The sequence below is a fragment of the Patella vulgata genome, chromosome 4, assembly GCF_932274485.2.
Source record: "Patella vulgata chromosome 4, xgPatVulg1.2, whole genome shotgun sequence".
Taxonomy (NCBI): Eukaryota; Metazoa; Mollusca; class Gastropoda; family Patellidae; genus Patella; species Patella vulgata.
This window is the reverse complement of record NC_065882.2, coordinates 7,013,354-7,157,532: the sequence shown is the minus strand read 5'-3', so window position 1 is coordinate 7,157,532 and position 144,179 is coordinate 7,013,354. Positions and strand designations below refer to the sequence as shown.

Genomic DNA, 144,179 nt, shown 5'->3' with positions numbered 1-144,179 from the left:
CAAAACACATCTTATTGAAATCTTATCAATCACGCAACAGTGACTAATTTATAACGATTCCTGATCACATTAGATATTTTATACCATGATCAATATCTGACAATCACTAGAAATGTACAACTCAATTCTAAACGGTGTTTAATTCACTCAGATTAATATCACATCAAATGTTGCCTCTTTCTTCTTAGGTTTATGGTAATAAAGGATCATGACCTCTGTATTAGGATATTTCATGTCTATTTATACCGAGGTTGTTAACTGGTAAACGAAGTAAGAATCATTTAATGGTTCCATGATTTAATCTCCTAGGGGTTGATTTGGTGCTAATATTCACAACTCAAAAGCCAGAAATGGCCCTATTTAAATCTTACCAGTCACGCAACAGCTGCCTTCGCGCATCTTTTAGCCTTTGTCTTGGATGAACCGAGGACAACCACAAACCCACGAGAATTTTATAGCTCCGACCAAATTAATATGTCATTACGTTATATGCGATATTTGTATTCAATACCAAAGAATGTTTTGCTTTATCAGGCTGTCAATAAAATATGAGATAAGAAACCGTGAACGACAATCTCGTCTCGTGACGCCTTCAACAAGAATTATATGTATACTCTCAATGCTATAGCTAATTGGATGCTTGAAATCAGAAATGAAATGTTTTCAACTTGATAACAAAAACAAAAGACATGTAAGACGTCAATCGTCTAAACAGAAACTGCGTATCATTTCTTCTGTATTTCTGAGTCGGAAATATATTGCGTGTTTTTATTTGGGAGATTGATATGTGCGTATTTAATAAGCTAAGTAATCATATACCAGTCTTAAGCCCCCTTCACACATAACGAAGCCTTCGCTACGAGCTTACTATTCACAAAAATTGTCACCGTGTTCCACGTTCTCACTACACGTACACCATGCCCCATACGTCCTCGGTACGCCCCCCCCCCAACAACGCCCATCCAGTTCCCCACCGCCCTAAACCACGTCGCGGGCTCTAGAAGACTGCGTCCCGCTGGCAAGTTCTTTTAAACTTCTTGTCATCGAGTCTTACATAATGTTTTATCTAGTCGATCACCAGATTGTCATCCAAGTTCAATTTCATTATCAATATTGAATTGGATTCAGACTACATTAGCTACACGAGACGAAGTCAGAATAAAACATGTTATTCGTTTATTGAACGCTGTGTTTTAACCTGCTCAGACTGAATGTCGTTTTAAAGTTCCGTTTCATCGCTACTGATGTCATAAGGGCTACCGATCTACAGACTAATTTGTGTTAGAAGTTTCCGCCCGATACAAGTCAAGCTATCGGAACGAAAGTCATATTGTGGGAGTGTCAATTCGGCGTGTCGAAATAGTCTGCGAGACACATGTTAGTGTGATACAATATAATCATTTCTCAGCGCACTCGTCTAATGACACAGTTTTAATCTAGTAAGAATATTGAAAATTCCACTTCAAACACGGCATGGGAATCGTCCTTAATTCGTAATAGATTGGGTAAACAGACAATTTCAACACCCTTTCCATCAGGTAGAACACGCCAACTTACATGACTTGTATTTGGACAAGGTTTAGACCTAGCATCCGTGGCCGAAAATTAGGTATGCTCTTTGAAAGGACAAAAATAAACAATTTAATATTTTTATACTGCAGGCTTCAAGACAGGTTCCTCGCGACTGGGATACCTGTTCATGCTTTGGTCAACACTATAATTATATTTCCACCCACTCTATCGTGATAGTTTCAAAGATATCTATTGATAAAATCAAATCAGGTATGATTCCTGGTAAAAAAATACTAAAGGTTCCATTCATGATAGGTTCAAAGACATCTATTTATACAATAGATCAACTCAGGTATAATTCTAATAGTCTGGATACCTCTGATTGCGGGGTGTTGGATGGCTGAATGGTTAGCGTGCGCGCTGTATCATAAAGTCTGTCATTGAGTCGACTGGCGTGGTTTCGAATCCCCGGTTGTACGTGGCAAGGAGTAGGGTCGGCTGTCCAACCTCGTGGGTTTTCTCCGGGTCCTCCGGTTTCCTCCCACTGCTAAAGACCCCTACGCGTAAGCGAATTATGCGTTGATTCAAATCCAATGAACATCAGACACGTAAGATGGCCCCGAGAGTTGATTAAGGTCTTTTCATGTTTTAATAAATGTCTACTTTTTGTTTAGATAACATTTCAGGCCTAAAGAAAGACCTGCAATAGGCAGATTTAGTTCTTGCATAATGTATGTTTAATAGCACCTAACAATGAGTAGATATTATATTAAACATTCTATTACATTTATTGCGCCTATAATTGGTGAATTGTGGCCTCCATGAATACCTATTATTGTCATCAGCCAATATTCCCTGACCACCTTAAGCAACATGATATTGGTTGGCCACGGGGAAACCAATGTATGTTTTTTGAACAAAGTTCGGTACTGTTAATAGACTTGCACCATTGTATTTGCAAATTGTAATCGTTGCCTATTAAAGCATTGCTAATGCAGCAGTAATTTCCTCATTACTCGAAGTAAATTAGAATATCCTCCTGGACCATCAGCAGGCTATAGAATAATGCCGGCTAGAGATGATGGTTAATTTCAACTGACCTTTAGGACTTGTTAATAGAGAAAATAATGGGTCCCATTTACAATAAAATCACCACGGCTGAACAGAACACGTTTCCGAAAGAATATTGGCTTGAAATCTCGTCTATTTGTGTTTCGCTGTAAAAGTAACAACGTTAGGAAATGAGAGTGGCATATTAATAGTGTCTCTATGGTACTTTATCGGGGAGCCGCGGTGGCTCAGTGAGTAAGCTAGTCGCGGTGGCACAGTGACTACGGGAGCCGCGGTAGCTCAGTAAGTACCGGATTGAGTCCCTGTGTTGGCCAAGGCAGGTCCTCAGGATTTCCAGCCATTGTGGTTTCCGTTTTTAGTGGTGCACGATAAAGATCCTGGTTTAGGAACAGTGTCTAGTCGTTCGGATAGAACGAGAATCCCAGATCACGTTTTCGCTTTCGCGTACATGTAAAATAATCCTTGACGGTTGGAATTTGACGAAGAGCGTGCAGAAATCACACGCCCGTCTGCGTTAGCTCGTTGGATGCCAAAACGTAGAACGTTAAACCTCATTCAGTTTTGCAATGGCAAGTTATTTTCCCGGGGTTCAATCTCTTAAAGGAGCTAAACTTCAAACCCAATATCCAAAACCAGTACACGAGCCGTGTACTCTATGGCTTCGGGTGGCATTTGTAATGAACAAAGAAAATCATTTCCTACAAGACAATGCCGAAGTAATTACTAATGGCTTATTCACTAATTTGTGAAATAGCCGTTGCTAATTACTTCTGCATTATCTTGTAGGATATGGTTCTTTGTTCATTACAAATGGCACCCGCAACCATAGAGTACACCAATCGTGTACTGATCTTAAAATATTCATTATAAATGAATGTCTTAATTATTGGATATTAGAATCCCATATTTTCACAGCAATATAACAACATCAATGTAGATTAAAAAGGACAAATATTAAATTCTAATTCGTGTCTTGAATTTCGAATTTTATTTTAAAGTAGCTAAGTCTCTTACTCATTATCATTTAAAGTCTTGAAAACACGAATTATTTGTCAATTTAAAGGACCTAAGTCCGTAACTCAAAATCCTCTAAAATCTTCGACATCGAAAACACGAATTATTGGTCAATTTAAATCAACATTGATGATGTAAACTTACCGGGAAAAGATGAGCTTCTGATATCCGATATTAAAGATAAAATAATTTTTTTAACATTGGTACACGTATCGTGTAATATAATGCGCTTCAGTCCCAGTTGTATTGAGAGACTCGAGGGACGAGGCTAGACACATTGCACCAAATCAAATGGAGTTATGTAGACTAGAATAACTAGACGCTAGAAATTTGCACTCGATTGAGATTGCTGACTTATTTCGCCGAACATAACTGATTTGAAATTGGAGTAAAAACGGAAACCATTAAATGTAAATCAGTTTATATACATTCATATTACAGTATTATATGCGTTGCGACCCACTTTTGTGAATTTCTAGGTCCCAAATGTTAGCGATTTAGCTCCTTTAAATCAACATTGATTTTGTGATCTTACCGGGAAAAGATGGGCTTCTGGTATCAAATATTTAATACAAAATAAACATTTTACCATTGGTACACGAATCGTGTACCACAATGCGTTTCAGCGCCATTTGTAACAAGGAACTCGAAGAACGAGGCTAGACATATTTCACAAGCATGTCAAATGTTGACGCCATATTCTTATCTGTAGAGCATGCGCAATAAATACTATCAGTGCAGACTGGAATAACCAGACGCTATAGAGGTTGCCATTTGATTGAGACTTCTGACGTATTTCGCCGAACATAACTGATTAGAAATTACAGTAAAAACAGAAACGATTGAATGTAAATCAGTTTATATACATTCATATTACATTATTATATGCGTTGCGACCCATTTGAGTCAATTTCTAGGTTCCAAATATTAACGATTTAGATCCTTTAAATATTGAGTTAGGGGTTATGGGCCCTGTTTCACAAAAACTGAAATCTCCTTAAAATCGTTTTAAACTAAAATTTCATCCTAGGACAGCCGTCACCCTCTCCTAACTTAAAATCACGACATTAACAAACATTGACTGGGGCTACGTTGTTAGATCACCCTCTCCTAACTTAAAATCACATTAACAAACACTGATTAGGACTACTACGTTGTTAGATCTATTGCGACATATAGATATATTTGGAATAATGATAATATTGCCAATGGCCCGGGTCACAAACGCTAAAAAAACTAATTTCATATCTAATGTTATGGAAAGAAGAACCTACTTATCTATAACGAAAATATCTTCGTGTGGGCGTTTAAAATGGCCAATTTCTTGGTATCGGTATTAGAAGGCCTATTATACTAGACATGCCATAAGCATAGTATTTACTCATATGTTTTTGGGGGTTATGATGATTTGTAAAAAGATAAATCAATAAGCTCAAATGTGTTAAGTGAAAAATGTTATAGGCCTGTTTGAAGTAAAATTTTAATATCATAAATTTATTATTATTTTTAAAGAAGGCCTACGTTAATAAAAGAACATAAATAAGAGCAATTTCATGGGCCAGAGCTATTTTGTCTTGGGGAAAAATTTTACTCAATTTTAATTGAGTAAGATAGAAAGGCACTTTGGCATTTTCAACGTAAAAATCATTAAAAGGGCCTATCTATGGGGATGACATTTCAAATCTATTTTGATCTAGGCATCGGAACATTGGCTATTTGGTATATTAGTTTCAACAAAGTTGTTACATACTTTTAAAATTCGACAACAATTTACAGCCTAGATTAGCCGTTTGAGTCACAAATATCGTATGTTTGTGACAATTCTCAATAGTTTCTGTTATGCAAAATATCATAAAACTAGGAAATTGGTTTATCAATAGCACAAATCAAATGCCAAGGTCACGAAATCAGGATATAAGTTCAAGGTCAACCTACCGATACATTTCGAAGCGAATAATACGCAATAAACTCATTTAATTCGTCTCTCTACGACTGTCAGACCATGTGCAAACATTGGTACAACTTATGAAACTCTCCCCATTTATATTGTAACCGTTAGTTCAACCTGTCAACAGTTTTCGGGTTCGAAGCCTATTTGCTTAAACTCTATGTGCCCGCAGCGGAAATGTGCACTGCGCGGTCGCAAATAATTTTAACTAAAATCTATTAAACTTGCATTTTAAGTTACAATCGATCTTCGTGAAACGCATAAAATTTAAAATTTCATTTTGATTTTAGCTAAAATCCATTTTAGTGATTTTAACTTAAATTTTTGTGAAACAGGGCCCAGCTGCTTAAAAGATGTTTTCCACACTGCTAAGACTAATAAAAACATTCCTGTAGCGAATGATTTAAGTTAACGCAGTATCTTATTGTTATACCAGCTACCAGTACCACTAGTTAACGACCATAATTTATTACCCCGAGATACCAGAGAAATTCTATGTCTCAACAGAGCCCGATCTATTCCATACTTCCAAATAATTTTAAGGTAAATTTAGATTAACTTCGCTTGATAAATGTGGTTAATAGCGAAATAGGTTGGAGTTCTTCGGTTCATTTTGTAGCGGAGACTTGTTTGTCTCGCTGTACAGAATACAGAATAATATTAATATTTCTTCATGAAAATAAATATTTTGAAACGGATATTATATGTTTATTCAGAAAATATAATTCTTGTCTTCTTTTTTTTTTAAACTGACTCTACATGAAATTTTTGTTCTGGATAAATACGACCCCGGCAATCGCAGCCCACCCCAGAAAGCAAACGCATAAAAAAGCAAATAAAATCTAAGATCAATTACTAATTATGTTACAAGCGATTATTTGAGGCTATGCTATACATATTAAGAAAGGGGGCCAGTTAATACCCATTTCAGAAATTTCGTTAAGCCGTTCAACAAGAAATCGATTACAGCGTAAACAATGAACATCTAGGCAGCCACACAATGTGTTTAAAATACAGATCTATATTTCGTTTCGTTTTTTTTACTTTCGATGGCCTGTACTATATGAAGATCTGACCGGTTGTAGAGGGTGGTCGTTTCAGGGGTCATACGAGCGGCGTTTGACCCTATGACGTCAGACAGCTGATTAACCAATCAGCGTTGATGTTTCTAGTGGAATCCCCACAGTTCTGCGCATCGCACGCCAAGAACTGGCTTGAACAGGCCGTTTCATTGGCTAATCCCTTACATCAACCAGAACACGGGTTATATACAAACTCTCCCAGATTATCCTAGTGTAGTAAAGACAAGAAAAACGAAATTTTGAACTATAAAAAAAAGAAAAGAAATAGGATCTGTGTTTTAATCAGATTGGCAGCCATGAACATAAAATGTTTTTGAAATCATCAATAGGTCTGGTTTTGATAGAGATTCTAAATTTTAACAAACAAATATTTCAAGCAGCGATAGGCTAAGCGCTTCCAAGTTAAATTGACCCAATATGACCTTGGTATGCCCTGCCTGACATAGTTTACTTCATTAAATTCGTAATACCCTGTAGAAGATATTAACCTGTCTACAGCTACGTGATCCTGTCATTATCAAGGCAGGGGATAAAAACACAATTAAATTTAGAGATGAGTATCACGATATTACTTACAGTTTATCTCTTTCATAGATCGTGTAAAACAAATTAAAACGTCAGAATAAATGCAGAGTTATTGATTTCATATTAAAGTTACTCGCCGTGGTCTTCATTTGATTTCTAAACATCGTATACAGTAAGTTTATATATAAATATCCATGTTTACTTCAAAGTTTCTGACGCTTTTCCTGGCCTTGCCACGGTTGAAATTTTCTTTGGGGACGGGATCTATGTACGTCCTTACACCTTTTTAACCTCCCTGAGCGAGAGAGAGAGGGGGGGGGGGGGTAACGTCCACGCGAAACAAACTAGGTCATTTCGGGACTAACCTAAGGTTCAATTTTATTTTAATAATTCGCTTGCGCGTAGGGTCTTTAGCGGTGGAAGGAAAGTTGGACAGGCAACCTTACTCCTTGCCACGTACAACCGGGGAATCGAAATTTTGCCCGTGCAGCGGCACTATGGCTTACTCTTATATCGAATTCCAACTGCCAATGGATTTTTTACATGCACACCAATGGGACTTCGGGTTTCCTTCCCATCCGAACGACTAGACAGCTGTCCTTGTCAGGTCCTCCGTCCTGCACTACTGACAAGGCGAAACCACGTCGGAAAATCCCGATGAACTTTCTCGGCAAATGCAAGGATCGAACACGTGACCTCCAGGTTAGCGAGCCAGCGTCCTACCCACTTAGCCACCATGGCTCCCCAGAATGTTTGTGGGGGTGCGATTGAGTCAAGTGGCGTGGTTTGGATCTCACACTTGTACGTGCGCCGCATGAAGTAGACCCTACTATTAAATGTCAAGGGAGGGTGGGGTGGGGGTCTAGTGGTCTAACACGTGCGCGTTAGATAAAATGATCTGCTACTGAGTCAAATCACGTGATTATGATGTCAGAAAGCCTGGCTCTTTCCCTTGCCTTTGTATTGTATGACTATTCACAGGCCTGACAGTCAGGGGTGGCTGGGTAATACCCATACTAAGCTTACACTGTCTGTTTACTGTCCTCCGCTTGAGCACAGACACTAAGCTAGTTGACCGACATTCGACCTATATCGACGATTCTCGTCGAAAACACTAAGTATATTTCTTCTGCTTCTATTTCATAAAATTGAAAAAGTTTATTTAGTACGTGTGTCTATGGCTGATGTGACACGGAGTAGGAACGTATTAATTACAAAACAGTACACTATTAATTTTTGCATATGGCGGCCATTCATGGCAGAGATCTATTCTCGAGGAATGAGGTGTCCAGAATGGGTAACAGCTTGTTTTCTATCAGTTTATTTACAACCGTCACACAGGTTCCCGAAACATCATTTATTGTACATAAAATGACGATAAGTTTATCTACGATGAAATGTAGACAAGTGTTTTTTGACAGACTCTGTCAATAAAAAGAAGTGAAAAGTAGAAAGGTTGTTTACAGATTCTGTCAAGACAAAGAAGTGAGGCAAATAGAAAAAGCAAAGTGTAGGCTATCATTTACATTGGGAGCAGCAAGGATCGATGGAATTTCGATTCATCTTAGCTTTGTAAATGATGAACGGTATTGAACTACTTTTGTGGAATGGTGTTCCTATTAGAGAGAGAGAGAGAGAGAGAGGAAGAGAGGGCGAGAATCTAGTCGAAGTCACGTGTACGCAAAGGAGAGAGAGAGAGAGAGAGAGAGAGAGAGAGAGATGGTGTTTAACGTCCACTCGACACAAACCAGGTTTTCAGGACTAACATATGGTTTAATTTAATTTCAATAATTCGCTTGCGAACCAGGTTTTCAGGACTAACATATGGTTTAATTTAATTTCAATAATTCGCTTGCGCGTAGGGGTCTTTAGCAGCGAGAGGAAACCGGAGGACCCGGAGAAAACCCACGAGGTTGGACAGGCGAACCTAATTCTCGTCACGTACAACCGAGGATTCGAAACCACGCCAGTTGACTCAGTGACAGGCCTTATGATACAGCGCGCACGTGCTAACCATTCGGCCACTAAACCCTCCGTTCCTGTTAGAGATTCAGCTTTTACAGAGGTGTATGTTATACAACTGACATTATTCAGGAAAATGTCACTTAACACCTTCCATACATCAAATCGATTAAAACATCCTTATCAGATTATAAACCACAGATGGTCGAGATTGGCACTGATCTGACACAGCCAACGACCAGTCATTAATTACTACCCCTTGCCTGAGGTATGATGCAATATTACCAGCTGTACCTGCCGTTTTCGTTCGTTCGTTCGTTCCTAAAGTTTTACGTCTACTTCCTCCTAAGGTGATATCGTAGACAAGTACCTGGCCTGAGTTATGACGCAATATATACATAATCTCTTCGATAATCCTTTGTCTAAAAGTGGGGTTATAAGCAGGAGATTATGGAGAAGGCGAGAGCGTTTGAGTTAAGACCGGACAGGTCTGCCCCCAGTCTGAAATTTGGGGTATAGGGGTAGCTCGGACCTGGGAGTAACATAGGCCAGATGGCGTTAGTCTACCACTTCCGGTTTCGGAGTTATGACCCCCGAGCGAAGCCGGGCATTCTTCTAGTACAAAATAAAACATAATGGAAATATACATGAAACAAACAAAGGATACATACATGTACATAATTATACAAAGGTACACAAATTTACAAAGACATGAACGAATTGTATACAAAAGTTCCTAAACAATTTAAAATTTCTATATTTTTATTCATCATCAGTAGTTTAAATTGTTGTAAATCGTTTAGAGTATAAACATTTGGTTCATGAAGTTTAAACCAGTTTTGTCATCCAGAACCGATTGAAAGAACGTAAAATCAGACTCATAGATTTAAATATTATTTTTAAATTTTAGTTCTTAGACGCTCGATAACCACGACCATCAGTAATGTTTTTAGTCTATATTATAGATACTGTATTGCCGATAAGGTGTCATTTAAAGGCAAAACATGCAGACTTTTGGACGAGAATTATTGACGCGAACAGAAGAACGAGTGGGTTTAATTACAACTTCAAAATGATGTTTAATACGAATCATAATTACCAGTACAACAACTGACTTCCACTTTTCAGCCAAATTAAGGTCAAATAAAGGGTACATGGACTTGTATTGTCCAGGAGGCCATTTCAGAAGGGCCTTGGTTCGATGAGACTCCGGTCGTTTTTACCTGAAATTGATTCTTCCACAGAAAGCTTATACAATTTGCTACCAGATGGAGCCATTAACTGGGGTTCGTTGAAAAAGTGACTTTGATCGTTCTTCCTTGGGCCTCTTCATTTAGTATTGCTGTTGGACTAATGTTTCTTAGTCTATATAGCTATTCCTAATACTCAAGAGGTTAAGAGAACGTTTGATGGCTGAATGGTTAGCTTGTGTGCGTTGCATCATAAGGTCTGTCATGGAGTCAACTGGCGTAGTTTCGATTTCCCGGTTGTACGTGACAGGGAGCAGGGTCGCCTGTCGAACATCCTGCGTTTTCTCCGGGTCCCCCGGTTTGCCCCCACTGTTAAAGACCCCTACGCGCAAGCGAATTATTAAAATAAAATTAAACCATATGTTAGTCCGGAAATGACCTAGTTTGTGTCGAGTGGACGTTAAACCCATTTCTCTCTCCCAAAATGACCTAGTTTGTGTCGAGTGGAGGGTAAACCCATCTCTCTCTGTCTCTCTCTCTCTCTCTCTCTCTCCTTAACTGGGCAAATGAAGATGGGCATACGCCATACAGTGTGCTATGAGGGAAATTTTGCCCGGGCAGCGACGCTACGGCCTACTCTTATATCGAATTCCAACTGCCAGGGTATCTTTTACGTGCACGCCAATGTGTGCACGGGACCTCGGTTTTTCGTGCCATCCGAACGACTCGACAGCTGTCCTTGTCAGGCCCTTCGTCCTGCATCAATGACAAGAGGAAACCACGCCGGAAAATCTGGATGAACTTTCTCGACCTATGCAGGGATCGAACACCCGACCTCCAGGCTAGCGAGCCAGCGTCTTACCCACTTAGCCACCGCGATAGTTCGTCCCGGCCATTAAAACCTCTGGCATGGCACACCTTTCTCGATGTTTGACGTGGTGGTGAGTCTTTGTAGTCAGTTGTCGTCTTGTGTAACATGTTATGCCAAATTACACCGCTGTCTGTCAATTACACTCCAGACTTAAAATCCAACACGTAGTTTATTAGACAATCGTTGAGGGTACTACAAGAACCAGTTAAAAAAGCCAAACAATGTCGACATATATCGTGATAAGCTTATCATTTGTCAGATCATTAGACAGACAAACAGAAACAAAATAAAATAAATTAAAGTACATGTATCATTATTCAAATAAATCTAAGACAGCTGGGTCAGGCCAATCTGGAACACACGGGGAAGGATGTCAGAATAACCGATTTCTGTTAAAATCTCCACATCGCTTGAAATAAATGAAATGAAATGGGGTTTAACGTCCTACTGTTCTGCTCCGAACTGGGATAATGAAGACGGACGGGTATACGCCATACAGTGTGATATGAGGGAAATTTTGCCCGGACAGCGGCACTACGGCCTACTCTTATATCGAATTCCAACTATCAAGGGATCTTTTACGTGCACGCCAATGTGTACACGGGACCTCGATGTTTCGTCCCATTTCGAACGAGTAGATAGCTGTCCTTGTCAGGCCCCCCGTCCTGCATCCCTGACAAAGGGGAACCACGCCGGAAGATCTGGGTGAACTTTATCGGCCAATGCAGGGATCGAACACTCGCCCTCCAAGCTAGCGAGCCAGCGCTTTTTTTTTCTTTTTTTTTATACAATTATTTATTCAAAAAAATATCACATATAAATACAATGTTACATATGTGCGATTTAATCTAAAACATTTAAAATAAAAGGAGAGAGAGAGAGAATGGCGTCCACTCGACACAAACTAGGTCATTTCGGGACTAACACATGGTTCAATTTTATTTCTATAATTCGCTTGCGCGTAGGGGTCTTTAGCAGTGGGAGGAAACCGGAGGACCCGGAGAAAACCCACGAGGTTGGACAGGCGACGCTACTCCTTGTCACGTACAACCGGGGATTCGAAACCACGCCAGTTGACTCAATGACAGACTTAATGATACAGCGCGCACGTGCTAATCACTAAGCCACCCAACCCCCCAAAATAAAAGGAAGTTAATGTACAGATAAAAATCTATGTAAAATCAATTTTTAATTCGTTGTCAATAATTTTAATGTAGGGGTTCTTGTTAATAAAGTTTTCAAATTTGTAAGTCATATTTGTGTTTTTCATGTAATGGTACATATATTCACAGTGATCGAATAAGTTCTTCTTAAATAATATACAAACATTTATTTTTGAATTATTCATATTGAAAAAGAGCCTACACGAGAGAGAGAGAGAGAGAGAGAGAGAGAGAGGGAGAGACAGAGAAATGGGGTTTAACGTCCACTCGACACAAACTAGGTCATTTCGGGACTAACATATGGTTTAATTTTATTTACATAATTCGCTTGCGCGTAGGGGTCTTTAGCAGTGGGGGGAAACCGGAGGACCCGGAGAAAACCCACGAGGTTGGACAGGCGACCCTACTCCTTGTCACGTACAACCGGGGATTCGAAACCACGCCAGTCGACTCAATGACAGACTTTATGATACAGCGCGCGCACTCTAACCTTTCAGCCATCCAACCCCCCAAAAGTGCCTACACTTCATTATGCTTATTCTGTACGATGAAAAAACGATGTTAAGGAATTTATTTTGCTTATTATGTTTTTTGAATGGGAATCCAAACAGGAACAAGAAATTTAAGCTGTACATCGTGTAACCTGTTTCCTTAAAGGCTCAATACCGCTCTTGTTGTAACTGAATAATATGTCCCAATCTTTATTCTGGTCAACAAATTGTACTATTTTACAATATTTTAATTAATTGGTGATACAAATTTCATCTTAACACACCTTATTTAAAAATTTTGAAAAATTCGACATAATGGTTTGAAACGTCTAACGTAAACCTTTTCAAATGAAACTTGGATTTAAAAATATTTTCGAACCCTTTGGATAAGTAAAATAGGATGTAATGGATAATTTACACAACAGGTAGGACACTTAAACATCTAGTACTTAGATAGAGATATTATTTATTTTCTGGAGCTTTCAAGCCAGCAAGAGTGTTATTGTCCCTTTAAAGAAAAATGAAATAATTGATTTACCCACTTACCCCCCATGATCCCCGCTTGAAATAAAACCTTTATGCTAATTTCAAGGCGGATTTATAATTTACGTAATCTCAGCTGGGTCAGGCTCATCCTGAATACACGCGGTGGAATGTCAGAATAACCGATTTCTGTTTATATCTCGAAATCTCTACAAATAAATCATTATGCTAATGTGGATTTATAATTTAAGAAATGTCAACTGGGTCAGGCTAATCCGGAACACACGAGGTGGGATGTCAGAATAACCAACTTCCGTTTATATCTCGACGTCGCTTTAAAGAGAGAGAGAGAGAGAGAGAGAGAGAGAGATGAAGTTTAACGTCTACTCGACACAAACTAGGTCCTTTCAGAACTAACACATGGTTCAATTTTATTTCAATAATTCGATTGCGCGTAGGGGTCTGTAGCAATGGGAGTAAACCGGAGAAAACCCACGAGGTTGGACAGGCGAGCCTACTCCATGTTACGTACAACCGGGTAATCGAAACCACGTCAGTTGACTTAATGACAGACATTATGACACAGCACGTACGTGTTAACTAGTCGGCCATCCAACCTCCTCACTTATGCTAATTATAATGCAGAAGTTATAATTTAAGAAATCTCAGCTGGATCAGGCCCATGTTCCATGTTCCTGAAGCAACGACTGTGAGTTTTACAACCTCTTGACGTTGCTGGATTACTTCACAATTTCCGAACGTATAGCTACGTTATCTACAGATACGTGAACAGTAGCGTCCAATCATAGGTTGAAACATAGCGACCTCCACGGAAACCTTGCTTGACATTGAACGAACATTGAACTCTACAGCTCGATTATCACAGTGTAGACATTTTAGCTTGAAAGCGCGAGACTTGGTATTCGCGACGATCGAAGAATCTGATAGGCTCACAAGCTGGGCTTGTATCCAATCGAAATTAGTGCCGAAATATGCAGGGTATTACGTGAAGGCCTTGATAAGATGTACGTAGTTAAAGCGTGATCAAGCCTTCTATTGAAGATGAGTCAGGCCACACAAAATACTGTTTATATCTCAACATCGCTTTAAATAAACTTTTATGCTAATTCTAACGCGGATTTATAATTTACGTAACGACAGCTGGGCCAGGCTAATCCTGAATTCACGAGGTGGGATGTCAGGCTAACCAACTGCTTTTTATATCTCGAAATCTCCAGAAATATACCATGCTGCTCATTGGAATACAGATTTATAATTTTGAAAATGTCAGGATGATCTTTAGAGAGAGAGAGAGTTTATCTGATTAAATCCGCTGTAAATTACGTTTGTGATATAGGCATGACGTCGAAGGTAATGACTTCCCTCTCTGTTTATACTTTAATCTTTTGTTAAAGTTTTCGTTCGTGATTTGTATTTGTCTGAAAATAGTAATTTTTTTCCATGCTAAGATGACAGTGAAGGAGAGAGAGAGAGAGAGAGAGAGAGAGAGAGAGATGGGTTTAACGCTCACTCGGGACTAAGATATGTTTTTTGTGTGTTTTTTTTGTTATTTCAATAATTCGCTTACGCGTAGGGGTCTTTAGCAGTGGCAGGAAACCGGAGGACCTGGAGAAAACCCACGAGGTTGGACAGGCGACCTTACTCCTTGTGACGTACAACCGGGGATTCGAAACCACGCCAGGTGACTCAATGACAGGCCTTATGATACAGCGCGCACGTGCTAACCATTCGGCCATCCAACCCATCCGCACGTGCTAAGATGTACTCAGATTTGATTATTAAAAGCCTAGCTCACAGCCCGCCGTACGGCGGGGTGTGAGTTAGGCCCTATGATAGGGCATCACGTAATGCTTAAAGATACATTATGTAAGATTTAGATAAAGAGCTAGCCCTTCATCCTATACTAGTTCGAAAATAGATGATGTAAAATGAATAATTTGAAAATTTCATTCAAATTACTCTATTGCGAGTGAAGATATTAGCCTTTGAAGGTTTGACAGACGTGTGCAATAATTTCAACCACCGTACTGGTTGTTCGAAGCTAAGTCTCGGTCCTCCATATTTAGATTAAATCAAAATATGCCTGAACCGTTCTAATCTATTTCATATCGGAAAAATCCGGTGCCATCGAGAATTGATTATGGCCTGGATAAGTTCATTAATGTCTAATTAATAATTGAGGTAACAATTCGGGCCTAAAGAAAGACCTGCAATAAGCAGATTTAGCTCTTGCATAATGTATGTTTAAGATTTAATCAAAATTTCAATGGTATATAACCTCCCGGCTTGGATTCAATCTGATTAAAAGAGGCCTATCGAATAATTTTAGCTAAGGTGACATATCCCGCTTATATCGCTCGCAGAGGATGCGGAATGTTGGCAAATTTTGAATTGATCATATCTGAACGTTGAACGGGACTGAATCATTTGTGGACCGATATTCATTACATATTAATCTTTCACAATATTGTAGTTGGTGAGGGATTCCACCAGGGATTCCCCGGGGGATTCCACCAGGGATTCCCCGGGGGATTTCCCCAGGGATTACCCCAAGGATGCCCTAATCTCTTACAAGACGTTCAGAAACTTTAAAACCTCAACTTTAATTGAGAATGGTAATTGTGAATAGTTAGCTAAACGAAAATTTATCTTTTCAAAATCATAAAGATTGTGCGGGAATTACATGTTAAGCTAACTTCAATTTTAATGGGTTCACAATTTGAAAAGGGCTAACCACTCTAATCAGCATTCACATAAATAAATTTCTTGTTAATTTAGTGGAACGAAATGAAATGAAATGGGGTTTATCCATTCCAACCAGGCTCACGAAGAAGGACATACGCCATACAGTGATCTATAAGGGAATTTTACTCTGACAGCAGAACTACGGCCTACTCTTATATCGAATTCCAACTTCCTAGTATTTATTTTACATGCAGGCCATTGTGTACACGGGACCTCAGTTTTGCGTACCATCCGAAAGACTAGACATGCCTTCCTTCCTGCACCACTGAGAAGTGGAAACCACGCCGGAAAATCCCGATGAACTTTCTCGGCCAACACCGGGAGCGACCCGCGATCTCTGGGCTAGCGATCCGGCGTCTTACGCCCTTAGACACCGTGGACAGAACATGATGGTTATTCAGTGAGAGTTTGATGTTCGGTGTGCCCACACTTCATATAAACGCGCCACATGTCAGATATTTGTTTTTCAAACATGCTTGGATTCATCGGCTAAACAGATCTTATATTTCCCAGTTCAAACATGTCCCCAAATTATCGTTGGACTGAACGCTTGCCATCACATACGGAGCAACCCCTGACCATCTCTTGGCATCAAAAGTTTATATTAGGTTCACCTCTGGAAATTTTAGTTACACAAAATTAAAGTCGCATACTGAATGTAACCACCCGCCATATATACCATCGTAACTTTACCCCCAAACCTGGCAGAAAATGTCAATGCAAAGCCTCCGCTGGAATTCTAGACCAATAAAGTAACGAGTAAACGAAAAGGAAAGCAATACCAAAGCGGAGAAAAGGTGAAGACTATTAATAGAAAAATCTTCTAATGGGATTGTCTAGTGGTCTGTGTCCTACTAAAATTCCGCATAACGATTTTCCGCAAGGTTACTGTCCCTTTTATAAAACCCAAACTACCATGAATTGCATGCGTGGTGATTTACACTGACCGAGAAATTCGTGAAAGCCACCGCTTGAAATGCTGCTGGTCTATTTATGATCATTGCCATAACGATTTTCCATAAAGTCACTTTCCATTTTACAAAACCCAATTTCCCATGAATCGCATGCGTAGTGGTTTGCGCTGACCGAGAAATTCGCTGAAAGACACCGCTTCAAATGCTACTGGTCTGTTTGTATTTATTGCCAGGCAACGATAAGATTTAACGCAAAACACAGATATATAACATCTCCGAACACTAAATATGTCAGCGTTCACTCTACGAGCTGATTATCTAACCAATAATTAACACGAGCGTAGGATCAACGATGTGCGCCCTCACCGATTACAAGGTGGCAACCTCGTTAATTGATGACTGGTTCTGCCATAACAATTTCTTCTCTCAATAAGTTCAGCGCAACAGCAGACTATGTTAATTAAAAGATTCTCGTAGATCGTCTACCTTTCAACATATCTGTTAAATCGAGTAGAAATATTTTCATAGTAGTGACGGGGGGAGAGAGAGAGAGAGAGGGAGAGAGAGAAATGGGGTTTAACGTCTGCTCGACACAAACTAGGTCATTTCGGGACTAACATATGGTTCAATTTTATTTCCATAATTCGCTTGCGCGTAGGGGTCTTTAGCAGTGGGAGGGAACCGGAAGACCCGGAGAAAACTCAAGAGGTTGGACAGGCGACCCTACTCCTTGTCACGTACAACCGGGGAATCAAAACCACGCCAGTTGACTCAATGACAGACTTTGTGATACAGAGCGGACATTCTAACCATTTAGCCACTCACCCCCACCCCCCGAGGAAATAGGGTGAGTGGAAGAGGGGGAGTGGGGTGTAGGCTGGATTAGGAAACAAAATGAAATGGGGTTTAACGTCGTACTTTTGGTTTATATGCGAAGAGTAAATAAACATTTAACAATCAGACGTTTTTAAATGAAATGATATGGAATGGGTTTGACGTCCTACTGTTCTACTCCGACTGGGCTAATGAAGACGGGCATACGCCATACAGAAATGAAATGAAATGAAATGTTGTTTAATGGCACGTCAGCACGCCATACAGTGTGCTATAAGGGAAATTTTTCTCGGCTCGGACAACGGCGCTACAGTTTACTCTTATATCGAATTCCAACTGTCAAGGATTCTTTTACGTGCACGCCAGCTTTCTACACAAGGGCCCGTATATACCTTGGCGTGCACGTAAAAGATCCACTCGCAATTGGAATTCGATATAAGAGTAGGCCTAAGTACCGCTACCCGGGCAAAAATTTCCCTCGTCGAATACTATATTAGCCCAGTCGGAGCAGAACAGTAGGACGTTAAATCCCTATTTCATTTTAGATCTGATTTGTCAATGTAATTTGTGTAGGGACAGGCTCCTTAACATTAACTTGTTGTTTCGACTTGTTTAATAATATTAGCTTATTTTACGTCTTACTGTTTTAACTGCTACCCTGGAGGTCGGCATCTTCATTAGAAGGCTTGATCTCGATTTAACTACATACATCTTAACTCGCAGTCGTTGCTTCAGGAACATGGGAGGTCGGGTGTTTGATCCCTGCATCGGCCGAGAAAGTTCATCCAGATTTTCCGGCATGGTTCCCCCTTGTCAGTGATGCAGGACGGGGGGCCTGACAAGGTCTAGTCCTTCGGATGAGAAGAAAAACCGAGGTCCCGTGTATACATTGGCATGCACGTAAACGGTCCCTTGGCAGTTGGAATTCGATATAAGAGTAGGCGATAGTGCCGCTTCCCGGGCAAAATTTCCCTCATATCACACTGTATGGCGTATGCCCGTCTTCATTAGGATTGCTGAATGGTTAGCACGTGTGCGCTGTATCAAAAGGTCTGTCATTGAGTCAACTGATGTGGTTTCGATTCTCCGACCGTACGTGATAAGGGGTAGGGTCGCCTGACCAACCTCGTGGGTTTTCTCCGGGTCCTCCGGTTTCCTCCCACTGCTAAAGACCCCTACGCGCAAGCAAATTATTGAAATCAAATTGAATCATATGTTAGTCCTGAAATGACCTAGTTTGTGTCGAGTGGAAACCCCCTCTCTCTCTCTTTCTCTCTCTCTCCCCCTCTCTCCCTCTCTCTCTCTATCTAGACGTAAAACTCTCAACCAAGACGAAATTCAATGAAATCGACCATTTTTATTTGACCTATATCAAACGCGGTCCAGACGCATGTAGACTATGGTTTCTTGCTGGTTACTTGGTTCCAGTTTAAACTTATTATTGCACTTAAGATAATTAATTGTCTAGATATATATCATATTTTTATTTAAGACTCATGATAAACATATACGATCAATATAACGTTGTTCATTTACCGATATGGAATAACATTACAAATCAAATACGCAAATGGCATTTCTTATTCTTTTGTGTGTTGATACAACAGAGTATACAACAGACAGAGCGTCAAAGACCCTTTCTTTCGTTCTTAATATCTGGTTCCACTGAGGGTAAAATATCAAGAGAGAGAGAGAGAGAGAGAGAGAGGAAGAGAGAGAGAGAGGGATGGGGATTAATGTCCACTCGGCACAAACTAGGTCATTTCAGGACTAACATATTGTTCAATTTTATTTCAACAATTCGCTTGCGCGTAAGCTGTGGGAGGAAACCGGAGGGCCAGGAGAAAACCCACGAGGTTGAACAGGCGACCCTACTCCTTGTCATGTACAACCGGGGAATCGAAACCACGACAGACCTTATGATGCAGCGCGCATGTGCTAACCATTCGGCCATCCAACCTTCCAGGTAAAATAGCGGAAGTTCTCTTGTCAGTTGAAAGTTGAAAGAACAGTAGTTCATAACGCCGATGGCAAGGTTAAAAACGCCCACTGCACACCGTATGACGTATGTCCTTCCTCATCAGACGGAAACAAAGACCTTGAATCCCATGTCATTTGCTTTCACCTCTCCTCGACCTGTTACCGCTACTAATAATTGTTGTGGTCAAACGCAATTTCCGACCGGAAGTACTATAGGATATTCTTTAGAAACTGTTGACATGGTGTTTTGTTTCGTATAACAATACGATAATTATAGGAGATGTTCGATTGTGAATCCGGAACGTCTCGAATTGACAGAATTGCAATCGAGCGATGTAGAAGTCAGTCACAGTTCTGTCAGTCCCGATAGCGGGGGTGGTGTGAGTAGAATCGTGACGTAAAAAACACAATCTATATGCTTCAGCTGCTCGTGGTTGGTTGAGATATTTTATTAAGCAGTCGGCGCATGCGTTGTTACCCGAAATCCCTCTTTTCACTCGAATGTCACTATTGTTGGTAGAATTCATTTCCGGAAAGTTCAGTCGAGTATCCCCTTTATCCTGGGCTAAATCTATTTACTAAGGCCAGCTCAATTGTCGTCAGGGTCGATGAGATGTACATAAGGTTAGGGCACGTGATTGTTGACAAGATTGTAGATTAGGGTTAGGGCAAAAATTGGGGCTAGGTCCAGAGTTAGGGTTGGTATTAGTAGTAGCCCTGTTTACATCTCGAAGTTGGCCTTATCAAATAGACCCAACCCTATTTCCTGGTCGGTGTCCCATTGTCAGTCCGGAACGTCCCGAAGTGACAAAATTCCAATCAAGTGATACGGAATTCAGCCATGTCACAGTTCTGCCAGTCCCAACAACTGAGGTGGTGTGAGTAGGACCCTGACGTATTTTAAGTAATAATTATGTTTCAGCTTTCATGATAATCTGTATGCAGTCGGCACCTGTGTTATACTTCGATTGACACTATTTTTGGAATTGAGAGAATTTATTTCCGGAACATTCAATCGAGTATCCCTATGACTAATACCAAGGGTAGCTAACTCTAGCAGACCGATTTAAAGAACTCGGTAATTAAACAGCACTCTAGTGCCTTGTTGGGCGGGGGGGGGGGGGTACGGTGGACAAGTGGGTAAGACGCGGTATCGCTAGTCTGGAGGTCGCGTGTTCGATCCCTACACTGGCCGAGAGAGAAAGTTATTCGGGATTTTCCGGCGGGTCCCCCCCCCCCTTGTCAGTGCAGTAGGACGGAGGGCCTGACAAGGACAGCTGTCTAGTCGTGCGGATGGGACGAAAACCCTAGGTCCCGTGTACACATTGGCGTGCACGTAAAAGATCCCTTGACATTTGGAATTCGATATAAGGGTGGGCCGTAGTGCCGCTGTCCGTGCAAAATTTCCCTCATAGCACACTGTATGGTGTATGCCCGTCTTCATTAGCCCAGTTCGGAGCAGAACAGTAGGACGTTAAACCCCATTTCATTTCATTCATAGTGCCTTGGTATTAGTTAGATCTACAGCTGGTTCTGAGGGGTGTTATGGGAAATTAGTTTAATACCAGAACAAAGTCATGCATTACTTGTTCAACATGTTAAAACTTACATCATCAGTCACAAAATTGCATTGATGTTTTCCCTGATGAAATTGGGTTCGAGTCAAATTTGCCATACGGACCAATGCTTTGTTTAAATTCCCAGTGAAGTAAAGAAAATAATATCTGTTTATCGAGAGTAGCAATCATGTAGATAACCTCTGCCAGTTGTGTTCTTTGTACAATTATATACGAAAGGTGACTAGCTGTTTCTACTGGTAATACAGTTATACTGTTTGTGGAGTAGATAGTGTAATTACATCTCGGGGGGTTGTCATTGAGTCAACTGGCGTGGTTTCGAATCCATGGTTGTACGTGACAAGTAGGGTCGCCTGTCCAACTCCGTGGGTTTTCTCCGGGTCCTCCGGTTTACTCCCACTGCTAAAGACCCCTACGCGCAAGCGAATTATGGAAATAAAATTGAACCATATGTTAGTCCCGAAATGACCTGGTTTGTGTCGAGTGGACGTTAAACCCCATTTCTCTCTCTAATTACATCTCCTGCATACAATAGGGGGGTTGGATGGCCGAATGGTTAGCGTGCACGTTCTATCATAAGATCTGTCATTAAGTCATCTGACGTGGTTACGATTCCCCGGTTGTACGTGACAAGGTGTAGGGTCGCCTGTCCAATCTCGTGGGTTTTCTCCAGGTCCTCCGGTTTCCTCCAACTGTTAAAGACCCCTACGCGCAAGCGAATTATTGAAATAAAATTGAACCATACTAAATACATGTAAAAACTACGCTGCGTTTTAGTTTTACCGTTATGCAAATTTAAGGAAATAAAATAGAAAAACAAACACCAAAATATAAAGAAAACTCAGATCGTGTACCGAGGAAATGAAATGAAATTGGGTTTAACGTCCTACTGTTCTGCTCCGACTGGGTTAATGAAGACGGGCATACGCCATACAGTGTGCTATGAGAAAAATTTTGCCCGGACAGCGACAGTACGGCCTACTCTTGTACTCAAGGGATCTTTTACGTGCACGCCAATGTGTACACGGGACCTCGGTTTTTCGTCGCATACGAACGACTAGACGGCTGTCCTTGTCAGGCCCTCCGTCCTGCATCACTGCCAAGGGGGAACCACGCCGGAAAATGTGTACAGAAAGAGGCAAACAAAACGGATTGGACTTAAATGGGGGTTTACGTACTGTTCTGCACCAAACGTCCTAATGAAAACTAATATATGCCATTAGGGAAAATCTGCTCGGACAGCGATGTTGCCACAGTGTAATCTCCTTCGAATTTAAAAGTGTACCCCGCCCCCTCCTTTGGATCCGCCCCTGCCTCCCCCTACAATATTAATCGAAACAGCGCAGTTGTTTTTTTATGGTTAATAAGTAAACCACGACTGCAAATCGTCACGTGTTATGGTGGATGCATTATGGCTAAATGGTGGAATCGTTATTTTTACAACAAAGGCAAAAACACGTGGAAGTATCTGTAATTACCAATCCTGTGCGAAACGAATGGTATTTACGGAGAAATGGGTGATTATAATTCAAATATAAGTATTATACCGTCGACGCAGTATTAACCTCACAGCACACTAACTGGCGTATGACCATCCATTAGCCCGTTTTTGCAAAATAATAGAATGTTAAATCCCATTCCATTTCATATCGGTAATTATTTGTTCGTTGTGTGTGTGTTTGTGTGTGTGTGTGTGTGTGTGAGAGAGAGAGAGAGAGAGAGAGAGAGAGAGAGGGGGTTTAACGTCCACTCGACACAAACTAGTTCATTTCGGGACTAACACATGGTTCAATTTTATTTCAATAATTCGCTTTAGCAGTGGGACGAAAACGAAGGACCCGGAGAAAACCCACGAGGTTAGACAGGCGACCCTAAAGCAAAATGAGAAAAAGTCTCGGTCAAAAACGGGATTGAACCCGGGACTTCCAGATTAATGAGCCAGCACTTTACTAACTAAGCCAAATAAAAGAGCAAGTTATACCAGGTGTTCGGATTCCTTACACTCAACAATGCTTATGCAATACGTCTAACATGCCATGCTCCTATTCATACCACTCTATCAATATCAGGAACAATAGTCTCTTGGGATTAAAAATAATATTGCATGACCAATGTTTCTCTTGTTGCTGTTACGAAATATCAAATTAATTACACATAGATGCTAGTTACTATTCCTGTGTGTATTGTGCAACGTTTTTGTGGAATTAATTTGACCAAGTAAATGGCATCAGCCCACCAGTGATCAGATATAAAACCACCAACCACACAAATGTCAGCGTTATCTTCACTGAGATTGCATTCTAAAATAACTGATCTTTTATATATATATATATACACACGGGTTATGCTAGTCAAATGCGACTGCAAACTAAAACCATGGAGATTGCCTTTTTGTCAATGGCGGAATGGTTAGCACGTGCGTGCTGTATCAAAAAGCCTGTCATTGAGTCAACTGGCGTGATTTCGAATCCCCGGTTGTACGTGACAAGGAGTAGGGTCGCCTATTCAACCCCGTGGTTTTTTTCCGGGTCCTCCGGTTTCCTCCCACTGCCAAGGACCCCTACGCGCAATTGAACCATATGTTAGTCCCGAAATGAGCAAATTTGTGTCGAGTGGACGTTAAAGCCTATTTCCCTCTCTCTCTTGATAAAATTATTAATATTTATGTAGATACATTATGTAAGATTTAAATAAGCTAACAGTTCTTGCTATAATAGTTCAAAATAGATAATGCAAAATGAACATATTGAAAAGTTCATTCACATTACTTTATCCTGAGCGAAGTTATGACCAGGCCCGTAGCCAGCGGGGTGGTGGGGGGGGGCAATGCACTCTTGAAAAAATGTTTTGCCCCCCCCCCCCCCCGGAAAAAAAACTTGCCGACCGTAGCTCTAAAATACCTACTGTAGACTGTGCCGGGTGTGCCCCCCCCCCCTAAAAACTTCACTGCCTCTCCGCAGCCGGCCTGGTTATGACTGTCTGGAGATGAAGCGTAGATTGTTTATCATTGTAGCAACGTATTTGACAATCGAGGCTAAGTCTCGATTATCCATTTTATTACACTTTCAAATCTCTTGGGTGTTCTAATCCATTTAGATCGCAGTCATCCGATGATCTAGAGAGTTGATTATAGGCTTCTCATGATGTGCATAAACATATAAATAATGTCAAATGCATCATTAAATTTAATGATACAATTAGAACCCCCACCTCCATCCCGACCCCACACATACACCAATTAACCCTTTCAAAAACTGATTCAAATTTTAAAAAAAACGTAATATCTACCAATCTGATTAAATCACAGATCGTATTTCGTTTCGTTTTTTATAGTTCAAAATTTCATTTTACTTGTCTTTACTACATTAGGATCTGGAAGAGTTGTTATCATTGACGTGTTCTGCGTGGTGTGAGGGATTAGCCAATAAAACTATCTGTTACGGCGAGCTTAAGGCATGTTTTGTACGGAACTGTGGGTAATCTATTATAAACATCAATACTGATTGGTTAATCAAATGTCTGACGTCATAGGGTCAAACGTCGCTCGTATGACCTCTGACGCGACCTATCGCTACAACCGATCAGATCTTCATGTAGTGTAGGCCATCGAAAGTATAAAAAAAACGAAACGAAATATAGATGTGTATTTTAATTAGATTGAATATCTACCCATGCGCACTTATAACGTCTTCGTTTACTCATTCTACTCAGTCTATTTTTTGATATATGTGTTTCCGTTTTATTTATACACGAATAGTTAGATGAATGGCTCGAGGTGAGATTAGAATATCTTTTTTTTTTTTTGGATCCAAATTACCAGTAATAATGGGTATAAAATAACATGATTAATGCGTGGAATACAGGAGCAATTATAGATTGGAGATATTTTGATATTCAAGTTTAAAGATTCCATGGACTCTGTCAAATCGACATCGTACGGGATCGTTAAGATATGTCGGTTTGCGCAGAGTGTCGGAATACTCGGTTTTCTCAAAGCCGGAAGTATTATTGTAACTTCGATACCCGGGAGTATTATTATAATGTAGCTTCGATTTCGCAGAACGTTATTCCCTTTAAAATGATTATATTGAAGGCAAGTGAGGTATCAAAAATGGTATTAAAGATACATTCCCGCGTACAAACTGGGTGATTTGATGATATATTTGGACTAAAAACATTCAAATTAATCAATTTATCATAATTTTTGCTTCAAATCCTTCCCAAAACATTGTAATTGCCAAGGAATACCCTGCTATAAAAATCGACCAAAAGAGGTGATGTTTGTGTCACGTGACTTACCTCTCGTGGTGCGAAGTCGGAGGAGAATTCATTGCATAAATAAGACGACGTTGTCCTTAATCGACGGTGCCTTTAATTCTCGGATTATCCACTTTCTGCCCGCGTCTTTTTCCGTGATTTTTATCTCAGAAAGTGCTGTACGTCTAACTCTTCGTAAAGTTTATCAACATGTACACAGAGCGTTCAATCTTCGCGTACAACCGTCGACGTCACGCGTCTGTCGATTAGGGGAACCCTTACATTTTTGTCCTAGTGTAACGCTCCGTGCGTGTTTTTCAGGGAATCCAGTATTTTTCTAGTAAGATTGGATGTCTCTACTTTTCATATATATGTTACAGTCAATGTCTACAATCAGGCAATGTGTACATTGCCTAATGAGGCCAGTCATTGTGTACATTGCCTAATGAGGCCAGTCATTGTGTACATTGCCTAAAATTTCCAGGCATTGTGTACATTGCCTGATTAATTAGCCCAATTATTGTACACATTGACTGATTGTTGAAGAGCGGTTATTGAGAAGACTAGATTACCACAGGTTTCGTTCTGTGATCACATAGGCTTCATTTCATATAAAAGATACTTTAATAGGTTCTTTGTTGGTTAATATGATTAACTATAATCACCACTCCTCTAATAATTGATAACAATTAAGAATGGCTTCATATTGTACATTGTACACTGATGCTTCATTTAATGAGGTTATGTTCATAGGTTAGAATAATCCTATTATCCTTAGAGCACTGGCTTCACAGGTAAGAAATTCTATAAAATGCAGGTTATTTCTTACTAGCCTTCACATGCATTAATGTTATCATCACGGAGTCCACATTTCGTGAGCATCTCCTGAACAGAGATCGGTCGGATGCAAAGTCAGTATTGTTGACGAAATAAGAGTATTATAGTTTGACAGAAGAAGTCAAGGTTGCACTAGTAGCTGAGAAGAAGACGTTCCGGCAGTACAACGTTCTTGGGAGGTATGAGATCGTGCAGTGCAGAGAGCTGCTGATGGTATCCTGACGCAAGCTGAGAGAATGATAAAGCGCAGTCCGGTAATCAATGTTGCTGCTAACCCTGGGGACAACGTGACCGTCCCTATCCCCATGGTTGATCGTGGAAAGGGAGACGCACGCAACATGATGGGTGTGGTTCTGGACAGAAATAAAAATGACATGTACAAGATTGGTGTACAGACAGGTGTCCTGAAAGGGGGGGCGATATTCAAGAAATCAATTTGACCTTTGCCCCCAGAGGCTTTACACCCCCAAAGACATTGGACTTAGACAAGCAGTTCAAACAGAATCAAATGCGGAGGCCAAGGTTATACGAGGTGTAACTGTTCTAAAAGTGGGAAACAGTGTGCCACAAATAAGTGTAAATGTTACAAGTTGGGTTTGTTATGTAACAGCAAAATGCCACAAGAGCATCAATTGTCAAAACAAAAATGGTTGACATATTTCATGGCCACTTATATCATGGTTGTAATCAAGTTGACATGTACATGTTACCATTTGTCTGAGTATTTGAGTATTTGATATTTGTGTATGATATTTGTCATTTAGTTAAAACAACAACTCTAGTGACAACCCTGTTATATTGATGTTTTAATCAAAGTCAATTTAATTATAATGAAGTACATTTTCCTTTCAAAGTCATTTTTAAAATCAAAGTCATTTTTAAAATCAAAGTCATTTTTTTAAAATCAAATGATAACCGACAAAGAACCTATTAAAGTATCTTTTATATGAAATGAAGCCTATGTGAACACAGAACGAAACCTGTGGTAATCTAGTCTTCTCGATAACCGCTCTTCAACAATCAGTCAATGTGTACAATAATTGGGCTAATTAATCAGGCAATGTACACAATGCCTGGAAATTTTAGGCAATGTACACAATGACTGGCCTCATTAGGCAATGTACACATTGACTGGTTATTTCAGGCATTGTACACATTGCCTGATTGTAGACATTGACTGTAACATATACCAAAATTGCCATACTTTTATTGGAAATAACCACCTGATAAATACTTTTCTGGGAATCTGTCTTTAATATCCTGATCTTGTAAATGTAAAACATATCTTTGAAGATTTGTTTCTTTTCTATTTAACTCCCCCGTCTTCATTAGCCTAGTCATAGCAGAACAGTAGGACGTTAAACCCCATTTCATTTCATTTCATTTCTATTTGATTGTCATTGATGGGTATTTTCTGCCGAATATTTAACAGTCCTTTCTTGAATGAAATGAGGTTGCATGTCTCTTTAACATAAATTTTCCGGGTGTGGTTTGTCCTTGTACTGGTGCAGGACGGTGGGGGCTATATATTCGTTCGGATGGGACGAAAAACCGGGGTCCCGTGTAGACATTGGCTCAATTATTTCGGCTCAATTCTCCGGTACGAAACGTTCTCATATGAATTAAAGATACATTATGAGAGATTAGATAAAGAGCTGGCAGTTCCCACTATAATAGTTAAAAACTAGATAATGTAAAGGGAATTTGCCGAAAATTTCAGTGAAATTGCTCCACTCAGAACCGAGAATTTAAATTTTAAATTTTAGGCCTAGCCTCAATCTTCATTACTAAAGTCGGTACGATAAAAAACATAGTCTTGATTATCCAATTTTGGATTAAATCATCAATGAGCGTTGAGCAGCAAATCGGATTCAAATCCAGTAAATATCACAGGCTAGCGATGACATCAAGAGTAGATTATGGTCTGGATATGTGAATTAATGTTTAATTAATAATTTAGATAACATTTCAGGCCTAAAGAAAGACCTGCAATAGGCAGATTTAGCTCTTGCATAATGTATGTTTAAACATGTTAAAGCATGAAGTAAAGGGATATATTATTTCAGATTAACGCCCTTTTTTTCTTACCATTTGTCAGATTGTTATATTAGTTTCTGAGCTATTTTTAAACTTTTTATTTCAAGTACACATGTGAGATACGTAATAAAGCTATAACTCACGATGTTAATCATGGCAGTTCGGAGATTCGTTTTTCTAAAAAAAAAAGGTAGGGTTGCATTACTTGATTAGTGTAAGGTATCGCTAGGCATGAACCTAAAAACATCACACAGTGGCCGGGTAATTTTTCTGTTATTACGTTATTAGCTTTACACTCTGAAATCATGCTCGGTTTTGATTCAAACGATGCCGTAAAATAGACATATTATACGATAACATGTGAATCAATAACACATACTAAACTTAGGCTGCCTGTCTATAGTTAGCTCCGCTTGAGAACAGACACTAAGCTATTTGATCGACATTTTAAGTCCTTAATCGAGGAGTTTAGTCGAAAACACTAAGCCGTCTTCGAGAATTTTGTTAACTGCTTCCATTTAATAAAATTGAAAGAGTTTGTTTAGTCTTTGTGTGTATAACAGATGTGAAACGGAGTAGAAACGCATAACAAAACGATATACTAATTTTTGAATATGGCGGCCATTTAGGGCAGAGATCTATTCTCGAAGTATGGAGTAGATGGATCTCTGCGCGCAGAATGCCAATAACACAGCTCGCCAAATACATTAAATGATTAAAGTTAGATATCGGGGAACATGAACCATGTGTAAATTTATTTATATAACCTTAGATTTATCAATTAAGTTCGACACCAATGTCATTTAGATAGAAATGGCTGTATTCCGTACATCTACGCTTAGTAAGCGTTGTAATATACACGTTCTAAAGTCTAGAGAGCGAAAAGAGAGAGAGAGAGAGAGAGAGAGAGAGGGGGTAACGTTCACTCGACACAAAATAGGTCATTTCGGGACTAACATATTGTTCAATTTTATTTAGCAGTGGGGGAAACCGGAGGTCCCGGAGAAAACCCACGTTGTTGGGCAGGCGACCCTATGTCTTGTCACGTACAACCGGCGAATCGAAACCACGCCAGTTGACTGAATGACAGATGCAACACGCACGCGCTAACCATTCGGCCATCCAACACACCCAGAGATCGGGAATCGAAACTCGAATCGCACTCGGACATGTCTCTAACTTGCCTTATACGACATGGCCTCGCTAGTCATTTGATGAACTGACGACTTGAACGGGACTTGGGCTTTGTGAAAACTTGGGACTCGACTCGACACAGTACTAAAGTCAGCGACTTGGGACTTGGGACTCGGTGTGCGACGACTTGGGACTCGAAGTTCGACGACTTGGGACTCGACTCGGACCCGATGTGCGACGACATGGTAGACTTGGACTCGATGTGCGGCGACTTGGACTCGACTCGTACTCGAAGTGCGGCGGCTTGGACCTGACTCGGATTCGATGTGCGGCGACTTGGACCTGACTCGGATTCAATGTGCGATGAATTGGGACCCGACTCGGATTCGATGTGCGGCGACTTGGGGCTCGAATCGGACTCGATGTGCGGCGACGTGAACTCGACTCGGACTCGATGTGCGGCGACTTGGGACTTGATTCGGACTCGTTGTCAAGCGACTTGTTCCTATTTTCTTATTGAACAACTGAAAGGGCGTCTTTAGCGTACACCTACTGAAAAGTATTACTAACACCTGCTTCTTCTTCCAGTTCGCCCATAAGTGATGAGGCTCCTGATGTGCTAACCAGAATGGTTCAAAGAAACACCCTTAGTCCATTTTAATATAATAAATTTCGAATTTGTAGGAAGCTATACAAAGTTTAGTATATACTTAACCTGACTGTCTTTAAAGTCGCTCAAAGTCATTTGCATTTTTCAAAAAATATCTAATTTTAAACGGCGTTATTAAAGCTAAAATTTAGTCGAATAATTTATTAAAATTCAATTAACAAATCAAAATCAAGATTTTAAGGATAGGTAATTTCCCCGCTTAGTTAGTTTGGTCACAGAGTCCAAAAAAAAAATAAAACTAGAACAATTATTCTGTTAACGAGAGCTTTATTATCGTGAATACTTAAAACTTATCTACGTCACAATAGATCGCCTGGAAAAATACTTTAACCAAAATGAATAAAGAACTCTGTGTTTAAAAGGAGAAATCCAATATCCTTTCACAAAAACCTCGACTGTAAAAAAATAAAAACAACAGCTAATAAACCAATAAACTTCCACAAAATATATCACAGATCTTTGGTAAAAACTGTGGGTGTGAGATAAAGATTTCGATCAACTAAACATATTTATTGTTGTTGATCATCAGACAGGAACAGCTTTGTTATATTATTGTTACGAATTGACTAATTATAGGATGAAAAGTGTTGAAATGTATGAATGTTATTCCTATAGTATTGTTGTTGTTGATTGTATGGTGTGTTCATCCTTCAATAAATCTTGGCGTGGACAGACTGGATCATTCACCCCCTCTCTCTCTCGCTCTCTCTCTCTCTCTCTCTCTTACATAAACCAAATTATTATTATTAAATATCCCCTGCCTCGAGTCGTTTCCGTTTAAACTACACACGAATGATCCAATTACACGGGTTTCTAACGCAAATGAGGTTTAATTAGAACAAAAGAACGTCATGGTTTCGTGTTTATTACCTAGGTAATATCATTAACAAAAAACTAAAAACAAACACTGATACAATCAGGGGCCGATAATTCACAATAAATAACCCAGTATATTAAAACTAGAACTTATCGCGTTTGGCTTATAATTGTATTATAAAAACCATGTTGTATTATCTCTAAGAGATTGCTGTTCGAGATTAACAGTTGTTGTTTTTACACCAGGGATACTTTATTATACATACAATGAAACGCATGTGCGGATCCGGGGGGGGGGGGCATCCGGCGCACGCCCCCCACTCTATTTTATGCGGTGGCGAACAATTTTCGGGAAAGGAGAACAAAAATACTTATATGGTAGTGATCCCAGTCGTAATTTTCTCCGAAACGAGCCGGTTGGTTGGTTGCTCGTCAGTCCGCCCACCGAGGGCGGGACTTCGCACTACCAAGTGGGGGCCCCCACCTTTCTGAAAATCCTGGATCCGCCCCTGGAACGTATAACGACTTTGAATCGAGCGTGTTTCAAACCATTAATCATTAACTAAAAAGATTAATATGTAATTCTAGGACTTGAATCATGTAATTTTCCAATCTGATTAAAACACAGATCCTATTCCGTTTATTTTTTTAAACTATACTAGTACTAGGGTGTTGTTTTTGTTTATTACAAATTTAACTTCCATTACAAAATATATGATATTATAGAAAGAAGAAAAAGGAAACTTTATTACTATTGCATAAAATAACCGTACAAGGTTATGTGCATATACAAAATAAAAAAATAATAATAGAAATATACATGAAACAAACAAAGGATACATACATGGACATAATTATACAAAGATACACAACTTTATAAAGACATGAACGAATTGTATACAAAAGCTCCTTAGCATTTTAAAATTTCTATATTTTTATTCATCATCAGTATTTTAAAGATGCATTATGGGAGATAAGATAAAAATCTGGCAGTTCTCACTAGAATAGCTAAAAACTAGAAAATGTAAAGGCAATTTAAATTTCAGTCACCTTGATCCACTATGAACCGAGAATTAAGCGATTGAAATTTCGGCGTAGCCTCGATCATCATTACTAAAGTCTGTACGATACAAAACATAGTCTCGATCATCCATTTCATGATTAAATTATGAATGGGAATCGACCAGCAAATGGGATCATAATCCAGTAAATATCGCAGGCTAGCGATGCCATCGAGAGTTAATTATGATCTGGATACGTTAATTAATGTCTAATTAATAATTTAGATAACATTTCAGGCCCAAAGAAAGACCCGCAATTTAGCTCTTGCATAATGTATGTTTAAATTTATAAAAATTTGGTTCACGAAATAGCATTAATCATCTGAACAGTTCTTTTCTATTTTCGTCATTTCTTTTGCAATTTGCTATCAAATGAATTTCGTCTTCTCTTGACATATATTACACAAACGATCATTTACGTCTAATTTTAAATATCTCCCTGTTTCAATTTTAAATTTGCAATTTATATACGTTTAAGGCAATGCTAGGATCTGGAAGAGTTGTTATATAACTCGCATTCTGGATGATGTGAGATATTAGCCAATGAAACGGTCTGCTTTTGGCGTGAGGTGCACGGAACTGTGAGTAACCCACGAGAAACATCAACGCTGATTGGTTAATCAAATGTCTGGCGTCATAGGGTCAAAAGTTGCTCGTATGACCTCTGATGCGACCTTCCACTACAACCGGTCAGATCTTCATGTAGTGGAGGCCATCGTAATAATAAAATAAAAACGAAATATAAATCTGTATTTTAATCAGAAAGCAAGAAACGTTAAATCCAATTTCATTTCAGATTGTTTCGGCTCGAAAGTATCAGAATCGTTCTCATATATGAAGAGGCCATCGAAAAGTATAATAAACGAAACGAAATATAGATCTGTATTTTAACGAAATTGGTAATTTTATGACGTTCAATAAACAATTAGGAACTATATAACGAAACATTATGCCACTCGGCTCAGACTGGGCTAATAAAGACGGGATACGTCATACAGTGTGTCCACCACTCGACACAAACTATACTAGGTCATTTCAATTTTATTTCAATAATTCGCTTGCACGTAGTGGTCTTTAGCAATGGGGGGGGGGGGGGTATTTATATAAATAGATAGATTATACGCCTTACCATACTGGCGGATCCGATGTGTGAACTGATCTCATCAAGTTACCATCCGTACTGGTAAATATGTAAAATTAATGGTCGAGAGCGAGACATTGATACTGCACGAGGCGTTAGCTCGAGACCATTAAACAACTTAAATAAACTGACACTATCCCGCACGTGCTTTTCAGTGAAATACGTCACGCGAGTCCAATATTTCATCTAGTATAAATAGTGTACGATTGGCAAGTTGTCCCGTACATTATTGGAAATAATGGTCCGCCAACATCAAAGGATGACGTCACATCTGTAGTTTAAGTACAATTGATATATCTTACGATGCTGTGGCATCAGATATCAGTAGTCCTTCAAGAGGAACCACGGTGGCTAGGTGGGTAAGGCGCTGGCTCGCTAGCCTGGAGGTCGGGTGTTCGATCCCTGCATTGGCCGAGAAAGTTCATCCCGATTTTCCGACGTGGTTTCCCTTGTCAGTGATGCAGGACGGAGGGCCTGACAAGGAAAGCTGCCTAGTCCTTCGAATGAGACGAAAAACCGAGGTCCCGTGTAAACATTGGAATGCACGTAAAAGATCCCTTGGCAGTTGGAATTCGATATAAGAGTAGGCGATAGTGCCGCTGCCCGGGCAAAATTTCCCTCATAGCACACTGTATGGCGTATGCCCGTCTTCATTAGCCCAGCATAACACTAGGACGTTAAACCCCATTTCATTTCATTTCAGTCCTTCAAGAAACCATAACTGATCTGACCAAGTTACGATTCATTATTCAAAACAAGAGTGAGATAATTGGGATATAATTCAAGATAAAGTTGACATATGACAAGATTATATATACAATATATTAATACAACGATAGTATTAATGTCAGATTTTTATATATATATCGTCCAGTTTAATCCACTCGGGGAATAATCACGTTACGATAATAGGTCCAAGGAGGGCTGGGATTATTTTTATATGTACAATATACAATATATCGGCCCGTCTTATCCGCTCGGGGATAATCACATTACGATAATAGGTGCAAGGGAGGGCGGGGATTATGTTTGTATATACAATTCATTCAGTCTATGAAAGGTTTAATATTCGTTGTGGTTTATTGTCCAGTATAAGTCCCTAGTCTGTGACGAGTGGACGTTAAACCCATTTCTCTCTCCAGTATAAAGCAGCAATATAAACATAGCCAGTTTGAGAGAGAGAGAGAGAGAGAGAGTAACTTCTACAGGACACAAACTAGGCCATTTTGGGACATACATATGGTTCAATTTTATTTCAATAATTCACTTGCGCGTTTGGGTCTTTAGCAGTAGGGGAGAATCTGAGGACCCGGAGAAAACCAACGAGGTTGGACAGGCGACCCTACTCCTTGTCACGTACAACCGGGGAATCGAAACCAAGCCAGTTGACTCAATCACAGAATTTATGATACAGCGCGCACGTGCTAGCCATTCAGTACTCGAAACATCGCTCGGTAATTGTCCTCCATTGAACTGTGATTTGTGTATTCCATAAAGACTAGTGGAGACACTAATAGTATTCCATAGATAGTGGGGACACTAATACAAATAGTATTCCATGTGGGGACACTAATAGTATTCCATAGATAGTGGGGACACTAATAGTATTCCATAGATAGTGGAGACACTAATAGTATTCCATAGATAGTGGGGACACTAATAGTATTCCATAGATAGTGGGGACACTAATAGTATTCCATGTGGGGACACTAATAGTATTCCATATATAGTGGGGACACTAATAGTATTCCATAGATACTGGGGACACTAATAGTATTCCACAGAATATCAGGTCCATACCTGGATAAACGTTTCTAAGATTCTTACCACAGAATTAATCAGTTTTATTCACAAAAATAGATCGTAGATGACTGTTTCAATAAATAATCCTATAAGTTATAGAGTGCGAAAGTTGTACGGTGCTTACAGATAATTAAAACTTATCATGATGAATTGTTTAATGTTCCATGGAAATATTTCGACATGATTTAATCCATTCTTCTTCAAAGGTAAACGATCTACGAGCTTCATTATAATAAACATAGTCTACTGTTGTGTAAAACTCACCGAGAAATTGTTATGTCAGAACAAGTCATCAATTAACAATGGTATCTCCATGAAAACCAGACAAGAGGTCCTCGTTTTGTTAGTTAAAAAGATTAGATTGTAATCAATATATTATTCCAATTACCGGTAGGTTTTATCTCTGGCTCTCGACGTCTGACTTTTGTTTATTAATTCCGTACCCAATGAGTTATCTTAATTTGAAAAATAAGTCTTGCTGAAATAAACAACTTTTAGATCTACATCCGACACAGGCACGGGTAGAGCTACCGTGTGTGTTACATGGTCTCAACAAGTACTCGATAAAAGGGCCATTCGACACAAAATAGGTCATTTTGGGACTAACATATAGTTCAATTTTATTTCAATAATTCGCTTGCGTGTAAGGGTCTTGAGAAATGGGGAGGGGGGAGAGACACCGGAGGAGCCGGAGAAAACCCAAGTGGTTGGACAGGTTCGTCGGCTTTAAATGTCAAAATTATGTTATAAATTATTACAATCTGATTAAAACACAGATCCTATTTCGTTTCGTTTTATTATAGTTCAAAATTTTGTTTTATTTGTCTGTACTACACTAGAATCTGGAAGAGTTGTTATATTATAACCTGCGTTCTGGATAACGTGAGGGATTAGCCAATGAAGCCATCTGTTACGCCGACGTCTTGGCATGCAATGCACGGAACTGTGGGTAAACCACTAGAAACGTGAACGCTGATTGATTAATTAATCAATGTCTGTTGTCATAGGGTCAAAAGCGGCCCGTACGACCCCTGACGCTACCTCCTAATACAACTGGTCAGATATTAATGTAGTAGAGGCCATCGAAAGTATAAAAAAAACGAACCGAAATATAGATCTGGGGCCTGTTTCACGAAATTTTAACTAAGATAAAATCCAAATTTTTGTAAATTTGATTGGATAATATTAGATTGATTTTAGTGCTTAGCCAATCAAAATTAAAGTATCTCCTAAAATTTGGATTTTATCTTTAGTTAAAATTTCGAGAAACAGGGCCCTGTATTTTAATCAGCTAATAAATTATTAATGGCAGTATAAGTGAATTACATTAGAAACCATTTAAATTATGAAATAAAGCGTGTGTACCACTTAAACATCTAAGCCCGAACAAATGAAATTATATAATTGTATAATAACAGAGACAGCTTTATGGATATCACTCATCATTAAAGGCTCAATACCACTCTTGTTGTAACTGAATAATATGTCACAATCTTTATTCTGGTCAACAAATTGTACTATTTTACAATATTCCAATTAATTGATGAAACAAATTTCATCTTAACGCACCTAATTTAAAAAATTGGAAAAATTCAACTAAATGATTTGAAAAGCCTGACGTTAAGTTTTTTTAAATGTGACTTGGATTGAAAAATATTTTTGAACTCTCTGGACAAGTAAAATAGGATCTAATGGATAATTTACACAACAGGTAGGACACTAACACATCTAGTACTTAGAAAAAAGCCATTTTTTATTTTCTGGAGCTGTCAAGCCAGCAAGAGTGTTATTGTCCCTTTAAGATTATTAAATAAAACGTTTCAATGGGGGTACGCTCGCCGTTATCAGACAGTGATGCAATCAAACATGGACATACAGCTGGTGAATTGGGTTTAGTTAGATAACCGTGTTGCTTTCTCTGCTTCTGTTTTTCATGATGTATCGTATTTGACTGCAGTTTTTTCTATTTTCAGAAAGCGAGACAAGGCGGTTATTTGTTGTCAAATTTGATATCTTTGTTTTTTTAAAAATGAACTGTGTTTGTACCGAAGTTGATAGTGTTATGTCAGATATAATAGTCATGCAGCCAGTGTGCGTGTCTGTAAATACAGATGTAGAAGTTTCATTTTTTTTTATCCCCGTACAGAAGTAGAAGTGTACCCGTTAACTTAGTGCGAAGGGCAGAGCTGAGAACTGGTCCTAATCTCGTATCGCTTCTTTATAGGTGCGCTCATACTGGGTGGGGTGGGGGTAATCTGAATTGAATTCAGAATAAAGTCTTATTCCGGATTTAGGCGTCACACTCAATTCGCTCAAATCCGAACTGAATCTGAAATATTTTTTCCGAATTTAATGTGGAACAACTATTCCGAATCACGTTATTCGCAGTCAAAGTTTGAGTGTGACACGCTTGATTCAGATCAACGGGTTTACCGGAACCAAATAATTTTGCGCGCATGTTCACTACTACTTCCGTTTTATCGCATCTTCCTGGTCAATATTCTGCAAGTAAATAAAAATTAATATTGTAACCACAAATCAGTTGGCCGTATAGTCTACATAGTCGTAGCCACACCTCACTGAAACATACATGTATACTGCGGTAACATCACCAGTTCAAAATCCATTTACGAAGATATGGTGTGTTTAGATCATGGCTGGCTGATCATTTAATGCCAGAGGTGACCTGCCACTTAGAGCTAGAAGCGCGACGACCTTGACCAGCCCCTCCACGTCCATAAGTAGTGCCGGATTGAGACGCGTGGGGTTTCTGACGCACTTAAAATAATTGGGGGCCTACTGCCCAACCGCCTTTCCCGAAGACAGTTTAAGTTTGTATTGAAATTGAATTATTTAAATAAATAATATTGATTTATTTATTGATTTGAATACACAACGTGAATTAGTTATTGAACATTCATATTTTGATAGGCATTTTATAATTAAACATATTAAAACAAGGTCAAATTTTATAGATACTCAATTACTGAGTTTAATACTAAGCGAGGCTTCGACGAGGATACTCTCGCCTTGATCAAGCAAATGATACCGGTATGTGAATAGTAGGCAAATATTACAGAATATGCAACAGAGATAAGAATCAAAAATGTCAAATTGTTGCATAATCTAATATAGGCCTACTTGCCCTCTGATTTCACAATTTCACTATCTGGTTCATTAGTCTGGTAGTCACATCTCCATAGTGATGACGTATATCTTCTTTGTTGGCATTCAGTAATTGAACATATTAACACAAGGTACAATTTTATGGATACACAATTACTGAGTTTAATACTAAGCGCCATTTCAACGATGATAGAGAGAGAGAGAGAGAGAGAGAGAGAAATGGGGTTTAACGTCCACTCGACACAAACTATGTCATTTCGGGACTAACATATGGTTTAATTTTATTTCAATAATTCGCTTGCGAGTAGGGGTCTTTAGCAGTAGGAGGAAACCGGAGGACCCGGAGAAAACCCACGAGGTTGGACAGGCGACCCTACTCCTTGTCACGTACAACCGGGGATTCGAAACCACGTCAGTTGACTCAATGACAGACTTTATGATACAGCGCGCGCGTGCTAACCATTCAGCCATTCAGCCATCCAACCCCCCTTCAACGATAATACCAAGACTATTATAACATTAAGACTATGTAACACCCTGAGCATGGAACTGTGCACGGTATAGATGTACATAATAGTATATGTATTACAATTAATAATAATAGATAGATACTGGTTAAACTGGTTTACAAATGCTTGTTTCACGAAATTTTAACTAAGATAAAAATCCAAATTTTAGTAATTTGATTGGATAATATTAAATTGATTTTAGTGCTTAACCAATCAACATTGAAGTATCTACTAAAATTTGGATTTTATCTTCAGTTAAAATTTCCGGAAACAGGCCCCTGGTTTACAAATACCTATAAAATATTGCTCGTGCTGCTTCACAGCCTCCAACCTCGTGGGTTTTCTGCGGGTCCTCAGGTTTCTTCCCACTGCTAAAGACCCCTACGCGCAAGCGGATTATTGAAATAAAATTAAAACCATATGTTAGTCCCGAAATTACCTATTTTGTGTCGAGTGGACGTTAAACCTCATCTCTCTCTCTCTCTCTCTCTCTCTCTCTTTCTCAATGTGCTGATACACCTATAAAGAGTCCTTGGCGAGTTCTCTCTCTCTCTCTCTCTCTCTCTCTCTCTCATATTATATTGTATTATAATTAATAATAGTAGATAGATACCGGTTAAACTGGTTAACAAATACCTGTAAATTATTGCTGGTGCTGCTCCACAGTCACTCTGTCCCACAAACAGACGCAAGAAATGATATTTATTGAGCAGCCGAGATCGTAAATAGATGGACAACACCGTAGACAGTATAATTTATGTCAGCTCTTTAAGATATATTACGCAAGAGCTAACTCTGCTGTTGCAGGTCTTTCTCTTCGATAAATTATTAAGTAAGACATTTATCATACACATGGCAAGGTGGCTAGGTGAGGAAGATGCTGACTCGCTAGCCTGGAGGTCGCGCGTTTGCTCCTGGTGTTGACCGAGAAAGTTCATTGGGATTTACCGGGTGGATTCCCCTTGTCAGTGGTGCAGGACGAAGGGCCTGGAAAGGACAGCTTCCGAGTCGTTCGGATGGAACGCTACGGCCTACTCTTATATCGAATTCCAACTGCAACGGGATCTTCTACGTGTAAGTCAATGTGTACACGGGACCGCGGGTTTTCGTCCCACCCGAACGACTAGACAGCTGTCCCTACCAGACCCTCTGTCCTGCACAATTGATAAGGGGAAACCACGCGGGTAAATCCCGGTAAGCTTTCTCGGCCAACACCGGGATCGAACCCGCGACTCCCCAAGCTAGCGAATCTGCATTTTACCCAATTAGCCACCGTGGCTCCCGCAGACTTTAGGCAGCAGGGTTAAAAAGTAATAGAGCTAGGAGTGTTTAAGCAACGTGTACCGAACTGCAGTGCATATCACAGCTTGAATACAGCTTACGATACGAAATAAATCTATTTTTTTAAAACAGCTATGAGTAAGTTGATTTCCTTTAGTATTTAAACGAAATGTGGTTTAATCGTCATTGTAAAAAAAAGTCGTCATGGAAACCTGTTGAATATATTACGAGGCATACCTGATTGTTAAAACCATTAGGTATATAGTTAAACGTTCATCTTAAGTCTTCAGTTTTATTTGTTGATTAGTAAAACACAAGCCAGTCGACGGGGGGGGGGGGGGAGCAAGAAACCTTTTGGCATGTTCCTTTGACTTTTAAGATTATCTACGATGTTGGAATACGCGGAAATTATTCTAGGTAATATCCCGATACGAGGTTATTATTCTAGGTAATATCCCGATACGAGGTTATTATTCTAAGTAATATTCCGTTATTCTAGATAATATCCCGATACGAGGTTATTATTCTAGGTATTATTCCGATACGAGATTATTATTCTATGTAATATCCCGATACGAGATTATTATTGTAGGTAATATCCCGCTACGAGGTGATTATTCTAAGTAATATTCCATTATTCTAGGTAATATCCCGATACGAGGTTATTATTCTAGGTATTATTCCGATACGAGATTATTATTCTATGTAATATCCCGATACGAGATTATTATTGTAGGTAATATCCCGCTACGAGGTTATTATTCTAAGTAATATTCCATTATTCTAGGTAATATCCCGATACGAGGTTATTATTCTAGGTAATATTCCGATACGAGATTATTATTCTATGTAATATCCCGATACGAGATTATTATTGTAGGTAATATCCCGCTACGAGGTTATTATTCTAAGTAATATTCCATTATTCTAGGTAATATCCCGATACGAGGTTATTATTCTAGGTAATATCCCGATACGAGGTTATTATTCTATGTAATATCCCGATACGAGGTTATTATTCTAGGTAATATTCCGATACGAGTTTATTATTCTAGGTAATATCCCGATACGAGGTTATTATTCTAGGTAATATTCCGATACGAGGTTATTATTCTAGGTAATATCCCGCTACGAGGTTATTATTCTAGGTAATATCCCGATACGAGATTATTATTTTAGGTAATATCCCGATACGAGATTATTATTTTAGGTAATATCCCGATACCATGTTATTATTCTAGGTAATATTCCAATACGAGGTTATTATTCTAGGTAATATCCCGATACCATGTTATTATTCTAGGTAATATCCCGATACCATGTTATTATTCTAGGTAATATTCCAATACCATGTTATTATTTTAGGTAATATCCCGCTATGAGGTTATTATTCTAGGTAATATCCCGATATCATGTTATTATTTTAGGTAATATTCCGATACGAGGTTATTATTCTAGGTAATATCCCGATACCATGTTATTATTTTAGGTAATATCCCGATACGAGGTTATTATTCTAGGTAATATCCCGATACCATGTTATTATTCTAGGTAATATTCCAATACGAGGTTATTATTCTAGGTAATATCCCGATACCATGTTATTATTTTAGGTAATATCCCGATACCATGTTATTATTCTAGGTAATATTCCGATACGAGGTTATTATTCTAGGTAATATCCCGATACCATGTTATTATTTTAGGTAATATCCTGTCGTAACGATACGATTGTCCCTATATTGTGTCTACGTGCAGATACGTTCAGATACGTTTCTATACGATCAACACGATTGCTACGACTGACCTCATATGATAAGACCTGATAGGATCACCACGATTACTCCACGATTTTTAATCGTAGAATAATATTTTACACGGGCCCGTAGCCAGCTCATAAAATTTGGTGGGGCTACGGAATGTTTTGGAGGGGCTGAGGATGTGGCCGGCTAAGAACGCTCCTAAGAAATCATTATTGTTGGCAAAATATTTGGGGGGGGGGGGGCTAATTCGATTTTTGCCCCCCAACCCCCGTGGCTACAGGCCCGTTTTTACATACTTACCCACTATATTAATAATTGGTCTTGTTTTGACATCCAAAGTCAATTCATACAAAACTTAACATTGTTGTTTTTTATCATTTGTGTCTGTTTCGATCCCGATAATTATACACGACTACTACAGGCGCCTTATTTTCTAGGGTGTTTACCATTGCTAGTTAAAAACCTGAAGTATTGATTTAACCTGATAAGCGGGAGATATATTTTTATAATTTGACTGACAGCTGAAATAATAACTGGTGATCTTATTCTCGGATTCACCTATTAATAATAGCTCTCTATTTTGCATTTGACAGCACCCTATCATATTTCTGATTTCTTTGACACTTCTTGAACAACGGATGTGTGGTTGCTTGTCCGATCTTTAATTTTAATATCGATCTCTGGTTAATTTGCCATGTAATTGCATACCAATATCTAATTAATTGATAGACGGTAATTTAATATTAAAAGACAATTTCCCTTCCGCCAAACACTTTGAAAAACAAAACCATCAATGCCACCTGCGTGCGCATATTTAATTACCACCTTGTGATATAATTGGTTGATCTTTGGAAGTGCTGTAACTATTTCTTGTAAACTGACTTTGATTAAAATTTGAAAATATCTTCCTTATCACAACTAATGCAGTTATGAAGTAATTTTGAAAAATGTCGTTATAGCTCGCCTACGTTCCAACATCAACGTCATCTACGGGGGTTTGCATGGCCGAATGGTTAGTGCGTGCTCGTTGTATCATAAGGCTTGTCATTGAGTCAACAGGCGTGGTTTCCATTCGCCGGGTGTGCGTGACAAGGGGTAGGGTCGCCTGTCCAACCTCGTGGGTTTTCTCCGGGTTTTCCGGTTTTCACCCACTGCTAAAGACCCCTACGCGCAATTGAAATAAAATTAAAGCATATGTTAGTCCCGAAATGACATAGTTTGTGTCGAGTGAACGTTAAAACCCAGATAGCGTGGAATATATGTTCATTATAATACCATTTGTATTACCATTTGTGATCTGATTAGTTGTTTCTCTCAAGGAAGCCACGGCGGCTACGTTTGTAAGACCCCTACTAAAGACCCCTACGCGCAAGCGAATTATCGAAATAAAATTCAGCCATCTGTTAATCCCGAAATGACCTAGTCTGTGACGATTGGGCGTTAAAGCACTGCCATTATGAAATGAAACGAAATTGGGTTTAACGTCCTACTGCTCTGCTCCGACTGGGCTAATGAAGACGGGCATACGCCATACAGTGTGCTGTGAGGGAAATTTTGCCCGGACAGTGGCACTACTGCCTACTCTTATGTCGAATTCCAACTGCCAAGACATATTTTACACACACTCCAATGTGTACACGAAACATCGGTTTTTCGTCCCATCCGAACGACTAGACAGCAGTGGCATCAGGATAGACCACTATAATAGGTCATCGACCGTATCACTGGTTTAGCAATATCGTTCACTTTGTCATTTTCAAACTGTTAAAAATGACAATTTATCGCTACTTAAAAATAGACAAATTGATACAGATTAAGTGGGTTTGCTTACTACGCTAAGCGTTTGTGAATTGCTCCCCCATTCAAACAACTACAATGGCAAATAATAGTTATTGTTGGTAGTTATCAGCAGAACACGCGTCATTAAATACGTGATAATGTCCCATTATAAAACATCATCTACAACCTTTTAAAAAAGGATGAAAGAAACGGAAGAATATCTGCCAGAAACATAAAACACAAAATAACAGAAATAATTAGCAGTTTACGGCACTTTCTCTGCCGATTTCTTTTATATAAAAATACAAAATAACAGAAACAATTACCAATTTATGACACCGTCTCTGCCGATTTCTTTAATATAAAAACAACTCCTAGAAAAATATGAACTAAATGTCAGGCGACACCATGCTGATATTTTCTATTTTTGGTAGAAACCGAATATGACCTCTGTTGATATTTCCAGCTTGTTATTAAAGATTTGGAGTTCTGTAATCGATTCTGCATGTCTGTTTCAAATGCGAATAAAACTTCTAAATGAAAAAGTTGACGTAGTTCATGAAACATCTCTGATTGTGATACCTTGGTTTGCTTAAACTACCATGCTCATCTATTTGGTTGTTAGGTGGGGTGGGGGGTGGATGGCCGAATGGTTAGCACGCGCGCGCTGTATCATAAGACCTGTCATTGAGTCAACTGGCGTGGTTTCGAATCACCCGGTTGTATGTGACAAGGAGTAGGGTCGCCTGTCCAACCTCGTCTCGTGGGTTTTCTCCGGGTCCACCGGTTTCCTACAACTGTTAAAGACCCCAACGCGCAAGCGAATTATTGAACTAAAAAATTAAACCATATGTTAGTCCAGAAATGACCTAGTTTGTGTCGAGTGGACGTTAAACCCCATATCTCTCTCTCTCTCTCTCTCTGGTTGTTAGGACTGCTTTATCTAGGGGATCACGGTGGCTAAGTGGGTAAGAGGCTGGCTCGCTAGCCTGGAGGTCGGGTGTTCGATCCTTGCATTGGCCGAGAAAGTTCAGCTGTCTAGTCGTTCGGATGGGACGAAAAACTGAGGCCCCCTTGTACACATTAGCGTGTACGTAAAAGATCCCTTGACAATTGACATTCGATATAAGAGTAGGCCGTAGTGGTGCTGTCCGGGCAAAAATTCCTCTCATAGCATACTGTATGGCGTATGCCCGTCTTCATTAGCCCAGTTCGGAGCAGAACAGTAGGCCGTTAAACTCCATTTCATTTTATTTTGAAGAAGGGAAGAAAATTTACTCCACTCGCATTGTATAGAATATAAAATAAAAGCATGAAACCTGTAGCGTCCTCTTATTTCGATATTAGACCCTTTTATCAAACTAACGAACTTAGAACACCAGCACATAATTCTCCAGCGACTACAAATTGCAGGATCCAATTTCAAACCCAATAATATTAACACTAATGCGTATTTTATGTGCAATAGACAGATCCGCTAATGTGGTAGTTTTACAGGCTGTGGCAAATTTAACAACTTATAGTTTACGCTGGTTATATTATAAATTCAATGTCACGATACATATCTGACAACCGAGGTCCCGTGTACACATTGGCGTGCGCGTAAAAGATCCCTTGGCAGTTGGAATTCGATATAAGAGTAGGCCGTAGTGCCGCTGTCCGGGCAAAATTTCCCTCATAGCACACTGTATGCGTAGCCCGTCTTCATTAGCCCAGGTTAGGAGCAGAACAGTAGGACGTTAAACTCCATTTCATTTCATTTTCAATCCCAAACAGTGTACTTTTAATGACCTCTACTACATGAAGATCTGACCAATTGTACTGGAAGGTCGCGTCAGGGGTCGTACGAGCGGTTTTTGACCCTATGACTCCATACATTGATAAATCAATCAGCGTTGACGTTTCTAGTAGTTTACCCACAGTTCCGTGCATCGCACGCAAGGAAGTCGCCGTACCAGATGGTTTCATTGGCTAATCCCTCACATCATCTAGAACGCAGGTTATATAATACCTCTTCCAGATCCTAGTGTAGTAAAGACAAATAAAACGAAATTTTGAACCATAAAAAACGAAACGAAAAAGGATCTGTATTTTAATCAAATTGGAACAGTTTATATCTCGGTCTTGATATGAAATTCACGCAACAGTGACTAATTTATAAAGATCCCTGGCCCCATTAGATATTTTATACCATGATAAATATCTGCCAATCATTAGAAATTTACATCTTAATTCTCCGTATGGTCTTGATATCAAATTTGAATGATAGTGGCTAATTTATAATGTTAAAAAATTCCCAGTGATTTGTCATGATAGTATCTACCAATCACAGATGATTTACATATTAATTCCAAATGGTTGTCTTATATTCTCGTTGAGGAAGTCCTCCATCAAAGATTCCATCTTGTCGGGTTTTAGGTAACAAAACGAAATGAAATGGGATTTAGTGCCACACTTTAACGCACCAAGCGGGCCAATGAGGACATTTTGACTGAACTTACTGTCAAATTCTGATTCTGTCGTGCCGGGTTTAAGGTAACAAAAAGAGATCAGATCGGATTTAACGCCCCACTTTAACTCACCAAGCGGGCCAATGAAGACATTTTGTCCGAACTTACTGTCAAATTCCGATTCTATATTGCTGGGTTTAAGGTAACAAAACGAAATGATGTGGGATTTAGCGCCCCACTTTAACGCACCAAGCGGGCCAATGAAGACATTTTGACCAATCTGGTTAAAACACAGATCCTATTTCGTTTCGTTTTTATAGTTCAAAATTCCGTTTTACTTGTCTTTACTACACTTGGATCTGGAAGAGTTGTTATTTAACTCGTGTTCTGAATGGTGTCATGGATAAGCCAATGAAACGGTCTGTTACGGCGAGCTTTAGGCGTGTTTTTCACGGAACTGTGGGTAATCCACTAGTAACATCAATGCTGATTGGTTAATCAAATGTCTGACGTCAAAAGGCTATAACTGGTCAGATCTTCACGTAGTGTAGGCCATCGAAAGTATATGTTAAGAATTCTTTTACGGGCAGGTCAATGTGTATCCGGGTGGAACATATTTTTCGTCCCATCTAAAAGACTAGACACTTTCGTTGTCCAGCTCAGAAGAAACCCTGTCGAAAAATCCAGGGGAACGTTCTCTGTGCTTTATAGTAAAACATTATCCTGAACGTTGTATGGCCGAATGGTTAGCACGTGCGCGCTGTATCATGAGGTCTGTCATTGAGTCAACCGGCGGGGTTTCGATTCCCCGGTTGTGCGTCACAAGTAGTAGGGTCGTCTGTCCAACCTCGTGGGTTATCTCCGGGCATTCCGGTTTCCTCCCACTGCTAAAGACCCCTACGCACAAGGGAATTATTGAAATAAAATTGAACCATGTGTTAGCCCCGAAATGAATTAGTTTGTATCGAGTGGACTTTAACCCCATTTCTCGTTCTCTCTTACGCCATTGAAAGCAGATCGTGTCGAGTGGACGTTAAACCCCATCTCTCTCTCTCTCTCTCGCTCTCTCTCTCGTTTGTGTCGAGTGGACGTTAACCCCCCCCCCCCCCCCTCTGTCTCCCCCCCCCCCCTCTTCTCTCTAAAACAAAGAAAACTGTCAAACAGTTTACACCTCTCGACTCACATTTCACTAATACAAATCACGCAATTCTCTTGAAGTAACACCAATGGAATTTTTTATATCACCACTTCATATACGTTTTTTCTCATCTCTAATAATAAAAGTTCTCAATTTTAGGAGAGAAAAAAAGTTTATAGACAGTAAGTCAATACATGTAATCTCACTAGCCAATAAAAAATTTAAAAAAACCTGCTCGTCTCGCGTGGCTTCTATGACACAATGGACACCCTGCTCTTAACGTGCTATAACTAGTTGAAGGCTTGAAATCGGAAAGGGAAATTTTAATTTGATAAAGTAGGAAAGTGTCAATCTTCCAACAATGGAAAAGTCTTGTGATTTCTTCTTTAGTTCCCTATTTGGAACAAGAAGAGTGATATGTGTGTATTTAATAAGCTGGCTCATCATGTGCTAGTCGTGCTAGTCCAACCATAATTAAAATCATCGATCATTATGTAAGCTTTTATATAACCGGTCACTAGCTTGTCAGCCATGTGGGGGGGGGGGGGGGTAGCACGTGCGCGCTGTATCATAAGGCCTGTCATTGAGTCAACTGGCGTGGTTTGGAATCCCCGTTTGTACGTGACAAGGAGTAGGGTCGCCTGTCCAGCCTCGTGGGTTTTCTCCGGGTTCCTCCGGTTTCCTCCCACTGCTAAAGACCCCTACGCACACGCGAATTATTGAAATAAAATTTAAACCATATGTTAGTCTCGAAATGGCCTAGTTTGTGTCGAGTGGAAGTTAAACCTCTCTCTCTCTCTCTCTCTCTCTTTCTCAGTCATGTTTTTGGGAGTCACGATGGCTAAGTGGGTAAGACGCTGGTTCGATGGTTGTTCAATCCCTGCATTGGCCAAGAAAGTTCAACCAGAGTTTCCGGCGTGGTTTCCCCCTTTGTCAGTGATGCAGTACGGAGGGCCTGACAAGGAAAGCTGTCTAGTCGTTCGGATGGGCAGAAAAACCGGGGTCCCGTGTACAAATTGACGTGCACGTAAAAGATTCCTTGACAGTTGGAATTCGATATAAGTGTAGGACGTAGTGCCACTGTCCGGGCAAAATTTCCCTCATAGCACACTGTATGGCGTATGCCCGTCTTCATTAGCCCAGTCAGAGCAGAACAGTAGGACGTTAAACCCCATTTCCTTTCATTTCATTTCGTCAGTCATGTTTATTTGTTTTTTATTTGCATTTTATTGTGCACAATTTGGCATTATCATTCCTCTGGCTTGCGGCTGTGTTTGCGATCCCTGGTTTGAGCGAATGTGGGTTGGCGATAGGGGCGCCTTCTCAACCTCGTGGGTTTACTCTGGGTACCCTCGTTTCCTCCCACAGGAAAGATCCCTGCGCGTGCGCTAAGATAATAAAAATGAAAAAATAAGACTTGTCTATGATATCACCTTCGGTGGAAGCGGACGTTTAACACTAAGAAGAAGAACAACAACTCGGCCAGTAGACATTTCGGCCTAGGATATTGCTCTTCATGCAGTGTATGGACCACAAGTACAGATTCAGTACTGTTTTTATCGCCTTATTCAATCAACTCGGAGACACATTCAGTCACTAGGACTTGCAAACGTGCACAAAAATGACAACGAGTTCAAACTTATTTTTAAAAAATGTAATTGTGGCAGTACCTCCCCCCCCCCCCCTTCACCCACACCCAAAATACACAGCAAAGGAAAGATCTGCAGGCGAAAATAAACAAATAAATTTGGCCGAAACATCCTTTTTCTAAAAAAAATAAAGTGGCCGAAAAGTTCTAGGAAGAAATGTCCTAGTCCAAAATGTCCACTGGCCGAAATGTCCTAGTCCAAAATGTCCACTGGCCGAAATGTCCTACATTCGTCCCACGGTGGCTCGGTAAGTAAGATGTTGGCTCGCTAACTTGGAGATCCCGTGTTCGATCCCTGCGTTGGCCGAGAAAGTTGATCGGAATTTTCCGACGTCGTTCCCCCTTGTCAATGGTGCCGGACGGTGGGCCTGGCAAGGGACAACGTATAGTCGTTCGGATGGGACAGAAAAGCATGGCCCCGTTTACACATTGGAGTGTACGTAAAAGACCCCTTGGCAATTGGAATTCGATATAGGAGTAGCCCGGACAGAATTTCCTACATTGTATGGGGTGGCAATCTGATTTATTTTATACTTTTGGGAGGTTGGCTGGCCGAATGTATAACGCGTGTGCGTTGTATCATAAGGTCTTTCATTGACGTGGTTTCGATTACCCGGTTGTAGCCTACGTGAAAGGGAGTAAGGTCGACTCCAACCTCGTGTTTTAATCAGATTGTTTTGTTTTGTTTTGTTTTGTTTGTTTTTTTTTTGGGGGGGGGGGGCTACTCTTATTTCGAATTCCAACGTTTTGCGTCCAACCCGTACGACTAGACGATGCAGGGAACAACGGTAGAAAATCCAGTGGAAGTTTCTCTTACAACACCGGAGTCGAACCCAAGGCCCCCCACGTATAATTAACTAACAATTTGCTTTAATACAGAAACCGTATGTGATGGATTCCGGGTGTTCATCAAGCACAAAAAAAAAATTAAATTAAAGACAAAAACTGAAACAGCAGTTAGTGGAATTCCTCAAGGAACAAAAAAAGTACATGAAATTGACAAGAGAACACTTGTTGAACTGCCATTAATAACGGTATTCTAAATAATTGATCGTGGGTTTTTTTTCTTTGGGTTCATTCTTTTCGTTGGACATTGTCTTCATACGCTTTTCCGAGTACGAATCTTAGGCTTTCTATCTCCAATTAACTCCGATTGAGAACACACACGGTTGGTTGACCGACATTTTAATTCCTAAATAGACGATTCTAGCAGGCCCGTAGTTAGCGGGGTGAGGGGAGAGGGCAAGAGGGACAACTGCCTCCCCTGGAAAAAATCGGCGCACTCAATGGTGGTTTGCCCATTAGGGAAAGAATCGGTCCCCCCAACGACCAACGTGCCCCTCTTGCCCCCCCCCCCTTACACGCTAGCTACGGGCCTGTTCATTCGAAAACACTGAGCATATTTCGGGAAGTTGGAAAAGTATTTATTTTGCTTCCATTTAATAAAACTGAATAGGTTTAGTTGGTCTTTGTATGTGTATGTATGAAATATTTAAAACAGATTCAAACCGCACTACAAAATAATGGAATTGAAAAGGTTTATTTTGTCTTTGTATGTATGAAATATTTAAAACAGATTAGAATCGCACTAAAAAATAATGGAATTGAAAAGGTTTATTAAGTCTTTGCGTGTAGGAAATATTTAAAACGGATTCAAACCGCACTACAAAATAATGGAATTGTAAAGGTTTATTTAGTCGGAGTGCACAGTAACAGAAAACAACCTGACGTAAAATTGCATTTATATTAATGGATGTTTTTTATTCTAAATGTCATTTGTTTAATGGGAGCCACGGTGGCTAAGTGGGTAAGACGCTGGCTCGCTAGCCTGGAGGTCGGGTGTTCGATCCCTGCATTGGCCGAGAAAGTTCATCGGGATTTTCCGACGGGGTTTCCCCTTGTCAGTGGTGCAGGATGGAGGGCCTCGCAAAGACAACGTCTAGTTGTTCGGATGGGACGACAAATCGAGGTCCAGTGTACACATTGGCGTGCACGTAAAAGATCCCTTGACAGTTGACGTGCATGCAAAAGAATCCTTGACAGAATTTGAATTAAGAATAGGCTACAGTGCCACTGTCTGGGCAAAAATAATATACGTGAAAAACGTAACAGTTCTGGAAACAAAAATTACCTGGAAAATTTTATCCGTGTTTGTTTTTCCTATAATTTACAAAAATCCCTTCAATTAACATAAATTCCATTTTCAAATACAGAAAAAAAATTCTTGTATATTTTGTTTTCAGAACATTTTCAAAACATATTTCAACATCCATAACCGACAAAATATCGAGAAACATTTTATCCCAAAATTTCACGGAAATGTCCTGTTTAATACTAATTCTTCCATAGCAATACATGAAACACATTTACTCCAAAAAAAGCCCCATTGATTAACAGAAAAAAAAGAGTTAAAATACGGAATTCGTCCGCATAAAAAATGGATATTTTTTACATTGTAATGGCTTAGCGTTAAAACCGGTCGTTATGCTTTCTCTAGTTCTGCTCATTCCTCTTAGTCATTAGGGGGATCACGTGGCTAAGTGGGTAAGGCGCTGGCTCGCTAGCCTGGAGGTCGGGTGTTCGATCCCTGCATTGGCCGAGAAAGTTCATCTCGATTTTCCGGCGTGGTTTCCCCTTGTCAGTGATGCAGAACGGAGGGCCTGACAAGGACAGCTGCCTAGTCGTTCGGATGGGACGAAAAACCGAGGTCCCGTGTACACATTGGCGTGCACATAAAAGATCCCTTGGCAGTTGGAATTCGATATAAGAGTAGGACGTAGCCCGGGCAAAATTTCCCTCATAGCACACACTGTATGGCGTATGCCCGTCTTCATTAGCCCAGGTTAGGAGCAGAGCAGTAGGACGTTAAATCGTGATGCAAGATTTACTTTTAAGTAGTGTTTACCGTTTACCGTATAATTTCAAACAAATACTGACGTAAAGGCTCAATTTAAAAAATATCCAAGACTATGGAAATGAAATGAAATGAAATGGGTTTAACGTCCTACTGATTTGCTTCGAACTGGACTAAAGAAGACGGGCATACGCCATTCAGTGTTCTATGAGGAAAATTTTGCCCGAACAGCGGCACTACGGCCTACGAATTCCAACTGTCAAGGGATCTTTTACGTGCTCGCCAATGTGTACACGATACCTCGGTTTTATTTTACGTCCTCCGTCCTGCATCACTGACAAGGTGGAACCATGCCGGAAAATCTGGGTGAACTTTCTCGGCCAATGCAGGGATCGAACAGCCGACCTCTAGGCTAGCGAGCCAGCGTCTTACCCACTTAGCCACCCTAATCACCCCCCCCCCCTTTCCTCCCCCCTTCCCCCAAGAATATGCCATTTTTAGTTTGGCCTGCAGTTAGGCCACAAAAAAGTGGCGACGGAGGCTAAAATTTGCCTCATAAGTAATATGACTGAAATATTAGCTTTTAAAGGTCAATTCTAGAAATATAAAGTCCGACTGGTTTAAATGTGGCAAACCTCCTATCTGATTACTTAAAATTTGTCCGATCTGCCACGCCCACAAATAGGGACGCTATTAGCCGCATGCGTAACATGATCAGAACTATTTCTGAAATTATACATTGGAATGCACGTAAAAGATCCCTTGGCAGTTGGAATTCGATATAAGAGTAGGCCGTAGCGCCGCTGCCCGGGCAAATTTTCCCTCATAGCACACTGTATGGCGTATGCCCGTCTTCAATTAGCCCATTTCATTTCATTTCATTTCTTAGTCATTAGCCTAGGTGATCACATTGCAGTATTGTGTAAAATACAATCAATCACGTCAATCAGTGGAATACAACACAGGGTTTGTTATAGATCGGTGGTTCCCAACCATTTTGTGAGGTCCCGTACAGTCGCCGCGTACCACGTGGTTCCAGAGAAACTCAATTCGGTCAAATATCACTTTATTTGCATAATTGATTAATCAATCAAGAAATAAATAAAGAAGTATAGAAATAAAATATAAATAAGTATACAAAATAATAATAAGAATAGTAACATACACACTGACAAAAATAATGGGTATTATCTTGTGTGAGCCAGTAAACATTTTTGTGAAGTAAAATCGTCCATGACCCCGAAAGTGTACCACCTGGAAGGCCCTCGCGTACCACAGGTTGGGAACCACTGTTATAGATACACCACGACGATCAGTTATATGGAATACAACAAAAGGTTTGTTATACTGTAGACAGACCACGACGCTTCGACAAGTATCTTCTCGTTTATATGAATCATTAGTTTGCGTCGATGGTCGGGATGGATGGTCGAATAGTTAGTGCGTGCTCTCTGAATCATAAGGTCTGTCATTGAGCCAACTGGCGTGGTTTCGATTCCGGGTTGTACGTGACAAGAGGATCGTCTGTCCAACCTCGTGGGTTTTCTCCGGGTCCTCCGGTTTCCTCCTACTGCTAAAGACCCCTATGTTGCTCGCGGAATGACCTAGTTAAATACCCCCCTCTCTCTCACTCTCGTCAGTGGTTCTGGGATCTCTCTCTCTCTCTCTCGTAAGTTGTTCTGGGATCTCTCTCTCTCTCTCCCTCCCTCTCTCACCTCAGTTGTTCTGGAATCTATTTTCAACAATATGTCTGCGCAATATGGCAATATGTTCCGCTTCGTCATTAGTTAAACGAATTACAGATTTTCACGTGAAGTCAACGAGTTCTCTTATCAGTCCATTGATCGTTTCTAACTAACTGTATGTTGCCTACTTATTTCTACACTCAAATTATCAAATTGTTATAATTATCCAGATGTGTTCAATTAAGACAAAAATAAAAATTGTTTCATTCACATAAAATTACAAGTTACTAGGTGTTTGACACAAGACGTCGATACGGCTGTCTCCCTGTCAAGATGGGTTGATAAGATGCCGACAAGGCTGTCCCGTACTAAATTAAGTCGACATAATAAGTCGATATTGCCACCATGCCATTAAATACCCACAAGCATAAATATAATTCACAAAACCCTAGATTTGTTTTGATTCAATCTGATTAAAATACAGATATATATTTCGTTTCGTTTTTTTATACTTTCGATGGCCTACACTACATGAAGATCTGACCAGTTGTGGCGATTGGTCGCGTCAGAGGTCATACGAGCAGCTTTTGACCTTATGACGTCAGACATTTGATTAACCAATCAGCATTGATGTTACTAGTGGATTACCCACAGTTCCGTGCAAAACACGCCTAAAGCTCGCTGTAACAGACCGTTTCATTAGCTATTCCCTCACATCATTCAGAACACGTCAATGATAACAACTCTTCCCCATCCTAGTGTTGTAAAGACAAGTAAAACGAAATTTTGAACTATAAAAACGAAACGAACTAGGGTCTGTGTTTTATTCAGATTGGTTTTGATTATACAGTGACGCTGTTTGGGGACCGAATGATCTGACCCATGAGCCTTAGATCATAAGGTCTGTCATTGAGTCAAGTGGCTTGGTTTCAATCCAACACTTGAACATGACAAGAAGTAGGGTCACGTGATTAACCCTGTGGGTATTCTATAGCCCCGTCTACACGTGGCCGCGATAAGCATGCCGTTCTCGATACGGTACCACACCGCGATAAATTTCAAGAAAATGACGCTTTTACATTACTCTAAAATAAAAGGGTCTCGGAACCGTGCCAGGCACACCAAATGTGAAAAAAAAAACGAGAACCCCCCCCTCCCGCCGTTAATTACCATGTTTTTGATAAGTATAGAATGAATGAAAACAAGGGAATGTTCCGGCCATTTCTATCTTTCTCGTTTTTTCCTATCTAATGACATTCAATTATTTTTTGAATTAACTGATATCCTCTCACAAGTTAATATAACAACTTTTGGTCTTCGAACGAATTATCAGCAAACAGAAATTCGACCGTGTGTCTGTTATCGCTCGTTACTTCAGTCAGTTATACATAAGGATAACAAATGTTTTTCATATTTTTCGTCACTTCAGTTCTTGAAATCTTCGTTACACATCTATCGAGACAATGGTCTCTGTGTTTAAATTATATCTGGAATGTGTTTAACCAGTTCTATCACATATGTGATAATGACTGGCACCAATATTGTCCTTTAACGTTCATACCAAATTCGCTCGCTATATAGAGATACGTCCAATGAAGAATCTGTTCGATTCCCCGGAGGGGGGTTGGATGGCTGAATGGTTAGCGTGCGCGCGCTGTATCATAAAGTCTGTCATTGAGTCGACTGGCGTGGTGTCGAATCCCCCGTTGTACGTGACAAGGAGTAGGGTCGCCTGTCCAACCTCGTGGGTTTTCTCCGGGTCCTCCGGTTTCCTCCCACTGCTAAAGAACCCTATGCGCAAGCGAATTATTGAAATAAAATTAAACCATATATGTTAGTCCCGAAATGACCTAGTTTGTGTCGAGTGGACGTTAAACCCCATTTCTCTCTCTCCCTCTCTCTCTCGATTCCCCGGCTGTATGTGATAAGTAGTAGGGTCGTCTGTCCAACCTCGTGGGTTTTCTCCTGGTCCCCCGGTTTCCTCCCACTGCTAAAGACCCCTACGCACAAGCGAATTATGGAAATAATATTAAACCATATGTTAGTCCCGAAATGACCTAGTTTGTGTCGAGTGGACGTTAAACCCCATTTCTCTCTCTCTCTCTCTCTCTTCTCTCTCTCTCTCTCCAATGAAGAATCTGACCCGGATGGCTTTCCATACTATAGTAAATTTAATCTGGATCACGAACCAACAATAAAACAAACCCAACGTCCGGTTAAGTTGACACAACGTCACTGATGGACTTTGATACAACTGCAATCAACAAAATGGGTGAAAAGTTATGGAGGAAAGAACATTTAACTTGGCCTCGACAATATGATTAAAGGAATTCTGGTATAATAAAATGTTTTAAAGATAATGTGTTCTCTATAGATTACCATGTACAGATATGAAACGTTATGAAGGAAAGAACATTTAACTTGACCTCGGCAATATGATTAAAGACGGCAAGTCGCCAACTTGATATCATCCACAGTCTTCGACATTGCAAATATGACTTATTGGTCAATTTAAATCAACATTAATGTTGTTAACTTAACGTGAAAAGATTGGCTTCTGATATCAAATATTTAAGACAAAATGAACATTTTAAAATTGGCACGCGAATCACGTGCCAGAATGCTTTCGAGCGCCATTTGTAATGAAGCGACATTGCAAACATGACTTATTGGTCAATTTAAATCAACATTGATGTTGCTAACTTACCGTGAGAAGATTGGCTTCTGATATCCAATATTAAAGACAAAATGAACATTTTAAAATTGGCACGTTATTCACGTGTCAGAATGCTTTCGAGCGCCATTTGTAATGATGTGAATCGATGAACGAGGCTAAACATATCACACAGGAGAATACTATAAGTGTAGACTGGAATAACCAGCCGCTAAAGACTGCCATTAAATTGGTACTCTTCGCGTATTTCGCCGAACATTACTTATTAGAAATTACAGTAAAAACAAAAACGATTGAATGTAAATCAGTTTATATACATTTATATTACATTATTATATGGGTTGCGACCCATTTGTGTCCATTTCTAGGTGCCAAAGAATAGCGATTTAGCTCTTGATTTAGAAATTCTAGCAGTTTAAGCTGTGGTACTTGGAGAATACTACCGGTGTAGACTGGAATAAAAGACAATTCGGTTTGGACTCTTGGTGCATTTAACCGAACTGATTAGATATTACAGTAAAAACAGAAGCGATTGAATGTAAATCAGTTTATATACATTTACATTACATTATTATATGTATTATTACATTTGTATCCATTTCTTTGCCAAAGAATAGCGACTGAGCTCCTTTAATTGTATTCTGGCTTGACATAATAAAATAGTCGCTATACAGACATGTACAATTTGTTTATAATCTCCGGGGGGTTGGATGGCCGAATGGTTAGCACGTGCGCGCTGTATCATAAGGCCTGTCAATGAGTCAACTGGCGTGGTTTCGAATCTCCGGTTGTACGTGAGAAGGAGTAGGGTCGCCTGTCCAACCTCGTGAGTTTTCTCCGGTTCCGCCTGTTACCTCCCACTGCTAAAGACCCCTACGCGCAAGCGAATGATTGAAATAAAGTTAAACCATATGTTAGTCCCAAAATGGCCTAGTTTGTGTCAAGTGGACGCTAAACCCATCTCTCTCTCTCTCTCTCTCTCTCTCTCTCTCTCTCTCTCTCTTTTTAATCTCTGATTATTTTATTTCTTATAATATCATTCATCACCATGTGTCATCTGGCGTCGTGAAAACAGGCTTAATATGCAAATAGCTGTACCTAAAAACACAATTTCATGATGATTCATTATCTGCGGAGCATCTCGATATTTATCTTTCTTATATATATCTAAGATAAGTCTTTCTTTTCCTTAAAGTTTATTGAATGTGTTGCGATATATTCAACTGAGTGACAAACGTAGTGCACCAGATACGAAAGCGAAGACAACTCCTTTTGCATCAATACAGCTTGCAGCATTTTGAATTCGTTGAAGGTGTTGAATTTGATAATTCGGAAGGCCATAAAATAAGGCATTATGATAGTCTAGTTTATTTGTAATGAATGAATGAATGAGGAGTTCTGTACTCTCAGCATTTAGATATTTCTTTATTTTATTAATTCTGTGAAGATGGAAATAAGAAGAGGAACAAACAGATTTGATGTGGGAGCTAAAGGACATTGTGGAATCTAGAACTGCACCGATGTTTTTGACTTCTGGAGATTGAGCAAGACTTTCGTGTTAATATTTAAGAGGTGGTATTGAGAATCTACTAAGTTGTTGTTTTGTTCCAATTACCAGATACTCAGTTTTTTCAGGATTTAGTTTCAGGAAGTGTGATGTCATCCATAACCTGATTTCTTCCAGACAGTTTTCATTATTACTTAAAGCTGATGTAGTGGATTGTTGATTGAAGGAAGCATATATCTGTGTATCATCAGCATACAAGTGAATATTAAGACCAAATTTTTTAGCGATTTTAGTTAATGGTCGGGTGAAGATAATGAACAGTACGGGGCCTAGAACTGACCCTTGGGGCACACCACACATCATTGGGACCTTAACGGATTTGACGTTATCGATCTTGACACATTGTTGTCTGTTTTCTAGGTATGCCCGGAACTAACTTAAAACTGTGCCTCGAGCCCCATTTTTTCAATGCAACAGATAACTGGAAGAAGAAGATGAATGTTGTCTTTGACAAGAGTGGTTGGTGCTGGATCCAACTCGCAAGACTTCGATTTGGTTTCCTGGATTATCTTAAGTAGAGAATCGTTTGTATACGTATAAACAATACTGTTTGGGGCCGAACACTACTTTCATCGTTTTAATACCTTAAATCACTGTCCAGAGTTTCAGGGAAGACCCCAGATTAACGAAGGGCTGTCATGTTGCTGTACTTGGGATAGATTTGATTGAACGGGAAGAATAGACACACTCCCTCAAAAGTTCAAGTAACAGAAGTCAATCCAGCAATGGCCAAAAAGGGATCTCTCGGGCCATTGCTTCAGGAATATGTGTTCTGCGTTGCATAACCTTGATTGAAGATATGAAATGAAATGATGTAATTGATGATTACTGACACGCCTTCATCAACCGGGTGATAATACGCCAGATATAATTATTATATAAAAATCGTTTTACTTTTGTTGTAGGCTTCACGAGAAATTAGGTTACATATACAATTAGTCTGATCATTACTGCAGCACAAATTCAACTTTAAATTTTCTCAAGGCAAAGTCTATTAACTATGCAACCCGCGACTACTTTTGCATATTATGGACCGAGTTATTTTTGTGTACACCTATAGCCCCCTTCCAAATTTCCATCACGTGCAGGGAAGGATAAAATTTGTGTACAGTTTATATCAATATCAAAACTCTACAGCCCTTGGGACCAATTAAATATTCAACTCAGTTGGACACACAGCTGTGTTCTTGGATTCCATAAAAATAAAAGTTATATTTTACTGAGCCGAAACAACTTCCTTAATATCCAAGTAGGCCGAAACGATTACAGCCAAACAAACGCCCCCTCCCTCTTCGACTCTTCCGGATAACCAGGTCAAACATGGCTGATGTTCAGCAGCGCGATGTAAACAAGAAAGAGGGGCTATATAGCTTGATCTGGAATTGGTTCCCTCGTGTAAGTAAGTACTGGGATGGCAATTCCAGGTATGTCACTAAGTTTAAGCCGCTTAAATTAAAAACTGAAGAAATGGCAAGCAATTTTCGTGTCTTACTGTCACCTGGAACAGACAGTAAATTAAAGACAAAAACCGAAACAGCAGTTAGTGGAATTCCCCAAGGAACAAAAAATGTACATGATATTGACAAGAGAACACTTGTGGAACTTCCATTAACTGTATTCCTTAATAATTGATCGTGTTTTTTTCTTTATCTTTGGCTTCATTCTCTTCGTTGGACATTGTCTTCATACGCTTTTCCGAGGTCTATCTCCAATTAACTCCGATTAAATCGACGATTCTAGCAGGCCCGTAGCTAGCGGGGGGAGGGGAGGGGGCAAGAGGGACAACTGCCTCCCCTGGAAAATAATCGGCGCACTCATTGGTGCCTTTGCCCATTGGGGAGAAAATCGGTTCCCCCAAAGACCAACGTGCCCCTTCCCCACTAACCATGGGCCTGTCCAGTAGAAAACACTAAGCATATTTCGGGAAGTTGGAAAAGTATTTATTCTGCTTCCATTTAATGAAACTGAAAATGTTTATTTAGTCTTTGCGTGTATGGAATATTTAAAACGGATTAGAACCGAACTACAAAATAATGGAATTGAAAATGTTTATTTAGTCTTTGAGTGTTTGAAATATTTAAAACGGATTAGAACCGCACTACAAAATAATAGAATTGAAAGGGTTTACTTTAACGTTCATACCAATTTCGCTCGCTCTATACAGATGCGTCCAATGAAGAATCTGACCCGGATGGGTTTTCATACTATAGTAAATTTAATTTGGATCACGAACCAACAATAAAACAAACCCAACGTCCGGTTAAGTTGACACAACGTCACTGATGGACTTTGATACAACTGCAATCAACAAAATGGGTGAAACGTTATGGAGGAAAGAACATTTAACTTGGCCTCGACAATATGATTAAATGTCTTAAAGATAATATGTTCTCTATAGATTACCATGTACAGATATGAAACGTTATGAAGGAAAGAACATTTAACTTGACCTCGGCAAAATGATTAAAGACGGCAAGTCGCCAACTTGATATCATCCACAGTCTTCAACATTGCAAATATGACTTATTGGTCAATTTAAATCAACATTAATGTTGTTAACTTACCGTGAAAAGATTGGCTTCTGATATCAAATATTTAAAATTGGCACGCGAATCACGTGCCAGAATGCTTTCGAGCGCCATTTGTAATGAAGCGACTCGATGAACGAGGCTAAATATATCCCACAGGAGAATACTACCTGTGTAGTATAACCAGACTGCCATTAAATTGGTACTCTTCGCGTATTTCGCCGACCATAACTGATTAGACTTATAGTAAAAACAGAAACTATTGAATGTAAATCAGTTTATATACATTCATATTACATTATGATATGCGTTGCAACCCATTTGTGTCCATTTCTTTGCCAAAGAATAGCGATTGAGCTCCTTTAATTGTATTCTGGCCTGACTTATAAAATAAAATAGTTTCTACAGACCAACATGTAAACATGTACAATTTGTTTATAATCTCTGATTATATTATTTCTTATAATATAATTCATCATCATGTGTCATCTGGCGTCGTGAAGACAGGCTTAATATGTAAATAGCTGTACCTAAAAACACAATTTTATGATGATTCATTATCTGCGGAGCATCTCGATATTTATCTTTCTTATATATATCTAAAATAAGTCTTTCTTTTCCTTTTACATTATTGAATGTGTTGCGATATATTCAACTGAGTGACAAACGTAGTGCACCAGCTACGAAAGCGAAGACAACTCCTTTTACATCAATAGAGTTTGGGTATATCATGTAGTTGTGTTGTTTTAGCAGGATTTTCTGTATTTAAAGTTTAGTTGGAAAACTGTTCAAATTTGTTGAGAATCATAGAAAACCATTGGGTTTAAAGGGACTTTTTAGTTTTAGATTAGATAATGAGTGTTGGGTGGAGAGAGAAAGAGAGAGAGAGAGAGAATGGGGTTCACTCGACACAAACTAGGTCATTTCGGGACTAACATATGGTTTAATTTTATTTCAATAATTCGCTTGCGCGTAGGGGTCTTTAGCAGTGGGAGGAAACCGGAGGACCCGGAGAAAACCCACGAGGTTGGAAAGGCGACCCTACTCCTTGTCACGTACAACCGGGGATTCGAAACCACGCCAGTCGACTCAATGACAGACTTTATGATACAGCGCGCGCACACTAACCATTCAGCCATCCAACATCCCTCGGTGTTGGGTGGATAACAGTTTAGTTTCTGGACTAATTAATTACTCAACACATTTTGAGAAACTAAACAGTTGTAAACCCAACAATGGTTTAAAACTAAACATAAAATACAGGAACTTCTGCTAAAACAACACAATTAAATGATGCTTTAATTATAGTGATGTAAAGAGAGTTGTTTTCGCTTTCGTATCTGGTGCACTACGGTTGAATATATCGCAACACATTCAATAAACTTTAGAAGTTTGAGGAAACCGAAAGACACGATGGCAACCACAGCACCTGACATACCGCACAACAGGAACGAAGCAGCGGCATAATCCGTCTCGGCTGTACCATGATCACGTAGAACCAACTAGATACGCATGGTCGGTGAATGGACCAAGTACAGGCTTTCAGATGTAAGCTTCCGGTACTATCAATTTGCAGGCAGTGTGAACTCTGCTATAGAGAAAACCCGCCTTACACTGGCCAATCGGTTATACATCTGGATTTAAGCGTGCTTCATTTCGAAATAATACAACCTACATAACGTCCGTTTCCATCGAGGTGATATCGCAGACAATCCTACATACGGAACGTTAAAACATTTTTATATTTTTATAAAAATACTTAAAATCTGATTAAAGTATGATAAATAACAAGATACTTTACAGATCTTATAAATGATGGAAATTAAATATAAATGATATGTAATACACCAAAATTTACAAAATATGATTCTGCATATTTTGGTTAATAAATTAAAATGAATACTATAATGTGATAATTATTACGAATGATTATATATGTATAGGATTACCTATCATTGTATTTTTAAACATAAATAATCTGTAAAATCCTGGTTAATCCGCCGTTTATCCAGTAAAATGGCAGCATTAAGTCCATTATAGGATGGAATAAAACATTTTATTCCTAAATATTACGGAAATGTCCTGTTTAATACTGAATATTCCATAGAAATGCATAAAACACGTAATTTGAAGAAATAATTCACACTTTTAACACATTTTCTCCAAAAGAAACCAAAACCAACCCCAAAACATCGATTAACAGAAAAACAAGAGTTAAAAAATTGATAATTTTGAAGAAATTATTTACACTTTTAACACATTTTTTAAAAAAAAACCAAGGCATCGATTAACAGAAAAACAGAGTTAAAATACGAAATTCGGCAAATAAAAAATTGATAATTTTTAGTGTAGCCATTCTGTTCTATGGGCACCGAACGGCTGCAAACAGGGCCACCGATTCCACTTATGTCCAATGATGTTTCTGAAATTCTATTACTCCATGCAGCAAATCGTGTTATGTTGTTTATATGGCCGCCATAACTCAATAACGTTTGTCTACAGTAGATAATATGATCCCATGAAAGACGGTCATCGCAAATTATTTCTACACTGCTGTTAATGTCTTGATGATGTTAAATCGTTTCCCCTTTTACAAAGGGGATTTATTTCTACATCTATAAGTAATGTCAATTGCTTAGCTGTAAGGGAGTTTGGGTGGTCGAATGGTTAACGTGTTCGTGTTGCATCATAAGTTCTGTCATTGAGTCAACTGGCGTGGTTTCGATTCCCCGGTTGTATGTGACACTGAGTAGAGTCGCCTGTCCAACCTTGTGGAATTTCTAGGGGTCCCCCGGGTCCTCCCATTGATAAAGACCCATACGCACAAGCGAATTATTGAAATAAAATTGAACCATATGTTAGTCCCGAAATGACCTAGTTTGTGTCGAGTGGAAAAAAAAATCGGTCATTATGAGCAGAATGCACCACAATTTGTATTTCTATGATAACAAGTGAAATTCGAATAATGATTTTGATTTGTTGATCAAATATTTCATTCATATGACTGAACAGAGAAATGTGATGCGTGTCCCTTCAGATTAATTCAAATAATCACTAACATTAATATCTAAATCTGATCAAATGTTTTATTTTTACGATTAAATAGACCAAGAACAAAATTATTGATTCGAAAACATTAAACGAGACAACTTAATGTTAGGTTGAAGGATTGTCACTGAATGATATATATTTGATAGCATTATCATTATAACGAGGATACGTTCCATCAAGACAGACATAGTTGTTATAGGCATAGATGGTGTTATAATTATATAGGTGTTTAGAATAAGACGTCCATATTGAACGAATCAATGCTCCCACGATGTAGATATTGCTTTGATTTAAAGTAGCTAAGTCTCTAACTCAATATTATCCAAAATCGTCGACATTGAAAACACGAATTATTTGTCAATTTAAATCAACATTGATGTTGTGATCTTACCAGGAAAGATGGGCTTCTGATATACAATATGTTAGACAAATAAACATTTTACCATTGTGTACCATCATGCGTTTCAGTGCCATTTGTAACAAGGGTCTCGAAGAACGAGGTTAGACATATTCCACAAGTCATGTCAAACGGTGACGGCATATTCTTTACTGGAGAGGATGCGCAATAGATACTGTCGGTGTAGGCTGGAATAACCAGACGCTAGAGATTGCCATTCGATTGAGACTTCTGGCGTATTTCGTCGAACATAAGTGATTTGAAATTAGAGTAAAAAAAGAAACGATTGAATGTAAATCAGTTCATATACATTGATATTACAATTATATGCGTTGCGACCCATTTGTGTCAATTTCTAGGTCCCAAATATTAGCAATTAAGCTCCTTTAAACAGTATTTATTCAGATTTCTAAAATACAGGGAATAACATGAATAACTAGATACAGTAATAAGGAACTTTATATAAAACTGCTATCAGAATTAGGTGATATATGTCCATATTGCACGAATCAATGAGCTCACGATGTAGATATTGCGTTCTTTGCTTCATTTTATCTATAATCACATTTAACGTAAAATGAAATCGGAATTAACGTAAAATGAAATCGGGTTTAAAGTTAAATGAAATCGGATTTAACGTAAAATGAAATCGGATTTAACGTAATATAAAATCGGATTTGGAATCGGATTTAACGTAATATGAAATCGGATTTAACGTAACAATCGGATTTAACTTAATATAAAAATCGGGTTTAACGTAAAATGGAATCGTGATTTAAGGTAAAATCAAATCGGATTTAACGTAATATGAAATCGGATTTAACATAAAATGAAATCGTGTTTAACGTAAAATGAAATCGTGTTTAACGTAAAATGAAATCGGGTTTAACGTAAAATGAAATCGGATTTAACGTAATATGAAATCGGATTTAACATAAAATGAAATCGGGTTTAACGTAAAATGAAATCGGGTTTAACGTAAAATGAAATCGGGTTTAACGTAATATGAAATCGGGTTTAACATAAAATCAAATCGGGTTTAACGTAAAATGAAATCGGGTTTAACGTAAAATCAAATCGGATTTAACGTAAAATGAAATCGGGTTTAACGTAAAATGAAATCGGATTTAACGTAAAATGAAATCGGGTTACTGTCCTTCTGTTCTATATAGTCAATATGTACAGTGGACATCGGATTTTCGTTCTATCCGAACGATTATACGTTGTCCACTGCCAGACCCTCCATCCTGCACCACTGACAATGGGGAACCACGCTGGAAAATCCAGATGAACTTTCTCGGCCATCACAGGAATAGAACACGGGACCTCCAAGCCAACGTCTTACTCACCGAGCCACCGTGGCTCCCCTATTATAACACATTTTAGGAATCTCGTGAAGAACATGATATTGTTAGGGTGTGTAGCTCTAAAAATAGACGAAAAATGGCTCTAAAAGCACATAATAATGTAATACGAAGGTATATAATATTCAATTTTAATTTTATTTTACTACAATTATTTATGTTCGGTGAAATATGCGAACAGTCCAAATTAAACGGCGGACGTTTGCGCCTGCTTACCACATTCTATATGTTATTTTTTTTTAAAATTATTATTGTAAATGGTACATAGCATATATATTTCGTACCTTCTGTCTGTATCAGAATGCAGGACGGATGGCCTGACAAGGACAGCTGTCTAGTCCTTCGGATGAGACGAAAACCCGAGGTCCCGTGTATATATTGGAATGCACGTAAAAGATCCCCTGGCAGTTGGAATTCGATATAATAGTAGGCGATAGTGCTTCTGCCCGGACGAAATTTCCCTCATAGCACACTGTATGCCCATCTTCATTAGCCCAGTATAGGAGCAGAAAAGTAGGACGTTAAACCCCATTTCATTTCTGTATCAGTATTGTGCTTGATAACGACAAGAGAATCATTGTTGAAACGTAGCTTTAATTGTTATCCATAGAACTGTTGTGTTTATTTTTAATGTTTCCAATTACTAAATGCCATTCAAACAGTATATTATTTTGTTGTTTGTGAATCGGCCATTTCGAAGTACTTGTGGTGTTTCTTGTTCTTCTTTGATTGGCATTTAGTAATTGAACATATTAACACAAGGTAAAATTTAATGGATACACAATTACTGAGTTTAATACTAAGTGCCAATCAAAGAAGATATATAAATACATCATCACTATGGAGATGTGGCTACCAGACTAAATTAAATGAACCAAATTGTGAAATCAAAGGGGCAAGTATGTTAGAGTTTGAAACAAGTTGACATTTTTAATGCCATGCAGAGATAGTTTGTAAATGGCCACCTAATCAAAGGTGTTAAGTTTTAGATGTATTTGATTGTTATTTTTGTTGCATATTCTGTATATATTTGCCTACTATTCACATACCGGTATCATTTCCTTGATAAAAGCGAGCGTATCCTCATAGAAACGTCGCCTAGTATTAAACTCAGTAATTGTGTATCCATAAAATTGTACCTTGTTTGTTCATTTTTGTTCGTTACAAATGGTCCTCGAAAAGACTTATGTCCATACAAAAAACGGCGCTATATATATTTATTTATTTTAAAATATTTATTGTGTCTTAAATATTGGATATTAAATATTTTCACGGTAAGAAATGAACCAATATAGAATTCTAATCCGTATTTTAATTTCGAATACTAGGTTTAGCTCTTTTAAATAGAAAGTATAATGGCCTGTCAGTATTTCACCCTGTCTTGTACTTGGTCTGTCTATCGACTACTTTCGATTTACGGGATCTCGGCTTTCCATCTCAACTAAACAGCGAGACCTCTATACTGCCCCACTAATAAGAGGGAAGCCACGCTGGAAAACGTCCGAGGTAATTCCTACTCATACATCGGGATCGAACCTGGGTCCTCCTGGTTAGTGAGCCAGTGGCTTAATCACTGCGCCACCGTGTCGCCCTTTTCAATAAATCAATGACCGTAAATAATATTTATATTCATATGAAATCAGAAGACTTAATTCTACCTTTAATGGGGTACAAGTGTCTCGTCTGAATATACGATTCTGGTTTGACTCTAATAAAATTAGCCCAATTATATAGTAGTGAATGAGACCTCAAGCCGAATATAAATTGTATTTTGGGTAGTTCTACGTTCTAGACGAGACCATTAACTGTTTCTAAATGAACCCTTTTTAAGCTAACTAGACACATTTATTCCTGAAACTGTTTCAAATTATTTCAGTAGAAATTATAGACATGGAAGAAAAGCACTGGAAACATGAATAATATATAAATAATTTTAAAGGATTGTCTGCAATTCTGTTACTCCACATCCAATAAATCGTAATAACATCGTAGTAAACTCATATTAAGGTATTACGTTATTTTTATGGCCGCCGTGCTTTATCGTCAAAATAATCCAATAATGTATTATATTGTACGATAGGGGAGAGTGAGTGAGAGAGAGAGAGAGAGAGAGAGAGAGAGAGGGGGTTAACATCCACTCCACACAAACTAGGTCATTTCGGGACTAACACATGGTTCAATTATATTTCAATAATTCGTTTCCGCGTATTCTACGATAGGTAGGTAATATGAAATGAAATGGGGTTTAACGTCCTACTGTTCTGCTCCTATACTGTGCTAATGAAGACGGGTATACGCCATACGATGTGCTATGAGGAAAATTGTGCCCGGACAGCGGCACTATGGCCTACTCTTATCGAATTCCAACTGTCAAGGGATCTTTTACGTGCACGCCAATGTGTACATGGGACCTCGGTTTTTCGTACCATCCGAACAACTAGACAGCTGTTCTTGTCGGACCCTCTTTCCTGCATCTCTGACAAGGGTGAACCACGCCGGAAGATCTGGATGGACTTTCTCGGCTAATGCAGGGATCGAACACCCGACCGCCAGGCTAGCGAGCCAGCTTCCTACTCACTTGGGGGGGTTGGATGGTCGAATGGTTAGAACGTGCGTGCTGCGCTGTATCATACGGTCTGTCATTGAGTCAACTGGCGGGGTTTCGATTCCCCGGTTGTACGTGACAAGGAGTAGGGTCGCCTGAAATAAAATTGAAACATGTGTTAGTCCCGAAACGACCTAGTTTGTGTCGAGTGGACGCTAAACCCCATTTCTCTCTCTCTCCTACCCACTTAGCCACCATGATCACCTAGGTAATATAATCAGGAACAAAACAATTATTTCTACGTCAGTGCTTCGCTGTTCGTAATATGACACCCAAATCGTATTTCAAACTTACTTACTTTTAGTTGCTTAGTTTTATTACATCAAAATCGTATTTATTCCAAACGTACTTTTAGTTGCTTAGTTTTATTACTTCAAAATCGTATTTATTCCAAATGTACTTTTAGTTGCTTAGCTATTGAGGAAACATTAACCTTAAACAAATTGGTCGTAAAGTATTCCATTTAGGTTTGGATTGTAAATTAAATGACTGATATCACAAATAGGGTTTATTGCGCAAGAGAATCAAAACAAAGTTATTAATATTTTTAAAGGGAAAGTGCCTCCATTCGAGATAAAATATATCGTACGTTATGAAATGGGGTTTAACATCCTACTGTTCTGCTCCGACTGGGCTATTGAAGACGAGCATAAGTCCTACACTGTGTTATGAAGGAACTGTTGCCCTGACAGCAGCACAACGATCTACTCTTATATCGAATTCCACTCTCTGGTGCTTGTGTCGTATTATGTATCAATATGGAAATTTCTATTTTATGGATATTATTATAGGCGGTAAGACGCACAATTTATGCATCGTGTTGCGTTTTCATATTTTTAATGGTTATGAAACGGTCAATGCGCGTCTTTTTAGTTATATTTTGGTTCTCTAAAAATAAATTGTTGCTGGATTTATAATAACTCACTCGGCAAACCACAGCAGATTCCAGTACCCTACATCTAGCCTCGGCTGTATGACGAAGTACGCCATTGAAACTACTTTCAAGTTCCGGAATTACCAACGGCGCTTCCCATGACGACGCCTTTGAAAGATGCTTTATCATACAAATATTTCAATGTCTGAAGCTGTTTTTCTTTCAAGTTTATCCGATTTTCTTCAAACAAGGACAACTTTGCAACTTTGACAATTCTACACACGCTTTGAACGACGCAATTTTGATAACACCTTTTAAAAAGCGGCAAGTTTTCCTAATAAGTAACCGGTGCCGCATCGCAATTGTATAGGCGTAGGTACATATCACTTACCATCAAACAGTCGAGGCTAGATGTAGAGTAACGGAATCTGCCGAGGTTTGCCGAGTGATAATAACTGAAACGTTTTGTAACCACCATGTTAGAAATTGCAAATTCAGTTTAATGCGCGAAAGCACAAGCATATTAATCACGGTTAATGACATAGTCCTTTTGTATACCACATGCTGTTATTAAATTTTACCCAAAACCGGAGGCCAAATTCGCAGCGCCCTAAAAAGATTAGAATTCGAGTCATGTGACGAGTACCGTAATTTTATTTTAATCATATAAGTCTGGTTAATCAAGACTACAGAAAATATATTTCGTTCAGTTAAATTTCCAGTCTCAATCTTTTTTTCTGCGTATTTCGAACTGGCAACAATGTTACTTTTAAACTCATTAAGGCAGCAACTAACCACGTGGTTTTACGGTTAAATAAAAGTAACTTTCACAGGCTTTCAGTTAGCCAAAATTTTAATCAAGTTCGTAACTACGTATTTTTAAAATTCCATTGGCTTCAGTGATAAATAAGTCAATGAATATTGTCACGTGAATATCTATTTTGCACGAGCGAACCCGTGACTGAGCTTTTCTCATATACCCAGTTGAGATCAGAGCGGCAACAGGCTGAAAAACAGGTCAGTTTATATGGCATAAATATTTGAGGCTGTGAGCCACTTTACCACCGGAAGTCCAATTATCCGCTGAATGATTTTATAACCTACTTCAAATTTAATGTTATTACCTGCGCGTAAAATAGGTTACAAACTGTTCACTGCCGAAAATAGGCGTACAGATTACGCTGTTCTCCTTTTGTTTTTCGCTTGTTCTATTTATTTATTTATTTTTTTATTTTTCAATTACAAAATATAAAATTAAAATAAAATTTATAATTTTATTACGTTGTTAACTTATTTCCAACTCGAAACTGCAAAAAAAGAAAATATAAATATAAATCGATTTTTTGTTTTAAAAAATGTAACTTTTAAACTCATTAAGGCGGCAACTAACCACGTAGTTTTACGGTTAAATAAAAGTAACTTTCACAGGCTTTCAGTTAGCCAAAATTTTAATCAAGTTCGTAACTACGTATTTTTAAAATTCCATTGGCTTCAGTGATAAATAAGTCAATGAATATTGTCACGTGAATATCTATTTTGCACGAGCGAACCCGTGACTGAGCTTTTCTCATATACCCAGTTGAGATCAGAGCGGCAACAGGCTGAAAAACAGGTCAGTCTATATGGCACAAATATTTGAGGCTGTGAGCCACTTTACCACCGGAAGTCCAATTATCCGCTGAATGATTTTATAACCTACTTCAAATTTAATGTTATTACCTGCGAGTAAAATAGGTTACAAACTGTTCACTGACGAAAATAGGCGTACAGATTACGCTGTTCTCCTTTTGTTTTTCGCTTGTTCTATTTATTTATTTATTTTTTATTTTTCAATTACAAAATATAAAATTAAAATAAAATTTATAATTTTATTACGTTGTTAATTTATTTCGAACTCGAAACTGCAAAAAAAGAAAATATAAATCGATTTTTTGTTTTAAAAAAAAAGGTATAAGTAAAATCAACAGAGCATCGTGTTTCTAAAACGGATTTCACAATTTTATACATTCGATTATTCCGCCTTCTTGTTATACTATTTTATAGATTCGATTATTCCGCCTTCTGGTTATACTATTTTATACATTCGATTATTCCGCCTTCATTTTATACTTGAAACTAAAAAACGTAAATATAAATTTACAGTCTATTTTATACTTGAAACTAAGAAACAAAAATAAAAATTTACAGTCCATTTTATTTAAAAGCATAAAAATAAACCAACCGATATGCGTTTCTAATACAAACAAATTAAGTGAATTTTTATCTTCACTGAAAAAATGTTCTTGAGTTGAAATTGACGTTTTATCGCTATTTCGTATTTATTGATGGTAGCTAGCTAGTGATTTTAAAAATGATATTGGACATATCGCTATAACACAGACTGTATGTCGACCGATGTTTATAGTTTAGACATGACTTTTTTTTAACGATAATTCAGTATTACAGTAGGTACAACCCACCTTCCCCATTTAAAAAAAGGTATTTCCTTTAAGATAGATTTAAATGTGGTTGTTGATACGTTAATCGTGGTTTATGACCACGTTAATCGTCGAATCCTTTTAACATGATACCGTTTTACTATTGTGACGGTGTGTGATATTTTTGGTAAACTAAAATACAGGATGTGTTCATAAACAGGGTTAATCTGAGATGAAGCACACCTTGACGTAGTACCAACCTCCACCTGATGTTAATGAAGATAACTACCTGTGTTACTAAAAACGTTGTTTATTTCTGACTAACCTCTTCTAATTTTACTTCTCGTTTCGATAAATTTAAAAGATTATATTGGGAAAAGAAACATGGTGGCACTTTTTAATTCAGTGAAGTCAAAACAAAATACAAGACTCAGGTGGAATACATTTTAAGTGGTAAAAAATTGCAAAGGTTGGATGACGGCCAGGGGATAATCTCCGAGTGATGAAATTGTTCCATGCTTTTTTAGATCGAAATGGGCTTGAACGTCTTATTTTTTTACATCTACTAGAAACATTCCAGGTCGACACCTGGATCGAACCCGACAAAACGTGGTGAATGAGCCGTACTGGGCTAATTCACTTTCATTGCAACATATTGTATATCCTTTCCCTTGTCAGCGGACGAATAACTGCAAGATCCGCCATGTAAACTGGTATAAGTATCCGAAATTGTATACCATTCGGAAATTTTAAAGATCGAACTTTCCAGGCCGATACTTGGATCGAACGCCACAAAACTTGGTGAATGAGTCGTACTGGGCTAATTCACTTTCATTGTAACATATTGTATATCCTTTCCCTTGTCAGCGGACGAATAACTGCAAGATTCGCCATGTAAACTGTTATAAGTATCCGAAATTGTATACCATTCGGGAATTTTAAATGTATGTTTAATTAATGTCTAATTAATAATTATATAACATTTCAGGCCTAAAGAAAGACCTGCAATAGGCAGATTTAGCTCTTGCATAATGTCTGTTTAAGCGTAGTATTTAAACATACATTATGCAAGAGCTAAACCTGTCTATTGCAGGTCTTTCTTTAGGCCTGAAATGTTATCTAAATTATTAATTAGACATTATTTAACTTATCCAGACAATAATCAACTCTAGATGGCATCGCGAGCCTGCGATCTTAAGTGGATTGTGAGCCGATTTACTGCATAACTTTCCTTCTCGATTAAACGATTAAATGGATAATCGAGACTATGCTGTTTAACGTACTGACTTTAGTAATGATGACCGAGGCTAGGCAGAAATTTCATTCCCTTAGTTCTCGGTTCATAGTGGATCAATTTGAATGAACTTTTCAGCAAATTGCCTTTAGATGATCTTTTTTTTAATTATTAAAGTGAGAACTGCCAACTCTTTATCGAATCTCCCATAATGTATCTTTAATTAAAAATTACGCACTGGCCATAAGTTTTAAATTTGTTCCATACACGAGTTCCTGATATTATTAATAATTTCTGAATTAAATTATTCTCCTACTTGGAATGCCTATAACCTTAGATTGTTTCTGCGGAAGTGATACTTGAATCACATAAACCAGGAAATATTATTCTAAATACACAGACGAGTTCCATTCTGAATATACAAACACTTTTCATATAGCGTTAATAAAAGTTGATTAATAGGCTACTACGAGTAGATTTCAGTCAGTCTGAATGAATGAATGAATGAATGGATATATCAAACAAAGAGCGGATGAATGAATGAATGAAAGGATAGATGAAACAAAGTGTAGATGAATAAATCAAAGTGTGGATGGATGAAAGGATAGATGAAACAAGTCGTAGATGAAAGAAACAAAGCGTGGATTAATGAAATAGACGAATCAAAGCGTGGATGAATCAAAGGATAGATGAAACAGGCGTAGAGGAATAGAGAGAGAGAGAGAAATGGGGTTTAACGTCCACTCGACACAAACTAGGTCATTTCGGGACTCTCATATGGTTTAACTTTATTTCAATAATTCGCTTGCGCGTAGGTGTCTTTAGCAGTGGGAGGAAACCGGAGGACTCGGAGAAAACCCACGAGGTTGGACAGGCGACCCTACTCCTTGTCACGTACAACCGGGGATTCGAAACCACGCCAGTAGACTCAATGACAGGCTTTATGATACAGTGCGCACGTGCTAACCATTCAGCCATCCCCCCCCCCCGCGTAGAGGAATGAATCAAAGCGTGGATGAATGAAAAAAATAACATGTATAGTATTTATGTTGGTTGGTTGCTATACTAACGTGAGGACATGTTCTCGTGCTATATTATTTGTAAAACTGGGGTGGGGTGATGGTGGGGTGTGGTGAGGCTTGAGAATATGGATGGAATGTCGGAATGGAATACAACAGTTTTAGTGTCTCGTCAACACAATACTTCGGACATTTTTTTTTTTTTAATTTTTTGGGGGGAGGGGGCTTTGTTGAGACAAATGGGGTTTAACATCGTACTGTTTTGCTCCGACTGGGCTGACAGGCCTGTGCCATACAGTGTGCTGTGTGGTAAATCGAAGCCACGCCAGTTGACGCAATGACAGACCTTATGATACAACGCGCACGCGCTAACCATTCGGCCATTTAGCGCTTCAGCCAACGGTCAAGCCTTCGATTTCATTTAAGCCAAAATGAACGACTGGGCACGCGATCAGATGCTATCCCTCGACAAGTAAAGCCCGACCGTACCCCCCCCCCCCCCCCGAAAGAGAGAAAAATGGGGTTTAACGTCCTCTCGACACAAACTATGTCATTTCGGGAGTAACATAATTTTAATTTTATTTCAGTAATTCGCTTGCGCGTAGGGGTCTTTAGCAGTGGGATGAAACCGGAGGACCCGGAGAAAACCCACGAGGTTGGACAGGCAACCCTACTCTTTGTCACGTACAACCGGGGATTCGAAACCACGCCAGTTGACTCAATGACAGGTCGTATGATACAGCACGCACGTGCTAACCATTCGACCATCCAGCCCCCCCCCCCCAACATTATTTTAACCATAAACTCGTCTTCGGTGTTCCGTCCCATCCGAACAACTATAAGCTGATGGTTGCTGGGCCTTCTATCTTGCACCACAAGGAACACAGAGATAGAACCTAGAACCCTTTGATTCGCTAGTGAGACAACGCTATGCCCGCTCAGCCACCGTGTCCACACTTAATGATCTATTATCGTCTACCTGCCCTAATAAACACATTACTCCTGTTACAGCCAAGAATTAACTAATACATTAATTTACGTCTAGCGTCTTTATACGGACTATTTGTCACAAAAACATTGCAGATATGTTATTATGCTGGAGAAGTATTTTTTAATTATATGCTTATGAAATATAAGTATTATGCTAAGTAGTATAATAAACCTAGTCATATACATATTAGTTTCTCATAAAAATACTTTCTTAAATTGTTGCAAGCTGATAAAACCCTCAGCCCAAAATAACATAATTAACACTCAGTAATTATTTTACAGCACGGTTATGTCAACAAACAACAATCACGAGAAAGCCGAACAAAAAGGCGGATGATAAATCCCGACTATGTTGATTAATTTACTTACTGGAATAACTATGCTGTTTGTGAAAATAATGGGGTAGAACAAATTTACTTCAGCCATAATATGTCGATGTTTAATTGATTCGTTAGTGAGCCAGAATATGAGTCGATGGATTTCTACTCGATGTATTTAGTACATTAAGCTGTGAACCAAAGAATACGATTTCTACCACGTGTGGATCACATTGCTTAATTGTTCTAGTGAATGCCGTTTGGAATTTCCGTTGCGCCTTCCACCTGCGCCTGTGTAGTGAGATGAACTAAGTGTCTATAGCTGGAATGTATTATAAATTTCAGTGCTAAAGGACATTTGAACTTTATTACAAAGTTAGTACTTTCCTTATTTGATTAAACATTACCTGGTCCATACGTGCGTCTCCATTATCACATGTTCCGCAATGTGACTTAGTCGAGTTCTGGAGTAAAACTGAAGGCTGATGCTAAACTTTGACGTAAACAGCCGCTGGTATCTTTTTGTTTCTTGTAGAATGTTTATTCATATATGTACATTATCATGGTACATAAAAGATATAATGTTCACACAGACTTGGACACTGCGTAAAACACATAAAACGTGGGTACATGTGGGTACATTTAAAATAATATTTTGGGTTTTTTTGTTTAGACTTAGATATCGTTACTTATGGCGTGATAAGTTTTGAAATAAAATCTGCAACATCTGTAATTTGTATGCTTTTTGCAGTAAATATTTATACAATATAATCTATCTATCGCCGCTTCCATCTATGGGGGGGGGTGATATCGGAGGTTACAGACTTTCATCTCCCACACGCCCTCATATAGTTTCTGTAAAAATAGCGTAACGTGTATGGCCGCTGTAACGTTAATGCTCGTTTAATAATCTGGTTTCGACCCCTGGTGTGAGTGTATGTGGCTTGGAGATAGGGGCGCCTTCTCAATCTCGTGGGTTTACTCCGGGTACTCCAGTTTCCTTCCACAGAAAGACCCCTGCGCGTGCGCTAAGATAAAAAAAAATATGAAAAATAAGACTTGTCTGCGATATCACCTTCGGTGGAAGCGGACGTTAAACACTAAGAACAACAACTATTTTCATTATCATTTGCTTGAAAACGTTGCGGGCACCCTAAACGAAACGTCGCTTTAATTAAAATAGTAATTGGGGTTTATTACATATGTCAATTGTCTATTGCTAAATGACGCTCAAAGACGACTATATATAATATTTATTGTCTGGTCCATGTACTGATGCGGGGCGGGGGGGGGGGGATGGCCGAATGGTTATCACGTGCGCGCTGTATCGTAAAGCCTGTCATTGAGCCAAATGGCTAGGTTTCGAATCCCCGGTTGTACGTGACAAAGAGTAGGATCGCCCGTCCAACCTCGTGAGTTTTCTACGGGTCCTCCGGTTTCCTCCCACGGCTAAAGACCCCTACGCGCAAGCGAATCTCTCTCTCTCTCTCTCTCTCTCTCTCTCTCTCTCTTTCTCAATGTGCTGATACACCTATAAAGAGTCCTTGGCGAGTTTTCCGGTTCATTAAATGATATAGACGATAACGTTTGTCTTGGCTCCTCAAGTATTCCAGTAATTAATCGACACATGTTCAAAATTAGCTTGTCAATAATTAACCACATACCTTGATACTATTTCTACGTGTAGGTAGTCATAATACCTGATTGAAAAATAACACAGACAGACACTAAAAATACCCGGGATAAAGATCCCCTGATCCGTTCATCTAGGTTTTTATATCTCCTTACTATAAAAGTACACCGGTTAAAAAAATCGACATTAACGCCGATTCGTTCAAGTAGGTTTTGATAACTCAGTTATATAACATGAAAGAGAGAGAGAGAGAGAGAGAGAGAGAGAGAGAGAGGGGGTTGAGGGGGGGGGAACGTTCACTCGACAAAACTAGGTCATTTCGGGACTAACATATGGTTCAGTTTTATTTCAATAATTCGCTTGCGCGTAGGGGTCTTTAGCAGTGGGAGGAAACCGGAGGACCCGGAGAAAACCCACGAGGTTGGACAGACGACCTACTCCTTGTCACGTACAACCTGGGAATCGAAACCCCGCCAGTTGACACAATGGCAGATATTGTGATACAGCGCGCACGCGCTCACCATTCGGCCATCGAACCCCTCATATACCATGAGAGAATTTGGGCGAGGACTATGTTACGAAATGAAATGACATGGAGGTTTAATTTCTAGCGTCTCACTTCAATGCGTTTACCGTGTTAATGAAGATGGGCATGTGGCACTCATTGTGCAAATGAGGGGAAATTTAGCCTGTACAGTAGCTTTTCCGCCTTTCATAGAATTCCAACTGTCAAAGATGTAAATGAATATCAATTGAAAGCCTGTAAAAATAAATTGGCTTCCCATTTCTTCTTTATGAAAAAAGCCATAGATTGGCCATTGAGCAAATTAAAGGAAGTCTACTCCATGCTATAAACATGATATGTAGAAATAATTATCTATCACCTTTTTAAATAATTGCGTCAGGAAAATTAAAAACAAAAAACACTTCCGAAATTTTTAAAAATTAACTCGAACACTTTTACGTGTTTATAAATGTTTCCGTCAAAAGGCTATCCATGGACCGAAAATCATATTATATTGCAGGCAAGTGAGGTATTAAAAATAATATTAAAAATACCACTAACTGCACCAATGAGAACCCAGCGCCAAATGGAGGGTTTTTTTTATATCTATGGCTTTAACAGGGAAATATCCTATATCCCACAATTAGTAACAGCACCAATGATCGTGGACCCAGCGCCAATTGGAGTTTATTTTTATAACCTGCCTTTAACAAGGAAATATCCTATTTCCCAACATTAGTAATAGAAATCTAGCACATCGTGCATATAATATTGAGGAAGTAGACGTACAGATGTGTCTTGTTGATAACATCATCATGATAAGGTAGCCCCGCCAATATTTAATGGATTGACGAACAGCTAGTGATTAAGGCTGTCATTTTGTTATCTCTCTATATATATATATAATTATAAATATATATATATAAAGCAACACCGCCAGGATTGAATATAGACAACGGTTTATTATAATAACAATATTTTGTAAAATTCAACCCTTCAATTTTTTTTTGATCGATTGATATGAACATCAATTTTGTGGTACTATTTATTATGGATTTGTAGATAGCCATCAATTATGGACGGTATTTTATATGGATGGGTGTATATCCATCAATTATGAACGTCATTTCATACTGTGTGCCAAACCCAAACAACAATTAAACGCTTTTGTCGCCAATATTTCTCGGTTGGCAAATCAATGAACTGCGTCGAAACTCACGCAAATAAGTCGTGTTTGGTGTCGCGTACACGATAGAGCATGGCTGTTGTTATTCGTCTGGCACTACCTTAAACATGCATTATGCAAGAGCTATATCTGTCAATTGCAGGTCTTTCTTTAGGTCTGAAATGTTATCTAAATTATTAATTAGACTTTAATTAACTTATCCAGACCATAATCAACCCTCGATGGCATTGCGATATTTACTGGATTATGATCCCATTTGCTGCTCGACTTCCATTCATAATTTAATCATGAAATGGATGATCGAGGCTATGTTTTTTATCGTAAAGGCTTTAGTAATGATGATCGACGCTAGGCCGAAAATTCAATCGCTTAATCCTCGGTTCATAGTGGATCAATTTGACTGGAATTTTCGGCAAATTGCCTTTACATTATCTAGTTTTTAACTATTATAGTGAGAACTACCAGCTCTTTATCTTATCTTCCATAATGTATCTTTAAGCATTTGTGTTAACCACGGTGACTTAGTTACTTAGTGAATATAGTTCTCACGTACCAATTTTGGACGTTGCTTTGGGTTGTACAGCCTGGCCTCCCCTTGTCCGTGGTGCAGTGGAACCACGGTGGCTAAGTGGTTAAGATGCTGGCTCGCTAGCCTTGAGGTCGTGGGTTCGCTCCCGGTGTTGGCTGAGAAAGTTCACCTGGATTTTCCGACGTGGATTCCCAGTGTTGCAGGACGCAGGGTTTGACAAGGACATCCGTCTAGTCGTTCGGATGAGACGAAAGACCAAAGTCCCGCACACGTAAAATATCCCTTTGCAGTTGAAATTCGATATATGAGTCGGCCGTAGTGCCGCAAAATGTCTCTCGTGGCCCACTGCATAGCGTATGGCCGTCTTCATTATATCAGCAGGCATTAAACCCCATTTCATTTCCGTTGTGCAGGACGGAAGAATGGCATGACATTACGCCTAGTCATGCGAATCGGACAACAGACAGAAGTTGCGTATATACCATTAGCAGCACGCTAAAGATCCCCTGGAAGCTGGAAGAAATAAACTATCAATATAAAAAAAAGAATTTCCCTCAAATATCAATGCCCCAAGAGCGAAATTCTAAAAATTAAAATGGACGTTAACCTCCCCCTCTCTCTCTCTCTCTCTCTCTCTCTTCATTTCCTTAAGTAACTTCAGAATTTATTGCCATATGAATGCCCCAAGAGCGAAATTCTAAAAATTAAAATAGACGTTAACCTCTCTCGCTCTCTCTCTTTCTCTCAAAATAATAGAGTGGAACATAGTAAAACTGAACGCCAAGTTTCAAGTATAGTAATCATGCTAGTTGTTGTAAAATGTTGTTCATTTAATGAAGTACTGTTGGGAATAGTTTAGTTAAAGACAAACATATAAATATGTATTTATTTAAGCATGCTGTGATCTAATTACCGTAAATCTGTTTTTGTCTTGTTGAAATGAAATGATATGGGGTTTAACGTCCCAATTGGGTTAATGAAGATGGACAGGTTCGATTTTTGGCCGTGACGGGTTCCCTAGACAAATTATCTATAGACGTTATACAATAGATACAGTGAAATCTATTTTAAACAACTGGAGAGAGAGAGAGAGAGAGAGAGAGCGAGAGAGATTGGAATTTAACGTCCACTCGACACAAACTAGGTCATATCGGGACTAACATGTGGTTCAATTTTATTTCAATAATTCGCTTGCGTGTAGGGTTCTTTGTCAGTGGGAGGAAACCAGAGGACCCAGAGATAACCCAGGAAGTTTGACAGGCGACCCTACTCCTTGTCACGTACAATCGGGGAATCGAAACCACGTCAGTTGACTAAATGACAGATTTTATGATACAACCCCCCCCCCCACCACTCAATAGGAGAGAACACCAGGTTTAGTGGTAATGGTTTTGGTGGAATCAATAATATATTGATACTGCCAGAGGACGTCTGACGTCAGTTTGCTAACAGTGTATTACACAATATCTCGTCCTCCGGCTGTAAACAACTTGCCAGAATAACAAACAGCTTTATGAATAACACTGATTGGGTTTATTAAAGATACATTATGGGTGATTTTAAAAGAGAGTTGGCCATTCTTGCTATAACAGTTCAAACATAGATGACAAAAGAATAATATATTGAAAATTTCAGTCAAATTACTTTATTCTGAACAAAGTTATCACCATTGTAATTTTTGACTAGAAATAGGAGTCAGCTCCTTCTTCACCGTCTCGGAGAATGGCAGGCCGTTTGATTGACAGGCGTTAATTCGATTATCAAGTAACGTTTTCAATTCGTATCACATTTATTTTTACTACAAATTTAAAATAGGACTTTTTTTTATATAGATAAGAAGCGAAAGTTTTAAAGGAATGGACCAAATCAATGAGGCATAATTATAGCCGACTTCTTCAATCTTGTTAGCCTGCGTGTTCTCCCGAAGCAGACAAATTGAAATAGGAAACAGTGATCCAATGGGGCTGCAATTCAACTGGGGTGATGTTAGCTGCGATGTTTATCAATTTCCATAATTTTTCTGTAAACGCAAGTGACAAACGAGCGTATAATACCGACATCCAAACTCTCATTTTAACCACAAATTAACATAATATCAAGGCCGTATATATCGAACTTTCAATCAAATTGACCACGCTCAACAGCGGCCTCGCTTCGTACACTCTATCATTCAGCCTCGATCTAAAATTTCCGGGAGTATGACGTCAACGTAACGGTTAATATCAGCTTACAACGCCATTTAAAAATTTAATCAATCAATGAAATCATGTTTAAATCCAAGCCGAATCCAAGCCACCCGTGGGTCTACAGAGTTGAATTTGTGCTTGTTGTGTAAATAAAGATCTAATTTATAATTTCTATGACATCTGAAGCCTAAATAAAGTCTTGCAATAATCAGATTTAGCTCTTGCATAATGTATGTTTAACTGAAACGTTTCAATTAGTATAATCCCACCGTTAGCATGGCTTAAAAATATTAGTCTCACCGTTACCATTACTTTACAAGGAGATTAGCATGGCTTAATTAAGGTACTCTTACCTTTACCTTTACTTTATAAGATATGAAATGAAATGGGGTTTAACGTCCTACTGTTTTGCTTCGAACTGGGCTAATGAAGTGGGGATACGCCATACAGTCTGCTATGTAGGTAATTTCAATAATTCGCTTGCGTGTAATGTTCTTTAGCAGTGGGTGGAAACCGGAGGGCCCAGGAAAACCCACGAGGTTAGACAGGCGACCCTACTCCTTGTCACGTACAACCAGCGAATCGAAACCACGCCAGTTGACTCAATGACAGCCGTTATGATACAACGCACACACGCTAACATGTGGCCATCCTTCCCCCTGACCCCAGTAAGCAATGTTAACGGTGTGAGAGTAGCCTCATTGAAATGTATATGTCCAAAAACCTAGCGAATGTTATTATATATTGCTTTCACTAATGGCTTTCAAAGATCTTAATATACATAATGACACTATTATATCACGCATGTATGATATTATCCCACGAGAACAATATTTACTGCTATTTGCAGGATTCGGATAGCACCCGTAACTTTATTTGTAACAATTCAATGTCTTGCTTTGAATCTTAAAGCTTAAAGTGCAGATTATTATCATGCACGTGGATATTATGAAGCGAGTCCAATATTTTACCGCCATCATAAATAATAAATACAGAAAGATCCGGAGAGTGTGCATAACTTGGTTTGAAATTATGGTACACCTATAATGCCACATCTGAATTTTAATATGTTTTATTGCTCAGACCCTCGATCATCTTAAAAGTTTTTTTAGGACAACGGATTTAATTTATATTTCAACTGCAGATTGATAACCACGTGTAAATTTTAAAGACAATGTGAGTCTCAGCCACAGTGTTTAGGAATATGGGTTTACGAATGCAGATTACCTCGTAGCCACAATATTTGGGAATAGGGATTACCTCGTAAGGACAATGTTTGGGAATAGGGATTACCTCGTAAGGACAATGTTTTGGAATAGGGATTAACTCGTAACCACAATGTTTTAGAATAAGGATTACCTCGTAACCACAATGTTTTGGAATAAGGATTAGCACGTAACCACAATGTTTTGGAATAAGAATTACAACGTAACCACAATGTCTAAGAAATAAGGATTACCGCGTAATTAACCACAATGTTTTACTATGTTTTAGAATAAGGATTACCTCGTAACCACAATGTTTTGGAATAAGGATTACCCCGGAAGGACAATGTTTTGGAATAAGGATTACCTCGTAATCACGATGTTTTGGAATAAGGATTACCCCGGAAGGACAATGTTTTGGAATAAGGATTACCTCGTAACCACGATGTTTTGGAATAAGGATTATCGCGTAACCACGATGTTTTGGAATAAGGATTACCTCGTAACCACGATGTCTAAGCAATAAGTATTACCTCGTAACCACGATGTCTAAGGAATAGGGATTACCTCGTAACCACGATGTTTTGGAATAAGGATTACCTCGTAACCACAATGTCGTGAAATAATGATTACCTGCTGCTAACCACGATGTTTTGGAATAAGGATTACCTGCTGCTAACCACGATGTCTAAGCAATAAGTATTACCTCGTAACCACGATGTCTAAGGAATAAGGATTACCTCGTAACCACAATGTTTTACTATGTTTTAGAATAAGGATTACCTCGTAACCAACATGTCTAAGGAATAAGGATTACCTCGTAACAACAATGTCTAAAAATACAGGTTACATCGTAATGGTTGTATTTATAAACAACGACCGCCTCTTGGATACACGATTGGTGATAAGGGGTTGCCCTAACCTATACCATTACAATTAGGAAATACCACGATCTAAATTTCCATCATCCTAGGTCAGTGCCATTTAAAATTAAACCTTTCCTCCCTCAAACTCTTAAACCTAACCTAACGCTAGTGTGGTTACGAATAACCAATGTTTAAATTTAGTTAAATGAACTATTTATCTCATATCTAAGAGATCATTCGATATTGAAATATAGCTACCAGGAGACTATCCTTAGTATATTCCACAATCAAATCGAATATGCATCTTATTGTCGAAGAAAGCAGGGTCTATTAAAATGGGGTAAGACGCTGGCTGGCTAGCCTGGAGGCCGGGTGTTCGATCCCTGCATTGGCCGAGAAAGTTCATTCAGATTTTCCGGCGTGGTTTCCCCTCGTCAGTGATGCAGGATGGAGGGCCTGACAAGGACAGCTGTCTAGTCGTTCGGATGGGACGAAAAACCGAGGTCCCGTGTACACATTGGCGTGCACGTAAAAGATCCCTTGGCAGTTGGAATTCGATATAAGAGTAGACCGTAGCGCCGCTGCCCGGGCAAAATTTCCCTCATAGCACACTGTATGGCGTATGCCCGTCTTCATTAGCCCAGTATAGGAGCAGAACAGTAGGACGTTAAACCCCATTTCTTTTCATTTCATTTCATTAAAATGGGTCTGCCATTTCGAGCAAAAGCTAAGCAGAGCTAAGCAATTTTAGTGGTCGATGCTTTGGGCCACGATAACATTAATTCTAACTGATGAAAAGTGATGATTGAGTTCGTTTGTGAACATTTCCTGTTTAAACTAAGATAAGATAATTAGTTTGATTGTTCGATACTTTTGAAAAAGTTAAATGTGCAATTAATTAGTATGTGTCATCTATTTATTTGGAATAAGAAATCAGGACGGGGGGTGGGGGGCATACTGTTGGCTTATTTTAAATACACGGATTCCTTCACTTATAATGGGGGGGGGGGGGTGGCCGAATGGTTAGCACGTGCGTACTGTATCATAAGGCCTGCCATTGAGTCAACTGGCTTGGTTTCGAATCCCCGGTTGTACGTGACAAGGAGTAGGGTCGCCTGTCCAACCTCGTAGGTTTTCTCCGGGTCCTCCGGTTTCCTCCCACTGCTAAAGACCCCTACGCGCAAGCGAATTATTGAAATAAAATTAAACCATATGTTAGTCCCCAAATGACCTAGTCTGTGTCGAGTGGACATTTAAACCCATCTCTCTCTCTCTCTCTCTCTCTCTCTAACCTCGTAGGTTTTCTCCGGGTCCTCCGGTTCGCTCCCACTGCTAAAGACCCCTACGCGCAAGCGAATTATTGAAATAAAATTAAACCATATGTTAGTCCTCAAATGACCTAGTCTGTGTCGAGTGGACATTAAACCCCATTTCTCTCTCTCTCTCTCTCTCTCTCTCTCACATATAATCTGTTTTGTAATCATGTTCATTTTATGTTACATTAAATATCAGAGATATTCCTTGACATTAACAAGAGCTGTCTTATCGTTATCAAGCATCACTGTTCCCCATATACATTAATTTCTATTGAGCTTTTTTATTGTGCCTAATCGCTAAATGTCACTTAAGGATTAAGTGCAGTTTGTTGTTGCATGTATCAGTTATAACGATTGTGCATTTTGTTATAAGAAAAACTATCGGAGATATTCCCTACAGATAGCGTTGTGTTTTAGAGAATCCATTACCTTTGGTATAATATTCAAATTATAAATTCATTTGCATCAGATAAATCGTTGCGTTATAAAAACATGGCCATTTGATTACCGTGGTGAAAATCTCCTTTACTGTAAAATAACCATCGGTGACACGATAAAATTTTACATCTAGAAATTCAAAATATAAATCTGTTGCATGACTGATGAAATTAGGTGGTTTGTTTATAATGGAATTTATTCATGAATGCGGCACGTGGACATTAATTGTTATAGTATTCTGAACCTGAAACAGAGGATAGGTAAAAGGCATAATACAATTATGGTTTCCACTCTATTGCGTTGTTTTACAAATACATCTATAAAAGTACCCCATTCACTATAAATTACACGAAGTATATATTTAGGTTTTACATTATATAGATGACGCAGTATACGCCATTTACATTTCATAACGTAGTATACATTATATACGTTATATAACGTATTACATTACATGGGGAGTATGTACAATATTTACATTGGATGACGTAGTATACAATATTTACATTATAAGGTGTGTATGTACAATATTTACATTAGGTTTGAAAAGTATACAATATTTACATACAATATTTACATTAGATGACGTAGTATACAATATTTACATTAGATGACGTAGTATACCATATGTACATTAGATGGTGCAGTATACAATATTTACATTAGATGACATAGTATACAATATATACATTATATGACGTAGTATACATTATATACATTAGATGACGTAGTATACAGTATTTACATTATATGACGTATACAATATGTGCATACATGTAATAGTAAGTGCAGGAGGACCGCACTACACGCAAAACAAAAATCTACAAGATAAACCTGTGGACAAGACAGAATACTGACATTGCAAAAAATAAACAAATATCAAATCGATGCCAGTGTAACTGCGAAGTGTTCTGCACCAAATGGCATGTTGGGTTTGGCACAATTTAAGTCCCTTGGTTATTGGATATATATACATTAGATGACGCCGTATACAATATTTACATTAGATGGGGCATATGCCTTTTGAGAGAGAGAGAGAGAGAGAGAGAGAGACTGAGACTTATCTTAGATATATATAAGAAAGATAAATGTCAAGATGCTCCGCAGATAATGAAATCATCATGAAATTGTGTTTTTAGTTACAGCTATTTGCATATTAAGCCTGTTTTCACGACATCCTTTACCATCGCCAGATGACACATGGTGATGAATGATATTATAAGAAATAAAATAATCAGAGATTATAAAGAGCGAAAGAGAGAGAGAGAGAAATGGGGTTTAACGCCCACTCGACACAAATTAGGTCATTTCGGGACTAACGTATGGTTTAATTTTATTTCTATAATTCGCTTGCGCGTAGGGGTCTTTAGGAGTGGGAGGAAACCGTAGGACCCGGGGAAAACCCACGAGGTTAAAGAGGCGACCCTACTCCTTGCCACGTACAACCGGGGAATCGAAACCACCCCAGTTTACTCAATGACAGACTTTATGATACAGCGCGCACACGCTAACCATTCAGCTATCCCCCCACCCCAACGCCTTATGCACTGTGCCACTGCGAACTATAGAATGTTAAAGATTGGTTCCCAGAAAAGTATTTATCGGGTGTTTTTTTCCATTAAAAGTATGGCAATTTTGGTATATATGGAAAGTAGAGATATCCAATCTTATTAGAAAAATACTGGATTTCCCGAAAAACACTCATGGGGCGTATTCAGGCCAAAAATGTAAGGGTTCCCCTAATCGACAGCAATTAGGAATTTCTGCACGCGTGATGTCAAAGGTCACACGCGAACATTGAGCGCTTGATGTACAAGTTGATAAACTTTATGAAGAGTTAGACGTACAACACTTTCTGAGATAAAAATGACGGAAAAAGACGCGGGTAGTGGATAATCCGAGAATTTAATTAGGATTCGATATTTGTAATAAATAGTAAGTGATTAAAGACAACATCGTCTTATGTATGCAATGAATTCTCCTCTGAATTCAAAGAGAGGTAAGTCACGTGGCGTAAACATGACCTGGTTTGATCGAATTTTGATAGCAGGGCATTCCTTGGCAATTACAATGTTTGAGAAGGGTTGAAGCAAAATAATGACAAATTAATTAGGTTGAATATATTTTTAGTCCATATATACCATTAAATCACCCAGTTTGTACGCGGGAATTTATCTTTAAGTTATGACACATGATGTAGTTGAATTTTGATAGCAGGGCATTCCTTGGCAATTACAATGTTTGAGAAGGATTTGAAACAAAATAATGACAAATTAATTAGGTTGAATATGTTTTTAGTCCATATATACCATTAAATCACCCAGTTTGTACGCGGGAATGTATCTTTAAGTTATGACACATGATGTAGTTTTAACACAAGATAACAGGACATCTATTATATTAATCTCTCTCATTTACAAATTATTATTTTTTTTTTAATTACAACTAAACTAAACACATATCAACAACCCATTTCCAACAGGCTTTAAACAGACAACCACGATTCAGACCACGCGGAGGCAAACTTAATTGAAATGTATTTTAGTCAGGCTCATGCATGAAATTCGTTTAACGATGCGTAAAATAATGCAATCAAATAAAAATGTTTGTAACCAGCCACACTGTCACCAATTCCATGTTCTATTAGATTTTATAATCATCAGAAAACTAGTAAAACTAATTACGTTGTAGGCCGTTAAAATAATCATACAATATGCCAACATCGATATACGGGGGATTGGGGCTTATAGTATGTGCTTTTATATCATGATTTACGGTATATGGTATATGCTTTTATATCACGATTTACGGGGAAGGGGGAGTTGTGAGCTAAATCTATTTGTTAAGGCTAGCTCAATTTTTGTCAATGTCGCTGAGACGTAATTAAGGTTAGGGCACGTGACTTTTGGCGCGACTGTAGGTTAGGTTTAAGAATTTGAGGGAGAGGTTAAGTCTCCACATAAGCACTGACCTAGGATGATGAAAAATTAGTTCGTGATATTTCCTAGTTTTATTAAAAATACGTACAACACATTAGATTTATATACAAAGGTGATTTCACCGTTTTTTGGTGTTGGTGGCGCTGATGGTCTTCCTTGGATGGTGCTTCTGGTATTTTGGTATTTTGGTATTTTTATTTCTGAAGAATATAGAATAAATTTGAGGCTCTCGGGAGAGAGCCACATTAATGTGTTTCCTACTAGGAATTGGATTTTCTAAAAATGTTCCACATCATCGGGTTAAGGCTGGGGTTTCTTATATCTAGTTGATTTTATTTACTAACGGTTAGGGATAGGATTTGATATATGGTTTGTTTTGGGTTAGGGTGGAGATTGGTCTTATTTAATCTAATTAACTGCGCACTAGAATGTCGTTCAGATTTTTATTTTTAGAATATGCAATTATAAGTTTCTATGTGCAGATTTTCGGGTGATTATCAGCATAGTGTTTTCTGATGATTTTGGATGTACTTGCTGCTGTTGCGCTAAATGGAACTACAAAAGGGGTTATTGCGTTAGCCGTATGGATATTCACACCTAGGATGGTTGTTGTTTTCAATTTGTCATTCCAGAATTTTTCTCTTGTTAGCCTAAACGTTTTCAATCTGATTAAAACACAGATCCTGTTTCGTTTCGTTTTTATAGTTCAAAATTTCGTTTTTCTTGTCTTTACTACACTTGGATCTGGAAGAGTTGTTATTTAACTCGTGTTCTGAATGGTGTCAAGGGTAAGCCAATGAAGCGGTCTGTTACGGCGAGCTTTAGGCGTGTTTTTCACGGAACTGTTGGTAATCCACTAGGAACATCAATGCTGATTGGTTAAACAAATGTCTGACGTCATAGGGTCATAAGTCGGTCTTTTGACCCCCGACGTGACCTATCGCTATGACTTGTCAGATCTTCATGTAGTGTAGGCCATCGAAAGTATAAAAAAACGAAACGAAATATAGATCTGTATTTTAATCAGATTGAAACGTTTCAATTTCTTCTGTAATTGCAAAATCGCTCTTGGTATTTTCTATTGGCGTGACAATGAGATCAGAAATGTCATCATTTGGTTGGTTGAAATGAATTGAGACCGGGTTGTCCTTTTTGGTGACTATGTCTGACCGGTGACCGTTAATTCTTTCCCTTGCCTTGTCATTTTATCATTGAGCGCTAACCGAGGATTGTGGTCTTCCATCCCAATTTACGGGGAAGAGAGTATTACGTCACTATTTACGGGGGAGGGAGTATTACGTCACTATTTACGGGGGAGGGAGTATTACGTCACTATTTGCGGGAGAGGGAGTATTACGTCACTATTTATGGGGAGATGATGGTGTTGTGGTATTACATCATCAGCATCTGTCATGCACATGTGATAAATGTTTCAGTTAATGTTAAATCGTGACATTAAGTGATGTTGAACATAGACCACTTGTATCGTGGGAGTTAGATAATTATTATTGATCGATTCAAGGCCGTCAAACTATTGCGTGATGGTATATTTTAATATCTCGGTTTTAATGGAACCTTTCGGACGATCGAGGGAAATTTTTCCCGAACATCGGCGCTGCGGATTACTTTTACTTCAAATTGCATCTGTCAAGGGTACTTTTACGTGCACAGTCCCATCCGAACGACTATATCCCTTGTGCGGACACGTCGCCCGAAAAACGTTGTCGGTAACATGGGGTAATCTAAGACCCCAGACATAAATAAGTGTTTGGATGCATAATTTTATTCAAATACGATATCACAATAGAGTTTCATATAAAGACTGAATAATAATAAATCAAAGTAAAAAAAAAGATTTTTGAGGGATTGACAGTGAAGACATCAGGTATTTTGGAAACCATAAAAATCTGCGTTTAAATTAATTGTCATTTTCATGTAGAATCGTCTTTTGACGAGGTTGGTAAAGTGCCTAGATTTGTTTTCAGATCTAAATTACTAGAATGAACAACACAATATCATCAGTAAGAAAGATTCCAAATACAAAGCTAGCACCGAACGCAGAATACATTGGGCACTAGTAACCAGCAAACCTTTTGAAGGACCCTTGTTTCCGATAATGTAATATTCTTAGTTTCTTGTCGAATGGCGAATGTTGCCACTGCCTCACCTCCGCTCTACGTGAGGTAGCTAGACGATATGAACCAGTTCCCTACAAATGTTAAGGATATGGTCTGGGTGTCCCGAAATACCTCTTGTATCCACGTTAACTTGACCCTTGCCAGATCCTCCGGCCTACAACACTGACAAGGGACATAAATCCACGTCGGAAAATACCGATCGAACACGAGATCTCCAGGTTAGCGAGGTAGCTTTTTGGTCACCGAGCGCCCCTCCCCTCCCCCATGTCCACCCCACGCTATAAGTATATAACTGTTCCTGTTAAATAATACAATGTGTACCCTTGCTCACTACACTTATTATTTTAGCGTTTTCCGAGATTCTATCCGGATTATCGCCCTTATTGTTAAAATTGTTTGACGTTCTAACTCATGACGTCAACTGGCAGACTATCGCCATTGAGGAGATGACCACTGTCAAGATCGGTCGCATTATTTCTGTTACGTCTTTTTTGTATTTGTTTTCAAATTTGAGTGAAGTCTGTGTCACTAATGGCCCGGGACTGTACAGCGCAGTGGACGCTTACGGCTGGCCCCCGGATCCATTCACTTAATTTGATATTTGTTTATTTGGTGCAATGTCTATTTTCTGTCTTGTCCACAGGTTTATCTTGTAGATTTTTGTTTTACGTGTAGTGCGGACCTCCTGCACTTATTATTAGTGTCAATAACTATTTTGTTTACCAGATCGGACATTTGTTCTGTTCATCCCTTCTCATGGTCATTTTCATCTTTTAAAGATATCTTATGTAGATATCGCTCTTGAGCAACCAGGGGTGTCACGTGACTAAGTGGGTAAGACGCTGGCTCGCTAGCCTGGAGGTCGGGTGTTCGATCTCTGCATTGGCCGAGAAAGTTCGTCCAGATTTTCCGGCGTGGTTTGCTTTTGTTAGTGATGCAGGACGGAGGGCCTGACAAGGACAGCTGTCTAGTCCTTCGGATCCTACGAAAAACCGAGGTCCCGTGTATATATTGGAATGCACGTAAAAGATCCCCTGGCAGTTGGAATTCGATATAAGAGTAGGCGAAAATGCCGCTGACCGGGCAAAATTTCCCTCATAGCACACTGTATGACGTATGCCCGTCTTCAATAGCCCAGTATAGGAGCAGAACAGTAGGACGTTAAACCCCATTTCATTTCATTTCATTTCGATCAACCAGTTGGTTGGATATTCAGCGCTTTATAAATAGATTATTATTATTATAATTAACATTAAGCACCTACCTAAATGGATAGTAATCTCTACCCTACGTTACACGGCTTGTAGGCGTAAGCAGGATTATGTCGTTATACGGGTGAAAAATTTCGAAAATGAAATGAAATGGGGTTGAATGTCCGACGGGCTAATGAAGACGGCCATACTTTCTTTGAGAATTTTTGAACCTTGGGTGCTCCTTGGCGACAATATTTGTGAAGATCATCAAACTGTTGCACATTACATGAACATTTATTGAGTAAAAATTACTCCCATTTAGAAAATCAAGCTCATTTGCCAGAATACGCACATTGGTACCATCCTCTGTAACATCGTCATGCACATTGGTACCATCCTCTGTAACATTGTCATGCATATTTAGAAACCTTGCTATTTAGTAGAATATCATTGTGCTGAAGCAATAATGATAAATTGGTTTATGCTCCGCATACGTGCATCTGTTACACAATGTACCATCTCACAAGTTGTGCTCCGGTTGATACCAAGAAGAGAGAGAGAAATGAGGTTTAACGTCCACTCGACACACACTAGGTCATATGGTTCAATTTTATGTTAATAATTCGCTTGCGCGTAGGGTTGGGAGGAGACCTGAAGACCCGGAGAAAACCCACGAGGTAGGACAGGCGACGCCACACCTTGTCACGTACAACCGGGAAATCGAAACCACGTCAGCTGACTCAATGACAGACCTTATGATACAACGCATACGCGCTAACCATTCGACGTCCGTCCCCCTTGATACCATGAGTATCTGCAATCACTTGCTGGAAACAAGCCAGAATAAATCCGTAAAGCCACATATACTTGTAGAGAGAGAGAGAGAGAGAGAAAGAGAGAGAGATGGGTTTTACAGTCCACTAGGTCATTTCGGGACTAACATATGGTTTAATTTTATTTCAATAATTCGCTTGCGCGTAGGGGTCTTTAGCAGTGGAAGGGAAACCGGAGGACCCGGAGAAAACCAACAAGGTTGGACAGGCGACTCTACTCCTTGCCACATACAACTGGGGAATCGAAACCACGCCAGTTGACTCAATGACAGACTTTATGATACAGCGCGCACACGCTAACCATTCAGTCATCCAACCCCCTCAAAGCAGTAGAATGCCGAGGCATGGCGGTGCTCGAGGCAAGCTCCTTGACTATATGCCCACACAGGACATTGTGCTGAAAAATGTCTAGTCGTTTGGATGGGACAAAAAACTGAGACCCCGTGTATACATTGGCCGCCACGTAAAAGATCCATTGGCAGTTGGAATTCGATATAAGAGTAGGCCATAGTGCCGATGCCCGGGCAAAATTTCCCTCAATACACACTGTATGACGTATACCCGTCTTCATTATCCGAGTCGGAGCAAAATAGTAGGACGTTTAACCCCATTTCATTTCATTTCACTGAGAACTGTGAGAAACGATGTAACAACAGATATTATTTTTTATAAAAGGGCATTCTGTACACCAATGTTAAACATACATTAATATGCAAGAGCTAAATTTGCCTATCGCAGGTCTTTCTTTGGGCCTGAAATGTTATCTAAATTATTAATTAGACATTAATTAACGTATCCAGATCATAATAAACTCCCGATCCGATTGCTAGTCTGCGATATTTAGGGGATTGGAATACATTTTGTGAAGGATGATTAAACGTAAAAATGGATAATCGAGACTTTATTTTTTATGGGCTAGCCTAAAATTCAAAGGCTTATATCTTGGTTCAGAGCGGAGCAATTGGACTAAAATTTTCAAAATAATATTCTATTTACGTCTTCTCTTGTTGTAAGTAACTGTTATAGCGAGAACTGTCAACTCTTTATCTAATCTCCTATAATGTATCTTTAACAGCGATAATTTCAAAAAACGTAATTTTAATTCCACTCTTTGATTGGATACCACATGAAATGGACGCCAGAGGCCATCTCCCCCGCGGTCCTTTCTCTGCACGTCACTTGTTCAATGAGATTTTCCTGTTAATTCTGTAGCTATGTAAGGCTCTCTGACACAACCGATTCAAGGCGTTTTATCCAGTCATAAACATATAAGTAACACATGTATACGCCAATACTTTTGTACAGATATTGAGCCGCCTTAATATGTAAGGAAACTTAAGCCGACTAGTCATCCGAAATCCAAATTAGCTCTATGATTATGTATTGTGTCCCATTTCGTTGTAAAATAATGATGATACTTTTTTTTTTTTCTCCGCCAACTTGAAGATTTTATCTGCCAAAAATATATGATAAAAAAACACATATTGTAATAGCATAAAACAGTTTTATTTCTTGTACATTCTTAAACAATCGTATATTTACAATTTACAAAAGCCTTCTTTGCTTCACAGTAGCCCAATTGGAAAATGATTAATGGAGATCCGTTTGGCCAAGTAGTTTAAATCCACTCGCTGTTGCTCGGAGAGAGAGAGCGAGAGAGAGGGGGAGAGGGGGGTCAAAGGTTAGTTCCGGAGCGTGTACGTTCATCTACCTAATCATGTGAGATTCCCCCCCCCCCCACGCCTCTTCTAAAGACCACAGTGGTTTAAACCCACTCGCTGTTGCTCGGAGAGCGAGAGAGAGCGAGAGAGAGGGGGAGGGGTCAAAGGTTAGTTCCGGAGCGTGTACGTTCATCTACCTGATCATGTGGGATTCCCCCCCCCCCCACGCCTCTTCTATAAAGACCCCAGTGGTTTAAATCCACTCGCTGTTGCTCAGAGAGAGAGAGAGAGAGAGAGAGGGGGAGGGAGGGAGGGGGGAGGGGGTCAAAGGTTAGTTCCGGAGCGTGTACGTTCATTTACCTAATCATGTGGGATCCCCCCACGCCTCTTCTAAAGACCCCAGTGGTCCCCCCCCCCCCGCCACTTTTAAAGACTCCAGTGGTTTAAATCCACTCGATGTTGCTCGGTGAGAGAGAGAGAGAGAGAGAGGCGGGAGGGGGGTCAAAGGTTAGTTCCGGAGCGTGTACGTTCATCTACCTAATCATGTGGGTTCTCCCCTCCCCCCGCCACTTCTAAAGACCCCAGAACGGATTGACTAATTGTTGTTGATCATCAGGCAGGAACAGCATTTGTTATATTATTGTTACGGATTGACTAATTATAGGACGAAAAGTGTTGAAATGTATGAATGTTATTCCTATAGTATTGTTGTTGTTGACTATGGTGTGTTCACCCTTCAATAAATCTTGGCGTTCACAGACTGGATCATTCACCCCCTCTCTCTCTCTCTTGTAAGAGACCAAACATCAGTGTAGACGTAGACTAATGGATGTCAAAATAATATCTCCATCTTAAATAATTCAAAACACTGATATAATTCACGGTTCCTCATCCGCCAAATTATGATTTTAATATCGATTGCAGACATTATATTTCCTGGTAGTAAATGAAATGTGGACGCACCATATTACTTGGAGTGTAGTTTTGTAAAATACGATTATTTCTGATTCAATTTAATTTGCTTCCACTCGAGTTCGCAGCCAATTTCTATATAAATAAATATATATTATTACATATATGGACCATAAAACCAAGCATTTATGATGTTAAGGTCAGACTATATTGAAGATGTCAGATTGGTCTGACCCCCTCTCATGTCACTTTCTTAACCTTTACTCGCCAATGCATGTTTGTGGGAACCGTGGAGGCAATCTGTACAAAACGATTCGTCTATTTCATACTTCAAGAATAGATCTCTGCCCTAAATGGCTGCCATATTCAAAAATTAGGATACTGTTTTGTAATGCGATTCTACTTCGCTTAGCATCTGTCATTCACACAATTTTGCCTTGAGAGCTGGTCTACAGCCTAGCCTTATTTCGAATTTCAACTGTCAAGGTTCTTTTGCGTGTACACGGGACCTTGTTTTGGTTTTTTGTCCCATTAGAGCGACTAAACACTTTGATCCTTGTCAGGCGATGGGAAACTACGCTTGAAAAATCCGCGGAACTGTCTCGACCAACACTACGGGCAGTCTACGGGGGAAATTTTAGTAAATCCGTGCGGGAGACTTACGCGTTACTTGCGTGTGTTCGGCACACTGGTCGTTTCTTGGTGCCGCACATACAAAATTTTCACCTTGTTTCTTGTCGCAGGTCCGGGATCTACCAAGCCCTACGACCCGTACGTGTTGTGAGCTAGGCTTAAGGTACCATAGCAGTGGTTCTCAACGTTTTGTTGCCGACGGCACACCTTGGAACACATGAAAAAATAGCGGCACACCTGGCTAAATATATATGAAAAATATTTGAATTTTGCAAAATAAAAACATGTAAGTCAGACGGCATAGACACGAATTAAATAGAGAAAAACACAGCTATGAACTTATCAGTAGACACCAGTGAATATTCAATTGGAATCACGTGGTTTTTCACATTTTCTTAGTGTGGCGTTCAAAATTTCGCGGCACTATCAAGATGATAATGGTTGAGAACCACTGTACCATAGGCTCCATTGCATGACATATGCTCATTGGTTCGGTTGGCACAGAAGTGTAAGACGTTACATCCCATTTCGCTTGGGGGTTTGCATGGCCGAATGGTTAGCGCGTGCGAGTCGAATCATAAGATCTGTCATTGAGTCAACTGGCGTGGTTTCCATTCCCCGGTTGTACGTGACAAGGAATAGGGTCACCTGTCAAACCTCGTGGGTTTTTTTCGGGTCCACCGATTTCCTCCCACTGCTAAAGACACCTACGCGCAAGCGAATTTTTGAAATAAAATTAAACCATATGTTAGTCCCGAAATGACCTAGTTTGTGTCGAGTGGACGTTAAACCCCATCTCTCTCTCTCTCTCTCCCTCTCTCTCTCTCTCCCCAATGGCTGCTAAGGACCGCTACGCGCAAGCGAAGTATTGAAATACAATTGAACCATATGTTAGTCCCGAAATGACTTAGTTTGTGTCGAGTGGACGTTACCCCCCCCCCCCGCTTACTCGCTCGCTCGCTCTCTCTCTCTCTCTCTCTCTCTCTCTCTCTCTCTCTCCAGCAATGAAATGGGAAACAGGATCAAGGAACGAATCTGGATTTCGGATGACTAGTGGTCTTTAGATCATAAGGTCTGTCACGGTGACAAGTCGCGTGGACGTTAAACCCCATTTCTCTCTCTCTCGCTCTCTCTCTCTCTCTTTCTCCATTTCACTTCATTGTACAAATATTGGTAATTGTTATAATAAATATCGGTGACAGCTTAATGTTTAGAGTTGTTTTAACAATAGTTCCGTGTTGTTTCAAATTAAATACAAGTTATTGGTTGTATATTGGTCAATTAATTCTACGTGCTATTATTGGACAACCTTATTTACACAACAGAACATTAAAATAACAATAACGGAAATTGCCGGGAATGGAGCAACAATAAAATGAAAAGTCTGTTTTACGGTCAAGGTACGGTGGCTGATTTAGGACACGCAAAAAGAAAACAAAAATATCTCGAGCGCTCGAGATACTAAGTCGAGCGCTTGAGACACTAAGTCGACCGCTCGAGATAGTTAAGTCGAGCGCTCGAGATAGTTAAGTCGAGCGCTCGAAGATATTTAAGTCGAGCGCTCGAGAAAATTAAGTCAAGCCCTCGAGATACTAAGTAAAGCTTTCGAGATAATACAATCGAACACGGTTCAACCGATGTTTTAAGCTGTATAATTTTGTGCATTATTTAATGACAAACTTGCGGAATAAAGATATTCATTTGTTCGTTTTTACAGCCCATCCAAAGCTGCAGTGACGGAGGCGGATACCCCCCCCCCCCCCAACACACACTCTCCATCCCATGCTCATCACCACCACTAAATATTTCCCGTTGTATTTACCCCCTTCCAAGTGGTGGGGGGGGGGGGTGTTAGTATTTCGAGCGCTCGACTTAATTAACTCGAGCGCTCTGCTTAACTATCTCGAGCGCTCGACTTAGTATCTCAAGCGCTCGACTTGTTTTGCGTGTCCTAAATCAGCCACCGTATCAAGGTGACTCCAAAGGTGGGGGGGGGGCGTGCGCTTTCAATCAGAAGGTCTGTCATTCGGCCATTTATTCTGGCGTCTTGTCCTGGCTTAGTAAGGAGTAGGGTTGTTTGTCCAATCTTATGGGTTCAAGTTTCGGTAGTATTCGCCTTCAATACAAACGACCCTTTACCGTGTAAGGTCCGAAATGACCTAGAGTGAACTATATAAAGATGCCACAGTGCCAAACCAAACGACGGAAGGATACGAGGAAAGCGCGCAGCTGGCGGTCTCTGGTGGGGGACGGGGCTCCTTAGTGGGTTTTGACTCGTATTTTGATTTTGAACCCGTGTTAAAGTCCTAGCTATCTGTAGGGGCGTCCTGTCGGGGTTCATGGGGCGACGACCACGATAAAGGATTGCAGGTTAGGGCGCATTTTGTTAAATATAATGCATAAATTCTATTTCCCATTGACAACTCGTGATTTTCCTTTGTCAGTGGTGCAGGACGGAGGGCCTGACAAGGACAAGCTGTCTAGTAGTTCGGATGGAACGAAAAACCGAGATCCAGTGTATGCATTGGCGTGTACGTAACAGATCCATTTTGGCAGTTGGAATTCGATATAAGAGTAGGCCGTAGAGCCGTTGTTCGGGCAAAATTTCCCTCATAGCACACTGTATAGCGTATGAACGTCTTCATTAGCCCAGTATAGGAGCAGAACAGTAGGACGTTAAACCCATTTCATCCATTGACAACTTATATTTCGCGCTTTCTCAGAAACCATGTATTTACCCCCTCCCCCCCTCCCACTTCACCTCTCTCCTCCCTCTGTCGCCTCTAGTCGTTAGCAACAAGGGGTATACAGCAATATTTCGAAATGACTACGATCAGCATTTTTGTTCTATTTTTTTTAAAAAAAGCTTTTAATGTAGTCATCGTGAATGATCTTTACGACAAAGGGCGGGGGGGGGGGCACGCCGGAAAATTTGGATGATCTTTCTCGGCCAATGCAGGGAAAAACGTCACGATAACCTTTATAGATTTTATAACACATATATTGTACATTTATCTTTAACCGTCACCACACGATTAAAAATAATACAACTTGAAAGTGCGCGCCTTTTATTATGAAATAAAAAATGAAACTAGCAGAAATGTTTGATATAAACGATAATGTATATCGATTCGTGAAATTTTCGTGATTGATCAATTTTCATGTTGATTTCGATGTCGCAAAAATAATGACTTGAAGTGACCTTCATGAAGAGTTTGCTAAAACGAAAAACCAAAAAAAAAAATACATTACACATGGCTTTCATTAGACATTAGCGTAGGCTAGCTAATACGAGTTTATGCCATACTAATTTCATAGAGCATTATGCGGCCAATGAGATAAAGGCTTGAAAGGCAGAGCACATAGAAAATCTATCAATAGGCTAATTATAGTAGTCAATCTCTCTTCTTGCTTGCTCTCACTTCATAATGGGGCGTACTTCAGTATCGTTAAGACTAGGTCTATATCGGTCTAAAAGTTTTCTCGGATGACAGATAGTCATAGCCACTGAATCAGACATGTGCAACAAGTAATACCGCTTTCTCCGTTCTCTCTTCTAGATTTGGACAATACATTTACCAGCTAAACGAGACAGAACAATTTTAAATTATGAAGAACTTCACCGATAGCACAACCATGGGAAACTTCAGTGGTGACAATATAACTTGCTGGCCAGGATTATCACACGATCCCCCGGTTTGTGGAAGCAGGGATCAAATGATTGAATATATTCTGGAAAAAATGAAACCCACGGTGGAAGAAAGTGTGTTAATATTTCTGTATGTAGTTGTTTTTTTTGTCGGATTGTTCGGCAACTTCTTGGTTTGTTTTGTGGTGTATCGGAGTAAATCCATGCAGAATGCCACGAATTATTTCATTGTTAATTTAGCTGTTACGGACATGTTAGTGATTTTAATTTGTTTACCGCCGACTGTGGTACAACAGACGTCTAGCCATTGGTATTTTGGGGAGGTCATGTGTCACATCGTCGTCTTTATGCAGGTAAGCTAATTAATTATTTAAAATAAAATATTTACTTTTTAAACTAACAAGTACGCTAAACACTAACATATGGGACTAACATATGGTATATTTTGTTTCCAATAAATCGCTCACCACTTCAAGTTAAACCAGTTCAAAAATTTTAACTAATTAAATTTTATCTAATTAAAAATTTGTGTGACTAAAAAAATTTTTAAAATTAATTATTATTTTTTTAACTAATTAAAAATATTTTTTTTAACTAATTAAAAATATTTTTTTTAACAAATTAAAAATAGTTTTTTTAACTAGTTAAAATAAAGTTAAAGTTTTAACAAGGAAATCTAGCTCTTAATTGTGAGTTCAATAAGATGATTTCCAACTTATGGACTCGTATATGATCAGAGCCGTATGGTTTATGTAAAGGAACGGCATCTGCAATCGTTTCGTGCATAAAAATAGTAAAGATGATTAAATATATTGGATAATTCTCATGTTGGATAAACATGAATATCTTTCATTAATTGTAGACGTATTTGCTGTTATTGTTCTATTGTTCTATTGTAATTTTGACTTTTTAACTTTTCTTAACTAGTTAAACATACATTATGAAAGAGTAAAACGGCTAGTTGCAGGTCTTTCTTTAGGCCTGAAATGTTATATAAATAATTAATTAGAAATTTATTCACAAAATAAGATGATACGGTCTGTCATTGAGTCAACTGGCGTGGTTTCGAATCGCCGGTTGTACGTGACAAGGAGTAAAGTCGCCTGTCCAACCTCGTGGGTTTTCTCCGGGTCCTCCGGTTTGCTCCCACTGCTAAATACCCCTACGCACAAGCGAATTATTGAAACAAAATTAAACCATATGTAAGTCCCGAAATGACCTAGTTTGTGTCGAGTGGACGTTAAACCCCATCTCTCTCTCTCTCTCTGTCTCTCTCTCTCTCTCTCTCTCTGATTGTACATTCAACAGCGAGTGTAGTAAAACTACAAGTAGTAGAAGCTCATCTCATTTAAGTTGTCTTTTGGGAATTTTTTTTTATCCCGCTCTTCATATAAATTATTTTACAAGTCAACCCTCTAGACGTTTAAACAACGTCTAACAATTTATTTTAAATGGATAATCAGCCAAAACTAAAAGGGCAAAACTCAGCAGATCATGACTCGTACTAGTATTACACAACGTTTTTTTTTCTCTGGGTTACATTCCTGATTGTTTTTCAAATTTAAGTGAAGTCTGTATCACTACAGGCCCGGGACTTTACAGTGCAATGGACGCTTACGGCTAGCTCCCAGGTCCATTCACTTAGTTTGATATGTACGTTTTTTTGTGATTTCTGCGTATTGTGTCTTGTGACTCTTGTCCGTAGATTTGTTTGTGTAGTTATGTGTGGTGCAGTCCTCCTTCACTTACGAATAGAGAGTGTATAACCACCAGCAAGAGACGTTGGTCTCATCCAAGATGTGTTGCGGAGATTTTTGTTATTCCTCTCTTCAAATAAAAGATTTTAAAAGTTAACCCTCTAGACGTTTAAAAGTATAACAATTTATTTTAAATGTTCTTTGATTGGCATTTAACATACATTATGCAAGAACTAAATCTGCCTATTGCTAGTCTTTATTTAGGCTTCAGATGTTATAGAAATTATTAATTAGACGTTTATTTACACGACAAGCTTAAAATCAACTCTGTAGACCCACGGGTGGCTTGGATACAGTTTGGATTTAAACAATCGTCCATTTAAAATTAAATCAATAAATGGCGGACCAAACTAACGTTTACCGTTAATTGCTAATGTCACTACTGGAAACTGGCGATGAAAGACCTGCCAAGCGAGGCTACCATAGCATTGAGCATGTTACTTGATAATCGAGAATATGTGGGTGGAGTTATCGTCTGTCAATCAAATGATAGTCAATTCTCATAGACGGTGCAGACACAATTGATGTCTATTTCTAGTCCAAATTTCCAACAGTGACAATTCCGTTCAGAACAAAGTAATTTGACTGAAATTTTCAACATTTTCTTTTTTTATCATCTATTTTTGAATTATTATAGCAAGAATGGCCAAGTCTTTATAAAACAATTATTGGGGTTAATACTAAGCGAAGTTTCGTCGAAATGTCGCTTAGTATTATATCCATAAAATTGTACCCTGCGTTATTGTAAATCGATAGAAAACTAAAGTGGGGGAAAAATTGATAATGGTGTAAAGCGACTGTATAGCCACCAGAAACAGAAGGTATCCGAGGTTTTGTTATATCCCTCTCCATACTAATCAACAGTGAATATTCGTGAGTCCGCTACAATCACTGATAGGGATGGCATCGGCGCGGCTTAATGAGCCACCAATATTAACTTTTTCCTTCTGCAAATTAAATTCTAGAACATATTATTTTAAGCATTGGAAAAATAAATAAAGGTGTTTCAACTATATTTAGGTAAAAAATATTCCCTATTTAGTGTAAATTAGTATGTAAAATGAGTAAAAGGCACCATTCTGTCCGGACCTGTAAACAATGCACGCGCATTAAGCTAATGACTTACGCCGCGTGATGTGACGTCACATGCTAAAAACAGTCATCTTTGACAGAGCTATTAGTCTTCGCAATACATCTGTGAAACGGATTGATCCCTCCCTTTAAAATAAAAATATTTTAAAAGTCAAATCTCTAGATGTTCAAAGGTCTAAACAGTTATTTTGAATAGATAATATTCTGTAACTCTTTTACGCGGCTGTAGAATTCACAAGGGCATAACTATCTGTACCAGATCGTGGGCCGTTCTGAAGATCCTAATGGCACTAACTGTCGGTAATGATAAGATAGTAACATACAGGGGGGGGGGGGGGGGGGTCAGAGAGTGTGATGGATCCGGGTATCTATATTAAGAGGGCTATCAATTAAAATCAAAGTTTTTAACTTCGTTGTCGAAACTGCCACACAGACCCACAATCTGTTGTGAATGTAAATCCGTGTTTTAATAAGAAAAACAATTCAAGTTTTCTTTGTAACCTAGTGATGAGCAAATTAGCCACACTAGCGAGAGAGAGAGAGAGATGGGGTTTAACGTCCACTCGACACAAATTGGGTCATTGCGGGACTAACATATAGTTCAATTTTATTTCAATAATTCGCTTGCGCGTAGGGGTCTTTAGCAGTGGGAGGAAACCGGAGGACCCGGAGAAAACCCACGAGCTTGGACGGGCGACCCTACTCCGTGTCACGTACAACCGGGGGAACACGCCAGTTGACTCAATGGCAGACCTTATGATTCAACACCCACGCGCTAACTATTCGGCCATCCACCCCCCCCACCCCCCCCCCCCCCCCCTAGCCACACTAACCTACACGTGTGTAATGTTTAAAATCGGTATTGGCATATGTTTATGTCGATCATATGGTGTGACTTCGCGTGCGATAGATTTAGATTTTTACACTACATGAAGATCTGACAAGTTATAGCGATAGGTCACGTCAGGGGTCAAAAGAGTGACTTATGACCCTATGACGTCAGACATTTGATTAACCAATCATCATTGATGTTAGTAGTGGATTACCCCAGTTCCGTGAAAAACACGCCTAAAGCTCGCTGTAACAGACCGTTTCATTGGCTTATCCCTGACACCATTCAGAACTCGAGTTAAATAACAACTCTTCCAGACCCAATATGTAGTAAAGACAAGTAAAACGAAATTTTGAACTATAAAAACGAAACGAAATAGGATCTGTGTTTCAATCAAATTGTGTAGATGCAAAATCACTCAATCAGAGAATTAAGGTTACAACTTGTTCAGTTCAAGATACCCCATTCAAAACTTCTTTGAGTGGCTTTTAACAGTGAAACACTAAAACAATTTAAGGAATTTTAATTACTATGTTTATTAACATGTCGTTTTTATCAAAGAAATTTATATTCGAGTTGCCAATATTCGCCTTACTTGATAGAGTACCACCAGCTGTCAAATAAAATTAATTTTTCGAAATCCGGCTATATCGATGTTTCTGATCCTTATTTGGGTAGGGTGGGGTGATGGGGTATTTAAAGTAGTTAAGTCTCTAACTCAGTCTCATCCAAAATCTTCGACAATGAAAACACTAAGTATTTGTCAATTTAAATCAACATTGCTGTTGTGATCTTACCGGGAAAAGACGGGCTTCTGATATCCAATATTTAAGACAAAATAAACGTGTTAGCTTTGGTACACGAATTGTGCACCATAATGCGTTTCAGCGCCATTTGTAACAAGACACTCAAAGAACGAGGCTAGACATATTCCACAAGTCATGTCAAACGGTGACGCTAGAGAATGCCATTCGATTGAGAATCCTGGCGTATTTCGCTGGACATAACGGATTGAAATTTGTTGCGACCCATTTGTGTCAATTTCTAGGTCCCAAATATTAGCGATCAAAGTCATTTAATCCATTGCTTAATGTCGCCTGTCCAACCTCGTGGGTTTTCTCCGGGTCCTCCGGTTTCCTCCCACTGCTAAAGACCCCTACACGCAAGCGATTTATTGAAATAAAATTAAACCATATGTTAGTCCCGAAATGACCTAGTTTGTGTCGAGTGGACGTTAAACCCCATGTCTCTCTCTCTCTCTCTCTCTCTCCTCTCTCTCTCTCTCTCTCTCTCTCTCTCTCTCCATTGCTTAATTATGTTCATTACGGTGTTTACAAAGATATAGTAAAAATTTTAAAAAAAATCTGCATTCGGCATAATCTGCAGATGATATTAACGGCGAGTCGCGGTGGCTAAGTGAGTAAGAGGCATGTTCGCTAGCCTGGAGGTCGCGGGTTCGCTAGCCTGGAGGTCGCGGGTTCGCTAGCCTGGAGGTCGCATTGGCCGAGAAAGTTCATCGGGATTTTCGGCGTGGTTTCCCCTTGTCAGTGATGCATGACAGATGACGAGAACAGTCGTCTAGTCGTTCAGATGGGACGGAAAACCGAGGTTCCGTGTATACATTGGCGTGCACGTTAAATATCCCTTGCCAGTTGGAATTTGATATAAGAGTAGGCCATATCACACTATGTGGCGTATGCCCGTCTTCATTAGCCAAGTCGGAGCAGAACAGTAGGACATTAAACCCTATTTCATTTGATATAACGGTACATGACCAGAACAAGCAAGCGTCATCTGTAATATTTGAATCCAGACCTAGAGCTATTATCTACGGTAGATAGTTTCATTTTGTTTCTTAAACATACATTATGCAAGAGCAAAATCTGATTATTGCAAGTCTTGATTTAGGCTTCAGATGTTATAGAAATTATAAATTAGATCTTTATTTAAACAACAAGCCCAAAATCAACTCTGTAGACCCACGGATGGTTCGGCTACAGCTCGGATTTAAATAGGATTTCACTTATTGATAAATTCAAATATGGCGCACCCTGATGAGAATACGTCAGTTAGATCGAGGTTAAATGATAGAGTGTACTTAGCGAGGCCGTTGTAGAGCGTTTCCGCATGACATTGAAAACTTTACTTGATAATCAAGATATGTAGGTGGAGTTCACGCCTGTCAATCAAACGTTCGGCCAAGGTGAAGGCACATTTCACTACCATTTCTAGTCAAATATTACAACGATAATAACTATGTTCAGAATAAAGTAATTTGACTAAAATTTTCAATATATTCTTCTTTCATCATCTACTTTTGAACTGTTATAGCAAGAATGGCCAACTCTCTATAAAAAAAAATCTCCCATAATGTACATGTATCTTTAATTAAATATCAAATAATCAATCTGATAAAGATTCAGCTGTAAAAAATTAAATAATGTCTTTGAAATGCAAATGATAACGACCGGCGTTAAGTCATTATAGAGCGGGAGCCCAGGGGGTTAACTTAGCTGAATAGTGTACCAATTTTCTCCTATATGGTATCAATGCATGTATATCTGGTATCATCAGAATGTAAGTCTGCCGGGTTTCTGGTGGTGGTACGCGAGCGAATTATTGAAATAAAATTGAACCATGTGTTAGTCCCAAAATGACCTAGTTTGTGTCGAGAGGACGTTAATCCCCATTTCTCTTACTCTCTCTCTCTCATAATCGCAGAAATCTGTTTAAAATTTACGACGGTTCATACGGTAGATGGTACTATAATAGATCATCTGAATAGAACAAAGGCATACTTTCAGATTGTACGTCGGATTACGAAACCCCGTGTAAGAGAAGACGCGGACAAAAGCATAAACGAGATTTACCAGATTTTTCCTGTAATTTTATCTTTTTTTCAACTGAAATATACTGCTATGACTTAAAGGGGCATTAGATAAAGAGCTGGCAGTTCTCACTATAATGGTTAAAAACTATATAATGTAAAGGGAATATGCTGAAAATGTCAGTCAAATTGATCCACTCTGAACCGAGATATTAGCGTTTGAATTTTAAGCCTAGCCTCGATCATCATTACTAAAGTCGGTACCATACAAAACATGGTCTCGATTATCCATTGTTCGATTTAATCATCAATGAGCGTTGAGCAGCAGTTTGGATTCAAATCCAGTGATTATTCGAGGCATAAGATGGCATCGAGAGTTGATTAAGGTCTTTTCGTGTTAATAAATGTCTAATTAATAATTTATATAACATTTCAGGCCTTAAGAAAGGCATTCTAGTCGTTCGGATGGGACGAAAAACCGAGGTCCCGTGTACACATTGGCGTGCACGTAAAAGATCCCTTGGCAGTTGGAATTCGATATAAGAGTAGGCCGTAGTGCCGCTGTCCGGGCAAAATTTCCCTCATAGCACACTGTATGGCGTATGCCCGTCTTCATTAGCCCTGGTTAGGAGCAGAACAGTAGGACGTTAAACTCCATTTCATTTCATTTCATTTCAAGAAAGGCATTCAATAGGAAGATTTAACTCTTGTATAATATATGCTTAACAGAAATTGTGTATTAAAAATAAACAGAATAGAAATTACAGGAAAGAAAACTAGTAAATCTACTGCCAGAATGTTTACATAATTAGTTAGTACATTTGTACAGTGTAAAGTGCTCAATACTTGGCGTGTCAGGAGAGAGAGAGAGAGAGAGAGAGAGAGAGAGAGAGGGTAACGTCAACTCGGCACAAACTAGGCCATTTCGGGACCACATTATAGTATGGTTCAATTTTATTTCAATAAATCCGGAGAAAACCCTACTCCTTGTCACGTACAACAACCGGGGAACCGCAAACACGCCAGATGACCCAATGACAGACCTTATGACACAGCGTACACACGCTAACTATTCGGTCATCCAGTCCCCATGTGTCAGAATAGAGAGAGAGAGAGAAAGAGAGAGAGAGAGAGAGAGAGAGAGCGAGAAATGGGGTTAACGTCCACTCGACACAAACCAGGTCATTTCGGCACTAACACATGGTTTAATTTTATTTCAATAATTCGCTTGTGCGTAGGGGTCTTTACCAGTGGGAGGAAACCGGAGGACCCGGAGAAAACCCACGAGGCTGGACAGGCGACCCTACTCCTTGTCACGTACAACTGGGGAATCGAAACCACGCCAGTTGACTCAATGACAGACCTTATGATACAGCGTACACACGCTAACCATTCGGCCATCCACCCCCCCTGTCAGAATAGAAGAGCCGTATATTATTTGTACGCATAAATGCTGTCTCGACAGATCAACTACTAAAAAAAAAATTTTTTTATTATTAAATATGTGGAAGAACATCCCACTAAACCCACTCCATGGCCTAAGGCCGTAAATGAAAAAAAATGCAAGATCATATTCTACGTAAACAGGAAGAAGCTTCGGCTCTCCTACGTCTTGTCTGCGATATTACTTTTAGTGGAAGCAGACGTTAAAGACCCGACTCCAGCACCGTGTCAGAATACAAATGCCCCGGGGATTTAATTACTTCTGGAGTCGTATTACTGTAACGTTGATATCGTTAACTAAGTAACAAATAACTGTTATAAATGAAAATATGACACTAATAGATCAAAGTCATCAGTTTATATACATAATGTGTATTAGTTAGTTAAAATCGGGCAGTAGTTATTAAGTAGGTGTTTTGTCACTAAGGTGTTAAAACTGTGACTATTGAATGATATACACCACTATTGTCCAGGTTTGTGTATTCAATAGTGATGGGTGTTATAAATAGTCACCCTTTTACACCAGTAGTGACATCTTTTACAGCCTGTTACACAGCTGCTAATTAATGACAACTGTATAATTTCTACCCACTTTCTATACATACTAAACATTAGTTTAGAATACTGATCACTTATATGATTTAATGACAAAATTTGTCATTACTAAAAGGCCTAGCTTCATTAGTCAACTGTGGGAGGAAACCGGAGTACTGGGAGAAAACCCACGAGGTTGGACAGGCCACCTTACTTCTTGTTTCGTACAACTGAGGAATCGAAACCACGCCAGTTGACTCAATGACAGACCATATGATACAGGCGCACGTGCTAACCATTCGGCCATCCAATCGGCCCCAGCTTACCACAGATATATATATCTTTATATTCATACGCCCACATTTCCGGTGTCCGTATACATGGTCTGTTAAACAACTTAGGGCGAGGAGTTTTGATAACATAGTTTCATGGTGCAATAGATTAATCATTTGGGGGACTCACATTAGCTAACAGTATTTCGTTCCACATGATTGTAATGAAGAATTCTTTTAAAAAATCAATGTCGCGTTTTCGCCATAATCTGAGCATGAATCGATCAATTTCCTTAAAACTTACACAGACGTGTCGCAGAATAATTGAAATTTATATCCTATTTCGCTGAGCATAAACCGGTTACATTCCTAAATACTTACACAAGCGGGTCGTAGAATAATTGAAATCAAATTAAACGGAGTTTTAAATCCTATTTCTTTGGGCTGAGGAAGACGTGCATTCTCCATGAAGTGTGATATGAGGAAAATTGTGCTCGTGAAGCGTTTTTTTTTTGGGGGGGAGGGGGTCCATCTACAATGCACATAATTTCAACTATCAGATGTACGTTTTACGTGCACGCCAACGTGTACACGAGACCTAGGGTATTTCGTACCATCCGAATGACTAGACGTTTTTCTTGAAAAGCGGGAATCGAACCTAGGACCATCATGACAGTGTGTAAATACCTCACTCATTGGGCCAGAGCCCCCCCCCCCCCCCCCTTAGTCAAATAAGTGCTATGTCTACTAAAATGGCGCGCGATCTTACTAGATGTTCCTAAAAAACCTAACTCTTTTTATTAGTTTCAAGGAGTAGGGTCGCCTGTCCAACCTCGTGGGTTTTCTCCGGGTCCTCCGGTTTCCTCCCACTGCAAAAAACCCCTACGCGCAAGCGAATTATTGAAATAAAATGAAACCATATGTTATTCCCGAAATGACCTAGTTTGTGTCGAGTGGACGTTAAACCATATCTGTATGGCGTATGCCCGTCTTCATTAGCCCAGTTTAAGAGCAGAACAGTAGGACGTTAAACCCCATTTCATTTCATTTTATATTGTATTCTATCGTGTTTTACGGATATTATATGGACTAAATTGGGCTAAAACCGTTTGGGTAATAACATCGTTTAAAACTTCCAGTTTTATGCTTGTAATACTGAAAACCATCATTGTCTTATCCCACAGGAGCAACTATAATAATTCATCTCTGTAGCACTATGGCCCTTGAGACAATTTTGGCTCTTTATAAAATTGTCTCTTCAATTTGGTCTATAAAGTCAAATCATAAGTACTAAATAAACGTGGTTATAGGTGTTCGTAAAAAACAGTGATGTTTTAGTTAAATTATAATCATTGTCAAAATAGTCATCAAATTCTAGCTGTTTATTGACCTATGGTTGGTTGACCAAAAATAGGTAATGTTGCCCGTCTTGTTTGTGGGAAATATAGAGTTTTATTCCTTATATGGTGTGGAAATTCACGTCAAGGTTATTGAAGACCTGGGAAAGTAGGGGGTATAAATTAGGGTGTAGAAGAGAGCTAGATAAGAGCTCACCCAGAAATTCTTACCAGTCATTATATATTTGAGAACGAGGAACCTGCAAAGTTATTTCCAGTTTACTAATAAAGCTGTGAAATCATTGTTGCTGTAGTATTATTTACGATCACAAGGAACACAACAAATAAAGAAGTCCGGTAGTACTACATCTCTACAGTGCTTTATCTTTATAAGCGTTGGCGTTGTGACGAAACAAAATATCATTGACGTGAACATAAAAGATTAAAATAACGTTTGACAGTAAATTTCAGACATGGTGGGTGTAAAGGGCGCTGTCCGAGTAAATGTCTCTCCTTTATCATTGTACACGTGACCATATCAGACAATGACTATATTATGTTTGTTCCAAAATGAAAGATGGAAATATTATGTTAACGAGACATTAGACTTCATTTTATTCCCGTTTATAACTTGTAATGTATTTAGGTATTAAAATCAGTGACATACCCAGTAGTTTCATATTTTAACACGCATAAATCACCGATATTATAGACTGAAGTATTTCTATGCCATAATCCATTGAGATACAGTAGTTTCGTATTTATACTATTGAGAGACAGTAGTTTCGTATTTAAACCACTGGAATATCCAGTATTTTCGTTCGTATACCATTGGGATACCCAATAATTTCGTACTTGAACAGCTGGGATAACCAGTAGTTTCGTATCTATATTATTGTACCCAATAGTTTCGTATCTATACCCCTTCGATACCCAATAGTTTCGTATTTAAACCGATGGGATACCCAGTAGTTTCGTATCTATACCGTTTGGATACCCAGTAGCTTCGTATTTATACCGCTTGGATACCCAGTAGTTTCGGATTTAAACGGATGGGATACCCAGTAGTTTCGTATCTATATCATTGGGATACCCAGTAGCTTCGTATTTGAACCGATGGTATACCCAGTAGTTTCGTATTTAAGTTTCGTATCTAAATCATTGCGCTACCCAGTTGTTTCGGTATATTTGCAGTACCGATGGACAGGGGTGACGATATCCTCGTCATCCTCGTCACCCTCTTCCTGATCACCATCATCATTACACTTTTAGTATTATGTGGACGTATAAAAACTCTTACATTAAAGCAATCTGATAAAAAAACACAGATCCTATTTCGTTTCGTTTTTTAAAGGTTAAACATTTCGTTTTACTTGTCTTTACTACACCAGGATCTGGAAGAGTTGTTATATTGCCGGCGTAAGGGATAAAGCAACAAAACAGTCTGTTACGGCGATTTCATGGTGTGCGATGCACGGAACTGTGGGTAAACCCTTAGTAACGCCAACGCTGATTGTTAATCAATGTCTGAGGTCAGAGGGTCAAAAGCCGCTCGTACGACCCTTGACACGACCTGGTCAGATCTTCATATAGTGTAGGCCATCGAAAGTATAAAAAAACGAAACGAAATATAGATCTGTATTGTAATCAGATCGACATTAAAGATACATGCTGTAAGATTTAGATAAAGAGCTGACCATTCTTGCTACAATATCTCAAGAAAAGATGATGTAAAATAAAAATTTCAGTCAAACTACTTCATTCTGAGCCAAGTTTTCACTGTTTGTAGTTTTGACAAGATGTGTGCATTGCGGTAACCAGGGCACTGGTTTATTCGAAACTTAGCCTCGCTTTCCCATTTTTAAATTAAATTTTTAAATGGCGAACCGTTCTAATCTAGTTAAAATCTCGAGTATCTGATGCATGCCATCGAGAGCTGAATATGGTCTTATTTTTGTTAATAAATGTCTAATTAATAGTTTTTATATAACATTTCAGGCCTAAAGAAAGACCTGCAATAGGCAGATTTAGCTCTTGCATAATGTATGTTTAAATAACAATGACATCCTTATTAATATGACGTCATAATGTATAGTTATGATTGCGCTCACTCAATCCATATTGCGTGATCTAAGCTCGTGGAAGATAATCGCTAATCCTGATAATACGTCACAAACAAATGAGTTTCTGAGTTTTGATTTGAATACAGCTAATGTTTGCGAACTCTGTATCTCAAATTGGTAAGTTATTCCACAACCAATGAAAAATAAGTCATATTTTAATGTATCCTATAAATTTACTTAATATTAGGAAACAAAATGAAATCAAATCAAATCAAATGGGGTTTAACGTCCTACTGTTCTTCTCCGAACTGGGCTAATGACGACGGGCATACGCCATACAGTGTGCTATGGGGGGAAATTTTGCCCGGACAGCGGCACGACGGCCTTCTCTTATATCGAATTCCATCCTTCCTGCACCACTGACAAGGGGGAACCACGCAGGAAAATCAGGATGAACTTTCTCGGTCAATGCAGGGATCGAACAACCGACCTCGAGACTAGCGAGTCAGCGTCTTACCCACAGTGATCCCCACTTATTATTAGGAACTTTTCGTTATTTATTACTCTTTATGTAAATAATATTTCATGAAAAAAAAAACAGTATATATAATGTATGAATTTATGTCAATTCTTTTTAGACGATATCTACTCGCGCAGATGTACCCTATAAAATTATTTATTTTTTAGAGATGAAAAAAAAATGTTTCTTTAAGAACATTCTTAGGAACTTTTCGTTATTATTACTCATAATGCAAATGTATTACATGAACAATAAAAAAAACCCCTCAAAATAAAAAAACTGTATGTAATTCCATTCACTGTACGAAAATATAATATATGAATTATGCCTTCAATTTTTTAAGTTGCGATAAATCTACTCGCGTGGTAGATATTTATGGCACGCTTTGCGTTATACAAAAATTCATTTGTTTTTGAAGTGTTTTCTTTTCAGTTACAATAAATATAGCACAAGAAAACTTTTAATAATATTATTTTATCAGTCTTCTTAATCTTCATGGCGACAAAAAATTATATTTTTCTCAGTATGTTTTTGTATTTTATATTTTTTTATGAGGATTATTTTGTTTTTATTTCTGTCAGGTGTATCAACTTGTATTATCTTTGATAACCCGTGTGTGTGGTTTAAATGCGAAGTAAAGTTGAAATTTGTTTACCGGATTGCACTTGATTTTTAATAACTCTGATTTATTTCGCTACACCGACTCAGAATAATTTTCGACCGATTATTGAAGAAATTCCTGTAAATATCCATGTTAAAGGAGCTAAATCGCTAATATTTGGGACCTGGAAATTGACACAAATGCGTCGCAACATATATAATAATGTAATATGAATGTATATAAACCAATTTACATTCAATCGTTTCTGTTTTACTCTAATTTCTAATGAGTTATGTTCGGCGAAAAACGCCAGAAGTCTCAATCGAATGGTAATCTCTAGCCTCTGGTTATTCCAGTCTACACCGATAGTATTTATTGCGCATGCTCCCCAGATAAGAATATAGCGTCGCCGTTTGACATGACTTGTGGAATATGTCTAGCCTCGTTCTTCGAGTCCCGTGTTACAAATGGCACTGAAACGCATTATGGTACACGATTCGTGTACCAATGTTAAAATGTTTATTTTGTCTTAAATATTGGATTTAAATATTGGATACCAGAAGCCCATCTTTTGCCCGGTAAGATCACAACATCAATGTTGATTTAAATTGATAATAATTGGTGTTTTCAATGTCGAAGACTTTGGATGATATTGAGTTAGAGACTTAGCTCCTTTAAGGAGAAATGAAATGAAATGAAATGAAATGGGGTTTAACGTCTTATTGTTCTGCTCCTAAACTGAGTTAATGAAGACGGGCATACTTCATACAGTGTGCTATGAGGGAAATTTTGCCCGGACAGCGGCGCTACGGTCTACTCTTATATCGAATTCCAACTGCCAAGGGATCTTTTACGTGCACGCCAATGTTTACACGGGACCTCGTTTTTTCGTCCCATCCGAACGACTAGACAGCTGTCATGTCAAGCCCTCCGTCCTGCACCACTGACAAGGGGAAACCAAGCAGGAATCTTTAAGGAGAACACATAAATGTTTCGAATCATAAATATCTTTATCCGGACTAATGTATTATTTAATTGTCTACATATTTTAAATGTTATCCAGTTCTATACTTCCATTCTCAATATTTAGAATAATTGGAAAAACTTAACTGTGATTATGGGTACAACAGCGCATTGAATTTTAATGGTTGCGTGATTGATAGTTGTTCGGCTTCGTTCTTGTTGTCTTGTTAGGAGGACGGAGACTGGTAATTACTTCCCCTGACTTCATGTAGTTCGGCGTCTATTTATAGCAATTCTCTCTTTCACTCCCTTATACCTGACAATTGGTCTGCAATCGAATTAGAGTGTTTGAATTTATCTTTTCTATATTAGGTTATAATGAATATTCATTGGGTTTTAATGAATATTCATGGTTTTGAGACGAACGAAACAGGAAGTAAGCAGGTATTAGGGAAATCACCCGTCACAGCTTATTCCTCTGTCCAGGCATTGAAAAAAACAAACCTTCAATATTTTTAAAGACAATTTGGGCCCTTTTTTCGTCAACGGAATGTTCACAAAATTGTTATAGGCCGTGTAATATCATGGATTTAACGTTGGAAACAATGGACGTGGACTTACTAGTCTTAACTCAAATGTCGTGGGTAGCTATTTTGTGGTCTCTCAACAGATTCTTTCGGCACACCCCAGTAGACTCCAGTACCCTACATCTAGCCTCGGCTGGATCCACGGTGGCTAGGTGCGTAAGGCGCTGGCTCGCTAGCCTGGAGGTCGGGTGTTCGATCCCTGCATTGGCCGAGAAAGTTCATCCCGATTTTCCGACGTGGTTTCTCCTTGTCAGTGATGCAGGACGGAGGGCCTGACAAGGACAGCTGTCTAGTCCTTCGGATGAGACGAATAACTGAGGTCCCGTGTAAACATTGGAATGCACGTAAAAGATCCCTTGGCAGTTGGAATTCGATATACGAGTAGGCGATAATGCCGCTGCCCGGGCAAAATTTCCCTCATAGCACACTGTATGGCGTATGCCCGTCTTCATTAGCCCAGTATAGGAGCAGAACAGTAGGACGTTAAACCCCATTTCATTTCATTTCATTTCATTTCTAGCCTCGGCTGTATGACGAATTCCGCCATTGGAACTACTTTCATGTTACCGGATTACAAATGACGGCGTCCATGAAGAAGCCTGTGAAGAGTGTTTTATCATACAAAGCTTTCAATATCTGAAGCTGTTTTTCTTTCAAGATTTTCCGATTTTCTTTAAAGAAAGGAAAACATTGCAATGAAAACTTTACACACTCTTCGAACGCTGCCATAGTTAGAACTTCTTTCGAAAAGCGGAAAGTTTCCTAATAAGTAAACCGATAGCCACATCGCAATTGTATGGATGTAGGTAGATATCGCTTACCGTCATACAACCGAGGCTAGATGTAGGGTACCGGAACCTTCCGAGGTTTGCCCAGTGTTAACAGACTGTGACGGACAACGGAAACTGGCTCACTAGCGAGTAGGTTACAGACTCCATTCCGATGTTGGTCGAGAAAGTTCAGTTAGATATTTTTAGCGGTATGTCCCCTTATTAGTGGTGCAGGAGGGAGGTCCTTGGAAAATAGACGGAATCGCTGCTGCCGAGGACAAATGTCTCTCATTTCGCACAGATCCTATTTCGTTTCGTTTTTTATATTTCAAAATTTCGTTTTACTTGTCTTTATTACACTAGGATCTGGAAGAATTGTTATTATATTACCGGCGTTTTGGTTGAAGTGAGGGATAAGCCAATGAAACGGCCTGTTACGGCGACTTCTTGGCGTGCCATGCACGGAAATGTGGGTAAACCCCTAGAAACGTCAACGCTGATTGATTTATCCGCTCGTTCGACCCCTGACACGACCTTCAAGTACAACTTGTCAGATCTTCATGTATGGTAAGAAAACGAAACGAAATCATAGATCTATATTTTAATCAGATTTCTTGGTACAGAACAGTAGGACGTTCAACCCCGTTTCATTTTCATTTCATTCCGGTCAAAACGCATTTATTTAACTGGATACACGCGCATTAAATGCCAGTTAAAGTAATCGATGTATTGTAGTCTTGGATACAACAATCAGAGTTAAACTGTCCAATATATCTTGTCGCTGTGCGGCCTGGATAATTGAGTTTGATATTAAGTAACTATGAAAGATCTCTGACGTAACTCTGACAGATGACGTGCATAATTGGCTGGGGTCGACTCGATTGACCAGTAATTGAGAATAATATATTAAGTCGACACTGTGTTATTAGATTAATCTCTATTCATTGGGCAATAATTGACTTAAAGAATACGTGACGGATATTCAAAGTGGGGATTTAATATATCCCAGCTGGACCGGATGTGATAACGCTTGTCCACTGGGCCCATGGCATTAGCATTCTGAAAAGTCAAAAACGTTCGAGAGAGAGAGAGAGAGAGAGAGAGAAAGAGAGAGAAATGGGGTTTAACGTCCACTCGACACAAACTAGGTCATTTCGAGACTAACATATTGTTCAATTTTATTTCAATAATTCGCTTGCGCGTAGCGATCTTTAGCACTGGGAAAAACCGGAGGACCCGGAGAAAACCCACGAGGTTGGACAGGCGACCATACTGCCACGTACAACCGTGAAATCGAAACCACGCCAGTTGACTCAATGACAGACCTTACGATACAGCGCGCACGCGCTAACCATTCGGCCATCCAATCCCTATCTATATATATGAAACTTGGGGGCCACGGAGGCTAAGTCGGTAAGACGCTGGCTCGCTACCTGGAAGGTCGGGTTTTCGATCCCTGCATTGGCCGAAAAAGTTCATACAAATTTTCCGGCGTGGTTCCCCCTTGTCAGTGATGCAGGACGGAGGGCATGACAAGGACAGCTGTCTAGTCATTCGGATGGGACGAAAACCCGAGGTCCCGTTTACACATAGGCGTGCACGTAAAAGATTCCTTGGCAGTTGGAATTCAATATAACAGTAGACCGTAGAGCCGCTGTCTGGGCAAAATTTCCCTCATATCACACTGTATGGTGTATGACCGTCTTCATTAGCCATGTTCGGAGCAGAACTCCAATCTCGTGGGTTTTCTGCGGCCCCCAGCCCTCTCTCTCTCTCCCTCTCTCTCTCTCTCTCTGAGCAGAACAGTAGGAAGTTCGACCCCATTCCATTTCATTTCATTTCATTTTAGACATATGAACCATCTTAATGTGATCTTTTTTTTTAGAAAAAAAATTAAATGCTTTGTTTACGGTATAAACATCACGGAATTTGACCGATTTGTGATGAATGTTCTCTATCTCTTTTAAGAAGTGTTTGGAATTCTCTCGAGGCAACAGTTTTTATCCGATCTGTTTGAAGTTTTTGTGGTGTGCTGAGAAACCAATGAAGTCTGTCATATTTCGACGATTTATATTGAATAATAACATCTCTAAATTTACTCCATTTGATCTTGTCTGGTGATTCCCCCGTCTTATTTTATTATGACTGACCTTGTTATCACCCCCGCCCCCCGCCCAACACAGGAATCGAAAGATGAATCAAATGTCGAGAAAACGATTTAATGATGTGACGTCAGCAGAAATCGTCGTCATTGGCAGTGTGTATTTCTATTGATATTTGGGGGGTGGATGGCCGAATAGTTAGCACGTACGTGTTGTATCATAAGGTCTGTCATTGAGTTAACTGGCGTGGTTTCGAATCCCCGTTTGTACGTGACAAGGAGTAGGGTCGCCTGTCCAACCTCGTGGGTTTTCTCCGGGTTCTCCGGTTTCCTCCCACTGCTAAAGACCCCTACGCGCAAGCGAATCATTGAAATATAAATTAAACCATATGTTAGTCCCGAAGTGACCTAGTTTGTGTCGAGTCGACGTTAAACCCCATCTCTCTCTCCTCTCTCTCTCTCTCTCCTCTCTCTTTCTCTCTCTCTCTCTCTCTCTCTCTCTAACGATCAGTCGACACAAAAAGGGGTGAAACCGGAACACCTGGAGAAAACCCACGAGGTTAGGCAGGTAACCATGAAACATGAGAAACGTGACTCCTAACTGAACATTAATACGCATCACGGAAATTATCGATGGAAAGTTTGAGTTTGAATTCATGCTGAGTTATCAGAACACGAGAACACCTCCACAATCTACGCCAAATAACTAAACAATAATCCGCATCAACGAACATGTCGATTAAACCAGCGAGATAAACAAAAAAAAAACTATTTCAGATTATGATTTGTGGTGGGAAATTGATTATTGATATAAAAAAAAACGATATCTAAAATGGATCTCTGACAACTACGGATACTAGAAAAAATATATAATTATATTAAAGTAGATTTGGGTTAATTGTTTTCCGCTTACATTATACACCGGTCTATTACTTATAATAACAAATGGTGGACATTAAGAAAAGCTGACAGTATTTCCGCTATAAATACTTCAAAACATTAATCAATTTATATCTTCCCTTCTTAGATTATTTTTGATGTATAGTGTGCCCTACATTATGAATAAGTGGCTAATAAAAGTTAGACCCGTATTTTCCATCCGGTTAAATCGCCTTTTGGCAATATCCTTAGTTTCTTGAACATATAATAATAATAATGTTCTCTATAGCTGAGTATTCAGTCAGTGTTCTCCCACTGCTAAAGCCCCCTACGCGCAAGCGAATTATTGAAATAAAATTGAACCATATGTTGGTCCTGAAATGACCTAGTTTGTGTCAAGTGGACGTTAAACCCCATTTCTCTCTCTCCCCCTTAATTTTTGGTGGGGTTGGATGGCCGAACGGTCCTCCGGTTTCCCCCACTGCTAAAGACCCCTACGCGCAAGCGAATTATTGAAATAAAATTGAACCATATGTTAGTCCAGAAATGACATAGTTTGTTTCGAGTGGACGTTAAACCCCATTCCTCTCTCTCTCAAATGATAAGTGTTCATAATGTGTTCAATAAAAAGCAAGTATACCCTGTCTCGTGTACAATACCCCCCAGTACTTATATCTAACAGTGTGTGATCGTACCAGGTATACTGTGTTAACTCATAGATGAGAAGTGGCATCAGGTCTTCTAGAAAGACTCGTTCTTCATCATCGACCACCCCAGAAACGTTCATTATTTGACCATCTTCTATATCTACATTTCTGGCGTGGTTCCCCCTTGTCAGTGATGCAGGACGGAGGGCCTGACAAGGACAGCTGTCTAGTCATTCGGATGGGACGAAAAACCGACGCCCCGTGTACACATTGGCGTGCACCACGTAAAATATCCCTTCACAGTTGAAGTTCGATATAAGAGTAGGCCATAGTGCCGCTGCCCGGACAAAATTTCCCTCATAACACACTGTATGGCGTATGCCCATCTCATTAGCCAAGTTCGGAGCAGAAAAGTAGGACGTTAAACCCCATTTCATTTCATTTCTATATCTACATATTTCATGTCTTGTTTTGTTTTTTTTTTCAGACGGCGTCAATAGTGTCTTCTGTACTCACGTTATGTGCCATCGGCGTGGAGAGATACTATGGAATATGTCTCCCGTTTGAGTCCTGGCTGTCATCAAGGCGGGTAATTACCATCATCGTGATGATCTGGACTACAGCTGCTGCTGTGTCCGCACCACATCTTATATATATGACGTTAAAGTCTACCTATAAGGACATACCGGAATATTTACAGTACTGTGCTATGAATATGTCGACTCAATCAAGAAAAGTTTTCCAGTCTGTTTTGGTGATCTGTGTATATCTAATACCCCTGTTGATAATTGGAGTAATGTATTTAAGGATATCAATACGCCTATGGAGTGCCAGTATACCGGGAGAAACTCTAAGTAAGTAGGTTTGTGTGGGACTATTTTTCGTCGCCCAAAATGCCTGTTCATACGCCGATAATATTGTCAATTGTTTAAATGACATCAAGATGCACGATTAACTAGTCATAACACAACACAACACCAGGTATATATAGTGAATCTCCTACGAGTCTTTTTTTGATATCAAAAAATATCAACACAAGTCGATAAAGTAAAAAAAAACGAGGCTCTGCACTTTTACTTCACCTGATTACATTACGTCGTAGTGATACATCATTTTTTGACAGCAATTCAACCATTGCAAAGTCCTTTATATATTCACCCAGTGTTTCCATCAGGCTGATTAAATAAAAATAGTTCATTTTTAAGTTACTTTAAATAAAAAAAAAAATGAACTGTTGTTTGAAAATAAAAAAAGTAGTTCCTTTTTGATTGACCAATCAAATATCCTAAGTAGATATCGCAGTAGATTATGAAATTTATCACACAAGCGATATCTACTGTAGAATGTATTATTGGGTGATGAATGGATATAACTCTCTCTCTCTCTCTCTCTCTCTCTCTCTCTCTCTCTCAATGTTTTAAGAGACCTGGGCCCTTATTCACGAAAACTTAAACTAAGATACAATCGAAATTTTAAGAAATACTGCAATTCGATTGGCTGACCAGTAAAATCAATTTGCATATATCCAATTTGCATATTGGTCAGCCAATCGAATTGCAGTATTTCTTAAAATTTCGATTGTATCTTAGTTTAAGTTTTCGTGAATAAGGGCCCGCTTTAACCATACCATTGTTACTACTGATGAGATACCACAATGCTCCAGTCTGACACCTATACCCAGAATCAGACGAAATTATTGTTATTTCAATATGAGCTAAAACATTGCATTTGCATGATCCAGCAAAATTAATAGCCTTGCCCCGCTAAGTCAAGTCCGATTATTTATTTTGACAACTTACCCATGGAACCTTAACATTTGGCAAGAATTTGAATATGCGAAACTACAGCCAGTCTGTAGATTTAACTTCTAAGTGATAGCAAACATGCGTATTCACCCTTCCGGTGGGGTGGGTAGTGATATTTCTGAGATCAGATTACAAGTTTGCCATACTAAAACCAGTCAGATTTTATATCTTTAGAACCGACTAATAGCTAACATTTGGCATCGATTTAAGTCATATTAGTTATGAGGCAATCAGAAAGGGGTGTGGCTCCATTTTGTCCGGTCAGATTTTGGATTTTAAGATTCAGATATAACATGACAACATTTCAGAATTAAATGAAATGAAATGGGGTTTAACGTCCTACTGTTCTGCTCTTAACCTGGGCTAATGAAGACGGACATACGCCATACAGTGTGCTATGGGGGAAATTTTGCTTGGGCAGCGGCGCTACGGCCTATTCTTATATCGAATTGCAACTGCCAAGGGATCTTTTACGTGCATTCCAATGTATAATTTCAGAAATAGTTCTGATCATGTTACGCATGAGGCAAATAGTGTCCCTATTTGTGGGCGTGGCAGATCGGGCAAATTTTAAGTAATCAGATAGGAGATTTGTCACATTTAAACCAGTCGGACTTTATATTTCTAGAATTGACCTTTAATAGCTAATATTTCAGTCATATTACTTATGGGGCAAATTTTGGCCTCCGTCGCCACTTTTGTGTGGCTTAACTGCAGGCCTAACTAAAAATGGCATATTCTTGGGGGAAGGGGGGAGGAAGGGGGGGTGATTAGGGTGGCTAAGTGGGTAAGACGCTGGCTCGCTAGCCTGGAGGTCGGCTGTTCGATCCCTGCATTGGCCGAGAAAGTTCACCCAGATTTTCCGGCATGGTTCCCCCTTGTCAGTGATGCAGGACGGAGGACGTAAAATAAAACCGAGATATCGTGTACACATTGGCGAGCACGTAAAAGATCCCTTGACAGTTGGAATTCGTAGGCCGTAGTGCCGCTGTCCGGGCAAAATTTTCCTCATAGAACACTGAATGGCGTATGCCCGTCTTCTTTAGTCCAGTTCGAAGCAAAACAGTAGGACGTTAAACCCATTTCATTTCATTTCCATAGTCTTGGATATTTTTTAAATTGAGCCTTTACGTCAGTATTTGTTTGAAATTATACGGTAAACGGTAAACACTACTTCAAAGTAAATCTTGCATCACGATTTAATTTCAACCATCGCTCAAAAGATGCATGGTATTGAAAGATCGTGATTTATGCATTTCACGTTTCATCTGTAATTTGCACTGGAGATCGTGGCGGAAAAGTATATATTTAATGGCTGTTGATCGGAATATTAGGTTTTCTGCCAGGGGCTTATTCAGTGATTATTTACATTTAGGAGCCACGGTGGCTAAGTGGGTAAGATGCTGGCTCGCTAGCCTGGAGGTTGTTTCGCTCCCGGTGTGGGCCGAGAAAGTTCACTGAGGTTTTCCGGCGTAGTTTCCACTGGTCAGTGGTGCAGGACGGAGGGCCTGACAAGGACAGCTTTCTAGTCGTTCGGATTGAACGAAAAACCAAGGTCCGGTGTACACATTGGCGTGCACGTAAAAGATCCCTTGGCAGTTGAAATTCGATATAAGAGTAGGCCGTAGCGCCGCTGTCGGAGCAAACTTTCTGTCATAGCACACAGTATAGCGTATCATCCGAATGACTAGACAGCTGTCCTTATCCTGCACCACTGACAAGGGGAAACCACGTCGGAAAATCCCGAGGAACTTTCTAGACCAATGTAGGGATCGAACACGCAACCTCCAGGCTAGCGAGCCAGCGTCTTACTCACTTAGCCACCGTGGTTCCACAAAAATAGGGCATTAAACTCCATACCAGAATATTGATGAGTACTGATAGCGTTATCTAGGCCAATATTTCACAAGTCACCCGCCGACTGATAACCAATGTTTTAATATATTACTAGAGATTTTATCATCTCAATGTTGTAAATCAGCCAACTGTTCTCACTCAGTAGTATGAATACCGAAGCTGACCGGTTGAAACATACGAAAGTTAATCAGGAACAGCTATTAATTTCAGATTTGTCAAAAATTCCAGCCAATTTAACGAACACGTGTCTGCATTATCGATGATTGCTATTTTTCTCGAAGCGAGATGTAGCACCTAACAACATCAGTTTAGGATGCGTAAAGAAAGCCAGTTAGCGTCTTATATTAAAGGCCAATATACCAGTATCAAAGATATACTATAGGAAAATATGTACTACCAAATAATATATAATAACATCATGTGTATACTATCAATTAATATACAATAACAAAATATATACTACCAAACCATATACAATAACAAAATATATTCTACCAAACCATATACAATAACAAAATATATTCTACCAAACCATATACAATAACAAAATACTACCAAACCGTATACAATAACAAAATACTACCAAACTATATACAATAACAACATATATACTACCAAACCATATACAATAACAAAATATATACTACCAAACCATATACAATAACAACATATATACTACCAAACCATATACAATAACAAAATATATACTACCAAACCATATACAATAACAAAATATATACTACCAAACCATATACAATAACAGAATATATACTAACAAACCGTATACAATAACAACATATATACTAACAAACTATATGCAATAACAAAATATATACTACCAAACATATACAATAACATCATATATACTAACAAATAATGTACAATAACAACATATATACTACCAAACCATATACAATAACAACATACATGTATATACTACCAAACCATGTTTTAGGCCATCGAATTTTGGGTCCCGGACGATTTTAGGCTCTGGGCAAATTTGCGCCCTCGACGAATTTGGGCCCCGAACGAATTTGGGCTCCGGGCGAATTTTGGCCCAAAATAAACAATATCAAACCATACACTGCATATAAATATTCTAGTATTGTTTAACCGGACAATAACAGACAGCCGACTGATTTACAAATTATTATTTGAATACAACTAAGGGAGCCACGGTGGCTAAGTGGTAAGACGCTGGCTTGTTAGCCTGGAAGTCGCGTGTTCAAACCCTGCATTGGCCGAGAAAGTTGTGGTGCAGGACGGAGGGACTGACAAGGACAGCTGTCTAGCCATTCGGATCGGACGGAAAACCGAGGTTCCGTGTATACATTGGCGTGTACGTAAAAGATCCCTTGGCAGCTGGAATTCAATATAAGAGTAGGCCATAGTGCCGTTGCCCGGGCAAACTTTTCCCTCATTATCATATCACACTGTATGGCGTATGCCGTCGTTATCAGTTAAGTCGGAGCAGAAAAGTGGGACTAGTAGGGTCAAAGTAATGAAAACAAATGGGCCAACCTCCAAAAAATTGCAAGAAAACGTTTTATGGTTATTTCTTGTAGTATATGGTCTAGACAACAACATATCAAAAGTTGTCTAAAATTGAGCTACCGCAAAGGGTCTAAACATGACGTCAAACAAATGGCCGCCATTTGTTGTAAAAGGCTTAGGTGTAAAACAATGCTATTATAAAACCAATGTCTTAGTAATTCATCACTCTGTGAGTGTTGTGCGGTGTTTCCACGTGACGTCATGGCGTTATAAGGGGTCGTTATGACGTCAATTGTTCCTTTAGATGGTTTATTAGCCATTTCATTTGAGATTATAGATGGATGGCTAGCATAAATGCGGGCAATTGCTGCAATAGAAATGCCGACAACGATTTATGGTCGGTCTAGACCTATATAATCACCAAAGTCCCAGTCCGAATTCCGTGCCAAATGGGTCAAATTGGCCAACATTTGATTATTTTACTGGACAATATACAATAACAAACAGCCGGCTGGTTTACAAATTATTGTAAAATTAACACTAACCTAAGTTGTAGCAATTTAAAGTTCATATTATATACTTGATATCACGCCGGTGTCTTGAATTTAACGTAATCATACTTCAACGTCTAAGCAAATAATATCAACAAGCCAAGGTGGTATCTATTGTACTTTTTATGCTTTAATATTCTCGAAATCTCTTTACAAAGAATACTTTTGAGTCTTTTATTTTGGTAAATTTGAAAAAAAATTAGAAGCCGCGGTGGCTTAGTGAGTGAGACACTCGCTCACTAACCAAGAGGTCTCGAGTTAATAACTCGCTGCAACAGACCCTTACATCAATTATAACGCGGGTTATATAACAACTCTTCTAGATCCTAGTATAGTAAAGACAAGTAAAACGGAACGAAATAGAATCTGTGTTTTAATCAGATAGTGGTTAGGTGATCATAAAGCCATTGATTCATCCTCCGAACATACAAGACCACCCGTCCTGCACCACTGACAAGGAGACATCGCGCTGAAACATCGCTAGAACAATCGTGGCCAACATCGGATTCAAACCCATGATTCCTACTCGGTGAGAGAGAGAGAGAGAGAGAGATGGGTTTAAAGTCATTTTGGGACTGACATATGGTTCAATGTTATTTCAATAATTCGCGTGTGCGCGTAGGGGTCGTTAGCAGTGAGAGGAAACCGGAGGACCCGGATAAAACCCACGAGGTTGGATAGGCGACCCTACTCCTTGTCACGTACAACGGGGGAATCGAAACCACACCAGTTGACTCAACGACAGATCTTATGATACAGCGCGCACGCGCTAACCATTCGACCATCCAACCCCCCGAGCCACCATGACTCTAACAGCAGTTGAAAATGCCAGATGTCAATCCACATCTGCTACAAAAATGTGTGTTACATTCTTCAGAGATTTGATTGATAGCCCTCTGACACGCCCTTCATCTGTAAAATGTAAACACGCATTTAAGCATCCCTGTATTTCCAGTAACAACGACGTTAATGAACGTCTGATGCTATCTGGTAAATGAAAAAGAAGAATGTCATGCCCTTGTGTCTGGTATGTCAGGCTAATCTTCTCTCTCCGTATTATTTGTCAATTATGACTCTTTCTTTGACAACAGCGGTTGTATGCGCAGATAAATCACTCACAGAGATCCATCGACACAGGTTGTCTAACAAGAAACGCCAAGTTTATTTTCTTTCTTGAAAACCCACAAAAACTAGAGCTCTTAATTCGGCGGTAGATACAAGTGTTGACTGACAGGGGAAGAAATTAGCAAGCTGAAGAAGTTACCTTTCATGCAATTTTACATGCCATGGTTTTTAACTAAACCTTAAAAAAGATATCCAATTCGGTATAATTCTAACAACTATCGTATAACATCCACTCCAAATGATAAAAATGAACGGACTAATGTTCTGCTCCTACTGGGCTAATGAAGACGGGCATACACTGACCGCTACAGCCTACTTTTATGTCGAATTCCAACTGTGGGAATGGCAATGCGTACACGGCACCCTGGTGTTTTCGTCCAACTTTCCCGCCAACACCGGGATCGAACCCACAACATGCGAGTAGTGATCTTTAGTAATGGGAGGAAACCGGGAACCCGGAGAGAAACTCACGAGGTTACAACGGGACTTTATTTTCTTTCATGAAAACTTCACAAACCAGGGTTCTCTCGATTACGAACATGATAGACTTTAGTAGACATTTTGGATTTAACCCCCCCCCCACCCTCCACACTAATTTCAAATCATACTGAACAAAATTATTCATTAAAGATACATTATGGAAGATTTAGATAAAGAGCTATCCATTCTTCCTATACTAGTTCGAAAATAGATCATGAAAATGAATAATTTGAAAATTTCATTCAAATTACACTATTGCGAGTGAAGATATTAGCCTTTGAAGGTTTGACAAGACGTGTGTAATAATTTCAACCACCGTACTGCTTGTTCGAAGCTAAGTCTCGCTCCTCCATTTTTAGATTAAATCAAACTATGACTGAACCATTATAATCTATTTAATATCGGAGAAATCCGATGCCATCGAGGGTTGATTATGGCCTGGATAAGTTAATTAATATCTAATTAATAATTTAGATAACATTTCAGGTCTAAAGAAAGACCTGCAATCGGCAGATTTAGCTCTTGCATAATGTATGTTTAATAAAGGGTTCAATAACTACCCCCTCTCTCTCTCTCTCTCTCTCTCTCTATCTCTCTCTCTCTCTTTAAACACACACCATTACTGTTCTGTTTTACGATTTGGTTAATTATTAAAAGGTATGATATACCTTCAGCTGTGATACGAAACGAAAGTGATTAAAATAAAGTTATGTCTGGATGTAATTTCAGAATGTAACTAAAAGATACATTATGTAAAATTTAGATAACGAGCTCACGATTCTTGCTATAATAGCTCAAAAATAGATAATGTAAAATGAAAATATTAAAAATTTCAAATTACTTTATTCTGAACCAAGTTATCACTGTTTGTAGTTTTGACAAGATGTGTGCATTGTGGTAATCAGGGCACTGGTACATTCGAGACTTTGCCTCGCTTTCCTATTTTTAAATTAAATTTTTAAATGGCGAACCGTTCTAATCTAGTTAAAATCTCGAGTATCCGATGTCATTGAGAGTTGATTATAGTCTTTTCATGTTAATAAATGTCTAATTAATAATTTATATAACATTCGGGCCTTCAACAGACAGATTTAGCTCTTGCATAATGCATGTTTAATATACTTCTACCTCACTTTGACATTACCTTTACAGTGCATCATTTTTCTCCATTTTTCAGAATCAGCAGGAAGACCATCTAATGCTATGATTAATCAAAAATTATCCAGACGGAAGATATCCCGAATGTTAATTGCTGTTGTAATTATATTTGCTGTTTGTTATTTGCCGATACACGTAATGTATATTTGCTTGTAAGTTTTAAATATTACATTGATCAATTCACGACCCCCCCCCCCCCGTCCACCACAAGAGTTCCACAAGATATTGGACTTATAAAAAAAAATCAAATTTTTCAAAAAGTTCTTCTCAGACCTCCCTATGTGCCTGTGTGGTACCACAATCCACAAGATTTTCGACTTGGATTAACTTTGTTAGAGTATTTTGGGTCTGTGGTGTTTTTCGCCACAAGATATTGGAATCAATTTGACTTATGTGTCACACATGACTTAGAAAAACAGAAATCTATTTTAGGGTAACAATTGTTTATAATAATAATAATAACATAGATCTGCCAGGCAGATATGAAAGCTTTCATATTGATGGTCTCGGGTCATGCATTATGTCAAAAATGTCAAAAAGAAAAAATAATTAATAAGATCAGCCAATAATTCGCTAAGCTAAACAAGAAATATTTCAACTGGGCAATATTTTTGGATAGATGTTACGGATTAAATCGGCCAAACACTGGCTAAGTCATAACGACCAGGCATCACTTCTCATCTGATGGTATTGATTCTGCCAAGAATCTTAACCAGAAAAGAATTATCTTTATAACTTTTGTAACTTCTTTTTGAAGATAAAACATGAAAACGCACCAGTAACAGTTGGATGACATGCACCTAAGACTACTTATGGCTTCGAACAAGGGTTAAAAGATTTGCCATGTTTCCTAACTCCTTTCTGAAGATAAAACCTCGAAGACGCTCCAGTAACAGTTGAATGGCATGCCCCTAAGACTACTTGTGGCTTCGAACAAGGGTTAAAAGATTTGCCATGTTTGCTAACTTCTTTTTGAAGATAAAACATGAAAACGCATCAGTAACAGTTGAATGACCTGCCCCTAAGACTACTTGTGGTTTCGAAATTCCAGATAGGATGAAATTAGTTGATGCGATTTCAAGTGAGATTTGTATAATTTAGATTTTTGGAGGATTAATTTATGGTCTATAAGATCAAACGCCTTTAAAGATCGAGAAAAACTGCTCCGGGCATATTACTTGAGTCTATTTCTTTAAGCCAGATATTTGTAATTCTCAATAAGGCTGCTGAACAGGAATGATTTTTTTTTCTAAAACCAGATTTCAATTCATAAAATAGTTTGCAGTTTTCCAAATATTTTGTAATTTAAGATCTGATGTGTGTTTATACGCCCACATTGAAATGTTGTCGTGTTTTGTCGTCGCCCTCGTCCGTCCGTCAGTCGGTTCGGCGTCCACAATTGCCAGAGTTATGGCCCTTGATCACTTCAAAATATGTTAGCATGGGGCAGAACCTTATAAAACCAAACAAATTCTAATGATTTTCTGATAATTACGTTATGAGTTGTTACTCTTAATCAGATTTTAATGTATTATAAATGTTTCATTACCGAAAAAAGTAAAAATATGCGACAAATCTTGTTGAATGCCCGGACGATTTAGCTGCTGTGGGCGTATGTTTCGTTGCCTGGCAACCTATCTTTCAAATATTTTTGATATTGTGGGTAAGACAGAAATGGGTAGATCTTTGTCTTCCTTCTTACGGATTGGGATACGTTTAGCAAATTTTAATTGTTCGGGGAAAATATTTTTTGAGATGCATAAATTTATTATAATAATAATAATAATAATAATAATAATGTATATTTGTAATGCGCTTAATAATCCATCCATATACGCATGCTCAAAGCGCAACATTTAAAGAGTCAATACCCGTAGCCTTACTTGGATCGAGCATATTTAGATATTTGTGTACATCTGCACATGAGATATAATTTATGGTAAATTCTTTGTTAGGAGGAATTGTTTTTTGAACAACAGAACAGTAGGACGTTAAACCCCATTTTATTTCATACCATTTTTGAACAAATTTATCAATCTTTTCACAATTTCTTTGGAAAGGGGGTTATATACAGGCTTAATATCATCGGTAACATTGGTTCAATAATTATTCATTATATCAGATAAATCATCACAATTTCTTATTATCTAATTTCATGGACATCGGATAGGTACAGCTCGTTTTATTTCCCATAGCATTGTTAATTTTTTTCGAAATATTGAATGAAACAAGTTGGCCATGTCTTAGACACCATGCATTTTATATTCATCTTTCCAGTCAGTTGTGTAATTAGTTTTAAAATAAAATAAAAATATATTCGACGGAAAGAATGTGTTAGAAACCTTGGTGTATACTTTGGCAGAGATACAGGTGTCCAACATCTGCAAAACAAAAAAACTTTTATCTGTACAATATTGGAAATATTTGACCTTGATACCACCGACTTGCTTATATTAAAGCGTCATCTCTTGATTACAGTAACTCTCTGCCAAAACACCTACTTCATGAATTACCAACAGCTGGCCATATATGAGAGAAAATGAAATGAAATGAAATGGGGTTTAACGTCCTACTCTTCTGCTCCGAACTGGGCTAATGAAGACGGGCATACGCCAAACAGTGTGCTATGAGGGAAATTTTGCCCGAACAGCGGCACTACGGCCTACTCTTATATCGAATTCCAACTGTCAAGGGATCTTTTACGTGCACGCCAATGTGTACACGGGACCTCGGTTTTTCGTCCCATCCGAACGACTAGACAGCTGTCCTTGTCAGGCCCCCCGTCCTGCATCACTGACCAGGGTTAACCACGCCGGAACATATATGAGAGAGAGGGGGTGGGTGGGGGTAACGGCGCAAACTAGTTCATTTCGGGACTAACATATGCTTCAAGTTTATTTCAATAATTCGCTTGAGCGTACGGTCTTTAGCTGAGGGGGGGGGGGGGGGGCTGGATGGGGTTTAACGTCCACTCGACACAAACCAGGTCACATGGTTCAATTTTATTTCAATAATTCGCTTGCGAGTAGGGGTCTTTAGCAGTGGGAGGAAACCGGAGGACCTGGAGAAAACCCACGAGGTTGGTTGAACAGGCAATCTTACTCCTTGTCACGTACAACCGAGGAATCCAACCACGCCAGTTGACTCAATAACAGACCGTATGGTACAGCGCGCACATACTAACCATTAATGCTATTTTCATAATGCAAACAACATCTCAAATTAGAGGAGATAAATCGCTAATATTTGGGACTTAGAAATTGACACAAGTTGGTCGCAACGCATATAATAATATAATATGAATGTACATAAACTGATTTACGTTATCGTTTCCGTTTTACTCTAAATTCAAATCAGTACATTTTGTCCATCTCTCTTCTGTATATATTTGCGTATTTATTTTCATTTTTAACAAGAGGAAATAATTAAAAAGATTTTGTAGAATTTTTGAAAAAAATTTAAATTTAAATATGGTAGGCATATAAGGGTTTTGGGAAGAAGGTTAAATATCTTGTGGAACTGTTGTGGTGAAAAACATCACAGACCCAAAACACTTATATCAAATTCGAAAATCGTGTTGAATGTGGTACCAGACAGGCACATAGGGAGATCATAGAAGAAATTTTTGAAAAAACTCTTGTGAAATTCGTGTGTTAAAAAACACCAGAGAATAAAATCTGGTCGATTAACTATCAATGTTCCAGGAAAATAAGTAGAAAATTCCAAACATCTAGATTAAAGATACATTATGGGAGATTCGGTAACGAGTTGGTAGTTCTCACTATAATAGTTAAAATCCAGATAATGTAAAGGCAATTTGCTAAAAATTTCATTCAAATTGATCCACTAGGAACCGAGAACTAAGCGATTGAAATTTACGCCTAGTCTCGATCATCATTACTAAAGTCAGTACGATAAACAGCATAGTCTCGATTATTCATTTAATCGTTAAATCGTGAAGGTAAGTTATGCAGTAAATCGGTTCATAATCCACTTATGATTGCAGGCTAGCGATGCCATCTAGAGTTGATTATGGCCTGGATAGGTTAATTAATGTCTAATTAATAATTTAGATAACATGTCGGGCCTAAAGAAAGACCTGCAATAGACATGTTTAAGTGAATGGATCCGGGGGCTAGAGCGCGCATGTAGTGATACGGACTTCACTCAAAAATAAAAATTAACCATAAGAAGGAATATATCCCAATAACATTGTGTTATACTAGTACGAGTCATGATTTGCTATCTGGCACGGGGGGGGGGGGGGGGGGGTGGCCGAATGGTTAGCACGTGCGCGCTGTATCATAACGTTTGTCATTGAGTTAACTAGCGTGGTTTCGAATCTCTGGTTGTACGTGGCAAGGAGTAGGATCGCCTGTCAAACCTCGTGGGTTTTCTCCGGGTCCTCCGGTTTCCTCCCGCTGCTAAAGACCCCTACGCGTAAGCGAATTATTGAAATAAAATTGAAGCATGTGTTGGTCCCGAAATGACCTACTTTGTGTCGAGTGGACGTTAAACCCCATCTCTCTCTCTCTCTCTCTCTTTCTCTCCCCCCCCCTTCTCTGTTCATGAATTTACATGATACGATGAATTAAACATGTCGCAACATTCGACATTTTCTAAAGACGATATAAAAAATCCAGTAATACGTGTAAATTTGTTTGAATTCAAGCCACGAGAGTATCTATCGATATAAATAAATGAAAAGAAATGGGGTTTAACGTCCTACTGCCACATGAAATATGAATGTAAGCATATTGAAGGGAAAACAATTACCTATACAAGTAACTGTATCGACGGATGGGGAGCCACGGTGGCTAGGTGGTTAAGGCGCTGGCTCGCTAGCCTGGAGGTCGGGTGTTCGATCCCTGCATTGGCCGAGAAAGTTCATCCCGATTTTCCGACGTGGTTTCCCCTTGTCAGTGATGCAGGACGGAGGGCCTGACAAGGACAGCTGTCTAGTCCTTCGGATGAGACAAAAGACCGAGGTCCCGTGTAAACATTGGAATGCACGTAAAAGATCCCTTGGCAGTTGGAATTCGATATAAGAGTAGGCGATAGTGCCGCTGCCCGGGCAAAATTTCCCTCATAGCACACTGTATGGCGTATGCCCGTCTTCATTAGCCCAGTATAGGAGCAGACCAGTAGGACGTTAAACCCTATTTCATTTCATTTTATTTCATTTCGTATCGACGGATGACCAGTATCTAGAATGGTTTAACTCCAAGCAAAGACTAGACTCCGGTTGGTTTTAACAAATCAATATTGCTCCATTTAAGTCTGGAAATTAATTATTATTCTAAATATAATGTATTATCATTTCTGATATTCGCAGGCGCAATAAATAGCTGACCGAATTACCAAATAATCACATAACCTCTCGAGGGTATAACACCAGTAGCGCTCGGACTAATTTTCAAGGTGTGGCGTGGGACTGTTGCTTTCGTGACGAGGTAACACGAATGTTTAATTTGGTGAAATTGTCGATCAATCACCTTGTCTTATTATATCGTGTCACGATCGCATACGATACGTCCAATAAAAGAAGTGATATAACTCATTATGCTCTATTCAAATTGGACAAATTCCAGCTAAAATTTATATGGATCCGCAAAAAGCAACCTAATTCTTCAACCATTAATTTAAGTTATATCCGCCTGAAAGCCGTTCGATATCTATTGTGTACAGACTTTGTTCATAGAAGTACATGGAGATTATATAGCAATAGATCAAGCGCGTGTCGAATGACAGATAACAGAGAGGTGTCAAACTTGGCGCGGTAACTAACTCCGCAACACTTGGAAACAATGGAATTCCCATGGTGTGTTGTCGTTAGGCTAACCGGTTGTATACAAATATCAATACCAGTCCGCTTTTTTCACCTCGGTGGAAGCGGACGTAAAATACAATTAACTACTTCTACTATTCTCTATCTTGTCTGTGACATCACACTCGGTGGACGCGGACTTTAAGCCCTAAACACCAACCAACTATTCCCTGCCAGCCTGCTCTAGATAGGCGAGAGTGAGAAAAGGAGTTTAACCTCCACTCGACACATGGTTCAATTTTATTTCAATAATTTGATTCTGCGTAGGCGTCTTTAGCAGTGGGAGGACACCGGAGGACCCGGAGAAAACCCATCGAGGTTGGACATTCGACCATACTCATTGTCACGTACAACCGGGGAATCGAAACCACGCCAGTTGACTCAATTACAGATCTTATGATACAACGCGCACGCGCTAACCATTCGGCCCCCTCCACCCGCTGTAAATAGAAGCTAGATGTTGGGAACGCGTGCTGTCAGCACCTGTTTGCCTCTATCCTATCAGCCCCGCGGAGGTTACTTTAGCTATCACATGTTTCCACGAACAACGCGATCAAATGGAGCGACCAATCTGAATAAAATACAGATCCTATTTCGATTCGTTTTATTATAGTTCAAAATCTCGTTTTACTTGTCATTGCTACACTAGGATCTTGAAGAGTTGTTAAATAACCCGCGTTCTGGATGATGTGAGGGATTAACCTATGAAACGGTCTGTTAAGGCGAGTTTTTGGCGTGAGATGCACGGAAGTTGTGGGTAAAGAAACAGCAACGCTGATTGGTTAATCAAATGTCTGACGTCATAGGGTCAAAAGCCTTTCTTATGATCTCTGACGCGACCTTTCATTACAACCGATAAGATCTTCATGTAGTGTAGGCTATTGAAAACGAAATATAGATCTGTACTGTAATCAGATTGTTAGAGCCTTTAACCATGAGGCCTGCGGAAGGGGGCTGCGAATGTCCCTGTTCGGTATCCCATTTCTAATTTACGTTGAACCTGCTTCTCAAAGATGAGGAGCTCTTCTGGAAAATTTCTGAGGAACGATTTGTCCAAGATTTCCCCATCGGTGAAAGCGGGCGTTAACCCTTCTAAATAACGCTTGACTATGGTCTCGTACAATGTAGCATGCTATATATAGATGACCCTGGCAGCTACCGGTGGTTGTAGCAAAGAAGAATGGCGAGGGCCATAAGGGCCTTGCACTTGAGACAGTGCCATCTGAACGCTTCCTAATCTCGCATTTCCCATCATCTCCGAAGACCATATAAACTATAAATTAGTCTAGAAAAAAATTAATGTTTCATTAGATTGAGATTAGTTTTGGAACAAAATGGATGTTTCAATAAATTGAAAATAACCGACTTTTTCAAGATGGGGAAACTGAAAACAGGTGCCTATTAATTTCATCTTATCAAGATTGACGCAACACGCTATCATGTCTGGGTGTCATTGTTAGACGATTTCAGTATAGCATCTCCGGTGGACAACGTAGACCGTATAAACTGGCGTGTGTACACCTGACAAAGTTCATTCAAACATCTTTCTATACCGGCATGATTTTTTTTAGCCAAAGATTTCGATAGGGTGTAATCTAATAAATTCAGACAAATTTTGTTTGTGAAAGCGATAAGCCGCATCTCGTGATCTATTGCCTAGAGGTTCTTTATAGAGGTTAAATAGATCGCGCTGACATCGCGAGACATCGTGACATTGCGCCAGGTTACTGACATCATTTTTTTGCCTTTCAATATGATTTCGTTATTTCGTCTAATTAGCTGGCAAATAATGGAAGCGCACGGCCATAAAGTGTAATAATTAACATAGTTGGCAGAGCTACTTCATAAAGTACGTTAAATAATGGTCTCATAGCATCACTTATCTGAGATTCAGATACAACACTTCCAGTATACTTCTTTCGTCGTTTTATAAATAAAAATCTACGGTCGCAATAAAGAAATATTATGACATTTTACGTTTTATTAAGGCGAAATTCACAGAGATAAAACCTCTTTAATTTCAAGTCACAAATGAGAGAAATGGGGTTTAACGTCCACTCGACACAAACCAGGTTATTTCGGGACTAACATATGGTTTAATTTTATTTCAATAATTCGTTTGTACTTAGGGGTCTTTAGCAGTTGTAGTAAACCGGAGAAAACCCACGAGGTTGGACAGGCGATCCTACCCCTTATCACGTACAACCAAGGACTCGAAACCACGTCAGTTGACTGAATGACAGACCTTATGATTCAACGCGCTGGCGCTAACCATTCGGCCATCCAGATATTCGTTTATTGTCTCTCATAGCACTATTTCCATCAATTTAATTAAAACTAGGATCCTATTTCGTTTCGTTTTTTATGGTTGAAAGTTCCGTTTTATTTGTCTGTACTACACTAGGATGTAGAAGAGATGTTATAACCTGTGTTCTGGATAGCATGAGGGATTAGCCAATGAAACCATCTGTTACGACTACTTCTTAGCGTACGATGCTAAACGTCAACGCTGATTGATTAATCAATCTCTGACGTCATAGGATAAAAAGCCTCTCGTATGAATAATTGGTCAGATCTTCATGTAAATCTGGGGCCTGTTTCACGAAATTTTAACTAAGATAAAATCCAAATTTTAGTAATTTGATTGGATAATACTAGATTAATTTTAGTGCTTAGCCAATCAAAATTGAAGTATCTACTAAAATTTGGATTTTATCTTTAGTTAAAATTTCGTGAAACAGGGCCCTGTATAGTAACCAGATTGTATTTCCATATATCTATTTATAATTTTGTTTAATATTTTCAGCATTTTTGACGTATTTGTTGGTTTAAAAGATCAGAGCTTTATACCACGATTAATGATGATTTCTCATTGGTTATGTTATTTTAACAGCGCCATCAACCCAATCATTTATAACTTCATGAGTAGTAAGTAAACTAGATGATTTATTATATGTTGTTTTTGTTTTTTTTTTGGGGGGGGGGGGGTGGCTGAATGGTTAGCGTGCGCGCGCTGTATCATAAAGTCTGTCATTGAGTCGACTGGCGTGGTTTCGAATCCCTGGTTGTACGTGGCAAGGAGTAGGGTCGCCTGTCCTACCTCGTGGGTTTTCTCCGGGTCCTCCGGTTTCCTCCCACTGCTAAAGACCCCTACGCGCAAGCGAATTATGTAAATAAAATTAAACCATATGTTAGTCCCGAAATTACCTAGTTTGTGTCGAGTGGACGTTAAGCCTCATTTCTCTCTATATATATATATATATGTTTTGGGTGCTATAGGGAGGTAAACGGAACAGCCAAACATCGGTATCGCATTTGAAGTACATTTCCCGCGATATAGCTCTATTTTTGAAAAAATCAAATATGTCTATTTTGCAACATTATGTTGTAGTATGTGGTGATGTTGAGGTGGTATTGGGTAGTATTGGGTAAATCGTCCCACCCTTAAGATGTGTTCTTGTAGCAGAATGGACCACGGGGACACTTGCTATAAATTCATATGCGTACAGTGGTTCTCAAAACGATGGCATGATGATATAAAGCGACGTAAATTTATAAAACGAAACAAGGAATAAGCAGTATATCCCAACTGGATATTACAGTCTCTCCTTAAACATACATTATGTAAGATTTGAATAAAGAGCTAGCTATTCTTGCTATACTAGTTCGAAAATAGATAATGTAAAATGAATAATTTGAAAATTGCGAGCGAAAATATTAGCCTTGGAAGGTTTGACAAGATGTGTGCAATAAATGTGGCTGAGCTGTTCTAATCTATTTAATATCGGAGACATCCGATGCCACCGAGAGTTGATAATGGCCTGGATAAGTTAATTAATGTCTAATTGATAATTTAGAAAATATTTCAGGCCCAAAGAAAGACCTGCAATAGGCAGATTCAGTTCTTGCATAATGTATGTTTAAGTAGATTAAAATGCCAACTCGTGTAATAAATTTTAAAACAAAAAAGTTACACAAATCTAATGAAATAACACGATGGCGTTGTGAAGTCTGAAGCCACTGTCCGGGGTACACCCCACCCCCCCACCACTTTACATAGTATAGACTGAATAACCTGGTCTTAATGACGTCATACTGGTTCCTACGTAACTGTGCTATTCTGTCTCCAATATGCAAGTCAGAAAAGGAGTGACGTAGGAGCGAGTCTGACGTATTAGAGCAGGTTATCCAGTGTATACATAAGTAATCATTGAATTGTAACTTCCCATAGGCTAGTCTCACACGGATCGAAATGTTCACCAGATGTTTAACCCCATTCTACTTACGGCCCCGAATCATAACGAAATCAATTTGTTTTTATTTGTTTTTTTCAGTGAAGTTTCAATCGGAATTCAAACGTATATTCTACAGAATGACATACCGACGTTATCCAGAATCCCATGGCCGCACTGAGAGTCTACAACTGAAGAGTAATGACGACTATTATTCTACAACGGTGGAAAATAGACTATAACATCATACAAATATTAATTTATTATAATACTGGTCATATAATATCGATATAGACGGGAAATGGTTTACCCTGTGTAAAGATGAAGTAACCTATCCCCGACGTCCAACAGTATGACGTAGAGGCACGTCGTCAAACAATACGATTATGTTGTCGTTGCTACGTCGTAAAAGTGACGTCATCCCCGACGTCCAACAGTATGACGTATACACACATCGTTAAAGATTATGTTGTCGTAACTACGTTTTAAAAGTGATGCCATCCCCGACGTCCAACAGTATGACGTATACACACATCGTTAAAGATTATGTTGTCGTAACTACGTTGTAAAAGTGACGCCATCCCCGACGTCCAACAGTATGACGTATAAGATTATGTTGTTGTTGTTACGTCATAAAAGTGACGCCATTGTCTCCGACAATCTCAAAACTGTTGTCAAATTTAAAAGTTTATGTTTGAAATCAAAATATAAGTTTTCACCAGAATGATAAAGGTGGCAGTAAGGTTAAAACATTCCGGCGGATGAATATGTGAACTTTCTGGAAATTCGTCAATGTTCAGAGAACTGGGAGAAGTTTTCACTTATCTCGTTAAACGTAAGTTGTCGGGGAAAAGGAGCACAGTCACGTTGTTGTCAAGGAAGTTCGGCCATGGTTGCTACGAGGATAGGCTGAATGAAGAGTTATGAATGGATGGGGTTAACAGAGTGAAGGAATGAATGGATTAGAGATACTATGTGTGACAAGCAGAGTTTTAGGCCTGTAACTAATATGTTCTTGTTGGATGAGTTTGTTTCTCTGTTTGAGAACAATCTAATAATCCATATTTGAAAAAATAAATGGATTACAGATACTATGTGATAAGCAAAGTTTTATAATTAATATATTATGTTGCGAACAATCGCATAGGCTATATTTGAAGAAATGAACGGATAACAGATACTATGTGATTAGCAGAGTTTGATAACTAATATATTCTTGTGTGGTTAATTTGTTTCTCTGTTGTGAACAATCGAATATTTTTGAAACCGAATAAGGTCAAGACATTTCGAAATCTGTGGCCATCGGTTATTCAATACTACTTAAAGGCCATAAATGCCTTATAAATAATTCGACCAATCTGATTAAAATACAGATCTATATTTCGTTTCGTTTTTTATACTTTCGATGGCCTACACTAACTAAAGATCTGACCGGTTGTAGTGAAAGGTCGCGTCAGGGGTCGTACGATCGACTTTTGACCACATGACGTCAAACATTGATTAATCAATCAGCGTTGACGTTTCTAGTGGTTCACCCACAGTTCCGTACATCGCACGCCAAGAACTCGCCGTAACAGACAGTTCCATTGGCTAATCCCTCACTTCAATCAGAATGCGACTTATATAACAACTCTTCCGGATCCTAGTGTTGTGAAGACGAGTAAAACGAAATTTTAAACTCGCCGTAACAGACAGTTTCATTGGCTAATCCCTCACTTCAATCAACCAGAATGCGAGTTATATATCAACTCTTCCAGAACCTAGTGTTGTGAAGACAAGTAAAACGAAATTTTAAACCTAAAAAACGAAACGAAATATGATCTGTGTTTTAATCGGATTGGTTTCGACGCCTACTGAATCATTTTACATTGTGATATTCAAGTTACAACATGCCAGAATAAACATATAATGTAATGCTTTAAGTTTTAAAAAAAACTATAGACATACAAAACTAGAGGTAGCCCACGCGCAAATAAATCATGCTTAGTTCATAATGAACAACAAAAATGGCTCCAGGACAACAAAATGTCTAAAACAAAGTAAAAAAGAAAAGTTTGAAACATAAAATCAATGCGTCATTATATTATGACATTCAAAGACCAGCATATACGCGTATAATGTACAGTTTGAAACTATACCCGCACTTAAATCATTATTCGTTCATAAATTGTTCATATTGATATCAGTCCTTTTTGTATAAAATATGTTGATTTTTATCTGTTAACATCGACGTCAAGAGATTTGAGGACCAGCATATAAGCGTCTAATGTATATACATACACAAAAATAGAGTTACTCACACTTAAATCATTATTCGTTCATAAATTGTTCATATTGATATCAGTTCTAATTGTTCGTATGAAATATATTGATTTTTATCTGTTAACATCGACGTCAAGAGATTACTTTTCTTATCTTGTAAAGTACTTTATGTTTGAACATGTGTACTGTTATGAAGGCAGCAATTCACCAAGCTGCAAAAACAGTGAAACGACAATCTGAAATAGACGCGCTGGGGGGGGGGGGGGGAGTTTCGGGGAATTATATGTTCCTTAACCGGTATAAATGAATGCATGGGCGACGTTTCGATCACCATCGGTTTGCCAAACGATGTACCATTGTAAAATAAAAGAAATTATACATTGATGATCTGTCCAAAAAAGAACCCGGTGCGTACTTTCCCCAAACAGTTTCGAACTCAAGACAAGTGCTTTTGCCTTGGCGGACCCTGTTTATATGACCCAAGAGCCCAGATTTATTGGACCAGCAGCTGGTCATAAACCGCTACATTGCGGGCGCCTCTCTTCGAAAAAAAGCCTATGGCTGCGCTAATTCCGCTATGAAACTTGGCCTGATTGCTCTTTGGACAATAGCTTAGTATAAATAATGTACGCTTGGCACATTGCCCGTTTGAAATAATGATACACCAACATAAAAGGATGACGTCACACTCCCACGTGTTTTGCAATTAAATACGTCACACGGCTCCAACATTTTAACTAGTATAAATAATGTACCCTTGGCACATTGCCCGTACAATTATTTGAAATAATGATAAGCCAGCATGAAAGGAGGACGTCACATGTGTATTTTAACACGTGTTAACATATAGTTCACCTAAGTGGCCGAAACGTCCGCTTAGAAAATAAATCGATGTCTTGCTGTACCAAGAAATCTGCTGTAGATAGTACCAAACTGTGCTTTTGGAAAATAAATAAAATGAGCATTTTATCAACGAAGTGTGAAATAGTTTATTAATAAAACTTATACTCTCTGAACGTCATTTGAGGGATTTGGAATCCCTGGCATAGTGTAGCACTATCCTGGTCACGGCACCAAAACCCTGAACTGTAGTTAGAGTTTTCGTCACGGAAGTGAATGCAACGTGAAGATTACAGATCCAATATTGTACAGGGTGAATTTCTAAAAGACGGAATAGGTGACCAAACCTGGTGCAATTCTGTTCATTGAAATAAAAAATTAAACATGTCGCAACATTCGACATTTTCTAAAGACGATATAAATAATCGAGTGTCATAAGTGTTGGGTTTGGTAATATTGTTTAAATTTGTTTGAATTCAAGCCACGAGAGTATCTATCGATATAACTAAATGAAATGAAAAGGGGTTTAACGTCCTACTGTTCTGCTTCGACTGGGCTAAAGAAGACGGGCATACGCCATACAGTGTGCTATGAGGGAAATTTTGCCAAGACAGGGGCGCTATGGCCTACTCTTATACTCATTTCTATTGACCTCAATGATGAAACTTCAAAGTTCCATTAGCTGTAATACTAAGTGCAGGGGGGGCTGCACCACACATATTTACACCAAACAAATCTACGGACAAGACACAATACGTAGAAATCACAAACATTTTGTATATATCAAATTAAGTGAATTTCAAATGAAATAAAAAAAAAGTTCCACTAGCTGTAGCACGTGAACACAATGTCGGCCGGAACTATGGTTTGCATCACATGCACTAAGATAATAATCCCTCGGTCCTTCATGAACATGTCCGCCAAAACTTCCCGAAATCTCACTTTTCAGAAATCCAGAATTTTGTTTTTTTATGTCGGATGTTTAAAACTGAATCATCTTAACGCTATATCACCAACAGAGTTTGATTTGAAACTAAATAGGAAGTAAAGAGTGAATTATAATCAAAATAAACACAACTATTCGATGGATAACAATAACTGTACGTTTCAACAATAATTCTCTGATCGTTATCAAGCACAATACTGATACACACAGAAGGAACGAATTATAATCACTGGAGATTCGCAATAGTATAAATAGTAAATATAACTTATAGACTCGCAATAATCAAATATAATTAGTAAACACGACTTATAGACTCGCAATAATCACATATAATTAGTAAACACAACTTATAGACTCGCAATAATCAAATATAATTAGTAAACACGACTTATAGACTCGCAATAATCACATATAATTAGTAAACACAACTTATAGACTCGCAATAATCAAATATAATTAGTAAACACGACTTATAGACTCGCAATAATCACATATAATTAGTAAACACAACTTATAGACTCGCAATAATCAAATATAATTAGTAAGCACAACTTATAGACTCGCAATAATGAAATATAATTAGTAAACACAACTTATAGACTCGCAATAATGAAATATAATTAGTAAACACAACTTATAGACTCGCAATAATGAAATATAATTAGTAAACACAACTTATAGACTCGCAATAATCAAATATAATTAGTAAGCACAACTTATAGACTCGCAATAATGAAATATAATTAGTAAACACAACTTATAGACTCGCAATAATGAAATATAATTAGTAAACACAACTTATAGACTCGCAATAATCAAATATAATTAGTGAACACGACTTATAGACTCGCAATAATTAAATATAATTAGTAAACACGACTTAGTGAACACGACTTATAGACTCGCAATAATCAAATATAATTAGTGAACACGACTTATACACTCGCAATAATTAAATATAATTAGTAAACACGACTTAGAGACTCGCAATGATTAAGTGTAATTAGTAAACACAGCTTGGAGATTGTAAATGTTCCAATGCGATGCGGAGACTGATACAAGAATGCATCAAACAACAAAACAAAAAAACGTCACCTTTGATATCAAAAGTTTACATTTCACCCGCTCTTCTCTCCTCTTCCTCCTTCTAATCTCTAAAGTTTTCTAACGTCTTTTTGCCATCAAAAGTTGACATTTTCTCCGCTCTTCCTTTCTCTCCCCCCTTCTGATCCCCACAGCTTTCTAATGTCTTTTCGCCTTTAGCCTGTCGTATCCTTTCGTCAATCAGTTGTCCTGGTAGCGGTACGGGTATAGGTGGAAGAGCTCGTCTACTCATCCTGCCTTCTTCCACCATTTTTATGTCCTTCCTGGGCGGTACCGTTGGCCTACGATAGTCTGTCCATCCTCTCGCAAGTCCTGGTTGTTGTCGTCTGCGTCTCCGTCGTGCTTTTATGAATAATATCATTGTTACAATAGTTACAACCACCATGACGCCTACGACTGCGACCATTGTGAATATAGTTGAATACGGAATTGTAGTACTAGTACCAACTGTTACTTTATCAGTGATCGTTGGAGCCGTAGATCCATAAGAACTGAGATATCCATACGACGTATAAGAAGAATAAGAAGATGTATCATAGAAATAATCATAAATCATAGTAAACATGTTGCTCTCGTGAATAATACTATCGGATTAAACATATTCCCCTCTCTTTCTCCCTCTAATGATTCCAGATGCCAGCTTCATATTACCTATTAAGAACATGATTAAATGTACTATTCAAATTAATTAGAGATTCGATGTATTTTCCTATAATATTACTCGTGTTACAACTGTCATGGGTTCTTTTACTTGCACGCCAACGTTACATACTACCTCGGGTTGGATGGCCCAATGGTTCGCACGCGCGCGCTGTATCATAAGGTCTGTCATTGAGTCAACTGGCGGGGTGTCGATTCCCCCCGGTTGTACGTGGCAAGGAGTTGGGTCGCCTGTGCAACCTCGTGGGTTTTCTCCGGGTCCCCCGGTTTCCTCCCACTGCTAAAAAGACCCCTACGCGCAAGCGAATTATTGAAATAAAATTGAACCATGTGTTAGTCCCTAGTTTGTATCGAGTAGACGTTAAACCCCATCTCTCTCTCTCTCTCTCTCTCTCTCACACACACTCTTTCCCATCTGAACAACTAGAAACTCCCTGTTAAAATTGAATATAAAATTACAGTGAAAAATATGTAATTTCTTTAACATAACGCTGTGAAAAAACTGTAAAAAATTGATAAATTAACCATAAAAGTTAGTTTTCGAATTTTCCCTATTCGGCATAAGCCAAACGAAGCCGCACTGCACATATTGGAAATTTCTGATGCCATCATTCCATTTGTATCAAACATCACTCCTAGGTCCGAGGGACTGATCTCTGTAGCACCAATTCGTAGCCGTACATCTGTAGTGCTGACTCGCATATCCGGGTTCCCGTCATTTAATGCTAGTATATTCGTTCGTATCCAACCCCGAATTTCATCCACAGATCTCAATAGAAGCTTAACAGTGTGATCCATCCTAGTTTAACAGCAGATGTACAATTGGGTGTCATCGGCAAACATCATAGTATGAAGACCATGCCTGACAATAACATCCTCGAGTGGGGAAACATACAATGAGAACAGCTCAGGCCCGAGAACTGAACACACTAACACTATTTATGGAATAACAATTACTGGTTTATTAACATGCAACGTTTCGACGATGATACTTGCGAAAGGCTTCATTACTTTACGTCTATAGTCCACTTATGAGGGGGGGGGGGCACGGTGGCTAAGTGGGTAGGACCCCGACTCGCTTGCCTGGAGGTCGAGTGCTCGATACCTGCTTTGGAAGAGAAAGTTCATCCAGATTTTCCGGTGTGGTTCCCCCTTGCCAGTGATGCAGGCCGGACAAGGATAACTGTCTAGTCGTTCGGATGGGACGAAACACCGTGGTTCAGTGTTCACATTGGTGTGCACGTAAAAGATCCCCATTAAACTGTTAAAAGTATATATATATATATATATATATATATATATATTTACAGTTATAAGTATACTTAAAATACAGTGTCCGATTTGGAATATCACATGGTTTGTTAACTTAAATGCATATGAATACAAGGCTTATGTAAGATTACATCAAACGTATTGTAAGAAGCAGGACAATAGGACGTTAAACCCCATTTTATTTCTTTCCATTATCGAATGAGGTTTTGCATGCTCGGCTGAAAGGTCCGTAAAACTTTATGTGTTCGCCAGAATCGAACCTAGGACTACTTAGCCGAGTGGAGACAAACACCTTTTCAAAGTTTATTTCAAGTAAATATACGCTTCAAATTGTATATTTACCGTTAAATGACTGGCAGAAAGTTGCCATTAAAATCACTGTACTTTAACACTAAATGGTAGATTTAGATTCACAAACACCACGTAAATTTACAGTGAGTGTAAAAAAAACTTTGAGGTAAATTTTCAACCACAGTGTAAATTTACAGTGAGTGTAAGATAATTTTGAGGTAAATTTACAACCACAGTGTAAATTTAGAATGGATGTAAATTTACCTCACTTTCTAATATACAAGCACAACGTAAATTTACATCGAAGTTATTTTACACTCTTATGCTAACGTGGATAGATAAACCAGCACGCGGCAGTTTTCATCAACCCTTCCTTGAAGTGTCAAATTTGACAATGAACCCCGCCCACGTGTATGGCGCTATTGCGTGTCGCATGTGCAGCTCAGTGGTTCTTTTGGGGCGATAAGTTCTTCATCTGTGAACATACTCCGAAAGCATGTCAAGCGTCCATGACTATTTATCATATCACAACCTGCATAGATATTTGCATTTCAATATCCCCTCCTTTTTTTTGAAGAGTATCTATACTCATATTTGTGACTGTCGTTTGTCTGTCTGTTTGTCTGTCTGTCTGTCTGTTCGGGGTTGGCGGCTACACTAGGTCTGCCCCAAGTCGGAAATTTGGGGTATAGGGGTAGCTCGGACCGGGGAGTAACATAGGCCAGGTGGCGTTAGTCTACCACTTCCGGTTTCGGGGTTATGACCCCCGAGCGAAGCCGGGCATTCTTCTAGTATATCATATAACACACTACAGATATA

The 144,179-nt window shown here is 38.9% G+C and overlaps 1 protein-coding gene across 1 annotated transcript; it reads left to right on the top strand.

Moving 5' to 3' along the window:
• The first annotated feature begins 97,953 nt into the window (after window positions 1-97,953).
• LOC126819108 (orexin/Hypocretin receptor type 1) lies at window positions 97,954-138,494 on the top strand. Its single transcript, XM_050546979.2, has 5 exons — window positions 97,954-98,584; window positions 117,944-118,310; window positions 125,946-126,078; window positions 134,560-134,681; window positions 136,088-138,494. The coding sequence occupies exons 1-5, from the start codon at window positions 98,192-98,194 to the stop codon at window positions 136,225-136,227; spliced, it is 1,155 nt and encodes a 384-aa protein (XP_050402936.1). The 5' UTR covers window positions 97,954-98,191; the 3' UTR covers window positions 136,228-138,494.
• Window positions 138,495-144,179: the final 5,685 nt, after the last annotated feature.

What these genes read in the sequence shown, in the direction of transcription:
- LOC126819108 (XM_050546979.2), top strand. Translation starts at nt 98,192, where the DNA reads ATGAAGAACTTCACCGATAGCACAACCATGGGAAACTTCAGTGGTGAC. An exon ending in ACATCGTCGTCTTTATGCAG is followed by an intron (nt 98,585 to 117,943) that starts GTAAGCTAATTA and finishes TTTTTTTTTCAG; the next exon opens with ACGGCGTCAATAGTGTCTTC. An exon ending in CACGTAATGTATATTTGCTT is followed by an intron (nt 126,079 to 134,559) that starts GTAAGTTTTAAA and finishes TAATATTTTCAG; the next exon opens with CATTTTTGACGTATTTGTTG.